Source organism: Triturus cristatus, chromosome 12 (genome assembly GCF_964204655.1).
Source record: "Triturus cristatus chromosome 12, aTriCri1.1, whole genome shotgun sequence".
Taxonomy (NCBI): Eukaryota; Metazoa; Chordata; class Amphibia; order Caudata; family Salamandridae; genus Triturus; species Triturus cristatus.
In genome coordinates, this window is record NC_140595.1 from 508,137,916 (window position 1) to 508,282,094 (window position 144,179).

Consider the following 144,179-nt stretch of genomic DNA (forward strand, 5'->3'; position numbering starts at 1 on the left):
CGCCAAAAAGAGAGGAAATGGAGCGCCAGATATTCCACGGAAGATAAATCACTTTTTGTACAGGGCTGCAAAGAGTACAAAAAAGTAATACTGAAGACTAAGGCCGACTACTTTTCAGCCAGAATTCTTAATGCGCAGAACAAATCTAAAGAAATTTTGACTATCGTGGATAGTCTATGCAACCCCGAGCGCACTCGCCCTACTCCATCTCCTACTCAAGAGCTATGTAACTCTCTGAATAATTACTTTCTGGATAAAATATCTGTCATTAAAGCCAGCATACCGACTTGTACTCGCATGGACGCTTTGCCCAGTTAACTCTTCAACTCTATCCCATTTTCCACCCATCTGTCCTCAGATATTTTCAGACCTGATGATACGTGTCAAATCTGGGTCCCCAAACGACTGTTGCCCCCCCCCAAGTCATGAAGTTCGCTTTTACCAATCTTCCACAGCATGTACTTCCCTTTCTTAACCAATCTTTAGTGCAAGGCTTAGCCCCCACAGCCTTTAAGGACGCTATTGTGATCCCCCTGCTGAAAAAACCAGGATCTGAACCTTCACTACTGTCTAACTATTGTCCTATTTCCCTCCTTCCCTTTTTGGCCAAAATCTTGCAAACCCACGTTACAGGCAGCCTCTCCTCCTTTATCGAACAGACAGAATATCTAGAGTCACATCAAGCTGGATTTCGGCCTGCCCATTCTACAGAATCTGTGATTCTCGCAGCCCTGGACACCCTTAGAGCCAACCTAGATACAAATATTCCCCAGGCCCTGGTGCTACTGGATTTGTCGGCCGCTTTTGACACGGTCGACCATAAGATCTTGTTGGACCGTGTCACACAAGCCGGCATTCAGGGCTCCGCTTTCAATTGGATAAAGTCTTTTTTGGAAGACAGGACACAGGCAGTCCGCCTCGGCTCTTTCACAGGCCCCAAACTCTCTACTACCTGTGGGGTGCCTCAGGGCTCGTCCTTATCTCCACTTCTTTTCAATTTATACCTAAAACCTCTGATTCTCTCACTAAAAAGTAGAAAGGTGACTACTTACAACTATGCTGATGACCTTCAGCTAGTGTTTACCTTTGATTCTGCTGATTCAGTGGCCGAATTTCAAGCCACGATGCATTATATCCAGCACTGGATGGATCTTAACCATCTCAAACTCAACCCTGGAAGACGGAATTGGTCTTGCCCGGGAAGAGTGCGTCCCTTTGGGGCCATTATTTTTGGCCTCCGGAATTAGGCACCCCTCCTAACCCATCATCAGCTGGAAAGAGCTTGGGGGTGACCATTGACTCCGCATTGTCTCTTAAAGGTCAGGTGGGGGCAGTGGTCTCTTCCTGTTTCTTCCAACTACGTAAAATTTGTAAGATCTCTCACCTACTATCTTTTTCAGCACTCACACAAGTCGTAATCGCCTTGGTTCTCTCACGCCTCGACTTCTCTAATTCTATTTACTTTGGTCTCCCCCTGTTTTTACTTCACCGCCTCCAACTGGTTCAGAATCAAGCTGCAAGATTAATTCTCAAAAAACCCAACTGGCACTCCGCAAGATCCTGCCTATTCGATCTTCATTGGCTCCCTATAGCCCAACGCACATTATTCAAGACCGGTTGTGTGATATTTAAAGCACTTCACTGTAGGAGCCCTAAATTTATCAACGACATGATTTCCAAACACACACCGTGTCGCAACTTGCGCTCTGCTCACCTTCACCTCCTCACACTCCCCCGTTTCAAGCTCCAGCGACATGGTGGCCGTAGGTTTTCCTACCTCACCCCGAAATTATGGAACACCATACCCCTATCAATCAGGAGCTGTGACAACCTTTTAGGTTTCAGAAAAGCGCTTAAAACCTGGTTGTTCACGCAAGCCTATGCTTAAGTCCTCCTACCGTCAATACTATACAAGCTCAGCGCCAAGAAACCCTCCGGTGTCCGTGCGCTCTATAAGTTTTTCATAACATAACATAACATAACATATGCGTTGATTAAATGAGTCATGCTTTGACACTGATGTGCTGTACTTAAATATGTAGATTGTGTGCAGTACCATTAACTCTTCTAGACTAGTGAATGAGTTTTGGTAAACTCCTAGGATAGTGTTGCTTGTCTAAAATCACACTGTGAGTCTGTGTGCATTTGGGTAAGGATTGTGAGAGAAGCATTTGGTAACATCGTGTATTTGCTGACAGATAACTGTTTTAAAACCGGTCATGTTGTCAAGTTTTAGTAGCATTAGAAGCCAGTCTTTGCTTATGCTTTGATTAAATGAGTCAGACTTTGACACAAAAGTGTAGTCCTGAAATATGAAGATTGTGTGCAGTTCCCTTACCACTTCCACAGTAGTGAATGATTTTTGGTAAACTCCTGGGTATAGTGGTTGTTGTCTAGAATCACACTGTGAGTGTGTGTGTGCATTTGAGAACCACTGTGAGAGAAGCATTTGGTAACATCGTGTATTTGCTGACAGATAACTATTTAAAAACCTGTCATGTTGTCAAGTTTTAGTAGCATTAGAAGCTAGTCATTGCTTATGTTTTGATTAAATGAGTCAGGCATTGACACTAAAGTGCAGTCGTGAAAAATGTAGATTGTGTGCAGTTCCCTTACCACTTCCACTGTAGTGAATGAGTTTTGGTAATCTGCTAGGGATAGTGTTGTTTGTCAAGAATCACACTGTGAGTCTGTGTGCATTTGGGAACCACTGTGAGAGAAATGTTTGGTAACATCGTGTATTTGCTGACAGATAACTGTTTTAAAACATGTCATGTCAAGTTTTAGTAGCATTAGAAGACAGTTATGGCTTATGCTTTCATTATATGAGACAGGCATTGACAGTAAATTGCCGTTGTGAAATATTTAGATTGTGTGCAGTTCCCTTACCACTTGCACTGTAGTGAATGAGTTTTGGTAAACTCATAGGGATAGTGGTGCTTGTCTAGAATCACACTGTGAGTTAGTGTGTATTTGGGATCACTGTGAGAGAAGCATTTGGTAACATCATGTATTTGCTGACAGATAACTGTTTTAAAACCTGTCATGTTGTGAAGTTTTAGTAGCATTAGAATCCAGTCTTTGCTTATGTGTTGATTAAATGAGTCATGCTTTGACACTGATGTGGTGTACTTAAATATGTAGATTGTATGCAGTACCATTAACTCTTCCAGACTAGTGAATGAGTTTTGTTAAACTCCTAGGATAGTGTTGCTTGTCTAAAATCACACTGTGAGTCTGTGTGCATTTGGGTAAGGATTGTGAGAGAAGCATTTGGTAACATTGTGTATTTGCTGACAGATAGCATTAGAAGCCAGTCTTTGCTTATGCTTTGATTATATGAGTCAGGCTTTGACATAAAAGTGCAGTCCTGAAATATGAAGATTGTGTTCAGTTCCTTTACCACTTCCACAGTCGTGAATGATTTTTGGTAAACTCCTAGGTATAGTGGTTGTTGTCTAGAATCACACTGTGAGTCTGTGTGCATTTGGGAACCAATGTGAGAGAAGCATTTGGTAACATCGTGTATTTGCTGACAGATAACTAATTTAAAACCTCTCATGTTGTCAAGTTTTAGTAGCATTAGAAGCTCGTCTTTGCTTATGCGCTGATAAAATGAGTCAGGGTTTGACACTAAGGTGCAGTACCATGTACTATTCTGTTCACTGTGGCAGAACTGAAAATTTAAAAGTTTTACCTAAGCACTGTCCTAGAAGTAGTCTGATTATTTACTCAGTTTCTAAGTACCAAATAGATTGCTTCAAATGTCTATGCAGTATGCATGTAGTGTTCTAACATACTATACACTTGTCTTTTACACCTTCAATTCCCTAGTCAGTATCCATACACTTCCAGGAAACATCCTGTCACTTCCTTTGCAGTCCTCTAGAGACCCATTCAACAGCATGTACTAATCCATTCACTGTGCCAAAACCCAAACACTTATAAATTCACCAAGACACTCTCTTTCCAGTACTCTAATGATTCAGTCACTGCCTAAGTATTCATGCACCGAGCCAGGTCTTAGCACATGGACTTCTTCAAACCCCTATCCACTATGCATGCAGTCCTCTAACCACCTACACACTTGTCTTTCACACCTTCAATTCCCCAGTCAGTATCTGTTCACTTCCAGCAAACACCCTGTCACTGCCGTTGCACTCCTCTAGTGACCCATTCAGCATCATGTACTAATCCATTCACTGCGTCAAACCCTAATAAATTCACCCAGGCACTCTCCTTGCAGTACTCTAATCATTCAGTCAGTACCCAAGTGTAGCGTCGTGCTACAGAAGAACCACAGACACTTCATATATTTTATATATGCTCTGGGAGCTTTATTGTCACGTCTTACACCAGCGCTGTCCCTATCCTAACTGCCCTCTCCTCGCGTAACTCCTCCTCTTCCCCTGACCCCCTGGTTCCGCCCTCCCCAGCTACTAGACTGCTGGCTATCTTACATCTCCCCTTTTCTTCATAAAATAGCAGAGCAACAGTGCTCTAGTCCATCTCTTCGATGAGTCTCTGGGGTGGCCGGATCTCCCGGCGATGGCCGCAGTGGCATGTTCCCGGTGGACGCACTCGCCACTGGCTCACTTTGCTGACCTCGGTCCCCAGCATCGATAAGGTCATGTTCTTCACCTGCCGGTGAGAGGGTCATGTCTTTCCCTGATCCATTCGTGTCCTGCGGACACTTCTTGAAATGGGAAACATTTCTGGTTATTCTGCGCTGCTCAGATTCCGCGGTCAACATGGTGCCCTTCTGGCGGGTAACTACCAGTGGCTCATCACGGAAACGGGAATCAGTTTTTTTTCGCTGCTCCTGTTTGACGAGAACGAGATCACCTTCATGCAAGGACGGAGACCTCGCTCTTCTTTTTGCGTCAGCATACGATTTCATTTTGTCTTTGTGGTGCTTGTCCGTCACTACCATTTCCTGATGGAGGAGGCTTGGTGATACAGCTTGCAAAGCGCCCTCCCATGTTGGGATGCGGTTCCTCATTGGTCGCCCTAGCATGAGGGTGGCAGCGCATTGTCCAGTAGTCGAGTGTGGTGTTGTCCGGTATGCCCTGAGAACTTCCGTCAGAGCGACCTGGAGTTCTTTCTTCTCGGCGGACGCCTGCTGAAACGTCCTTTTAATCGTGGCCATGAACCTCTCAACGGTGCCATTTGCTTGGGGCCAGAGTGGCGTGACTTTTCGATGTTTGAAGTCCATGTGCTTTGCAAAGGCACTGAATTCCTGTCCATTGAATGGGGGCCCATTATCTGTTTTGACCTCTCTGGGGACACCCCATGTTGCAAATACATCGTCTAGTACTTTGAGAGTACAAGAGGCGCTAGTAGATGAAATGATTTGAGCTATGGGAAAGCGCGAGTATTCATCGATTATGGCGATCACATATTGGCCAGACTGCAGTGGCCCATAAAAGTCCATGGCGATTTCTTGCCATACTCCACTGGGTAAAGTGGTCATCTGCAGCGGTGCCGGTGGATTGCATTGGCTGGTTAGCTGACAGAGATGACAGTCCTTTAGCGTGGATTCCACCATCTGATCCAGGAAAGGGAACCAGACACGTTCCCGTAGAGCTCTCTTCGTGGACACCACCCCTCTATGGCCTTCATGAGCCAAGTCGATGACTCCCTGTCGCAGCTGACTGGGGATGACGAGTCGGTGGCTTCTTAGGATGATTCCATCTGTGGTGACCGAGAGTTCCTCACATACATGCCGGAATGCCTGGATCTCTTTCCGGATGGTCGCATCGGCGTCTTCTTCTGGTGTCGTATATCTCCATTTATTCATGCGGATCCGGGCTACCACTAATTGCAGGATGGCGTCCTGAGCGGTGGCCTCCCGAATGGCTTCCATGGGGATGGCCGGTGGCAGTGCTCGATCAGTCACAAAGTGAATATATTCCTCGGCAATCGATGGACTCGATTCCACAGATGGTTGAGGGTGACGAGACATATAGTCAGCCGGGTTCTCCGCCTTCCCTGGTTTATGAATAATTGTGAACGTGTACTCCTGAAGTCGGAGACCCCATCTCTCAATTCTCGGAGGCATCTTGGACTTGGGGTTGCCGTATATGGTGAGAAGCGCCTGATGATCCGTAATCAGGGTGAAGTGCTTGCCATAAATGAAAACGTGGAAATGTTCGCACGCCCACACTACAGCAAGACTTTCCTTCTCCGGCTGTGAGTACTTCTTCTCAGGATCCGACAGGCTGCGGCTGGCATATGCAACGATCCGCCTCTGGTCAGAGTCATCATCATATTGGGCCAGAATGGCACCTAGACCAACGGGGCTGGCATCGACAGTGATCTCTGTTTTCTGTCGTGGATTTGAGGAAATATGAATTTTGTGATCAGTTATGTCCCCTATCGTAGACCCCAACGGCTCCATGTGCATGCTATAATTACATGTATGTTCCCTCCAGTTCCAGTTTTGAAGACACAAATATATGTGCGTCCACCGTCAACATGTCCTCTTTCAGATCCGCCATGAATGGGTCAGATATTCCATTCCTAAGTATGAAAGGCCACCGACTTTATGTGGTTCACTTTCCACATTTTACAGATTCAGGCGAGTAGGCCCAGAATTCTGTCATCAAGCCTTTTCCTGCCTTCTGCCTCTGAAAGCTCCAGTTTGAGCCTGCATCTGTATCCATGAACTTTGTCCTACTCCCTGCGCGGCTAACGGTGCCTGATCCAGCCTGTTGCCTGCCAAAAACTGTATTTCACCTTCAAGATTATCTGCTCCGCTCCTCATCCGATGCATTCCTGTCTAGTAGTTTAGGTAAACATTCCTCCAGCTACCGTGCACAGGGCCAGGCCTCGCTGTCCTCATGCAAGTAAATCATAGCCCCTGTTACCATGGAATATTCCTACCCCCTCGCATCTCATGTAGACACTTAGACGCTTGTACACGCACTAACAGTCAGTATAGAATAGATTCTATCCTAGAGACCTTTCCTTTTGGATAACACAGTTCTTTAAACATAGGATATTAGATATGATTTGGGATTAGGTTGACATGACCCCCAGACTTCTGTCTCCACATGTAGAGCTAAATGTCAAGTCCCCTTCACCCTCTAGTTGCACGTCAATCACACGTCATGCGGCTGCGCGCGCATCTCTGCCAAATATTTCTGCTGACATTGCAGGATTCTCTTATGGATCCACCCACTTGTGACATCATGTATAATGACGTTTATTAAATTACGCCCATATGTCCGCCTCTATTAGTTACGTATGCACATTTTATCTGTATTATCAGCTGTTACGCATCCTGCATCTGTTTCACTGTAATGCATCTACTATAAAACTGATTATCTGTCAATAATGTAGGCCCTTCCTTCCTGAACTTTCGTGGTGATGGAATAGAAGCCTGCAATTCGAATTGTATTTCCTTTGTTAAGGAATAAAGCCTTTTAAAACCTCTAATACCACGGATTCTGCCTCTTATATTTTTCTGAGTTATTCTTACTAGACTTTACCGCATAAAAAATAGTACCGGTAATGAAATATTTACCACATAAATTGGCGCCCGAACAGGGACACTTTCTCATCTCACGCGCCGGCGGTGCGTTGCAGGCCCGGTCTCCTGCCACAGCTGAACGGACAAAAATGCGTACCTGCAGGATTTCCTGTATTTCCCTCCGGCCAAGCGGAGGCGACTGAGGCTGCGATCAACACCCAGACGAGGCGGTGAGAAGTGCGAAGTATCCCGACCAGAGCCTAGCTGAGAGAGCAAGATCCGAGGTATACAGAGGCCCGCCAGGTTCCGAAGTTCCGAGCCCAGTCGAGTCGAGTCCAGTCCGGTCCAGTTTCAGTTCCGTTCCGAGGCCTTCCGTTCCGAGCTACCCGGTGAGTACCATTACCGGGGAGGCATTTAACGTGCACATAGTCTGTGCCGGTCAAGACGGGTTTGGGTACACAAATCCGGTCTGCACTGTTTCAGCAGTGTATCTGTACTGTTTAGCAGTGTATCTAGTATGTTTTGTATATAAATAAGTATTATCTAGTGTCAGTATTATGTCATTAACTAGTTTTCTATTAGTTATCATCGTTCGTTAAAACTGTTAAGTGTTAAATGTTTTAATACGTTCTATATATTGTGGTGTGAATGATTGTTCATTATTGTATTTACTGCATAAAGTGTGTTCTAGCAACCATCTAAAAATGCCGCTCTTTTCGAAATTAAGACAGATCAAAACTAGAAAAGGGGTACTCGAAGAAGCTGTTCCCATCCCACCTAGGGACACTCCAGGATACTTTATGTATCATAAGCATGGCTTAGATGCCGTCTTATTTCTTGATTTGTGGGTGGACTACACCAAGGATTTGCCAGAAAGTCAGAGATGGCCCGCAGCGGGGACCTGGGATGCAGATTGCATCATGAGAGTAGAAGAAGAATTATGGAAAAAGAAAGCCAGACAGTCACAGAAAGATGCCATTGAATTATGGCGTAAAGAATCATACAGACGTACAGAAAAAGCACTCAGACAGGAAGAGAAAGGTAGAGAGAATTCAAATAAAACTCGAGAAAATCTATTACTTGAGGAAGGTACCCGAGTTAAATCAGAACAAGTAGATAGACAAAGAAACACTCTTATGAATGGTATGTATCCTCTTCTGGCCGAAGGGTTACCTAAGGCTACCCCGGAAATACCAAAAGACTTAACTCCTCCATTGCTCCCGATAAAAGCACATCCCAAAACACATCCCAAAACAGCAAAGGACGTTTTTCTTTCCTCCTATTTAGATGACGTAGCTCCCGAGTATGCTAATGCCATACCACCCACACCGCTTGCCGATGGTGTTCAACACCAAGAGCATCCGTCTGTATCCCCGCAACTACAAACTCCTACACAAGTTCCCACAGGTCCGTCCGTTTCTACAGTTTTTCCCGCATCTACAATCTCTATCCTACGTCCAACGAATCCTTTCGTGCCTAGCACCTCAGATGGTGCTACAGGAGGTACGACAGACATGTTTGCCACACCGCCGCAAAATAAACAGACCCTTAGAGATTTAGCACTCCAACGTACACCCCAATTAGCGACATCCGACATGTTTAAAGAACAGCTTGTGGATTGTAGATACGATCCAGTGCCAGGTAGACAGGACAAATTGCTCATATCATCACTACGTATACGACGAGCTACATTATATTTAATGACGATACCAGGAATGGTTGAACACCTAGACGATATATATCGCTTTGTCCAAACCGGGCGAGGTCCAGAAAGTATTAACGAAGCTATGGAATACCAGAAAGTGGATGTCCAAAGACAACTACTATGTTTTTTCATAAATTGCGTAATTAGGAATCAAGACAGGCCTGGGGCAGATCACGATACTATGCAAAGACTTGCCAAATGGGGTCAGAACATATCAGAAGAGAAACATGATAGACAGGCGTGTATAATCGCCATGTGTCGAAAGATCCGCAAGGAAGTAGAACGAATACATAAAGAAAGACGAGAAACAGACAGAGTAGAATCAGAAGAAGAGGAGGAGCAAGAATCAGAACAATTAGAAACGATAGCTTATGTAGGTAGAGGAAGACCCCATAATAATACTAGAGGTTTTAATGACCCGATACGTCCGATACGTCCAGAATATAATAGACATTTTCAAACCCCTATGTTAAATACAAGATCCCCTGAACACCTATTCCAAGCCGCTGATAAATTACTCCGAGATCGCAGGGGGTACCACATGCTCGATTCCATGGACGAACAAGAATTAGCCAGGTCAGCAGTACAATGGGCTGACAGTCCCAGCGAATACAATGATGATGTACTTGCACACACGTTTCTGAATCTTGATCCATACGAACAGCGTTTAGCTAGTATATACATGATTCAACACCTCCTTATATTATATAAAAGCCAACACTCCGATCCAGGACCCTTACCTGACATATTGACAGAATTACTCACGAATATATGGAGAGGGTCAGGTACTGATTTGATTAAAGAAATTCTAGAATTTCGAAACCAATATTTAACTTTCGTATGCCCAGAACACGTTCCAGTTCCCATCATGGGAAGAAAAATGTATCACATAGATAGACAGAACCCGTTACGCGAAGTACACCCCATCAGAGGTGACGGTAATAACTTTACACGCGTGTTTGTGTACACGCCTATAACTAAATTAGAATTATTAGAAATGAAGAAAGTAGTACCCAGTCATGACAAAGATCCAGCAGGTTTCCACCGTGAATTAAAGGACATGTTACTCATGGGAGAGTATACCTACCCCGACATTATGAAAATATTAAAAGTCCTATTACCCGCCGGTGTTTATGAGAAACTCAAAGAAAAGGAATGGGAGGTGGGAGACCAAAAGATAGATTGGACAGCATTAGAAAACGAAGAAAGGGCCCGAGCTGCAGGAGCAGGGCTTGGGGAAAAGACTACAGCACTACCAGGATTACTAGTGCAGGTACTGCCACGTTTATTAACTACGAAAAAGGAAGACTGGGGTGCAATATCAGCCTGTAAACAAAAGCCAGATGAAGACACTAGTGATTTCTATTCCCGATTTGAAAAATGTTTCGGTATAAATAGTGGCATAAAAGCCAGTAGTGAGTCATATCCACATCTGTTTGTGACAAAATTAGTTGAAAATTCTCTGCTGCAAGTCAAGAATAGAGTATTGAAATTCGAAAGTACCTGGCAAGGTAATACCCCATCACAGATGTTACAGATGTTACAATATCACCACAATAGAATTAGAGAAGAACAAGAACATGAACAAAGACGTATGAAAGATACAAAAATGAAAATGCTTGTTGCACAGTCAGTTCCAGCCGATGGTCATCAAAAGGGTGATTCCGCAGGTCCAACGAAAGGGACATGCAACTATTGTAAACAACAAGGTCATTATATACACGATTGTCCAGTCCTGAAACATAATATTGCTACAGGTAGAACCCAGGAAAGACCACGTCCACCTAGACAGGATCAGAATCAACAACAAATCCTTCAGCATGCACAACCTAGGTTAGCTCCGCAACAACTAGCTCCGCAACAGGCAGCTCCACAACAGATCATAGCACCACCACAAGCGCAGCCTATTGCTGCAACACAAGCAACGACACAACAGATGTATCAGTATGCACAAGCAGATTATCCCGATTATCAGCGATACACATGAAATAGCCTAGAGAGGGAAGTTGGCTTACCCCTTATAGAGGTTCCTGTAGACCAAGAGGGACCTTATGTACATAGTGAACTATTAGGGGAAGACAGAAAGTTTTTACTTGATACAGGGGCAAGCAGAACAACTATAAGACGCAGTGAAGTTCCAGGGGCACCCCTCTCAGGCTCACAAAATATTTCCCTTGGATTCTCAGGAAAACCTATAATCAATGACGTAACACAACCTCTTCCACTTACGGTCGGTCCATTGACACGTACTACAGATTTATTGCTTACTAAATCATGTCCAGAAAACTTGTTAGGTATAAAAACATTGAAAGCTCTAGGAGCCATAATATGTTGTTCTCCGGAAGGAGTACGACTATTTTTACGTGACTTTAAAGGTCACTACGTGTCCAGAGACATGGATCACCGACTGCAGAATTTACCTACACATTTATGGGCACAAGGCCCCACTGATGTTGGTTGCATGAATATTACACCATATCGTGTCACACTAAAAACAGGAGTAGTACTACCACGAATGCGACAATACAAGTTACCACCAGATGCTGTAGTGGCTTTGCTGCAAATCATTGACGAGCTCATTGCACAAGGAGTGGTTGTCGAAACCGACTCCAATGTATGTAATTCCCCGATAATTCCGATTCTTAAAAGAACGGACCCAAAAGCACCACCAGTATATCGATTGGTTATTGATCTGCGCGAATTAAATAAATGCATTGTACCACAATACCCTGTGGTCCCAGATATCTCTTCATTACTCACCGCTATTGACTCAGAAGCAACGTTCTTCACTGTAATTGACCTCAAGAATGCTTTCTTTAGCGTCCCAATAGATCCGGAAAGTCAATATCTGTTCGGATTCAGTTTAAATGGACGAAGTTTTAAATTCACACGCGCACCTCAAGGATTTACAGAAAGCCCCAGCATCTATAGCCAGGCCCTGAAACGAGAACTTGACAGTATCCACATGCCAGTTAACACTGCCTTGCTTCAATATGTCGATGATCTGCTGATCACCGCCCGAAGCGAACCTGAATGTGAAAAAGCGTCACTGACGGTTTTAAAATTTGTGGCCGACACAGGGCACAAGGTGTCCCCTTCTAAGCTGCAATTCTGTGTCCAGCGAGTTGTTTACCTTGGGCACTCGCTGTCCAAGGAGGGAAGGCAGCTTACACCTGATCGCATCCAGTTAATTGCTAACATGCCACCACCCAAGACACAAAAGGAGGTACGGGCTTTTATAGGCCTCACTTCATACTGTAGGCAGTGGATCCCTCAATATGCATTTCTAGCAAAACCACTCATCCAATTGACAACACAGGAGGCAGCCACATCGACTGTCCTCCCTTGGACTCCAGAACATACACATGCCTTTGAAAGCTTAAAGAAAGCTTTATGCCAAGCACCTGTTTTAGCAACACCATGTTACAGTAAACAGTTTACACTCTTTGTTACAGAACGCGACGGTACTGCCTTGTCAGTACTCACTCAGGAACAAGCAGGATCACACAAACCATGTGCTTATTTTTCTAGTACATTAGATCCCGTAGCTCAGGCTCTTCCTGCGTGCCTGAAATCAGTCGCAGCAACAGCTTTAGCAATCAGACAAAGCGATGCCATAGTGTTAGGACATCAATTAACAGTACAAGTACCACACGCAGTAGAGGTTCTCTTGAACCGCACACAAACACAACACTTGACTATAGCGAGACTCACGGGTTACGAATTAACATTGTTTCAGCCACACATAGAAATCAGACGTTGTAATACGTTAAATCCTGCCACACTGTTACCAGTGGGCGGAACAGATCCATTGGCACATGATTGTGTCGAAGTCATTACTATCACGACGAAACCCAGACAAGACTTGACAGATATCCCTTTGTCAGATCCAGACTTGACATTGTATGTAGATGGGTCATGTATGAGAACAAGTACAGGAGAGTTAGTGGCCGCTTACGCAGTCACAACAGACACTGAAGTCATTGAAACAAATTGTATTAATACTTTGTCAGCTCAAGCAGCAGAGCTCATCGCTCTGACACAAGCCTGTATTCAAGCCAAAAATAAGAAAGTCAACATATACACAGATTCACGTTATGCATTCGGAGTCGTCCATGACTTCGGCGTACTGTGGCGAGAGAGAGGTTATTTAACTTCTCACGGTGCCCACATCCAACACGGACCCCTCATTCAAGCCCTATTAGACGCGATTCATCTGCCTACTACAATATCGATTATGAAATGCAAAGCCCATACAAAAGTTACCGATATCATTTCTCAGGGTAATGACCTAGCTGACAGAACAGCTAAACAGACTGCTCAGAATCAGACTCATACAACTGACGCGACAAAAACAATAGTTCTGGCACCAACACATTGCATGACAGTTAAGGATCCCGCCCTTGATGTAATTGACATACAGACACATGCTACACCAGAAGAAATAAAGAAATGGACTGAATTAGGAGGGATCCAAACAGATCAAGGATGGATGACGAAGGAAAAATCTATATGGTTTCTTCCCGACTCCATGGTTCAAGTCATCATTAACACTATACATAGTCCAGCGCACCTAGGAGAAAAAGCTATGCTAGACAGCATTCAACACATTTGGTTCAACAAACACTTACGAGCCGCAGCTAAACAGAAAGTACGTACCTGTATGATATGTTGTCAGTTTAATCCAGGTAAAAGCATCCCCGTAGAGCAGGGTGGATTTCAACCTCCCGATCATGCTTTTGAAGTCCTCCAGATGGATTATATCCAGATGGAACGATGTCGAGGATTCAAATATGTTCTCGTAGTTGTCTGTGCTCTTTCCCGTTGGACAGAAGCCTACCCGGTTTCAGATTACACTGCCCCGACTACTGCCAAACAGTTAGTTCGAGAGTTCTTCCCACGGTACGGTTTACCACGTGTTGTCTACTCAGATAACGGCCAGCCGTTCTCATCCGAACTAATGAAACACGTTTCCCTTTTGTTAGGCTACCAATGGAAATTCCACTGTGTCCGACATCCCGAGGCAGCAGGTCTCGTGGAACGCCATAATCAAACTCTGAAAATTAGATTGTCCAAAATATGTAGAGAAAAAGGTGTCGATTGGATAGTAGCCTTACCAGTTGCGCTCTTTTACATGAGAATGGTAGCACATTCTCGAACAGGGCTATCCCCGTACGAGGTGATCTTCGGTAGACCACCAAATATGTGGGGGACGCCTATACCTCGCAAAATCACTGATGTTGACTGTAATATGCTGACAGATTACCTGGCTTCCTTGATGTCTGCACTACAATCTTGTCGTTCACAGGTAGCCGCAGCTTTTCCCGATAATACTGAGGTGAAGCCCCATGACGTGGTTCCTGGTGACCTGGTTCTGGTCCGGAATTTCGACCGGAAGACCCAACTGGAGCCTAGGTGGAAGTCGCCGAAGCTTGTTCTACTAACTACAAGGACAGCCGTGAAGATCGAGGGACGTAAAGGGTGGTTGCACTCGAGTCATATCAAGAAATTTTATGGACTACCATCTAGTGTGAACGCTCAGCCCTGCATTCCCTCACAGACAGACTCAAAGCTCCCCTTGGTTGAACTAAAAAACACTGAACTTTATAAACTGAAGTTAAGGTCTAGCAAGTCAGACAATTTGATTGTTTAAGTCCTCTCCAAGGTGAATCGGTTGAATTTGTCTCTGACATGTATCCTCTAGACCGGAATAGAGAAAGAAATCAACAGATGCAGCTTAAAAAGCATGCGTATTGTAAATCACTTCGTAGTCACTGCACAGTAACATTATTAATTTTGTTTTTTCTAAGTCTTCTGATCATCATTTTCAGCATACTATTGCACATGTATTACCCTATTCTTAAGCGTGCTTACAATGTAACTGCAGAACATTCTTTTAGCGAATTACCTCCGCATGAGTTGTCCTATAGATTTGCGCTGCGCAATAACACATTCATTAGTATGTTACATCATTCCCATCAGACCAGCAATGCCACAAATTGTTGGATATGTGGCCGACTCCCTCCCTATCAGAACTATAAGGGAGTTTTGCCCCTCTTTCCATATCCGTTCACACACAATGGCTCCTGTGGAGCATGGTTTAGTTTGATTAATTCCCTAGATTCAAATTCCGCAGTTTATCAAGACAACTGGGTATGGGGGAACCTGAACCTAGTTTTGCTTAAAGTCTGCTACCCTAACAAGGAGGGACTTCCCAAAAGAACAGGAACTGATCTAGAAAATGAAGTATATGGATTAGGTAACTTTACACTTAACCTCATGATCCTGAACGTTGAATCTGAAGCTACACCTATCTTGCCCGCTATGTTAGTATTCCCAGTAAAAGGGGAATTATGTGTAAGAAAGAATGGCTCCATACACATGGGCCATAGTAAATGCACCACTGTAATAAAATTTAGTGATCAAGGCAAGTCTACATTTAGAGCTTCCCGTCATTCCTACTTCATATGTGGCCAGACCGCATATATACGTCTACCTCTAGACTGGGATGGTACCTGTTACATAGCATTCCTTCTGCCACCTGTTTTCCTAGCTCCTCCTGATTATCATAGAAATACCCATTTAGTACACAATAGACAGCAGAGAGATCTCCCAATTGTCGATTACACTGAAACAGCATGGGAGCAATACACAGATTTCAATAAAGGTTTCTTTCCCTATATAGGTACAGTTACTAATAGTAAGCTGATACGTAGATTAACCAGAACCCTTGAAGCAGTAGTGAACGAGACTACTTCCGCCTTAGGCAACTTAACAGAAGAGCAGTCTGCTATGCGGATTGTTGTGCTTCAAAATCGTCTTGTCCTTGACGTCATCCTGGCCGATAGGGGCGGAGCTTGTAGGGTCATCGGATCAAGTTGCTGCGTTTTCATACCAGAAAATTCGCCGTCAGTATATAAAGCCATAACTCGCCTTCATAAGATTGTGAGCCAGATACACCAGAGTCCAGGCACCTGGACTTGTTCCGGTTGGTTTTGGAGCGTGTTGTCAGCCTGGGGATGGAGAATCCTATCCTTCCTAGGTATTGGCTTCCTCATACTATTCAGTTGCTGCTTATGTCTACAATGTGGGCCAGCGATTTGTGGTCTGTGTGCCACATCGTGTATCCCACATCCAAGTTTTCGTTCAAGATCCCGGAAGAAAAAAGAAGAACAAATGATGCTATATGAACAGATCGATGGATTGATGAAGATCGATATCTCCTGAGGGTCCGTAGGGGACAAGGAGGGAATGAGGAAATATGAATTTTGTGATCAGTTATGTCCCCTATCGTAGACCCCAATGGCTCCATGTGCATGCTATAATTACATGTATGTTCCCTCCAGTTCCAGTTTTGAAGACGCAAATATATGTGCGTCCACCGTCAACATGTCCTCTTTCAGATCCGCCATGAATGGGTCAGATATTCCATTCCTAAGTATGAAAGGCCACCGACTTTATGTGGTTCACGTTCCACATTTTACAGATTCAGGCGAGTAGGCCCAGAATTCTGTCATCAAGCCTTTTCCTGCCTTCTGCCTCTGAAAGCTCCAGTTTGAGCCTGCATCTGTATCCATGAACTTTGTCCTACTCCCTGCGCGGCTAACGGTGCCTGATCCAGCCAAAAACTGTATTTCACCTTCAAGATTATCTGCTCCGCTCCTCATCCGATGCATTCCTGTCTAGTAGTTTAGGTAAACATTCCTCCAGCTACCGTGCAAAGGGCCAGGCCTCGCTGTCCTCATGCAAGTAAATCATAGCCCCTGTTACCATGGAATATTCCTACCCCCTCGCATCTCATGTAGACACTTAGACGCTTGTACACGCACTAACAGTCAGTATAGAATAGATTCTATCCTAGAGACCTTTCCTTTTGGATAACACAGTTCTTTAAACATAGGATATTAGATATGATTTGGGATTAGGTTGACATGACCCCCAGACTTCTGTCTCCACATGTAGAGCTAAATGTCAAGTCCCCTTCACCCTCTAGATGCACGTCAATCACACGTCATGCGGCTGCGCGCGCATCTCTGCCAAATATTTCTGCTGACATTGCAGGAGTCTCTTATGGATCCACCCACTTGTGACATCATGTATAATGACGTTTATTAAATTACGCCCATATGTCCGCCTCTATTAGTTACGTATGCACATTTTATCTGTATTATCAGCTGTTACGCCTCCTGCATCTGTTTCACTGTAATGCATCTACTATAAAACGGATTATCTGTCAATAATGTAGGCCCTTCCTTCCTGAACTTTCGTGGTGATGGAATAGAAGCCTGCAATTCGAATTGTATTTCCTTTGTTAAGGAATAAAGCCTTTTAAAACCTCTAATACCACGGATTCTGCCTCTTATATTTACTGAGTTATTCTTACTAGACTTTACCGCATAAAAAATAGTACCGGTAATGAAATATTTACCACAGATTGAAATAGGACAGGCTGTCGGCGGACTCCACCGCCCGTTTTATCTCCTTGAACGCCCTCTCACACTCAGGTGTCCAGTCAAACGGCTGACCGAGCTTGGTCAGGACTCGAAGTGGGTGACTGATGGTCGCGTAGTCCCGGATGTAGCGAGAACAATAGCTGGCCATTCCTAGAAAGGATCTCAAATCATTGACGTCCTGCGGGCTGTTGGTGTTATTCAATGTCGCAATCTTATCCGGGTCAGGCTTCATGCCCTCATCAGAGAAGATATGACCGAAGAACTTCAGAGTGGCCTTGTGAAATTCACACTTCTCTTTGTTCAGCGTCAGATTTGCACCCAGCAGAGCATGGCAAACGCGATCAAGAGCGATGTCATGCTCGGTCACGTCCGCTCCATAGACCAGGATGTCATCGCTGTAGTTCAGCGTGTTCGGAATGTGTTGGATGACCTGGCGGATAGCTTCCTGAAAAATCTCCGCAGCGGACGAGACACCAAAGCTCAGCCGTTTGTACCGGAACAGTCCTAGGTGCGTAGCGAACGTGGTGATGTAGCGAGACTTGACATTCAGTTCCAACTGGTGATAACCTTTATTCAGGTCCAGCTTTGAAAACACCCTTGCGCCATTTAGAGCAGCGTTCATATCGCTCAGGTGTGGTCCGGGGTGTCGCTCGCGTTCAATTGCGGTATTGGGCAAACGCATGTCGACGCACAATCTCACTTTGTTGGGGGTCCCCTTTTTCGGCACGATGACCACTGGTGATACCCATGGCGTCGGTCCATCAGTGCGCTCGATGATGTCCGCTGCAAGCAGTTCTTGAAGTTCCTCTTCAACCGCCTGTTGTAGATGGTAGGGAACCCGTCGCGGGTGCTGCGCAACAGGCTTGACCTGTTCATTGATGTGCAGCCGAACTTGGCAACCTCTCAGCTTGCCCAGACCATGAAAGAGTTCAGGAAACTTGGTGACATAGTCCTGTGTGTTGTTGATTTTTAAAAGAATCTCCACCAGATGAAGCCGTTCCGCCGTGGGGAGGCTGAGGAGGCAGTCGGCCTCAGGACCTTCGATGATGTGTATGACCGCCTGTATGGTGATGGTGCCGTGCGTGAGCGTTGTATGAAATTTTCCCAGGCAGGGAAGTGGTTTGTCAGACATCCACGTGAACACGCGGACCGGTGCAAACGTCAGTGGAGGCTTCGGAATCATTTTGTCGTGCTCTGTAACTGGAATGTAGTTCAGCAACGCACCGCTATCCATGACAAATTTAGTGTTGTGATTCCCCACTTTAATGTCTAGTCGCGGATATTTCTTCAGCTGATCAGGGTCTGCAATCATGTTCAGATACTCCACTGTGTATGCGGAGTCTCGGGAGGATGATGAGCTCGAGTCCCGGGATGGGGATCGTCGTTCCCAACATGACCGGCGTGATTCCCGGCTAGAGTGAGATGAGCCTGGGGACCGCACAGTTTCTCCTTGAACAGCCCGTATGTGATGTTTCCGGGTGTCTGATCGGGACGACCTTGTCTGTTCGCTCCGCTTGTTTCGGTGGTAGTCCCCACACATTGCTTCAAAGTGATTGGACCGCCCACATTTCCTGCACCGTTGGCCCATGGCCGGACAGGTGCCCACATGGGGATAGTCACGTCCACACCGGTAGCATCGCTTAATCCTTTCTGTCTTCCTATCTCTTCGCCGGGGCTCCCTTCTTCCATATTCCGGACGCCGTTGGTGAGACGATGTGCTAGACCTCCAGTTGTTCTCCGGTGAGTATTTTCTTCTGCCACTCGGGCGTTCCTGAACACGATGCGCTTGCTCATGGCTGACGTTGTGACCTGTTTCAATGGTGGCAGCGTGTTCCTCCGCCTGATCGTAAATGCGGGTCATCTCTTCAATCTCTTCTAAGTCATGAGGTTTCCTCAATAACCGTCGCCGAAGTGTCTCTGAGTGGCAACCTGTTATAATTTGCGATTTGATGGCCGCCTCCGGCGAGAACCTTTCGAACTCGCAGTACCTCGACAGCCGTCGCAACCTAGTGATGAACGCACACATCGCCTCCTCCTTTCCTTGGCGTGCTTGATGGAATGCATGGCGCTCATAATCGACATTTCTTTTGTGAAGGAATTTTTTGTTCAGTGCGTCCCGCACCTCGTCATACGTCCCTGTTTCAGCAGGCGGAAGATCCTTTATTATTCTGCTTATTTCTCGGCCTGCGAGATTACGAAGGGCAATTAACTTCTCTTCGTCTTCCGTCACCTTGGATCCCTCAATATAGTCCTCGAAATCCTCTAACCACTCCTGCCACTTGGGGCCCATGCTCCCTCCTGTGGTCACGGTCAGATATTCCGGGGCTCGCAGGTGTGATCCTCCCACAGCCAGGGGCTTCCGTTGTGGTGATGTTGCCATTTCCTCGTTCTCTCCTTTCCACTTCCTTGATAAGTCTAGTTCCGTGATGTGTTCTCGCCAATGCTTGTTTATTTATTCGTGCCAATGCTTGTTTATTTCTTCTTGTCACTGCTTGCTCGTTTGTACGTGCCACTGCTAGCTTGCTCTTGTCAATGCTTGTTTATTTCCTCTTGCCAGTGCCTGTTTATTTCGTTTTATCAGTGCTTGTTTGTTTGTATTTGCCAGTGCTTACTTGCTCTCGTCACTGCTTGTTTATCTTCCACTTGCCAGTGCTTGTTTATTTCGTCTTACCAATGCTTGTTTTGTGCCTCTTTGCACCAATGCTTGTTTCTTTGGTCTTGCCAATGCTTGCTACTGCTATGGTGTGCCTGACTTCAAAATGGCCGCTCCCAAACGTTTAAGGGGTCTGTCTCGAAAGCCTGCCTGACTCCAAGATGGCTGCCGACTTTGCATACACGAGGCTCTCTCTCAATGCTCACATTCAGCCCTCTTCATCCCGGACAAATCCAGCGGGCATCTTTAGCAGGTGGCACACCTCCAGTCCTGCTCTTCCTTCACAGCGACCGCTCAGGTGAGATCGGGGTGGGCTCCCGCCTTTGCTTGCAGTTTCCCACGGTCCGCCTCACAACAGTGGGCTGAAACTCACGCATCCAGCGTGAGGTTTGCCGACGTCCAGGCAGCTTTCCCAGCTCGCACTTCAACGCGCTCGACCGCGCTCACTGGCAGGCCCTCGGGGACAGCGTCTCAGGTGCTGGGGCACTCCTCTTTCTGCTCTGGGGTGTACAACAGGGTCGGGGTGGGCTCCCGACGTTTGCACTCACCAGCGTCTTCTCAGTCACACGCGTCGCGCATCACACGCGCTCCAACGCGATCGGCTCTGCTCAATTTTTTTTTCTTACGGTCTTGTGGTCAGTGGGGCTTGCTGATCCCACCCTCGTCGCCAGCTGTAGCGTCGTGCTACAGAAGAACCACAGACACTTCATATATTTTATATATGCTCTGGGAGCTTTATTGTCACGTCTTACACCAGCGCTGTCCCTATCCTAACTGCCCTCTCCTCGCGTAACTCCTCCTCTTCCCCTGACCCCCTGGTTCCGCCCTCCCCAGCTACTAGACTGCTGGCTATCTTACACCAAGTACTCATCCAGTGACCCAGGCCTTAGTATATGGACTGCTTCAAACCCTTATCCACTATGCATGCAGTCCTCTAACCACCTACACAATTGTCTTTCACACCTTCAATTCCCTAGTCAGCATCCATACACTTCCAGGAAATACCCTGTCACTCCCTTTGCAGTCCTCTAGTGACACATTCAGCACCATGTACTAATCCATTCACTGTGCTAAAACCCAAACACTTATAAATTCACCAAGATACTATCTTTGCAGTACTCTAATCATTCAGTCAGTGCCTAAGTATTCATACACTGAGCCAGGCCTTAGCACATGGACTGCTTCAAACCCCTATGCACTATGCATGCAGTCTTCTAACCACCTAGACACTTGTCTTTCACACTTTCAATTTCCTAGTCAGTATCCATACAGTCCAGCACTTGTCACTGCCTTTGCACTCCTCTAGTGACTTATTCAGTACCAAGTACTAATCCATTCCCTGTGCGAAAAGCCTAGCACTTATAAATTCACCTAGGCACTCTCCTTGCTGTACTCTAATCATTCAGTCAGTACCCAAGTAGTCAAGCAGTGAGCCAGGCCTTAGCACATGGACTGCTTTAAATGCCTATGCAGTATGGATGCAGTCCTCTAATCACCTACACAGTTGTGTTTCACACCTTCTATTCCCTAGTTAGTATTCATACTCTTCTAGCAAACACCCTGTCACTCACCCAGTGTGTCTCCTTATAGTACTGTAATCATTTAGTCAGTTAGCATGTAGTCTTTTAGTGAGGTAGGCTTTAGGGCATGAACTGCTTCAAAGTAGTATGCACTATGCATGTAGTGTTTTAACGATCGTCACACTTGTGGTTCAGGGCTATAGTTTCTTAGTCAGTTTTTATATAAAATGTGTTTGTACAGTAATGGAATAGTATAAATTTTAAAGTTATTAATATACATTTATTTGTGATTCTTTTTTACAGATACAGAACAGGAGTGTTTCTCATCTGTTTGCACTCTTCTCGTGCAAGATTGTTTGGATGAAGGGTCCTTAGGTGTTTCATCATACTTGCTGTGCCACACGAGTATTTTTTGGTAGGATCCCCTCGTAACAGAACTCTTTGGCAAATCTTGCGAGTGACGAAGGTGGTATTGGTCTTTGTTTGCCCCTTGGGAAAAGTAAAAAATTTCCTCACCACTGAAGAAAAACGTTGTGGGCGTGGTGCCTTCTGCAAAAAAATTTCCTCAGATTCGGTAAATATTTTTAAAGCTGCAACATTTACAGTTTTTGTAAGTTAAACTTATAAAATGTTGTTAGCTGTATGCATTTTATATATCTGTGATTTGTTTCTTGTGGTATTTTGTTGAGAATACCATGTTGTTTTTTTTTTAACAATCTTTCTGATTTTCCAGGTCTGTCGTCGACATCCATGGTCCCCACAGGAGTGTTCCGCCTTGTTGTTTTGTATTATTGTTGTTACATTTTGTTTATTAGTTTATTGTTCATATATATGTTAATAAAAAAAGAAAGTTTGAAAATAGTTTATCATTTAGATATTTATTATTATAAAAAATAAAGTTTGAAAAAAAATTTAATAACGTTTTTGGTTGTTCTCTTAACTGCTGTGTGACTCTTTCTTGTTCTTATTACTGTTATTTGATGGAGTCCACCATGGTGTTAAATTTTGGGGCACTTATCGCTGGAATACTGGTGATATCTGCAGTTTGCACCAACTTCTGAATAGTGTGTTAGATTTATCTCAACTTTACTTCCGTTAAAGTGCTGATAATGAAATGGAGAGTAGCAGTTCCCATTCAAAAAGACACGAGGTGCACCTTTCCGATTTATTCTAAATATTAAAATCCTGTATTGAATTGCACTGAGGTATTGGCTGCACTTACAGTGTACACACAAAATATATTAAGAAATCTCATTGTATTTATATTGATTGGGAATAGTGCGTCAGGTGCTGGATCTTGACGAGCTACACTGCTCAGTTCGTATATTGTTCTGCACACAAAAAAAATCACATCACAACTTTCACACCAATTACAATGCGAAACAAATTCCGGCGATAAGACACGTTAGCACCAAAGATTTTACACCTGCTTTCTGCTGGTGTTAAGCAGGACAACTACCTGCACCATGAAAGGGAACACAGCCAAGAGCCACACCAAAACACCCACAGGTGCCATAGAGTCAATGAGCATGATACAGGGATACCCATGAGGGCCAGAAGACTCATCTCAACAACTCCAGGACCGCCAATGCCCCCCAAACCCACATCTTAGTAAGTGTGTCCCTGTGGTCATTGTCTTAGCATGATAGGCACGAGCCCTGCAACATCACAGTGTCCTGTCACCTCAGCGTTGGCAGTGAGCCTGGATGTGTAGCTACGCATGCATCCTCCTGCATGCACAACTGGCGTGTGCTGGTCTGGGGTTCACAGGTCAGTGCAGGGGTGTGCCTATCCGGCAAGGGGAACGGGGTGTCTCGGACATGTCCGTGTAGAGAAAGTGCGGTAAGTGTGTCTCTGTGTTCTGGTGTGGCCTGCTACAAGAGCCGCAGCAGTCGAAGTAGTAAAGTGGCATGCACCACCTCCAAACGGCACTGTGATGGTGTAGTTGGAATGTAGCAGGACATGCGCAAATAGGCATTACAATGGTGTGCCGTACGAGTGCACAAGATACAACAGCACACTGTACAAAAGTGTGGGGGCTCGTGGGAGGGAGGAGCAGCCGTTTGGCACCATAACACACAGTGAACTCGACCATGTGCCACATGCTGGGCATCTCATCCATGATGACCTTTGTACACATCCTGGATGAATGCAGCATGGTTTTCACTTCTATGCTCGTTCAGTGGTGTGATGTTGGCGGGATGTGTGACTTGTGCTCCTTGTTGGTGTGTTTCATTTTGGCCATTGTTAGTCTATATGTGTGTTGTACTTAATTGTGCATGTGTGCCATTCTGCCCATCTCCCCCCACTCCCTGCTTCTTCCTCTTCCTGGTGCTGTTGTGTCATGAGTGATGTAATATGTGACATCATCAGCAGTGCATTGCGGGGGCGCGAATTATAGTTAGCTGAACTAACTATAACGGGGGAATTTCTAGGGTTTTGTACGAGGGAAATGTCCAGCTAACTATAACGCCCCTGAAACCTATGGTTTTTTTCAGTGAATTTCTAAGGTTTTTAAAATGCTAATTCCTAACTATAACGTGTATGAAACCTGTGGTTTTTTTTAGTGAATTTCAAAGGTTTTTTAAACGCTAATTCCTAACTATACCATACTTGAAACCTATGGTTATTTAAGTGAATTTCAAAGGTTTTTTAAATGCTAATTCCTATCTATAACTTATCTCTAAAGCTATGATGTTTAATGATTTTCATAGGATTTCTAAATCTTTATATTTCAGTGTGTCAATTCCTTTAATTATGTTTTTTTAAATAGTTTTTCACCATTTTTAAAAGTTTTTGCAATTAATTCTTTTAAAATTAAAAAATATTATTTTTTTAATGATTTTTTTTAATTGTTAATTTTTTTAACTATTTTTTACATTTTTTTTATATTTTTGAAGCTATATTTTTAATACTTTGTTACAATTTCTTTGGGATTCACGCACCCTATACGCACCTTTCTCGATCCCTGCGTGGAACATAGTCGCCATTTTACGATTGTAGTGTAGGATCCGCGTACGTTATGCGATGGGTACGTATTTTCGTGCGCGATTGCTATGCGACCGGTACGCGACTCCAAGCCCATACGTGACACATACAAAGCACGTTACGCGACGCACACGCGCATCCGCGAAACGTCATGTGCGTGTTTGATGCGATGGGTGCGAGAAACCCGTGAAATATTTTAAATTTAAAAAAACATATATATATGTATTTCATGTGAATATTAATTGAAGACATAATCTGAACAACTCATAAAATATTATATTTTTACTTCTAATCCTATATTCCTTTTAAATGCGATTTCGCGGATTCGTGCTCGGTGTGTGCCGCCTATGCGCATGGTGCGCGGATCCCATGTGACCTGAAAAAAAGAGATTTGATTGGTTCATTACACTTCCTATTCTAACTGTTGAAAGACCCCACACATTTCAATCATTCTTCTTTGAGCTTCTTTAGAGGAACATCTCACACCTTAGAACTAGAAGAAACTTTTTGGGGAAGATTTTCACAGCTGCAGTTTTTCATTATCTGAAGACAATGGCTTCTGGACAGCAGCCACCATCAGATTCAGACCATTCGTCCGATGAGGAATTTGTTGTGGAACCTCCACGCCCAGAAAGATACACCTCTGTGGTGTGGAAATGTTTTTCCTTCCCAGAAGGACAATATAAAACTAATTCAACTAAAGTGACATGTAAAATATGTCAAAGAGTGCTTTCCAGAGGGGATCCATCTAAAAAATACCCTTGTGGGACTGCGAGTATGTTAAAACACCTGAAGACTCTGCATCCCGTGAACCTGGCCAAGCAGGTATGCAGAAGACTCCGACAGCAGCCTCAGCCAGCAGTGGCAAGCACTTCTGCAGCATCACCATCGACCACTCACCCGGACATACGTCCAGAATTTGGAAAACTGAAAATTAGTTGCATTAAATGCAACAAACTGCCCTGTTATGGCAAGCATTCAATTGAACTTATCTGCCGAGCGCAGCACAACCACAACTGCTAAACTTGTGTTTATTTTTTTTTGCAGAAGTTGACTGTTTTGTTCCTCCTGTTGTCTTTTTTTCCTTTCGAAAAAAACAAAAAAATAACAAAATTGTTCCAAAAAGTACAAAAAAAATAAAATACAAAAAAGAAGAAAAAAAATAATTCTTTTCAGAACTCATTTCTCTGTTTAAAAAAAGAGCTATATTTCTATGATCGTGTGTGAAAGTTTGGTTGGATGTATGCGTAGTGTATAATTTACTGAAAGAATGCATTAGTAGTGTATGGTGAATGTATAAGTGCAGAACTATGAGCAAGTGCTGCAGCATCACACAGTAACCTCTTTAACTGCAGTGTGCTGTAGTACTTCCGAAGCACAGGGATGCAACATATGTACATAAATATGTTGCAAATCTATGCTTCTCTCTGCACGGCTGCTTAAACTGCAGCCATGTGGTGACACAGACACCCTTGCACCATGATGCAAGGATATCTGTGTCATGTGGTGTTTGGTTTTGTGCAGGAAGACACACCTTCCTGCACAAAAACAATCAGAAAACGCATTTTTCTCCTTCAATATATGCTGAATATTTTAGAATGCATTGAAGGTTAAAAAATGAGGAGAAATGAAAACACTTCTCCTTGTTGTGCTTTCCTACACCAATTGGAGAATGGCGTAGCATTCACACCCCTATCGAGATTTATGATTTCTCATTAATCTGGAGATGTCTTCTTCTATGAGTATTCAGTGCAATCATGCTCAACAACACGTGTAGAACACCCTTTCAACGCAAAGTGGTGTGTATGATGAGGTTGTATTTACATGGAGTAGAAAATGTACACAGAGTGCCTTTTCCTCTCTTTGTAAATATGAAAGAGTGTCTTGCGCAATAACTATGTTACAAAAAGTGACATATTTCTGTTTGGAAAATTGCTTGCGAATGATAGAAGGTAAGCACAGAGTTTTGTCTGCAAAGAAGCTCAAAGAAGAATGATTGAAATGATTGCGGTCCTTCAATAGGTACAATGGGAAATATTATGAACCACTCAAATCTGTTTTTTTGGAGGTCACATGATATCCGATGACAGAGAGATTTCAAAACTACATAAGTATAAACAGCGTGTTTTTAAAAACGTGTTAAAACTTTGTAGCTTCTAGCAGATCTGCCCATTCTGCATATTAATAGTTAGTTAAACTTACCTTCACAGTAATAGAAAATAAAAATGGTACACATTTTTTTCAGATGTTTTTTTGTAATGTAAATTGGGGTAAATTGCTTATTTTAGAATTAGGATCTGTGAAAGAAAAGAAAAAATAGTTATAACATGTAATAATACATTTTTTACAACACAGCATAATTTTAACAAAGTAATTTGTTTGCCTTTTTTGCTGTTCTCAGAATATATTGAATTTCACTAGAAATAGTGATTTCAATCGTACTCATCACTTAATAGCGGGCAATAAAAAAACAATCAAAAAGATTGTTTAAAAAACCCCAACATGCTATTCTCAGTAAAATACCAGAAAATGCAAATCACATAACTAACTAACTAACTAACATACTAACCTAACTTAGACCCTGGCTGTTTGGCCAACTATCGTCCTATTTCTCTCCTCCCAGTAATTAGTATGGTCTTGGAGAAATATATAAACGTCACACTCTCTACCTACTTAGAATCCAACCATCACCTTCACCCAACTCAAACAGGATTCCGACCTGGTCACGGTACAGAGAAAGCCCTTTTAGCTGTCATGGAAGAATCAAGAAAAGTTCTCGATTCGGGAGGATCTTCTGCTGTGATCCTCCTGGACCCTAAGTGCGGCCTTTGATACGGTTAATCATCGTATCTTGATTGACCGACTCAGCAACCTGGGCGTGTCTGGAACAGCCTTAGCCTGGCTGATGTCCTTCTTGGAAGGACGATCTTTCCAGGTATTCAAGGGCGAAACCACCTCCAAACCTTGGCCCCTTTATTGTGGAGTCCCACAGGGCTCTTCTTTAAGCCCTACGCTTTTTAATGCCTATATGGCCCCACTGGCTGAGATTATACAGCCTTACGGAGTGAACATCATAACTTATGCAGTCAATACTCAATTAGTAGTTTCACTCAATCACTCAGATACATCCTCATCCCACCTCTGTACTTGCCTTGAAGAAGTGGCCAAATGGATGAGCCATTCCTACCTGAAATTGAATGGCGACAAGACAGAGCTTATGCTCCTTGGCAACCCGTCATTATTTAGACCCAATTTGATGTGGCCTACCACAATGGGATCAGCACCCATCCCCAAGTCCAATATAAAAAGTCTGGGGTTCTGACTGGACTCAGATCTTACTCTTAAAGTCCAATCCAGAAAGGTAGTTGCCACCTGCTTCGGCATTCAAAGAATGCTATGTAAAGTACTCCCGTTGCTCCCCTTCCAAGCCAGAAACTCGTAGTCCAAGCGCTTATCTTATCACAATTGGACTTCAGCAATGTACTTTTCCTAGGTTCCCCTGTAGCAGTATTTTCCAAACTCCAAACGATCCAGAATTGCGCGGCAAGAATTCTTTTGGGAATTCCTTCCCGACTGTCGGCCAAACCCGCTTTGAAAGCTCCACATTGGCTGCCTATTTTGGAGAGAGTCCATTTCAAAGTTCTTTGTATTACTCACAAATTGCTTGGAGGAAATGGACCTAAGATCATCTCCTTCCTGGCCAAACCTTATCAAGCCAACAGGCCCTTACGCTCAGACGAGCTGCACTTGGCCTTTGTACCAAGGATTAAAAGAGCCAGAAGCGGAGGTCGGCTTTTCTCTTACAACGCCGTCAAGCTTTGGAACTCTCTTCCCCTTCAGCTGCGAAAATAAACTAACCAGCTGGCTTTCCGTAAACTGTTGAAAACTTGGCTTTTCCCCAGATGAGTCTCAGAAGCTTCTCTCACTCCTTAGCGCTGGGATGCCTATGGGTAGCCATGCGCTTTATAAATGTCACCTCATTTATTCATTCATTCATTCATTCATAGATTAATTGGTAAAACTAAAATATCAAAGAAATGTGGTCCAAACATCATTTGCTTAAGAATTAGTCTCAGGAACAATTCACCCACTTGAATGTCTTCTCCAAATCCAAAGACAGGAGGACTACAGGTATATCCGGAATAGAAGCTTTTTCGACGAGGTGAATCACCTCTCTAATACTGCTGAATGTTTGTCATCCCTGTACAAAGCCACTCTGATCTGAGCTAATTAATTATTAGATGAGAGGCCATGATTTTAGTGTAAATCTTGGCATCTACATAGTATATAGAGGTACTACAGGGCATTAGGAGGAGCAGTATCTAGTATTGTTTACCAGGTTTAGGAATATGTGTTATAGCCTCCCTTCACACATAATAATCAATGGTGATACATTTTGAACAAAGGTTTGTAAAATAAGGCAATAAATCCATTTGGGCCTGGAGTCTTATTTGTTTCACGTTTTAATCACAGCCTTATCTTTCTCAATCTGTATTGGTTGGTCCAAATTTCCTGCTTGGTGTTGGTCATGTGGGGAAGTTAGATACTTTTTAGGTAATCTTATTGTTCAGACTAGGAACAAATTCCTCTAGCATACAGCTTAGAATAGAATTGTTTGAATTATTTAAGCTTCTAGTGTCATCTATTAGTACATCCACTACTCCTATTTGTCCCCTAAAATTCTAGTCAATTGTGTACCTACCTTGCCTCTAGTGACGAGTATCGGCTTTTTTAGGTGAATTAGGACTAACTCTACTTTATTTAGTGTACTGGATGCGGAGCTGACCACTAGCCTCAATGCTTTTGTGTGTGTTTTGTGAGGAGGAGTAAAAAGCTCTTTATGCTCAAAATCACATACTTCCTACTCTAGTTAAACAATCTCCCATTTGAGAAAATGTAAGTGGTTGGCCATTATAGCTATACACCTGCTACTGATCACAGCTTAAAAAGCATCCCAAATGACTCCCACTGAAACCTTCCCATCCTCATTCAAGCAAAGTAGTCATCTATCTGCTGGGTGATTTCCTTTCATGCAACTGCATCTTTCAACAATAAAGGGTGAAACAGCCAACCCTTCCCCCCAGCTTGCCACCAAAGGCGAAATATGCAGTGATCAAAGCGTGGTCTGACACAGCAAGTGCCCCAATGTCTGCAATTCAAACTTTAGCTAGAGGCACTACTAACCATGATGTAGTCAAAGCAGGTGTGTGTGTAAGATGAATGTGTGAGTAGTGTGTTTATTCGATGTCCATTTTATGTATTTCATGTAGTGTCTTGCAAGTTAACGATCCTTTAGGTTTCTGAATAACTCCGTAGAGCTATGATGTAATGACTAGAGTGTATTGCAGTGAAGGCTGTTTTAGAAAGTTGAGCTAGCAGTTACATGCAGAAGAATAAAGACGTGTGATACCAAGCTCCATGTGTGGGGTAGTCATTTACGGGTAATCTGGCTGGGAAGATGCAACAAATGGTGATGAGATAGGTAATAAGTAACCTGAAGATTGACAGTGCTCTCTCAAAGAGTTTGCCATGGTCCAGCAAACTGCTTGTGTGTGCCAATTGTGCCACCGTCGAAGTACAGAATTGACTTTGAAAGTATGCGGAGTCAAAGCACAGTTGCAGCCACTGTGAAGAAGTTGAAAATGAAAGCATTAACAGAGAATCTACACGTTGTTGGTCGAGAAGCTTTTGATCAGGCCATACATAAAGGTACTATGTAACATAGAGCTATACATAGTACGGAGTGATAACTGTGGGATTACAATTGCTGCCAAGAAGAAATCAACCTGTCAAAAAGTAAAAGTGACAGACAAGTGCAAGATAATGCTGCAATTATCAGGGCTGCGAGGCAGAGATCAACCCGGTGCCAGCAAGTGCACACAAACACAAGAAGCAAAGTGGCCTAGATGCAATAAAATGGTTGCCTGTTTACCAGAAGTAATTAAAGAGAGTCTTCGTACCACAGCACTCGGTGTGGCTGCTCAAGGAGAAGTGCCTGGGGATGTGCCCTTAAAACCATCCATATCTGAAGAAGTGAGTCACAAAAGCCGCTAAGAGGGGCTCAGAACAACACCACAGTCCTTGAAGTGTGACAGTCAGTGGAGGGTTGGAAATAGGGGGAGTCTTAGAAGCGGTTTACTATGCACAGATTGATACACCTTGCCTTCAGAGCCCTGATGGGGTGAGACTGCATCCCCCAGCATACCCCAGTTTCAGCAGGGGCCAGGACTAGCAGAAAGCACTTCAATGCACCAGGGACTTTCCACAGCGTCTAAGAAGTGGTTTCCTCTGCCTGGATTGCTGCACCTTGCCTTTTGAGCCTTGCTGGGTTAGAACTATTTCCCCCGGCATTCCCTTGTTTCAGGAGTTCCCAGGACCAGCAGAAAGTGCTTCAGAGAGCCTGGGGCTTCAGCAACGCGGGGAGTCTTAGAAGCGGTTTCCTTTACCTGCATTGCCACACCTTGCGTTCGGAGCCCTGCTTGGGTGGGACAACGTCCCGCAGCTTTCCCATGTTTCAGGAGTGGCCAGGACCAGCAAAAAGTGCTTAAAGCACAGGCGGCTTCCCGCAGCACAGAGAGTCTTAGACGCAATTTCCTCTGCTCACATATCCTCACCTTGCCTTTGAAGCCCTGCTAGGGTGGGACTATATCCCCCAGCATTCCCCCGTTTCAGGAGTGGCCAAGGCCAGCAGAAATGGCCTAAAAGTGCTGGTGGCTTCCCACAGCACATGGAGCCTTAGAAGAGGTTTTCTTTGCCCGCATTGCCGCACCTTGCCTTCGGAGCCCTGCTGGGGTGGGAATATGTCCCCAAGCATTTCCCTGTTTCAGGTGGGGACAGGACCAGCAGAAAGCAATGAAGAGCACCAGTGGCTTCCTGCAATGTAGGGAGTCTCCGAAGCATTTTCCTCTACCCACATTGCCGCACTTTACCTTCGTAGCCCTGCTCGGGTTGGACCACGTACCCCAGAATTCCCTTGTTTCATGAAAGGCCAGGACAAGTAGAAAGTGATTAAAAGCGCTGAGGGAAAGGGTGCCTTCCCCCACTGCAGGTGTCTTAGAAGTGGTTTACACTGCCCGCATTGCCGCACTTTTCTTCGGACCCTTGCTGAGGTGGGACTGCATCCCCCAGTATACCCCTGTTACAGGAGGGGCCAGGACCGGCAGAAATTGATTAAAAGCGCTGATGGCTTCAAGCAGCGTAGGGAGCCATAGAAGCGGTTTCCTCTGCTTGCATTGCAGCACCTTGCCTTCAGATCCCTGCTGGGGTGGGACTACGTCCCCTAGCATGCCCCTGTTTCACGAGGGGCCAGGAACAGCAGAGTTAGAAGTGCTTGAGAAGCATCTGAGCATGTACCAGGGTGAAGACTGGGCCAAGAGCAGGTTTCACCATTCATCACCTGGAGGAGACTGCTAGCCCACACCTTCTTGCTTTTATGCTCAATAAGGTACTGTCTTGTCTTATCTTGGGAGGAGAAAGTTGTTTTATTGTCTCATTTTGTTTGCCATATTGAGTTTGAGCATCTGATAGAGCTGTTCAATCTTGTCACCATGGGAAGAAGAAAGTTGCTGGCTACAGCTCTGTTCCTACACCTCCTGTCAGATCCACTTACCTTGATCAAATGCTGGAGCGAGTTGTGCGAGTCATTAACACTGAAATTGCCCTCACAGAGAGAAGGTTTTCACTAAATTCAGATTCCAAGTCTTGGCCTCAGTCAGGTGCATTAAGCTGGACAATGGCAGGTCTTACTCCTGCATCCAGAGCAATAACATCCTTACAACCATAGCTATGGCTTCCCTGATTTCACAGGGTTGTCTAAATTACCCAGCCCTACACCCCAGGCGAGCTGTGTCCCTACCCCTGTACCTACTAGGATACCCAAATGAGGTGTCTGGTCTAAATATACAAGTAACAGCATCCCTGCAGAAAGTCCATCCACAGCTCTTGGAGTTGGTGGCTTGTAATTCCACTAACACTCCTCATCCCCATTGGGAAATGAGGATACCCCAAATGTGTCCCACCGTGGCCTGATTCAAATCATGGAGGGTTGCTTTGAGAAGTTTAAATCACTGCTGAGCACTGAAAACGTTTCTGTATTCGCATGTCTGGCCATTCTTGAAACCAACTTAGCGATATTAATATCCTTCTCTCCCACACCCTCTCCCACCTCCAGTAGTAACATGCCTAGGACAGGAGAGCCCCTACTGCGGTCTGTTACTCAGCCTTGACTGTAAACCCTGCTTCTTTTCCCACGCTCCCTCAGACAAGGTTGCAGTAACGGTTGTATGATGTTACAACGCATGCCATTACCCCACATGCAGTTACAACACAAATCTTTACCGCGACTTGCTGTCGGGGGTGTGCTGGAAGTTGGAATAGTATAATTTACTATTCTGACTCCAGTGTCTGCAACAGTAGGGAAGGTGTTGGAGTTAGATCCAACACCTTCTACCCCCTACAACAAGCCATTTGCGTTGTAACGCCATGCGGGGTAATGGCATTCATTGTAACGCTTGCGTTGTAACGGTTGTTTCACTGCAGTACCACCCAAGGTCACTGATCAAGTTGAGCAAACGGTTGCTGTACAGACATTCACTCTCCTTTGGAGGTGTCTTCTCATGCTGCCACCCCAGGTATTGGCCATGCTGGAAAGGACCTGTGTAGAAGGGGGCCATGGGTTCACACTGCATCTTCTGTGTTTGGCCTGGCCTTTGTTAATCTCTCTCCAGCTGCTTGTCCCTACATGGCATTACCCTCCCAACGAAAAGAGCAGAAGGAATCCTATGACTTGTGCGCTATTAAGAGTTACCTATTTGCCAAAGACATTTTAATGATTCAGAGATATGCCTGGACTGGTTCAGACCCAGTCGATGTTCCAGGTGACTGTGTAATTGTGAATTTCAGATTTCCTTTCCTGGTAGGCAATTTACTATTTGGCTCAAGTAGACAAACTTCAAGAAGGAGTAACATTACCCTAGTTCCTTTAGAATACTTTTATAAACCTTCCATCCCTCACAACCAGAGATATATCTATACTACTGAACTTACGGAATCTCAAGCCGCCTGATTTGTAAACATCCCTGGGAATCACCAACAGGCCTCCATTGCATCGATCTCAAGTTCCATAAAATAGTGCACCCTTTCAAGTGTCCTTGGAAACCTTTTCAAGACCAGCTGCCCTTTTTTCTATCCCCACTGACAGCAGATTTGGCACTCTCTCTAGCTCTGATTGACTCCCAGGTGAGACCAATCAAGTAACAGCCTTAGGTACAAACTCAAACACTCTCTCCGAACCGTACAGCCTCACTGCGTCCAGCCCAGCACTGTTCATACTCCATACTTAGCTGGAACATCACAGGAATTAAGGATACAATTAATAAAATGGATTGGTTGGCCTTCAGTACTAAGTTTGACCCATAGCTCTGCAGGAAACCTGGGCCACCCCCTCAACTGTCTGTGAGGGCTACGCATGCTATTTTAATCAAGTCACCCCCTCTCCACGAGGCAGAGCTAAAGGAGAGCTCTTGGTCTGGATTAGTCTGAGTCTTCATGTGGAAGCTACAGTAATTGACTCTGAGAGTTTAGCTTTTCAAATTTTTCTTATGCAAGACAAATTATCTAATTTCTCTTTTTATTTAATTGCATTTAATAAAAACAATTTTGTCAACAATGTTTGTATTCATTTTACCCACCTTTTTCTTTTCTTTTCAAAGTACAATCTACTGAGGTAGGCAAAAAATCCTAGTCACACTATTGTTTGTGTGGAGATGTTAATGCTAAGTTGGCTGACCACACTCGGGTGTTGGGGGCATCAGTGGAGGAGCCTTCTGGGGTAACCAGAGATAGCAAGTCAGAATAGCTTTTCAGACACATTATCTCTTTGATCTAGTTGACCTTGTCATTTGTTTTATGAGGAGCGGCGTTGCCTTGCCATCTTTTAGAGGGCTTGGACATGCCTCAACCATTGATTAAATGTTTGTGACTATGAACTTCTTGCCCTGGTTCTCTAAGAGAGAGGTTGTGCAGACCATTTGGGGGGACCATAATGCCCTTTTTGCCTTAAGACAACAGCCGTTGAGTAGGTAGAAATGCCCTACTAAAGCAATTTCTAATACACAGCACTCCTGAAATGGCCTCAGGCTTATTAGGCACCTCAAAGAGCCATCCCTATTAATTTCTTAACTGTTTGGCAGATATAAGTGGATGTGATATGTTGTCCCACTATAGCAGCTCAAATTATGGCATCAGAGACTCATAACATAGGCCCTCCTGGCCTGATAAGGAGGGGCCCGCTGATTCAACAAACAGTGTTCAGCAGCCAACCACAGACTGCAGAAGGTTCTGTCCGCTATCCCTAGAGTCTGCCTTGAGATTCAGGCCACCTCTCTGTCATGCAAATTCACCCTAAAATCCAGGAAGTACCCCTTTATACCCTGTGACTACAACATATCTGAGACAACAAGCAGTAAACCCTGCTGCATGACCACACAACACCCAGACTGCTAACCAGCAGCTGACGCGACTCACGGGGAGAGAGGGGGTTGGAATATTAACAAGTTATCTTTAGGGGGATGATGGTAATGTATCACCACCTTTATTCATTAATATGCAATGTGCATTTGATGCATTGAATGTAACTGTATAAATCCAGGAAGAAAGTTCTGCACAAGAAAGACTGGGAGCTCCTTGTGTGAGCTGCAGCAGGAAACAATCGCAAGACCTTTTGGGAAATAGTCAAGCGAGTCATGCTCAGAAACACCCCAGAAAGCCCTTCCTGCATTGTAACATATTGAGGTCTGATAGGGTTTTACATTTCCGTGCCATATACCACATTGAATACAGACTTGGACAACTCTCTGTGTAGTGTTCTTACTTGAGGCTTCTTTGCCTCCATGTTAAGTTGATGATGATGTCAGCCGCTGTGGGTGTTCTTTTAAAGAATGTGTGGTGAAGAGAATGTTATGCGTTGAAGCTAATGTCAGTTGCACTGGCTTGGCTGGAGGATGAGGTCTTAAGATTACTCTCTACATTAAAGAGCTTCAAATCAAACTACCGTTTCCTGCTTCTTCTATCCATCACCCATACCTCATTTTGGCGACGAGTGGAAACTCTTAAAGAGACCTCAACTCATCTCTTGCTTCGAACTCATGCTGGCACACCGCTTACTACTTACAGCTGTGAAACTACTCAAAACGGCTCGGTCTACACTTCGGTTCCCTGGGATCTTCGTGGGAGCTCATCCGGAGTTTTCTGAGTCGTGAGTGGACAAGCGCTGGAAGCGGTGCACCTCCGATGTTTGGTGAGCCTTGTGGAAACGCGCGCTGGAAGCGGTGCATCTCCGATGTTTGGTGAGCCTTGTTGAAACGCGCATTTTGGTTCCTCCTCCTGTCTGACGTTGCATTTCAGGGAAGTTTCCTCTCATTGGTTGGTTTGGGGGCCTGTTGTCGTTCCTGTGAGGTGTCTCCCAATTGGACTACTTTGTTTGGTCTTGTCGTTTGGGCCCTCCTGCGCTTGGCAACCCATTTTGATTTGCGTTGCCCTGGCAACGGCCTCGAGCCTCCCGCTACACGTCACACTAGCGGAGACGGAATTGCTTGCTTCCCGGCAACGCTGCTTCATATGAGGAACAAGGCTGTTGCGTAGCAACCCGTTTTGCTTTACGTTGCCCTGACAACAGCCTCGAGTCCTCCGCTACACGTCATACTACCGGAGACGGAACTGCTTGCTTCCCGGCTACGCTACTACACTCGAGGAACATTTTCTGAGGTAAAACTTGATTTTGTGGTTACACGCCTCGTGAGTACTTGCCTTCGTGTTCAAGTCTGTTTCTGGATTCTCGCCACACTGACTTTCACTTTCTTTACCGGAGCAACGCTGATCTGCACAGCTTTTATTTATTTTTGCTTCTTTTTGTCACAATTGTTTTTGCAGATCTAAATAATGCTCTAACCTACTTACTGGTTGTTTAGGGTAACCATTTTCTTTTACTGAAAAGTTGGGACAGCTCTTACTGTACCAGGGTGTTGTAGATCGTTATATTGATACTGGCTGGTATATTGTGACGTGTGTAATTTGGGTTCGTAGTCACTTTTCACTTCAGATTATTGCTATTCTGTCGTGTGACATTTTGTATCTTCATTATGCAAAACGTCACCGCACCACCGTTCTTTCTTTCTGCCCCTGAAGACCCTCCCATACCTTGGTTGAAGTGGAAAAAAGATTTTTCTAATTATGCCAGGGTCTGCGGTACGTCTTTGAGTGCAGAAAGAAAGTCTGCTTTATTCTTACACTGTCTTGGTTCGGAGGGGCAGGAAGTTTTTGAACATCTCCCTGACTTACCGGACAGTGAGGGGAACTCCCTAAATGAATATGAAATCTGCATTAAGAAAATGGACTTACATTACCTACCCAAAATGAGTATGGTTTTGGAACGTTATCACTTTGGTAAGAGACTCCAGAAACATGAATAAACTGTTGAACAATATGTTACCTCTTTGCGCAAGTTAGCTTCCACTTGTTCTTTTGGGGGGAGCTTAGAAGAAAGACTCAGAGATCAACTCATGCTTGGGTCATCTATTGATAAAGCGAAAGACGCCCTCTGGCAAAAAGACAATCCTTCTCTCGAGGATGTCATCACGACCCTAAAGTTGCATGAACACTCGAAAGCTTGTTCTGAAGCTATACGCAAAGGAGCTGACAATAGTAAGAGTACTGATGCTGAAGTTAAGGAAATAAAAACAGATGCATCTACAGGGTCTGACAAAGTTTCCAAGGGGTCCACACAAAGTGCGTCTACTTCTTCCAAAAGTGTGCGTCCTACCGCAAACGCAAGATATTCCTCAGTGAAATGTTTTCGTTGTGGGAACATAGGACATTTGGCTAATTTCAAAGACTGCCCTGGGTGGAAAGCAATTTGCTCTGTTTGTAAAAGGAAAGGTCATTTTTCAAAATGTTGTAGATCCAATAAGAATCAAAAAAGTGTGAGGGAGGTAGATCTCTACGAACAAGATGGTGAAGAAGTGATTGTGTCTCAGATTTGCTGCCAAGTGAAAGATGGTCCTATGGAAGATGTCTTGGTCAATGATAAGTGTGTTAAGATGTTGTTCGACTCTGGGGCCAAGATCACTTTAATTCCCAAAGAGTTTTATGAAAAACATCTTCTCACAAAAGTGAAGTTATTTAAACCAGACATTATCCCAAGGGGTTACGGTGGACAAATAATAAATCTGTTAGGATACTTTGAAGGTTTGATTGATTATAAAGGCAGGGTCACTGCAGGCAAGATATATGTCTCCATGAAGGGAGACTCTTTGATAAGTTGGTCTCATCAAAGGGATCTTGGTGTTTATTTAGATCCTAACGAAACGCCTTCAGTGTGCCTGAGGGATCTTCCGACCATAGCCTCCATCTCTGACCGCAACAATTGGATCAATAAGTTTCCAAAAGTTTTTGATAAAAAGCTTGGATGTTTAAAAAAGTACCAACATCTAATTAAGTTAAAAGATAGTTCGGTCCCAGTAGTAGCCAAGGTCAGGAATGTTCCTCTGTTGGTCAGAGACAAAATGAAAGATGAGTTAAACAAGCTACTAGTTAATGGTGTCATCAAGGAAGTAGAAGCCACGGAGTGGGTTTCTGCGGTTGTTATGGCTCGAAAATCCAATGGTGAGGCCAGGCTGTGCATTGACTTGAGGGAACTGAACAAGGCTGTGGTGGTGGATCACTATCCTCTCCCGAACATAACAGAAATGTTGTCGTCTTTAGGTAGTGCCACACATTTTTCAACTTTAGACTTGTCTTCCGCCTACCATCAGGTCAGGTTACACCCTTCCTGCCAAGAATTGACTACCTTCATAACACCCTTTGGAACCTTTAAATTTCTTAGGATGCCGTTTGGTCTGATATCAGCTGCATCGGTATTCCAAAGAGTCATGGAGAATATACTAAACGGGATTGATGGAGTCAAAGTCTACCAAGATGATGTTCTTGTGTATGGTTGTAGCTTGCGTGAGCATGATGAGAGAATGGGTCTTATACTTTCCAGATTCCAAGATCATGGCCTTACTCTTAGATTGGACAAATGTAAATTTGATGTAAAAGAGATTGAATATCTGGGTCATTCAATCTCTGGCTCGGGGATCAAACCTAAGCCTTCTTTGGTTGAAACCATCTCCAATCTCAATTATCCGGTGAGCAAAGATGAACTTACAAAATTTTTGGGTATGGCAGAATTCTACAATAAATTTGTTCCTGGTTTCGCTAAAAAGACTGAAAATTTAAGATCTTTATTAAAAAAGGGGAGCGAGTTTGTTTGGGATAAATCGTGTAGTGATGAATTTGATTTAATCAAGGACTGTTTAAACAAAGCACCCAATCTCTCTAGTTTTGATCCCAAGAAAAAATCCTTTGTCATGACTGATGCTAGTGGCAAAGGCTTAGGGGCTGTATTATTGCAACCAGGGGATAGTGCAGAAAATACCATTTTGTTCATCTCACGACCTCTTAGGGGGGCTGAATGCAATTACTCAGTCGTGGAAAAGGAAGCTTTGGCTGTATATTGGGCCATTCGCAAGCTCAAGAAGTTTTTGTGGGGTAAAGCTTTCTCAGTGATTTCTGATCATAAACCCTTGAAGGAGGTATTTGGGAATAAAGGGATTGATCGGGTGTCACATAGGATCAGGAGATGGGTGGTTGCTTTGCAAGACTTCGAGTTTTCTGTCTCTTATTTGCCGGGCGCTAGTAACATTCTAGCAGACTGTTTGTCGAGACTCGGTGGTTTATCTGCCCCGGAGGGTGAAGAGGATAATTACTTTCTTGGAGAGGATTTTGGAGAAGACATACAAGTGTGCTTGGTTACTCAAGGTGTGGTCACTGAAGAGGAATGGTGTGTGGCTTTGTCTGATGATTCTGTTTTACAACAGGTTGTTTCCTATATTCGTGATGGATGGTGTGAGAAACGGTTGTGTGATGAGGAGGTTAAAGGGTTTTGGTCTATCAAGGAAGAATTATCTGTTTCCAGTGGTCTTCTTTTTAGAGGAAGCAGATTGATTGTTCCTTTGGCTTTGCGTAAAAAACTTGTGGATAATGCACATGCAAGTCACATGGGCATTGCAAAAACCAAAGAGAGACTTAGAGAAAACTATTGGTGGCCTGCGATGGATACTTTCGTGGAAAGATTGGTGCGTGATTGTCCGCAGTGTGCCAGTAGTGATAAAGTTTTAAAATGTAGGACTCAACCGATGCTAGTAAGGAAGCAGGCCTCTGGTCCTTGGGTTGATATTGCTGTTGACATTTTAGGCCCTGTTAAGGTTAAGTCACAAGATCGGTATGTCCTAGTTTGTTTGGACATGTTTTCCAGGTGGCCATCTATCAAGATTGTGAATTGTGTTGACTCCTCATCGGTTATCAACTTTTTGGATGATTTGTTTGCGAATGAAGGGTTGCCAAATTCAGTGCTGACTGATAATGGGGTACAATTTGTCTCCAGAGTGGTTGAAGAATTTTTGAGTGAGAGAGGTATCACTCATAAGCGTCTCTTTATCATCCGGAATGCAATGGGGTGGTTGAGACGTTTGTGAGGGTGTTGAAAGAGGCCATGCAATTGGCCTTGACTTCTAATTACAACTGGGAAGAAGCCATCAAGAAGAAGGTGTTTGAATATAGGTTCACCCCACATTCCTCTACGGGTGTTACTCCTTTCACTTTGTTCAAAGGAAGGGTTGCAGGCACTCAAGTAAATCCTCTTTGGGTGTCCTCCAAGAGGTTAGAAGTGGGTGGTGTAACTGGTGAAGGTGTTGATTGGAAGAACCGTGAGTTAAATAAAATGTTGAAGAGAAAAGACATTTTTGATGCGAGAAAGGCTGTCAAAAGAACTGTTATTCAAGTGGGTGACATGGTAAGGATAAAACTCCCTGAAAGAAGGTTTGGTGTATCCAAGTTTAGTCAACCTATCAGAGTTGTCAAGCTTCTGGGCAACGCAGTGAGAACGCAGGATCATAGGGTCTGGAACCTCAATAGAATTGTGAAGTGTCCTTCTATGTGTGGCCAGGATGTTACCTCTGGGAACCAAGATAACTTCTCACAATCAGAAGGTATGAGACCAGTCAGAGTGAAGAAAGTTCCCCTTCGACTACAGGATTAATCTTATGGGGTTCTCTCTTTTTCTTGTATGTTGTTTTTTTTGTTTGTTTTTTTTGTTTTTTAGTTTGATGGATGTAAAGGGGAAGGTGATGTAGTGTTCTTACTTGAGGCTTCTTTGCCTCCATGTTAAGTTGATGATGATGTCAGCCGCTGTGGGTGTTCTTTTAAAGAATGTGTGGTGAAGAGAATGTTATGCGTTGAAGCTAATGTCAGTTGCACTGGCTTGGCTGGAGGATGAGGTCTTAAGATTACTCTCTACATTAAAGAGCTTCAAATCAAACTACCGTTTCCTGCTTCTTCTATCCATCACCCATACCTCACTCTGCAAAGCAGATTGCAGCATTTACTGACTCTTTGTGTACTTTTATCTGCAGTAGAAGTGGCTATATGCCAGAGCTCGGGTGGGAAAACTCCAGGGCCAGATGGGGTCCCTATCGACCTCATAAAATGTAGAGTTGATCTGTGGGGCCTTATGATCACCAACATTTTAAAGCATTTCCTGAAGACAAACATCCCCTGCTCTTGGGCGCTGTCTACCATTGTGCCAGGCCGTATGCCCCCAAAATGTTATAGGTCAAATTCTCTCATTGACAGTGCAGATAAAAACATAGGTAGAGTGGTTTTAATGGACTTGCCACATGGGTTCAAGAAAACAACATTCTCTCTCTCTTCCTGTTTGCTTCCCACCAAGGCTGGGTATGGTGGAGCAATGCCTAAACCTAAACTTGATCATTAATAAATACATCTATGTTGTCGCTGCCCACTATACCTGGCTTCCATGGACCTATCTAACCCATTGACTGTGTGAATAAGTCCAAGTTGTTGCTGATGCTATTGTACCCTGGGGTAGAGTTATCTTTACTGATTTTTCTGTACTCTCTGTACACCGATTTAGATGCAAAAGTGCGCTAGGTCACCAACAAAAAATTACCCCTGAATTCTACCTTAAGCAAGGTGCACGCCAAGGCTGCATCTTAGCTCTTCTACTCTTTATTATTTACATCAATAGCCTATTTTCCCGTCTGACCATGAGCCCCGTAGACACTCCTGGGATTGCCTACATCCAGGTGCCCGCACTTTTATACCCAGAATATACGGTCCAACTGGCACGTACTCCCAACCCCCTAAGGATGCTAGTGGACCGTTTAGTTTTGTATTTGAGCAGGCTTGACCTGGCCACAACTTTTGGAAAGTTTCACCACAAGGAATGTGGATCTGGTAAAATTAACATCTCTAGGCCTTCCAATATGGGCCAGTCGCTCAGTAGTGTGAATGATTTTAGCTACTTGGGAGTAATTTTAAATTCCATGGGTTCTAGGCAGTCACAAATAACCAGGTTGCGATAGAAACTTAGCAGAGTGGCCTGTGCAGTTGTTAACCTCCCTATTGGTGTGGGGAAGGAACTATCTCCCCTCTCTTTAAATGTCTGCAACACCCATTGTTTTCAAACTGCCACCTATGGGCTGGGGTTCGTGCCTTTCAAAACACCTCCCCTCTTCAAGTTGAGGGAAATCGTATCTGCTGAAGGATCATAGTTTTACCCCCATCCAGTTCAAGCTTTATGATACACTCTGAGTTACACTTGCAATATAGAACGGACAAGGTCAATTTGGCCCCTCTCCTGCTGTGTGTTAGAGTGTGGACCAACCCAGAGTCTTCTCTATGCAGAGATATTATTTTGTATTGCCTCAGTTTAGACACGGGGCATACAATCCCATGGCTAAATTATATTTAAAAAAACGCTTTGTTCTTGACCCCTCAGAATATTAAAAAATGTGTTTAACAAAGTGTCAAGGGTCACTTCTTAGATTACTGCATGATAAGAAGGGTGAACATGGAATTGTCAAGCCACTCTGTACAGACCTTTTAAAGGTCTTTTGCTTCCATTTAACCTGCCCTATATCTGTCCTTCGACCTTATGCATTGGGAGAGGTCTCTCCTCTTCTGTTTAAGAGAAGGTACAGTTTGGTGGCTCCGGTGCCTTTGGGACGACTCTAGCCCCATGGTGGAAACAGCTCCACCTTGCCCCTGTGATGGCACTGCATAACAAATGCTGCTGCATTTTATGTTTTTCTGTAATTCTTTTAATTTTCTGAGCACACACCATCTCAAACCTCTATTAAATAACATGGGCTGTCGTAAATGCAGAGAAGCATTATTCTACCTGCAATTGCTGAACAGCCAAAATATATTATTTAGTGTTGGTTCCTTCCTTGAAGCCACAGTGGGATGTAGAAACTCAAAGGATGGCTAGCCTTCTGCAAGGCTTCCCCCTGCCTGTAGGTGAAAGTATGGAACCAATTACAATTAGCAGTATCTGCTAATGGTCTTTGTCTTGTATACCATCTTGTTACTGCTGATGTTTCTTTTTCTGTCCCTATTGCATGAATTTAAAGGCTGTGATTTTGACATTTTCAAATTTATGGCCTCTGTTAAGTTCAAGGTACAGTCAATCAGCTCTTTGCTATTTCCTTTGTTTTTATGATTTGTAATGCGCTATAATAACCGGCTGTAATGTTTGGTTTTGCTCAATTTGTAGTATTGATTTCGGCACTTGATTTTATAAATGTATGTTTTTTTTATGGCCGCATTTGACTGAATAAAGATTTCTCTAATTGATTTAAATTTAATTAAATAGTGACAGCTTGTTATTCTGATGGAGACCAAGAAGAAAATCCCATTTCCATTATCATCAAGGATGAAATAGAGCCCAGTACATCACAAGGTCCCAGAGAGAATCCTTTCTCATTAATTTTCACCCAGGTCTACACGGCTGCTACTTTCTTCAAACCACCATCATTCGCTACCGCCAAAAAGCAGAATATTGGTGACCGATAGACCACATGGATAGAGACATTTGAAGATTTTATTGATGCTCTGGAAGAGACTGATACCAAAAAGATGATCAAATATCTCAAAAATATTGCTAGTGATGGCATAAAGGAAGTCATAAAGAAAATGCCATGAACTGACGAAGAAATCACATACCATCAGATTAAAGAAACCTTGAATCTCAAATTCAATCCAATGCCAAATGTTGACTCAGAAATATTTTTGTCAAGAATGACAGAAAGTTGGTGAAACCATCGATGAATTTGTAGAGTAATTTGACACACTCATCAAACATTGTAACTTCAATACATTTAATGGTAAAGAAGCCATACGTCTCAGAGTCATTGATGGTTGCTTGTCAGAAGGAGAATACTGAGAGAAACTCTGAGTCTGGAATGAGTTTTAATGGCTGCTAGAGCTGAAGAGTGTGCTAATCGTCAAGCCACTGACATGAAGGCCAGTGGTGCTAAGAATGAATCAGTCTTGAGTGTGAAAAGTAAGTCAAAGCAAAAGATTGAGGAACATAAAGTTATGTCTACTTTTAAAAATAAGTTATATTTTACATGTGAATTTTTGTTTTCACATGATGTCCTGGCCTTGGACAGGTATGTAAGGGATGTGGGAAGGAGAACCATTTTGCAATGGTGTGCAAAGCAAAGGAAAAAACAAGTGCATCACGGCACAAAGAAAATGGCCGCCGGGACATTCCAGATGCAACGTTCGATGCGCACCTACAAGGGCAAGCAGAGACGTCAGCTATCACAAATTCACACTGAACAAAGTCATTTGTCATCAAAACCATAATCAAACAGTCCCTCCATATCAGCATCAAACAAAAGTGAAGAAGATGCTTGTGCCATGTGAATGCTTACTTCAGAAAAGCACGCACATGTTGGGCTGGCTGCATGTGAATAAAAATGTCTGTCAACATAGCAAACCACCAAAGTCATCCAAACATTGTCCAAAATTACACTGAAAGTAAATGGCTGTTTGATATCTTTTATCATCGACAGTGGTGCGTTGATGAACATTATGCCTGAGGAAAAATATGCAGTCAAAAGTCAAAGTCTATACCTGTTCAATTCCGACACCGTTAAAAAGTCATGGTTCATTTGTAGCAATGATGAAACATAAGAAAACAAAAGTTCAAGCACCTATCCACGTGCTTCAAGGGACAGCGTCAAGTGCCTGTTTACTCAGTTTCAGCACAGCTGCTCATATGGGACGGATATGTGTGAACTACAACATGAATGCTCACCATGAAATAGTAAGTCAGTTCCCTTCGTTATTTCATGGTTTAAGAAAGCTTAAGACTCTGAAAGTAAAGCTGCATATTAATGAGAACATCTGCCCTGGTGGTCGAGGACATAGGCAAATTGCTTTTCATCTACAAGATGCTGTTGAATTACTTGAATTGTAACTTAAGCCTGATAATATTGAGCATTCTACTAGTCCAATACCTTGGGTTTCTCCAATCGTGGTTGTTACCAAAAAAGACAGTGAAGAAGCGGTACACATATGGGTTGACCTGTGTCAGGCAAACAAAGCAATTGAAAGAGAATGACATACAGGTCCACACATTGCTGACACGATAACACAACTTAATGGTGCAAAGCTCTTCTCTTGTCTTTATTTAAATAAAGGTTATCATCAGTTGGAATTTGAAGAAGATTGCAGGTACACTACAACCTTTTCTATACATGTTGGTCTTTTTGGAAACATAAGACTACATTTTGGTGTGTCAGTTTCAAGATGACATTTGACATATCATACAGCCTGTCATTAATTAGTTTAATTACAGCGATGAAATATTGGTTTCCGGAGCTACACAAAAAGAACATGATAAAGCTCTTACACAAATATGTTGTTTACTATCGGACGCAGGTTTTACTTTGAATGTAGACAATGTGAGTTTCATAAGGCACAGCTAAAAATTCTTTAGCTATATCTTTTCTGATGGGGGTTATGATACCGGATCCTGCTAAAGTACAAGTGCTGTCAAATGCTGATCCCCTACAGGATGTTTCCACAGTGTGTTCATTTCTTGAAATGGCCAGCTACTCTTCAAGATATATATGAGACTATCACTATAAGTGCTCCATTAAGAATGTTGATGAAAAAGAATGCTTCTTTTCGGTGGTCCCATGAATGTGAGAACAGTTTTTAAGAAAATCAAACAAGCCATTGAGAATGCTACTTAAATGGCTTATTTCAATTTGAAACTTAATGCAGAGGTTGTCGTTGATACTAGCCCAGTAGGGTTAGGTGCTATTCTTGCACAGCCCAGTGGACACCGGAATGCTTGAAGGCATATTGTGGTATACCACCGTAGGAGTTTATCCCAACCAGAACAAGCTTACTCACAACCTGAATAAGAATGAGTAGCTGTGGTATGGGCGTGTGAACACTTCCATCTCTTTCTATTCGGAAAGCCTTTTGCGCTCGTAACTGATCATCAAGCTTTACTAACAATATGTGGCAATCCAAGGGCCAAGATTCCTCCTCGCATTGAAAGCTGGAGACTCGGGCTACAAAAGTGCAATTATAACATTGTGTATCATTCAGAAAATTATCATTAGCCTGCTTACTACATTTTCAAAGTGCTTTTTCAAGGCAAAGGCACTCCATCCAAGTCAGCAGAAGCTTGTATGTACTTAATTGTGAAATCAAACACACCAGCTGTCATTTCATTTGCACAGATTACCACTGCCACAAGCCACAATAGTGACATGCTAAAGTTGAAAGATATATTTACACATCAGTCATGGAACCCGCACTCATGACCTCTCATCAGTGAGGGTGAATATCAAAAATACAGAAACGTCAAAGATGAACTGTCCCTAACTCAAGAGGGAGTTATAGTATGAGAGTCGAGAATCTTGATTCCAGAGAGTCTGTGGCAGAAAATAATTGAAGTGGCCCATGAAGGACATAGGGGAATCATTGCCACGAAATGAGCTCTCCGATATCGAGTCTGGTTTCCATATCTCGACAAGTGAGTCGAGAAGGAATTAAAGCCCTGTCATCTACGCGACTGCCTATCTACAAAAGTTACTCAACACACCCTAAACATATCAGAACTCCCAAAGCAGGCCTGGGAGAGGATAGCCATTGACGTTTTTGCTCCACTCAAGAACGGAAATCATCTGATGGTGATTGTGAACCAGGGGTCTCCAACCTTTTTTGTACTGAGAGCTACTTCTGTTCAATGAAACGCATTGATAGCTACTTATATTATTAGTGCTGCATAGTTTCAATTTTTTTATATGTATAATAATTCAACCAATCAAATGCTTTCTAATTCAATAAGCTGGGCTGCACAGAGGTGAGCTACTCAGAGGTAGCTGGAGAGCAACAGTAGCTCACGAGTTATTGGTTGAAGAGCCAGCCCTGTTGTGGACAAATACTTGCAATTTCCATTAATGGAGACTCTCACCCCCCACTCAAGAGCAAGTCATTGAGAAACTGAATGGCATCTTTGTGACATGGGGTGTTTGAGCCATACTAAAATTTGACAATAGCCTGTCTTTTAATTGTCAGGACTTTAAAGACTTCTTACAGCAGCATAAATCATCAAAAGAGTACTCCTCAGTGGCCGCAGGCCAATGGACTTGGTGAGAGATTTATGAGTATGCTAAAGAAAGCCATGCAGTGTGCTCCACGTAAAAAGCTCAATTTACAAACTGTGTTAAACTCTACATTACAAACTTACGTTCAACGCCTCATTCCACCATCTTTGAAAGTCTGGCAACATTGATGTTTGGGAGATTAATGACAGCCAAGATACCCCAGTGGACCAATCAGAGAGAAAGAGATGAGAAAGCAACTCATAGGAGGGAATTGATTCAGAAAAAAAAGGTGAAATCATATGCTGACTGAAGGCAACAGGCAAAAACATAATCTTCCAGAACGGAGACAGAGTGCCCACATGGTAGATGTTGAAAAGAAAATCTGATGCTCCCTTTGGTGCAGAACCTTTCCAGGTGGTGTTGACCAAAGAACACATGGTGACTGCCCAGCACCCTGGGAAGTCTATATTGCATTTGATTCATAGTTCACCATATCTCCAGGGTGAAGGAGAGATTGACTCTGGAAACATCTGTGACTGCTACTGCCTTTCACCATCCCAGCAGCTCTTTGATCATGAAGGTGAAATGTCTCAACTTCGTGCAACACATTCAGGTTGAACAATTACAGTGCCAAAGAGAATTGAAGATTTTCACATATATATATATATATATATATATATATATATATATATATATATATTCACTGAAAAAACCATAGGTTTCACACATGTTATAGTTAGCGGAAATTTTACTGATAAAAAACCAGTGAAATTCCCCCGTTATAGTTAGCGCAGGCAACTATAACTCACGCGACCGCAATCCTCTGCTGATGCTAATACTGTATTTAGACACTTATTTGCCCATGTCTTCTTCCATACATTTTTAGCTATACATATATTACAAATATTTTTTTTTCATAAAGACACATATGTCATCAGCAGAAGATTGCAGTCGCGTGAGTTATAGTTGCCTGCGCTAACTATAACGGGGGAATTTCACTGGTTTTTTATCAGTAAAATTTCCGCTAACTATAACATGTGTGAAACCTATGGTTTTTTCAGTGAATTTGCAAGGTTTTTTAAATGCTAATTCCTAACTATAACGTGTGTGAAACCTATGGTTTTTTCAGTGAATTAGTACGGTTTTTTAAATGCTAAGTTTTTTTCCCTTATAATAAGCCCTGTACATTTGGTGGCCTTCGGCCACCAAAAGCACAGGGGGTGGGGTAAGTGTGGATAGTGTTTTTTGCCCTTAACAAAAGCCCTGTACATTTGGTGGCCTTCGGCCACCAAAAGCACAGGGGGTGGGGTAAGTGTGGATAGTGTTTTTTTTATTTTTATTTTTTTACCGTACGCTTACGGTAAGCGTACGGTAAGCGTACCCCGCAAAATTGCCGAAAAAAAAATAAAACCGTTTTTGCACTTGGGGGATGTTTGGGGACTCCCTCAACATGACTATGTGGGAGGGAGTTGTCAAAACAGCCCCTTTACATGTTTTTGGGCTTGATATTTTAAAAATCACTCTCAGTGCGAGAGACAAAATGGCGGCCGCCGCTTCCTGGTTTCGGCCGATTCGAATGTTTACTAAGATCTAAGAGCCAATCAGAATCGCGCTCGCGCACGCCACCGTACGCTTACCGTAAGCGTACGGTAAGCGTACCGTAAGCTGGCTCAGATATATATATTGATTTAAAGGCTATTTTCTCAGAATCTACTGAACAGATTTACACCAAACCTACAAAAGGCACTTCCTTGACCTAGGGACTACCTCTCTGCCAAATTTTGAGTAATTCTGTTCAGCCGTTCGGGCTGTAGCTCGTTCTAAAGGTCCTATGGAAAAATGCATGGGAAAAACGCGTTTTGGGACCCCCCTTTTATCTCAGCCCCCGCTTGACGGATCCCCCCGAGACTTTCAGAGTAGGAGCGGAGCATAGCGCCCCACCTATTTTGAAAAATTTGCGAGGATTCGTCGACCGGCGCCAAAGTTATTCAAAATAGAATGTTGAGGTTTTCCTATGGAAACGTGGTCCTAACTATAACTACCTACTGGCTATCGCCAGTAGGTAATATATATATTCACTGAAAAAACCATAGGTTTCACACACGTTATAGTTAGGAATTAGCATTTAAAAAACCTTGCAAATTCACTTAAAAAACCATAGGTTTCACACATGTTATAGTTAGCTGGACATTTCACTCGTGAAAAACCATTGAAATTCCCCTGTTATAGTTAGTGCAGGCAACTATAACTCACGCGACCGCAATCCTCTGCTGATGACGTCAGATATTACATCACTGTATTTAGACACTTATTTACCCATGTCTTCTTCCATTAATTTTTAGCTATACATATATTACAAATATTGTTTTTTCAGAAAGACACATATGTCATCAGTGATGTAATATCTGACGTCATCAGCAGAGGATCGCGGTCGCGTGAGTTATAGTTGCCTGCACTAACTATAACGGGGGAATTTCATTGTTTTTTTACGAGTGAAATGGATGGTTTTATCAAATGCCATAAATGCAAGGCTTGTGTGTATGGAAAAAATACTACCTGTTTTCCTGCAGGTTTTTCCCATAAGTCTACACAACAAATTAAGGGCCAATTCACATGTAAGACGGATTATGCAGTTTACATACTACAGTGCCCTTGTGGCCTACAATATGTGGGCTCTACCATCTTGCCTGTACACAAGAGAGTGCTACAGCACTTACGTGCCATTAAAAATGGGGATAAAACCTACCCCGTGGCACGGTATTTTGACAAATACCACAATAAAAATGCTGAGGGTCTCCTTTACTACGTCATTGATACCATCCCAGTTGGCAGCCGGGGTGTTAACCGGGAAAAGAAATTGCGCAAGCTAGAATCTTGCTACATCATCAGACTTAATACCAAAATACCACATGGTCTTAATATGGAAGAAGACTTACATACTCGTTTATAGGATCCTTTCGCTCTTTATTAACTTGTACTTTAGGTTTTTAGGTTTTGTTTTATGTTTATTGTTTTGATTCTGTCACTTACTTGGATCATGAATAGTTATATACAGACCGTTGTGCACACATTGTTGATGTATATTTTGGCCCACTTGGGCAGTACTCGCTTGGTGAAGCGTTTGCTTGTTGGTTTGCTATTTTGGCGTATCTGCAAAAATGATATCCAGTACTTTTGATCACTAGATCAACCCATCATTACATCTATGCTACTCTGGTCAACCGTATATCAATTTGGTTGATCATAATGGGTTAAGGATGAAGGCGGTACCACTACGGTAATCCAACTTCGTCATATACTGTTTTATGAGTAACTGCAAACGTGACGCAAATTTCAGATTAACTGAGTCAAACAATGTTACTATATTTTGCATCAACTGTAATGAATTGTGGTTTTGTATATTATGTGGCACTTGCCTGAAATTCTTTTGCGTATCACCGCAGGTTGTCGAACTACGAGTCTGTTGTCTATTTAATTTTCTGTAGTTCACCATGTGACTTGATCGTACTCACTGTTTTAAATTGCCATGAAAACTTTACCAAATCGCTAGTGAACAAGCCTGCAGGTCAGGCGAAACGCGTCTAGCTATTCAGCTGGCAATAAAGAATTTTGCACAGACACGGCGTCGATTGCTTTTTCAAGAAGTTTGGAGAATATATATATATATATATATATATATATATATATATATATATATATATATATATATATATATATATATATATATATATATATATATATATCAAAACCACACTCCCTCTTGGTAAAGAAAGCGGAGCACACACGGGTTACCAGGTAAGCTGCCTTTTATTGAAACCATCGGCATGACGCGTTTCGTTTCTCCAAACTTCCTCAGATGCCGCCAGAATCTAAAATGTTTTTTTCAGCTCACTATTTAAAAGGAAATGCCTCGCTATGATTGGTTGAAGCACCTCTGACACAGTCACCCAGGGATTGGCCCGAACTCAGCACTCCAAGTCCGTGTCGAGCAGATACTCTGGCGTAAGTACTAGCCCCAGTGGGCGGTGTCCGCTCTTTCCCCAGTACGTGCCTTGATCTTATTTTGTGGGCAGTAAACAGCTCTCCTGGTCCCTTACCCCACCGCTGTGAATCCGAAATCTGCCTTTTAACACCGCTTCAGTGAGCAGTGACCTTCCAGTGCAGTCGCGCTCCATCCGATCACAACCAGGCACGGTTTCAGGTATGCGGTGGTTTCAGCGTTTCTAAAAAGTTTTTAGATTGTCCAAAAGTTGCCACACTTGCCGCTGAAACACTGGGGGGCTGGTACTCCTTACGGTGCAAGTGGCCGCACCCAAAACATCAAAACCACACTCCCTCTTGGTAAAGAAAGCGGAGCACACACGGGTTACCAGGTAAGCTGCCTTTTATTGAAACCATCGGCATGACGCGTTTCGTTTCTCCAAACTTCCTCAGATGCCGCCAGAATCTAAAATGGTTTTTTCAGCTCACTATTTAAAAGGAAATGCCTCGCTATGATTGGTTGAAGCACCTCTGACACATATATATATATCTTTCGTAAAATTGGTAAGTTTTAATTTAACAGAGGGGAAGATGTAGTGTTTTGCATGTAACCCTGTTGGCTCCTGATGAACTTAGTAGAGCTACAACTTAATTAATAGCCTATATTCCAATGAAGGCTGTTTTAGAATGTTGAGTTCGCAGTTACACACAGAAGAATAAAGATGTGTGATACAAAGCTCTGTGTGTGGCGTAGTCATTTACGGGTATACCCCGGCTGGAAAGACGATACAGTTCATACCATACATCCCTCAGACCTAAGCCCTTGAGTTATTTTTTTAATTTGTTTAGGGATGCTCTAGTACGTTCCAGCCTTTCAACCTCTCAATCCCTTTCCAGGCCCCAGGCATCATTAAAGGTTTCTGTAAGGATTATAGTGCCCTTTGTCACCCCTGCCAGCACCTCTAATAATATTAATAGAAATGTGCCCTGGAATGTGTTGAGTGCATGTACTATAGCAAAGGTATTCGGATGTCCATGCAAGGTGCCCACTAGAATTAAATAAATAATAAAAATATTACATGCTCTGTGATCTGATATTCTCAATGTAAAATTGCACTTAAGGAAAACAGTTATATGCTGTTGTGTAGTTTCAGATGAGGAGTGATATGTGGTTGAATATGCTCTGTGTCTTCTTTCCCAGATCTTTCTTTGGTCCCAACCTCTGGCCTCAGACTCTGTCTCACAAACTCCCTGCTCCTGCCTTCTCGGTCCTTCACCCCCCTACTTACTCCTCACTGCACCAAAGTGCCTGCTGCACCAGTATTAAGCAGCTCCAACACCAAATGGCAACTGTGCATTCCAGTGCCTACGGGCCACCAACAGAGCCAATACAACACAAGACGAGCGTGGCAGCTGTACTCAGCTGCCTCTGAGTGTGTGCCCGGGACACCTGTGTAAGTGACCCAGCTAGACTGGGCATGGTTTGCAGGTGCGCCCAGGAGCCATTCTCATCTGAACACTGCAGGCTTTCTTCTGGCACACCTCTGTGGCCAGAGCATTGTCTAGGGCTCCACGTCACTTACCAGTAGATTGCCAGCAGCTAGGGACACCTTCTTCAGGGGGACCAACAACTCGCCACCACAAATTAAGTTGTGGGGGAAGAGGTCATAAAGGATAAAAAATCCAAAATAGAAAATGACCACTGACAGGACATGACTGTGGAAAAGACTGGACCCAGGTGCACATTGAGACCACAGGGGCAAATCGGCTCCTGGCCCGGTCTCGCCCAGTCTGCTTCTCAAACCAAACATGCATGCTCGTGCCCCCCTTGGTAGGGTGAGGTGGCACAGAATCCCCTTGGCCTAGAGTCGATACCCAGCACCAGGTTTATGCCACAACCAGCACTATAGGGCACCTAGTGACCCCGACTGAAGCAGAAATGTCAACCCTGTGCAGATCCATCCAAGTAGTAACTGCCTTTAGCATTCCAAGCACCAGGCAAAATAAAGAGGGAGACAAACAAAGCTAAGGAAGCATTAGACAAGGCTCAAGTCAGGAATGCAATGAGATTGGGTAAGACAAGGGGGCCATCCCAGGTAAACTGGGAGGAGCAAACTGTAGAAAGAAGGCCCCAATAAACAAAGGCGATCAAGCTCAGCCACCAAGGAGCACCGACGACTTGAGAACACAAGGAAAGAACAGCTTTACTCATTTTTCACAACTGAAAATCTACTCTAAATGTTTCTTCCTAAAGGATGCAGGCTCCAACATATTTTAATCAATCAGCGGAATACAAGGCCTGCAGTCCCTCACCCACCCCACACACACTCTACTCCAACCTATGCAATCCATGCAATCATCACAACTCCAAGCATTAGAAGAGCAGGCGGATGAGTCTGTCAAGCGCCCCTTGACTTAGACAGCACTGGAGGAAACCACAGAAGGGAGTGGCACATTAGCCTCAATTCCTATTATGCTTCCACTTTAACTGCCAGATAATGGCCTGCAAGCATCCACTCATAAAGGGGGCAATCAGGAGATAGAACCGGTGCAGTCAAACCAGCCTCCTCAAACCAAATTCCACAGTCACAGTCAAGAAACTTACTCCACTCAAATACAGTTTGCTAGCAAGATGCCCCAGCATTCGTGTGCTCTACAAATGTTAATCCAATCCAGGATGAATCAGTTGAACAAGCCACAAATGCACCTCCTTTATTCCTGCCCCAGGGCATCCTCAATTTGCTGCCAATACCATCTGGCCAAGGGAACCATACCGAGCTTTGAAGGGGGACAGAGGCTCATGAGGCTGAGGATGACAAGCAGGAGGTCCTTTCCTACCTGGGCACTCAGGAGTCGGCCGACATGGTGGCATCTTACTCACTGGATTCCTTACATGGACCCTCACATAGACCCCCTCCAACCAACACAGCTCAATGCAGCGCAGAGAAACTAGATGTGGCCCCCATAAGCAGAACTTCCCTAAGCAACATGGCTCCATCTCATAGGATCAATGAGTGGGCCTCTATGCTAAATACTATGCAACGGTCTGCGGAAGCCCTCCCGTACCATTCTGACAAGATGGACCTACAACTGGCACTTCTTAACACTTTCACTCTATACATTGGTAACCCTGACTGTAGTGGGCATAGCGGGGCTACGCGGAGGTCCACAGAGTTGCGAACAAACTCCGTGGACCTCCGCTACGCTACGCCAACCGCCTCCATCCCCCTATATCACAATTACTTCTACATGACATAAAATGAAATTAAAACCACTTACCTGGCATGTGGCATCCCCGGGCTACCCTCCTCCTCTTCCTCGCCACAGGTGTGCGCGCATGTGCAGTTTTCTCAAAGAATTACCAGGACAGGGAGGAAGAGGAGGAGGGCAGCCAGGGGACACCGCATGCCAGGTAAGTGGTTTTAATTTCATTTTACGCCATATAGAAGTAATTGTAATATGGGGGGGTGGAGGCGGGGGTGGCCAACTCCGCTCCGCTGTGAGTGTGTGGAGATTTGCCTTGTCTGCATTCTCTGAGAAACGCGGAGGAGGCAAATCTCTGCACACTCCGCAGGCAGAGCGGAGGTCTCTGCCTGGGGTTATACATTGGATGAATTAATGAAAAACTGGGGAAACCTTAATTCATTAATAACCTGGGCCAGCTGGGGAAAAATTGATCTGCAGCTGCAGGCCGATTGATGATAAACTATCTTCCCTCCCCCATGCTGTCCAACCCTCTTGATGAAATGATAAAGTAGACTGCAGACAGGGAAGAAGCTCCTAACTCAAAAGTAGCAGCTTCCAAGATGCTAAGACCGGCACAGGCCACTGTCAAAATCCTACATACAGTAAGTGCTGGAAGCCCACCCAGGGAGGTTTCCATCACAGGAACAGGACCTCAACCTGAAGTTGCTCCAGCTCAAAATGCCAAGCAAAGGGCGACAACTTAGGAGGAAATGCCACAATAAAATACAAGATACAAGCCAAGCAGCTGTATACCCACTGTTTTGCTCAAAACAATGGAACACGGCAGGAATCCAATCAAGTACAAATCTCCAAATACCAAGCAATTTAGAAGCCTTCAGTCAGGAGGCTGATTCTACCAACAGCGATCATAGGGAGGACACAATGCAGGGCACTTCAGTTTCAGAAGACAAAAGCCTCACAGCAGAAATAAAAGGAGGAGGACTAAACCTTCACCTGGGGGCGTCTGCTATCTCACTCGGGACATTATGCACTGCAACAAGCTTGTCACCAACCGTGCAGGGCCAAAATCAGGAAGGGGGCTCAATCGGATACTTGGCAGTTGCTAGAGATGCCACAAATGACAATGACAGGGAACATAAAGTCCCAACAGGGGTACAGTTAAATCATATGTGCCCGGCCACAAAGAGAACGGTCAAAAATGAACCCAGCCCTGGCCTTCTGACTCTGCCTAACAACACAGGGGTTCCAATGCCTGGAGTGGATGAAACAGAAGGCCCAACTTGTCAATGGCTTGCAGGTACTGGACCACCACATGTAAAATACTATCCCACATCAAAAGCTCAAGCCACCCATGGAGACGGGATGCTGAATCTGCAATCACCTAGCCGACACCTAAGGGAGCAAGATCACAGAAGGGATAGCCTTACCAGGCAGCAACTGGATCCATGCATTGTGCTCTTCAAACCAGAGTTCAAGTCAAAAGGGAACACTGATGTCCTGAACAGAGGCAACATTCTACAAATACTGTCAACCATTCCAACCCTAGCTGACATAAAAAAAATGACCTGCTTTCAATAGAATTTATTAGAACAGACGAACACTCAGAACGAGAAACCACCAAGTCCGCATGGAAATCAACTTTGCTTGCCAATTAAGTGCTAAATGAACACAAGATATTTAAGTCATGGAGTTCAAGCATCTCACTCTACCATAGTGCAGGATACCCCTCCCCACAACTCACCACCATGGGAATATAACTAGCAGCAGCAGTAAAAACACCGATTCAGTACTCAGGGCCACGGGCCAATCATCTACTAGGGAGTGGATATACAGCAATTGCCATAGCCAACCCCAGCCTGAATCACAGCAATGACTAGTGCACCCTGACATTTGATGGATCTCTAGAACTATTAATGGGTTTGATGGCAGTCAATGACGAAATCTGCAAAATAAAGGGTCTCTTCTACAGAGCAAATCAGTCCTCTTGCCTTTGCTCGTGGAACATTAGTGGTTTGAGAAGCAAAGCAACCAACCCGGAGCTCATATCATATATCAAATCATTCGGCATCATTTTGCTACAGGAAACTTGGATGGCCGAACCATTCCATCTACAGGGCTTCACATGCTTTCATACGCTGGCGATCAAGAAATCACAATATGGTTACCTATCAGGCGGGCTGACAAATTTTGTTTCAATAACAAGTACATCAACCCTAAATGAAATTTCCTCCTTCTCATTGACTGTTAATACAGTCAAGATCTCCCCCATTCTTAAAGGGAAGAAAGAAGAGGTGCTAATATATAATAATGCCTATGTAAATCCAAAACAAAAAATCCCAGACTCAAGTCACCCGGTGTATCATCTTCTGACACTTATAAGCAAACAGGACTCCCCTAACCTCATCCTCTCAGGGGATCGAAACCTACATCTCTTGAGATCCATGACAGACGAGAAGGTGCTGGCCCAGTCCACACTATGAAACATCCCTGAACAAAATAAAAACTTGCATGGCAGAGCGGGTAAAACAGTCAGGCGCCGACTGGAAGACCTGCAGCACATTAACTTTAAGGTACTGAATGGCACATTAGTTGAATATTCTCCACCAGTAGCCTCCTTTTACTCTGAAGCCCCATGCTCAACACAGGATTACACATTGGACACCCTCATATTTTTACTGTGTGGTCATATTCCTCCTCAGAGATAACAGGGATAGTGACCATCGGCTGCAAGAGGTATTTCTTCAGGCAACTGCACTAGCATTCGAACATCTACCAGGTGGCCCTCACTCCAGCCATACATTTAGCCTCAAAAAAATCATATCCTCACTAGTAAACATAGGGGAGGTACTTCAAGCTGCAAAGGCATTACTACAGAATCAAGATGGGCTTGCAGACAGTCCTACAAGCAGATGGTAAACCTTCACTGCCAAACTATCAAACACTTTCTCTTCCAAAGTCAAATATAGGCCACCCCACGACATAAGTGAAACAGGATGGGATCCTAGTGCACAGTGGAATCCACTGAAAGTAGTGAAAAAAACAATAAACAAAATGCTGAGACTGCTGAGGGAAAAAACCCGGAGTTCCAAACCTCAGATCACTTTTGCAACAACAGAGAAACACAGTCAACAAGCTAACATGGGACTTTAATAGGTCCCAGGAACACAAGCTTTGGGCAAATCTCCTCTTTGATATTAAAGTATAAAACAGCACATGCTTTTGGGCCACAGTGAATAAAATAATGCACCCATCACATGGAGGAGTGATATCATATATCACCGAAGAGACCTGGACAGACTTTTTGACAACTCATTTTAACGAGCAAACTGGGAGAGGGCCCACAAGTTCAACAATAGACTCAAGCATAATCCAAGACTTACAGAACAAACACACCTCCAAAATCAACACAATTCATCAGTAAGTGGATAGACCATCCCACATAACTACAATTAAATGCCAAATCTCAAAAGACAGGAGAGAAGGTGCCCCGGGACCTAATGGGATTCCATCAGCCTTCTTCAAGCAAAACTCAGATTTCTCTTCTGAGAAATTAGACAACTGAGGCAACTCCCAGCCTCCTAAAAATGGCTCTATCATTTCTCCAATCTACAAGAACAGAGATAAATCGTCAAAGAAAAACTACTGCCTCGCTGCCCTGCTTGATGTTTATTAATTTATAGGTTTTATATAGCGTTAGCTAGACCCGAAGGTATCAAAGCGCTTTACAGAATCGAGAGCAAGGCATTAACGCAGTCACTGAGCATACGACATGCAACATTATTAGGTTCAAATACACACAAAATATATACACAGGAAAAATAGTTCGGCAATGCGGGTGGAATACACAAAATATATACACAGAAAATAGTTAGGCCATGAGGGTGGTTACCGATTGTGGTCAATTTGCACATTATGAGTTCAGAGAGAGAAAGACATTCAAGACAATAGAAGCAAAACACAGCCAAACTGTTCAACAGGGTCTGAATTGAGAAAGAGAGACTATTAACACCGAGTTCAAATTGCTTATGTGTTCTAGTATTTGTTGAGGAGATGGCATTTCAGGTCTCTTGAAGCCAGAGAAGGAGGGGTTGCATCGTAGGTCCCTCTGGAGAGAGTTCCATATGCTGGGAGCATTACCTGAAAAGAGTCAGCCTGGATTGATTTCCTTTTTAGTTTGGGAGGAATGAGAAGAAGTGTGTTAGAGCTTCTCAGAGATCTGGTTCTTCCTGATGTTGTGAGTTTCTTGTCTAAATAGTCAGGGGTATGTGAATAAAGAGCTTTGTGGGTGATACAGGTAGTCTTGTAAATGTTTCTTTCTTTGATAGGAAGCCAGTTTAGGGTCTTGTGGGCAGGAGTGATGTGTTCATTCCATTTAATATCTGTGATAAGCTGGTCTGCCATGTTTAGTACTGATCTGAGGGGAGCGAGGTACGTTTTCGCAGTTGCTGTGAGGATAGCATTCCCATATCCAAACTTGGAGAGGACCAGAGATTAAACAACTCACTTGAAGTCATCAAAGGCAATGAATGCTTTGATTTTTTGAGGGGGTTAAAGCGCTCCTTTGACTGAGTTTTTGATGAGATCCTTCATTGACAAGTTTTTTCCTAGGGTGAAGCTTAAGGATTTAGATGAGTTGGATAGAGTGGGAAAACACTGTTGTGGGTGAGATGTGAACCATTTTATAACTGTGCCATTAATACCAGAGTGGATCTTCAGTGACTCCTGTAAGGCTGGGCAATTAACTGAATCAAAAGTTGCTGATAAGTCAAGTAGGATAAGTAGGCATGCATCTCCTTCATCGAAGGATCTATGGATATCATCTGCGATATTGAGCATGGCAGTTTCTGTGCTACAGCCTTTCCTGTACCCTGATTGGAAGGAGTCAAATAGGTTGCATTCCCCTATATGCAGGTTTAGTTGTTGCAATATGCATTTTTTCATGGTTTTGGTTAGGAACGGGAGGTTGGAGATAGGTCTGAGGTTGTTGAGATCATTAGGGTCTGCCCTGGGATTTTTGAGAATGAGTGTGAGGTGACGTAGTTTAAGGGTATCTGGTACACAACCTGAGGCATGAGAAGTGTTGAGGATTTTTGTCCAACACAGGGCGATGATGTGGTTTAGGTTAGGTACTATTTGTGTGTGAAGTGGGCTTTAATTTCACAATAATATTAAAGTCTTCTAGTTCTGTCATGGGTTTGAAGCTCGACCAATTGGCATTGCTTTTCAATTGGATGTTAAAAAGGTTGCCGGTTGTTCCATTTGGGGCCATTTGATTATTGATAAGTTCATATGGTGGGACTACTGTTGAGGGGGGGTGTCAGTGGGGATAGTTAGTAGGGGAGGTAGGATTGTGATTTGAAGGAAGGATTGCTCAATTTTAGTGATTTTGTCGGTGAAAAAGCTGGCAATTTCTTCTCATCTTTCATTAGAGGCTAATATTTTGTGAGGGGAGGAGGATGTGGTTTGTCGTTTGAATATGTTAAAAGGCTCCCTGGGCCTATTCTTTGCATGGTTAGGTTGGATGCGGAAGAAAGATGCCTTTTCTCTGAAAATTTGCTTCTTGTATGCCAACCTTGCTGCTCTGAGTAGAGTTAAATGTAATGACGAGGGGTTTTGTCTCCATGTCCTTTCTAATTGCTGAGTTGTCTTCTTTGTTTGTTAAGATTCAAGTTACACCAAGATTTTGATTGGATTGGTCTTAGTTGTTTTAATTTGAGCAGGGAAACTTGGTCAAGAACTTCCATAATAGCAGTGTTAAAGTGGGCAGTGAGATCATTTACTTTATGAGTGGGAGGGAGACGTTGAAGTTTTTCACGAATCTTGATTTCAAGATCTGTAATTGGGACTTGTTTCAGGTTTCTGATCCACTGCTTAGGTTTATTTGATAATGAGGCAATGCCCTTTGCTGGCACTCTATTAGAAGAACTCCAGGCTTGGGCAACGGAGCACAAAATTATACCATTCAATCATACTGGGTTTTCTAAAGCCGCAGGTACAACAACCAACATCTTAACTATGTTGCTGCTCGTAGACATGGCAGAATCATCATCATCTTTGCTTCATAGACTTCAGGGCAGCATTTCAAAACATAGACTGAGCAAGACTCTTGAGGAAATTGGCCACCTGGAAAATTTTGCAATCACTCTTGGACAGGCAAATATGTATTCATATAGACCACTGGGTGCTGCAGGTAAAACTGGGTGAGAGTACATATCTCACAACGCACATCTCTACCACTAAAGGGTTTAAACAAAGATGCATGATTGCCCCAACTCTGTCAAATTTTTACATGGCGTATCTGACGCAGACCCTCAACTCCTTCAATGCACATGCCCCAAGGATCGGTGGCAAGTCTCTACCTAGCATTTTATATGCTGATGATGTGGTTCGGGTTAGCTACACACCAGTGTGTATGCATTGCATCCTTCCTTAATACATGCAGTGATACGCGGCAGACAACTCCCTTGAAGTAAGTTTAGAGAAAACTAAAACAATGACCATAAAAAGAGGTAGAAAATGATTATGTCTGGTATCTGGGTAATACCCAAATCCAGAGTGCAATTAACTACAAGTATTTAGGTGAAACTAACGATCACGGTGGTAAATTTGCTAGCCAGTTTGAGATGATTAGAAGGAAAGGGCTGGCTCTAGCAACAACCCTGAGTCATTTCAAATCCAAGCTGACAGTCATTCCCTATGCTCTCCCCTCTCCTCCAGGTCGCTCAATCCAGAATACTGCCCACTGTCACATATGGAAGTGAAGCTCTGAGAGGAATAGATTGGAATACCCTGGACAGCACCAGAGTCAGGGCCTTTAGAATCATGTTCAACATACCAATTTATGCCTCTGCAGAATAGATCCGGCAGAAGTTCAGCCTCGCGAAAGAACGTCTAGCAAGGTAGGGGTCTTACACAGCCTATTGGCACAAAATTAGTAATGCCTCCCCAAACACCCTAAATCATCTACTTTGGCAAGAGCTCCAGCACAGAACATCACCAGTTAGAAACTTCCTACAAGAATCCCTTGCAACCACTGAACTCTCCCAACTTTGGGACTCTCCAACCCCCCACACAGTCTTTAAAATAGTGGTGCCAAAGGCAATTTGGACCCTCTCCTTAGTAGATGACAGAGCCACTTTTTCAGTCTGAAGCCATGACTGGATTGCAATTAATGGCTACAAATCACTTATCCCACAGCCATACTTCAGCCTGGGATATCCCAGGAATACAACGGAAAAATATTTGAAAACAACGACTGGGCAAACTTTCAGCTACCCTGCACCTCCCACCATGACTGGGGGGGAAAAACCCAACATGTTGCCACTTGTGCAGCAAGGGAACCAAGGACATGGATTATCTGATCTACATGTGTATCAACCTGAAGGATGAGAGGTATCGCCTGCTGAAATCACAGTTAAATAGCTTGTTTTAAATCAGAAAACCTGCCTTTACACAGCAAGCTAGTAATGTTTTTGTCACTGGTAGAAAACAAAATGTCAAGAGCAAGCCCAAACACGACCGCTGGAGCACCCTGGGTTTCTAACACAACAAATAAGTGCATTTCTTAAACTTAATAACATTTATCTTTCCAGATGGGGAATGAAGGAGTATGTAAATTAAATTGACGTTGACCAAACTGTTGCTGCTGAGATTTGCTACTTTTAGCAATTTGCCATTTTATTAAAAATGCTCATTTACAGAGCCAAGCCGACATATCAATGAGCATATAAAGCACCACTCTTTTATATTAATGTTTCTTTTAATGCCACTGGATGGAAATCAAATTAGCTTCCGCTAAGACTGCTGTCTTTTAGCTTTGCCATTTTCTTTTATAAATTGCGATCTCTCAAATGTGCTTATTTGCACTTTACAGCTCACGGATCAATGCGCACACATAGCACTTTATTTTTACACTTTAATCTCTTTTGTTTTGCATTAGCTGAGAATCTATTATGCAATGCTAAAGGCTGTTTAAAAAAAATAATTTCCCTGCTCTGTCTCTTTTTTAATGGCATTAGCTGAGAATCTGTTATGCAATGCTAAAGGCTGTTTTAATTTTTTTTCCCCTGCTTTATTCGCTAAAGTAACAGTTTGAATTAACTATGCAATTCTAAACAAACTTGAGTCTCCTGCAAACACAGGACATCAGGCTATTGTAAGGCTTTTCTATTTTGGACCTCTATTAATTGGATTATTCAGGCCTTTGACATTCAGAGTAGTGACAGTGATCATAAATATGCTATTTTGGGGGTATACATTTGCAACTGACTATATGAAACAATGGCATCTCCTATAGCCCCTTTAACATGTACAGACTGTCCTGCCCCTCACATTTCCTTGAAAACACCTGCACTAAATAAAAGATTGCCTCCAACTGTTGCAGTCCCAGACCAATAATTGCTCCTGCACTGGTTCAAGTATCAAAGTCAAAGAGAACAAATTGTACCATTCCTTCCCTGGCCCAACTGGAATTAGCATGTATGTCACCAGTAGCCCCTTCATCCTGTTTTTCTTCCCCTTGCAACAGCCACCCTCCCCTCCGCCAACCTAAACCTTTAACCAAAATGTAAAATCTTGAGAGGGGAGAAAAAGATTAATCATTAATTATGAATGTCTTTCGTTCAGTGTCCACATACCCATCCATATGACAAAGTTCATTGCTGTTCTTGATCATTTGAGCCATACCAAAAGTCGAGAAGGCCCTCGGGAAGCTCCAGTCTTTCAAGGCCATCTTCTGGGCCAATGGGCCTGGGTCTTCTTTATGCGCTGTGGCTTTAGGATCTTCTTACGAGGGAAGAGACATCCAAGAGCAGAACAGCCTGCAATTTGTCTGTGACATTGGATAGCTTCCCCTCCCTCTCTGAAGTCAGGCCAAAAGGATGGATCCAATTGTATCTGATATTGTCCTCTGTCAGGTTCCTGCTAAAGTATTTTTATGGCAGAAGATCTCACCTTTGGCACTTGCTTTCTTCAGCACTGCCTCTTTCTCCATGTTTTGGTGGAAATGAGCTAAAATGTATTTCAGTTTCTGTGGGGGCAGAGTTCTTCCTGCTTCTACCTGGTGAACTACACAATCTTTTGTTTTCCATCTCATACCAGGGAGGAGAACATGCTCACTAAAAACAAGCCTAAGTCCTCAATGTCTTCTCCCAGCCTTTGAATTCTTGGTGGAAACAATTCTTAAGATGTTCAATTTTAGTGAGCTTATCTTGTAACATAAGATCCATGCGCCACTGAAAGGAGATTGTAATGTATGTGTGCAGCTTCAGAGTAGTCCATCTTGGTTTCCACATCCAGCACCCTCTGGCCCCCAAGTCGACATCTGGTTGAAGTTTTTAGATTTTGGTTCTAAGGTCAGTTCACAATTCACCTAGGCTTCTCCCTATGTTCCCCTTCAAGTCTTCTTTGAGCTCTGATTTGTAAGTGCAGTGGTTCTCAAGGAGATTAAACTTCATTAAGGACATGGTTGAAGACTGCATATCTGCAATGTAAATAATAGTCTTGTACCTGCATATTTCCGGCAATTCTGGTCGCAGAGTTGATTTGTCCAGTAGGAGAGCACTTTACGATGTTTTTATCTTGGAGGACATGTAGGAGGCCTAGCTAGCCCCCATTTTCAATCTGATATAATTATCAGCTAAAAATGTTGCCCTTCACTCTCCCCTCTCATGATAGTTGAGGACATTTCTACCCTTCCAATGGTTTCCTTGGACGCGTATCCAACACAATTGTGGTGTAGTCCTGAGGGAATCACTTTTATCTGGCTCATAAGAGTGGGTAGCCTAGCTCAATCCCCTTGCCACAATGCCAAGGGAAATCTGCATCACACCAGCAGGTGTGTATTTTTTGAGAGATCCTGTGTCATGCTCCCTTTTTTCTCTTGTTCCATGGGGTTACAGGCCCTCATCTGAGACCTAACCTGCTCTTCCCAAAGTCACACAGGACCTACTTATAACACCCCCCATCTGCACAACTGATCTTGTTGTTTAACTTTAGTCGTGATTTCCTAATCCTTGGCCTGGTTCCACAACTATTCCCAGACTACTAGGCATGCAGGCCCACAATGGCTCTGGGGGCACCCAATATCACCTGAGGGCACCAGAAAAGTCTCTTCAGCTATGCAGAGCCAAGCAGAATCCACCCACAGCTCAGAAAATCACCAGCTCTGCCACCACTTTGTCCTGCCTGTGCAGCAGGCCAGCTACAACTCCCAAATTTCTCTCACTGCTGCTCCAGGGCTTGACAGGTATCTTCACAGAGCCCAGCAGCCATACAGGCCCCATTAGTCGTGCAAAGAGTCACCACCCTAGCATCCTACATCTTCCATTAGTAGGCTTCGATGAGCTATATTCTCCCCTACAGCCAGATACACTCTCCACTGAATCTTACTCGTCATGCTACAGGACAAGCTTGTTTGGTGCAGGGCTATCTTTCCTCAATAAACAAGCACAATTCCCAGTTGAGCCAGAAGTTGTAGCAGAGCACAGGTTGCTAATCCACAATCTTGACAGTGCTCCCCAAACATTAACTTCCCATAAAAGAATTAAGCCTGCTTCTTATCAATCCGTGTTACCGTTATGCTGGACCCATAAAATTGCATTAAAGTGTTCATTCTTCCACTGCATTCAAGAAGTATCTTGTAATTCATCATTTTGAATGATTTGCCATCTAATCATAAGGGATGAGGAAGCATGACTGCTGCCCCACAAAACACATATTGGCTGGCTATACCAATCAATACTAGTTCCCCTTAAACACCCTTGGTTTCACCATAATTTCAACATGGTGCAGTTGGAATCAAGAACCAAGAAGATTGGCGCTTTGGATCTTTAGAGCAAAAACACCTACAGTCCATAACTAAATTGCAAGTTATATTACCATTGAAAAGAATGGTGGATTACATTTTTATTGAACAATTTATCTGACTATATATCATGCAACATTGACTCTGCAACCTGGTAGGGAGGCAGGATCTTTGAACAACTGTTGGCATATAAGTAATTTAGCAATAATAATTTCCTTGTCACTGCTCTTTCTTTTCTCCTGAGTCCTGCCTCAAGTCCAACTCCCTCCACACCCACCGCTCCTCCCTAATTCATTTCCATTCATCAAATATAGTGTTCCAGTTTTATGGAGAAATGGAGTGTTGGGCAAGGCCTGAAACATCAGGACTTTGGCTAGGTTTAGGTGTGGCTATGGACAAATTGGGCTACGTGACTCACATCACATGTTTAATAAAATTTGAAATTTTCACAAAAATAGTGAAAAAATGATTTTGATGTAATAAATATAATTGTATTAAATATCTTTTTTAAATATATATCAATTAAATAATAAATATTAAATATATTAAATAGTAACAGTAATTGAAAAAATAATATAGATTTAATATATATTTTAACAAATATAACAAATACTTAAATTAATAAATACATAAATAAATGATGAATATATTTATTTACAAATATGTACTTAAAAACAATTATTAAACTATTAATTTTAATTTATATTATGATGATGTAATATGTGACGTCATCAGCAGTGCAGTGCGGGTGCGCGAGTTATAGTTTGCTCAACTAACTATAACGGCCGAATTTCTCTGGTTTTGTACGAGTGAACTGTCCAACTAACTATAACATCCCTGAAACCTGTGCTTTTTTTCTGTGAATTTCTAAGGTTTTCTAAATACTACTTTCTAACTATAACGTGCCTGAAGCCTGTGGTTTTTTAGTGAATTTCAAAGGTTTTTTAAATGCTAATTTCTAATTATAACGTCCCTGAAACCTGTGTTTTTTCAGTGAATATCTAAGGTTTTTCAAATGCTAATTTCTAACTATAACGTCCCTGAAACCTGTTTTTTTTCAGTGAATTTCAAAGGTTTTTAAAATGTTAATTTCTAACTATGCCTACATAGGTAGGACATGTGCAGAAAGAAGCAAGAGATGTGCACAAAGAACCAACAGAGGAGCAGAAAGTGGCCTTGTTATAAAGTCATCCTGTGCATCCAACATTTTGCTGACTGGTACTGGTGGTAACTGACTCTGACTAACCAGTCCCGGAGCCAGTGATATGCTGACACTTAGAATACAGTGAAAACACCTTCATACACTAGGGTACACTATGAGTTGGGGTACCCTTGTGATTGCCAAGACCTCCCCTGTAAGGCCCTAGTACATAATAGGGCAGGTGGATTAAAACTATACCTAAGTCAGAGGTACAGAAAGGGGAAGAGAAGTACAGAAAAAAGCAACAGAGGTGCCGAAAGAGAGAGGTGCAGAAAGAAGCAAGTGAAGAAGTGCAGAAAGAGGCAACAGAGGTGCAGAAAGACTCAAGAGAGGTGCAAAAACTAGCAAGAGAAGTGCAGAAAGAGGCAAGAGAATTGCTGAGAGAAGTAACAGAGGTGGTAGAAAGAAGCAAGAGAAGTGCAGAAAGAGGCAAGAGGGGTACATAAAGAGGTAGGAGAGATACATAAAAAGGCAAGAGTGTTACAGAAAGAGTCAGGAGGGGTGCAGAAAGAAGGAAGAGAAGTGTAGAAAGAGGCAACAGAATTGCTATAAGAAGCAACAAAGAGGCAAATGAGGTGCAGAAACAATTAAGGGCAGTGCAGAAAGAACCAACAGAGGTGCAAAAAGAGGCAAGAGGGGTACAGAAAGAGATAGGAGAGTAGCACAAAGAGGCAAGAGAGGTACAGAAAGAGGCAGGAGGGATGCAAAAAGAAGAAAGAAAAGTGATGAAAGAGGCAAGAGAGTTTCTGTAAGAAGCAACAGATGTGTAGAAAGAAGCAAGAGATGTGCAGAAAGAGGCAAGTGAGGTGCAGAAAGAAGCAAGAGCAGTGCAGAAAGAACCAACAGAGGTCCAAAAAGAGGCAAGAGAAATGCAGAAAGAAGCAACAGAGGTGGCAAAAGAGGCAAGAAAGGTACTGAAAGAGGGAACAGGGGAGCAGAAATGTATGCGAGAGGTGCAGCAAGAATCAAGAGTAGTGCAGAAAGAAGCAAGAGAAGTGCAGAAAGAAGCAAGAGAGGTAGAGGAATAGATAGGGAAGAGGGGTGCAGAAAGTGGCATGAAGGATGTAGAAATATGCAAAAGAGATGCAGAAAGAAGCGAAAGCAGAAAGCACCGAGGTGTAAAAAGAGGTAAGAGGGGGTGCAGAAATAGGTAGGAGAGGAGCACAAAGAGGCGTGAAGGGTAAAGAAAGAGGCAGAAGGGGTGTAGAAAGAGGGAAGAGCAGCGCAGAAAGAAGCAGCAGAGGTGCTGAGAGAGGCACGAAGGTTGCAGAAAGAGTCAAGAGAAGTGCAGAAAGAAGCAACAGATGTACAGAAAGAGGCAAGAGAGGTGTAGAAACAGGCAGAAAAGGTGTAGAAAGAGGGAACAGGGGTGCAAAAAGAGGCAAGAGAGGTGCAGAAAGAGGATAGAGGAATACCAAAAGAGGCAATAGGGGTGCAGAAACAAGCAACATAGGTGAAGAAATAGGCAACAGAGGTGCAGAAACAGGCAGAAAAGGTGCAGAAAGAGGGAACAGGGGTGCAGAAAGAGGCAAGAGTGATACAGAAATGTATGAAAGAGATGCAGAGAGAAGCAAGAGCAGTGCAGAAAGAACCAAAAGAGGTGCAGAAAGAGGCAACAGGGATCCAGAAAGAGGTAGAAGAGGTGCACAAAGAGGCAAGAGGGATACAGAATGAGGAAAGGGGGTGCAGAATGAAGGAAGAGAGTTTCAGACAGAGGCAAGAGAAGAGCAGAAAGTAGCAAGTAGGGTGCATAAAGAGGCAAGAGAGATGCAGAAATAAGCAACAGAGGTGCTGAAAGAGACAAGAAGGGTACAGAAAGAGGCAAGAGGAGTGCATAAAGAAGCAACAGAGGTACAGAAAGAGGCAAGAGAGTTGCATAACCAGGCAGGAAAGGTGCAGAAAGAGGGAACAGGGATGCAAAAAGAGGCAACAGAGGTGCAGAAAGAGGGGTTCAGAAAGAGGCAAAAGGGGTGCAGAAACAAGCAAGTGAGGTGCAGAAAGAGGTAACAGAGGTACAGAAACAGGCAGGAAAGGTATAGAAAGAGGGAACAGGGGTGTAGAAAGAGGCAAGAGGGATACAGACATTTGCAAAAGAGGTGCAGAAAGAAGCAAGAGCAGTGCAGAAAGAACCAACAGAGGTGCAGAAAGAGGTAAGAGGGGTACAGAAAGAGGCAAGAGAAATGTAAAAAGATGCAAAGGAGGTGCAGAAATAGGCAAGAGAACTGCAGAAAAAGGCAAAAGAGTTGCAGAAAGAGTAAGGAGAAAGAGGCAAAAGTTGTGCAGAAGGAAGCAAGAGAAGTTCATAAAGAAGCAACAGAGGTGCTGAAAGAGGCAAGAGGGGTGCAGAAAGAGGCAAGAGAAGTGCAGAAAGAAGCAACTGAGGTGCAGAAAGAGGCAATTGAGGTACAGAAACAGGCAGGAAAGGTGCAGAAAGAGGCAACAGGGGTGCAGAAGAGGCAAGAGGGTTACAGACATTTGCAAAATAGGTGCAGAAAGAAGCACATGCAGTGCAGAAATAACCATCAGATGTGCAGAAAGAGGTAAGAGGGGTGCAGAAAGAGGTAGGAGAGGTGTACAAAGAGGCAAGAGGGGTACAGAAAGAGGCAATAGGGATGCAGAAAGCAGGAAGAGAAGTGCAGAAAGAAGCAACAGAGGTGCTGAAAGAGACAAGAAGGGTGCAAAAAGAGGGTAGAAGGGTGCAGAAAGAGGGTAGAAGGGTGCAGAAAAAGGCAAGCGGGGCACATAAAGAAGCAGGTGAGGTGCAGAAAGAGGCAACATAGGTGCAGAAAGAGTCAAGAGATGTGCAGAAAGTAGAAGAGATTTGCAGAAAGAGGCAAGATAAGTACAGAAAAAGAAGGAAATATGCAGAAAGAAGCCACAGAAATGCAGAAAGAGGCAAGAGAGGTGCAGAAGGAAGCAAGAGTGGCTTGCACACCATTAGTACCAATTTAACACTCACATTTAGCAATAATTTCTAGGTTTCCAAAGGGCCTTCCACCACGCTGTAACACTTGTCGCTGCATTTTTGGTAACATTTGAGCTAGAAACAAGGCTTTTTTACTTCAAATCTACAGATTAGGCAGCAGGTGATGGATTATGTGGCTAATGCAGAAAATGTATAATTGTGCAAAAGTCGGTGCAGCCAAACAGTTGCATAATCCTAGTGGCCCTGCTAATACCTCTGACTAGGTCCACAAGTGCTCCTCAGTGATTCCTTCTTTTTTTGTCTCACTGAGTTCATAGTTGAGCTTCTATGGAAACGAGGAAAACTAAACCTGAGGTTACCATTCCACAACAAAGACTACCATACCGCGTAATTACTCTCCATAACACATAATCCAACTCTACATAGTTCCTACACACTAAATACCACATGCTTTCTATCCAGATAATTTCACTGCACACCTTACCACATAATTCTACTACACACAACGTACATCCACTCCATTCCCAAAAACATGAGTAAAAAACTTTTACATTTACAATGCCAATAGCTCTAACTCTCGCAAATGCGATACCTATTGCATTGCAAACACTTCTTTAACTAGTAGACGCGTTTTCAGTGTGGTGGAGAAAGGGTGCTGGACCTCTGACCAGCGCCTTGGAATTCTGCTGCTTAGGACTTACAGGAGCTATCAGGAGGGATTTGTGGCCCCCAAAGTCCTTCAGGAGTAAAGTGGACTTCATCCCCCATCCTGTAGTCTGCTAGGAGACGCATTTGCTAAGTGGTGGAGAAAGGGGGCGTGGCCTTCATAGATGTTTAAGCAATCCCAATGTGTGGGATTTACTGGAGGTAACAGGAGGGGTAGTTGGCCCCCAAGGACAACCTTGGGGCCAACTACCCCTCCTATCACCTCCAGTAAGACCCACACAGCAGGATTGCTAAGTTTTCATAGCAGGCCACACCCCCTTTGCCCACCACTCTGCAAACACCCTCCCTGGTACGCTCTTGCATGGGGATTGAAGTCCCCCTCACTGCTGGGGGTCCTTAGGGGCCAACTGGCTTACCTCTTACCTCCAGTAAGCCCAACAAAGTGGGATTGCTGAGAGGTGGACACAGGCTACACCCCCTTTCTCCACTACTCTGCAAACGCACCTCCTGGCGCGTTTTAAGTTGGGGTACTTGGCCCTCTTCATTTCTGAGGGTCCCTCGGGGCCACCTAGCCCACGAGGTACCACCAGTAAGTGCCACACACCTGGATTGCTGAGAGTGTTCCGAGGCCATGCCCCTCTTTACACCACTCTGCAACTTGGCTCCTGGCACACTGCTGCTCAGGTGATGAAGTCCACTTGTGTCCTGAGGTCCTCAGGACCTCCCCCCACAGTCCCCAATGGTGAGGGCCAGCCCCAGGGGATGGGGTCCCCAGACCAAAATCGGCTTGGGGAGGGGGGCCGCGTGACTCCCCAACTCAAATAAAAATATTTTAAATAATGGCCAAGCCCCATGGGAAGGGACGGCGGTCCCAAAGGCCATCAAGGGCTCTGGGAGGGGGTGAAGGACTGGGTTTTTCTAAAGCCCAGCGGTGCCAGGGAACAACACCTGAAACCTTCGTGGGTTACCTGTTCTGGCGTACCAAACACAGAGACACGGGACACTTCCAGCGGCGTCATAGATCAGCGTTTATTTTACTGCAGGGATACAGAGGTCACAAGAAGTACACAGCGTGTAGGTTCTCGGAGACTGCTTCAATTTGCAAAAGTGGATCGCTCCTTTTATACACGTTTTTCCCATAGAACAGTATGGTGAACAAAGATTACAACTCAGTTCCCACAATAAACTTCAAAAGGGTCGCGTTCATGTTTCAGGAGGCCGGAACATGATTACCACAGTATTGCCGGTTCCCAACTGTAAAAGCATATCTTCTCTGTAATAAAACACATTCCATCCTGACCATAAACACATTAGGAGAAGGGACAAAAACAGATGCAAAGAAAGAACAAGGATGCACAACAGGTTAAAGAAGAGTGTTAGGAGTAATAAAGGAAACTTGATAACGGGATCAGAGACACCGTGTCTAATGTATGCATGGCTGAAACAATAGACCGGCACGGCAAGATGAGCCTCGAGCGGGGCCATCTGCCTTCGTCGTGTCGTTTCCCTCATCATAAAAGTCATACTCAAAGGAACACGTGTCTCTCGTGTAAGCTTGAGAGTCCCAGGGTCACGAAGCGGACAAAGGTCCGTTCGCTGGCTACTTGAGGGCAAGAAACAAAATGGATGCCGTATCTAAAATGGAACCCGAGGGTTCAGATGAAAAAACCCAAAAATAAGACGAACCATACGTGGTTGCGTAGCGAAACTGCATACACCCACTATACTCGTCATTTGCGGTTCGTAGATACCCAACTCATCCATATTCGTCACCACTCAAAAGTGTCGTTCCGTCCCACACGGAACCTCAGACGCTCCTTTTGCCCTCATGTAGGCAAGCACTAGTCAAGATCAGAATCTACTTCAATATTCATCAGGTCGTTCAGTTGCTGCTGGAACATCATTCTATTCATCAACGTCTCCTTGGTAACAGATGGTCGTCTCATACACGTTGTAGCACATAGGCCACATAAGGCAGGACCACACTGTACACAAAGACAACACGTGAACAGAAACGTTACAACAACCCCTACGATCATCAGAATCTTCCAACCCCAAGTTGACATCAGGCCCCAAAACCATCCTAGAAGCGTCCAATTACCTTCGTCCACGTGTATGGACTCGGAAATCTTGTGCAACTTCGAGATGGCTTGGTAGACAGTTGGAGCATTGTCAGGAATAAAAATGCAACAACTCGAATGGATAACTTTACACACACCACCTCTATCTGCGAGAACAACATCTAGAACCATACGGTTCTGCAACGTCATGAGTCTATCCGCCTGAAGTTCAGCTGTGAGATTACCAAGGGCACTTGCAGTAATATTAGCAGTCGACTCTACTACACGTGTCAGTTGTCTTAAGTTCCTACTATTAACCATAGGTCCCCAAAACGGCAAGAAACCCTTAAAGAAGTCTCCTGCTTCTTGACCGGCAGTATCCTCTTTGCTAATAACACCTCTCACAACTCTAGTTTTGTGATAATCTGAGGCGACAGTGAAAGTCGGTGGTAAAAGATTCGCAATATAACAGGTACCCGAAAAATCACGGGGTAACCATGTATATGCGCGTTCATAACATACAAAATAAGTGCCCTTAGCGGTCAGAAAAACAGGGGAAGAGAGCATCGGCAGAACATACGTGTCAGTGCAAGCACTGTTCCCAAGTTGTGCTCTCGGATTTCGACCCAAACCTTTCAAGCAGAAATTACCGAGGTGTGGTACAATCCATATTGGGGACGAGCTCTTAAGCTGTCTATCACCCACTGACGTACTATACTCAGCCTCGCTCAGATCCTTATAAGCCTGTACCTCCTCACTTGGGATAAGCGATGCATCAAAAACATCTCTATCTAAATCCGCTATCGCTATCGCCAAAGGTTTGTGATACGGCCAAGCACCAAAATTGGCAGAACGTGGCTCTCGACTGGGGTAGGAATCTAGTGCACTACGGAACATAGTTTGGAATGCTCGAGCCGAACCCTGGGAGCTGTAGGGAAGAACCAAATACGGAATACCCCTATCCATGGTATGTGGCATTAACCCACACACCCAACAATTGGTAGTGTTCATCACCAACTGATGCTGATGTAGAAGTTGAACAAAGGAGTTATTCATGAACTCCGCACGTCTAACCTGTTCATGTTGAGGCAGAGGATGAAAAGAATGTGGGGAAACAGTGGTGAGGGAGCTTAGTTTAGGAGAAAGGGTAGGTGAAACAGAAGGTAATAACAACTGTACAGTAGGAACACCTGAAACAAAAAACATTTTGTACATACAACTCTTCTTAATTCTGATCTCTGCGCCGACATCCTTTCTACTTCCAACAGCTTAGAGAATGCCATCCTCTACAAACCGTCCGTGACGTACTTGACGCACTTCGTTCTGAGAAGCGATTATCAATCCCCAGGAGTTCCCAGGAATCGACAAAAGTAACCGACCTAGCGTCAGAAACCTGCTAAACAGAAAGGAGTACCCGCACGGCCCTACGGTGACCCGGATGGAGAGGTTTCCTCGAAAAGCTCAGATCACAAATCTCTTAGCCGCGGTACAGCACATAAAAACTCAAAAAGAAAGGATATAATTGTCCATAATGCTCATAACATCAAAAAAGCAAATATACAACTAATTTTTATTAGTCCTTGAACGAAGAAAATATCGGCTTCTTCCAGGTCGAGTTTGCTCTACAAACAATTGTTCAGCTGGCGCAACAGTGTTCGATGAAATGGACAACGAGTCAGACCTTGGGCTTTCTGCTACCGATAACTCCTCATGTGGGTTTGGCAGTGACAAATCACTCCCCACAGGTTGAGCGTCGCTAAACGGCACAAAGTGCAAAGGAGTCTCAGTTTCTGTTGCCGAAATCCCAGTCCTCACCCAACCTTCCGTTGGTAAGGGGATCGGTACCTTCTTCGTGTGGCTGGCGTGTACCCAATTTTTCCTGCCCTCCAGTCGAACCGCAGTCCTCGTCGTCAATAAGACTTGGAAGGGTCCTACAAATCTTGGCTCCAAGTTACGCTTCCGACCAAAATTTCGGGTAACGACCCAGTCCCCTGGCCGGAGCTGGTGTCCAGGACCCTCTGTCTGCGCCGGTAGAGCTTCAAAGACCTGTTGATGGATTAACTGTAGTTTAGTGGTCAAATCATGCAAGTAATCAATTAACATTGGATACTCAAGACTATCAAAGGCCCTTGGTCTCGGGACCCCCCAAATATTCGCAGGGCGGCCGAACACAATCTCATATGGGCTAAGCCCTACTCGAGAGTGTACGGTCGCTCTGGTCGATAGGAGAGCCAGAGGCAAGGCATCAGGCCACGATAAACCAGTCGTAGCTTGAATCTTGGCGAGTTTCAGTTTCAGGGTACCATTGTACCCTTCAACCAAACCCGCTGCCTGAGGATGATTAGCACTATGGAATTTCTGACGAATTCCAAGGCCCTTACACACACTCTGCATTACACTTCCCACAAACTCACTTCCATTATCCGACCATACAATCCGTGGCATTCCGTACCGAGGAAAGTATTCCTTCAGCAGGATTTTTGCTGTGGACAGGGCAGTGTTATCCTTAAGAGGATAGGCCTCAATCCATCTGGAGAACGCACAAACCACCACCAAAACATACTTTAGGTTATTGCATCTCTCCATATGGATAAAGTCCAGCTGGATAACCTCAAAGGGACAAACAGGAGGAGCAAAATGACCAGGTGGAGTGGGGGTACCCTTGCCAGGATTGTGCATCAAACACACCATACAATTCTTAACCACTCTCTCGGCACATTTAGCAATACCCTCATTTCTCCATACAGGGGACAAGAACCTACATATTCCTTTCGCACTGATATGTGACAACCCATGAGCCATTGTCACAACAGCTAATACATACGCATCTGGTAACATCCACCTCTGACATTCCGTCAGGTCAACCCAACATCCATACATATCCAACTTTCCCGTACTTTCTTTCCACTTAGTCTTCTCGGCTTTAGTAGCTTCGTTCTGAATTGCTTTCACACTCTCAATAGTATTTTCACACATACCAGTCTCTGTCGGCCACCTTACTGAACTCGTGACATACATTCGGGTCGCAAGATCCTTAGCCGTTTCCTTAGCAATCTCATCCGCAAATGTATTACCACGACCGACATCATCCGTCACTTTCCGATGTGCACTACATTTAACAATTGCCACTTGTTTAGGCAGTGTAAGTGCATCCAAAAGGTCATTCACGAGCTGTCCATGCTGGATCTTCGTACCATGCGATGTCATAAATCCTCTTTCTCTCCACAATCTTCCAAAGTTATGCGCAACACCGAATGCATACTGACTGTTGGTAAACACATTCACTCGCTTTCCTTTAGACAAAACGCACGCTCTTGTCAATGCGATCAACTCTGCAGCTTGTGCTGAATTCTGATTCAATCTCGCAGTTTCCACAACCGTGCTCAACGTTACTACAGCATACGCAGTCGTCACATCACCATTCGGCAATTTAAAGCACGACCCATCCACATACAAAGTACCATCGGGATCTGTCAAAGGAGTGTTTTTCAGGTCCACACGACCTTTTGTTTCCTCCTCAGTTCGTAAATAACAATCATGTGGTGGCACATCATCTGATTCCATACTAATCGGCAACAATGTCGCTGGATTCAGTACATTACAACGTTTGATCTGTATATGACTTGCCAAAAGGGTCAGCTCGTACCCAGACAACCTTGCACTCGTCAGATGTTGAGTCTTTGTCCGATTCAAGAGAGTATCAACTGCATGCGGAACCATCACCATGAGCATATTATCCATAACAAGACCTGCGGACTGTCGAATAGACGCCGCTGCTGCCGCTGTCGCCCTCAAGCAACTTGGCAACGCTCTAGCTACCGGGTCTAAGGTCGAGGAAAAATATGCACACGGGCGCTGCTTGTCGCCAAATTGTTGCGTTAAAACACTCAACGCACAACCTTCCCTCTCGTGAACGTATAATGTGAATGGCTTGCTGTAATCAGGAGTACCTAACACGGGAGCCGAACACAGCGCATCACGTAGTTCAGAAAAACGTTTCTGACATTCCTCCGTCCACAGCAAAGGAGTCGAAACATCCTTACACGTGAGAGCTATCAATGGCTTCGCTAACAGTGAAAAATTCGGAATCCACTGTCTGCAGTATGACGTGATACCCAAAAAGGCACGCACATCTCTCTGAGTTGTTGGCACAGTCATTCGAGCAATTGCTGCGATTCTTTCAGGGGTCAACCTTCTTCCCGCCTTTGACAATAAGTGACCTAAGTAGGTAACTTCTTGACAACAATATTGCAATTTAGAAGGTGACACTTTGTGGTGTAAGTCACAGAGATGCTGTAGCAGTGACACAGTAGCAATCTTGCAGATTTGTTCAGTATCTGCAGCCACCAACAGATCGTCGACGTACTGAATCAAAGCCGCACCAGTCGGCAGCACAAATGCATCTAGTTGACTCTTAAGAGCTTGGCTATATATCGATGGGCTCTCACAATAGCCTTGAGGTGCGCGTTTGAACCGGAAACTGCGACCTCCTAACGAAAATCCGAACAAATCACGACTTTCCTCAGCAATCGGAATGCTAAAGAACGCATTCTTCAGATCGATTACCGAGAACCATGATGCAGAGGCTGGAATCAGAGTCAGTAAAGCTGTAATGTCTGGGACAACAATTTTATTGACTTCCCGTAAGTCAATAACTAGACGGTACACGGGAGGTTTGGACGGATCAGTTCGTTTCAGAATAGGCAACACGGGACTATTACACACGTTACCTCGTGTCTCCTCAATAACATCTTTACCGATCAGATCATAAATGATCGCTAATAGTGCCCGTTCACCATCAAGGGAAATACGATACTGCGGTATGCGTTTTAAGCGCGCATCAACTTTCAATTGAACAACATAAGGTGGGATATCCAACAGGCCCACATCATTGGGACCTGTTGCCCACAAAGAAACTGGAAGAGAACTCAATTCCGGTGGGAGCTTATCGATCGATAGATACATAGGGGAGATCACATTCTCACCCAACGTAAGCTCCACACCCGTAGGAGAGCAGTACAAAGTCGCATGTAACCTCTTCAACAAATCCAAACCCAAAAGATTCTCACCACAACCAGTAGTCAAAATCAAAGGAGCTTCTAACTCATGAGACCCAATCGTAAGTGGCAAGGGGCTAGAAACTGGGTTGCTAACAGGGGCGCCAGAGAATCCAACGGAAACATTTGTTAAGCCAGACAAAGGCGCGCCAGGGAGTTTCGAATGCATAATGGAACTTTTTGCTGCACCAGTGTCCAACAGAAAAGGCTCAACGATGCCCAATGCAGCTACTTCAACATAAGGCCCTCTCTGATCAACCGGAACTGATACTTCTCCCTTCCTTCGTCTATGGCTGTCCTAGTAGATACCATCCGTATCAACATCACGCTCAACGTAACAGTCATCCACATGATACTGTGCAGATCTACCAGACGAGAGATCGCGTCGATCGAAACAATTCTGCGAGTCTAAGGAAGTGGCAAAACGCTCGGCCTGATTCTGAGTAACTCCACGACCTCTACCACGTGAAGCTTGTTGAGGACCACCACGACCTCCTCGAGCTGACACACCATTATTCCTATCACGGAGAACCGGACAATTAAACTTCAAATGGCCCTCCCCTCGACAGTACGCACATTGATTATATCCCAACACAAAACGAGGTGCGGGAGAGTCATTTCGCGTCTGCGATCTAGAGAACTGTGATTGCGATCGATTTAGCTGTTGCGAATCATTGAAATTCGAGCGCGGAGGATACGCTTGCTGCAATAAGACCTTAGTTTTAAGATCCTTTGTTTTCTTATCTGCACGTTCACTTTCCTCCTTTTCCCTATTTTCATAATATTGGGCCGTAGCCAATATTTGAGCAGTGGTAGAAACAGCCCACGAACTCTCAGAATTTTTCAACTTATTGCTAAGTTCGGGCAACAAGTTCGACACAAACTTATCAACAAACAGCCGCTGACCACCCTCTGAGCCCATGTCCTGGCCACTATGATCGACAAATGCTTCCTCAAATCTCGTAAAGAAATCGGAAATGCTTTCATCCCTCTTTTGCTTGCACGCGGACAGCTTGTCCCAATTAACGCGCATCGCCGGCATAAGCGTTTTCATAAGGGTAATAATCCTCTGGGGCAACGCCACAATAAGCTGCTCAGGCTTAGCCCCACCGACTTGCTGAGCGTCTGCCGCTGTAAGGGCAGCCCAGTCACCGCCTAACTCAGCCACGTGATTCTCGTGACGAATTTTCGCCCAAATCGGCTGAGGCACTACATTACCAAACAACATATCAATATCAGCTAGGTTCATAACAGTAGCATCCACCAATTGGGACAGCTCCTTATAATAACCTGCTGGATTTTTACGGGGATCAGGCAAAGTTTGCTTCACCTGTAAGACTTCTGATCGTTTCCAAGGGAGGTGTATCCACACTCTCTGAAAACGGCCTGGGACAGCAGGGTTAGCATTAGGATCGCCTGGCATCCATACTGGGGGAACTTCCCGCATCGGATATTGACCAGGTTGTGCCATCCATGCTGCCGTCTCTTCCTTAAACAATGCTCGAGGTTGCACTGTACATCGAAATGATAACAGACGTTCTAGAGCTTCTCGAACCTTGTCACCTACAATCACACCAGTTGTGAACCGATGCTGGAGCTCAGAAACCTCAGACGGTACAGTATCTACCACATCATGATCCCACTCCTCCTTCAACGATTTACACAATTCCTCAAACACGAATCGTTGAGTGGGCGCATTAAACTGAGAAAAGGTGTCAAACACTAGACGCGAAGGATATTTAACAGGATTACGAATCCATTTACGTGACATTTTTACCAGCGATTCGCGTTCTCTATCGTCAGGAAGCTGGCTGCGCCTCTGAGCGACATCTGGAAGAGTCGAGCCGAGTATTGGCCCAAAAAGCGGAGAATAAAGAGAAGCAACAGCAGTCAAGAGACGACTACGAACAGAAGGAGAAGAGGAAGAAGATCCAGGCGCGGCGACAGTAGGGGTGGAGACAATGGCAGTAGACGCGGCCCCAGGAGTAGCAGGAACAACAGACTGAGGAGGGACTTGAAAAGGTGCAGTAGGAAGAGAAGCCGGCAAATGAGGAGGAACGATCTGTGGCACAAGGGGATTCGGGAGAGCGGGAGGAACAGCGGGCTGACCAGCAGCCGCCAAAACAGCAGGTGGAGGAAGAGGTAGAATCACAGGACCCAGAGTATCGGGAGCATAGGGGGGTGGTGATTTCAACAGATAAGACAATAGCGAATCCTCTACCGCTTCTTCTCCTGACTTATCATTGTTAGGCGGTAGCACCGGATAACACTTATCCACCGCCATATGATGAAGTCGAGCACTAACTTCCTGCTCTTTCTCATCTTTGTCTCGCTGATACTGTTCAGCATCTTGCATCACCGCAATAACGCCTTCTCTTTTACTTTTCTTACTCTGCTTGATTTCTTTCTGCTTGGCCTCTTTCCGCCACAACCGGAAGGAATCAAACATGGCCGGCCTAGCCTTCTTTTTAAACAGTTTAGCTTCCAAATTATCTAAAACGGCAGTTTCGAAACTACCATGAGATGGCCAACTAAGAACGCCATCATTTTTAGTGTAGCGGACCCAATATTCATTATACACGATAGGACCTACGCCATGGCGACTATAGAGCTCATAAATTGGAGTTCCAACCGGAGGTATCGGACATGAATCCTCCAGCCGGGAATCCATTCTGCAACATTTAAGAAACCCAAACAAAGTACTACGGCTAGGCATCGCGCACACTAACCGAGTTTACAAACTTCAAGGGCTATCGAATTTACGATATCCTCGCAAAAAGTTTGCGAGACCCTCGGTTTTTGGCAATTGCAATCGTCAAATAAAACCCAACAACTAAGAACCACAAACGCTACGGTACCATGTAAACAACAAAGGAACACAGGGAGCGACCCACAAATACTTAACTGAAAGAACAATGGCGTCACCAGGAAGGCCCGTCTATCGTCTCGCTGTACAAAGGACTACGCCAGGCGCCAAAACAGGTCGACAGTCAGGGCATCAGTCCGTCGCAGCCGTCAGGAGGCGGGGATCTTCGCGGGAAAAGACGTCGGGCCACTTATTTCGACAACTGGATCGATGAAGCGGGGTGCACCTTCCCTCGGAGATTTCACACGAAGTTCCTCACGATCGTCGGGCTTTGGACCGGTACCGCTGATGTCGCCCCACGTTGGGCGCCAACTGAAGGACTGGGTTTTTCTAAAGCCCAGCGGTGCCAGGGAACAACACCTGAAACCTTCGTGGGTTACCTGTTCTGGCGTACCAAACACAGAGACACGGGACACTTCCAGCGGCGTCAGAGATCAGCGTTTATTTTACTGCAGGGATACAGAGGTCACAAGAAGTACACAGCGTGTAGGTTCTCGGAGACTGCTTCAATTTGCAAAAGTGGATTGCTCCTTTTATACACGTTTTTCCCATAGAACAGTATGGTGAACAAAGATTACAACTCAGTTCCCACAATAAACTTCAAAAGGGTCGCGTTCATGTTTCAGGAGGCCGGAACATGATTACCACAGTATTGCCGGTTCCCAACTGTAAAAGCATATCTTCTCTGTAATAAAACACATTCCATCCTGACCATAAACACATTAGGAGAAGGGACAAAAACAGATGCAAAGAAAGAACAAGGATGCACAACAGGTTAAAGAAGAGTGTTAGGAGTAATAAAGGAAACTTGATAACGGGATCAGAGACACCGTGTCTAATGTATGCATGGCTGAAACAATAGACCGGCACGGCAAGATGAGCCTCGAGCGGGGCCATCTGCCTTCGTCGTGTCGTTTCCCTCATCATAAAAGTCATACTCAAAGGAACACGTGTCTCTCGTGTAAGCTTGAGAGTCCCAGGGTCACGAAGCGGACAAAGGTCCGTTCGCTGGCTACTTGAGGGCAAGAAACAAAATGGATGCCGTATCTAAAATGGAACCCGAGGGTTCAGATGAATAAACCCAAAAATAAGACGAACCATACGTGGTTGCGTAGCGAAACTGCGTACACCCACTATACTCGTCATTTGCGCTTCGTAGATACCCAACTCATCCATATTCGTCACCACTCAAAAGTGTCGTTCCGTCCCACACGGAACCTCAGGGGCAGCTTGGTCCCCCTCCCTTCATTTTCATAGCCCCGGGAGGTGGTGGTCCCTGGGGCCAGGCATCCGTAACGGACCCCCAAATTAACATAATTTTTGCCCCGGGGAGGTGGTGGTCCCCACACTTTAATTGATATCAAGCCTAGGGAAGGTGGCAGTCCCCCGGGCACATAATTAAATAAAGACCTGGGTAGGTGGCGGTCCCTGGGGCTTGAGGGGCCTTGGGAGGCCCCCACATCCTATTAAACAAGCCCCGGGAGGTGGCGGTCCCCAGGGCTGCGGTGGGGCAATGTGCCCCCGGCACATAATTAGCATAGCTCCGGGGAGGTGGCTGTCCCCAGTGTTGCAGGGGCCCCTGCGGGCCCGCACTAATTAACTGGACATTGCCCCGGGTCCTGGCCCAACCGGGAGCTTACAAATAACGAAGTGTGGGAGACCACGCTTCATTTTTTTACATTTTCTAGGCAGGATTCGTGCATCCAGTGCAAATTCTACCAATTTTTTTCACTAATGCTTTTTTTGGGCCTGTGGGCCTTTGGGACCCCCTGAGCAGGCCTAGGGGGTCAGGGTGTTTCTACCCTGCCCCCTTTTCTTGTTTTTATAATAATTTTACCCTTTTTCTTGTGACTCGGTTTTACCGAGTCACAAGATGGCTGCCAACACTTCCTGGTTTGGAGTGTTGACAGCCAATCAGAGCAAAGCTCGTGCCCGGGAGGGTTTGTGACTCCTCCTTGGTGCTCCTCCTTGGTGCTCAGATATCAATATTTTATTTTTTGAATTTCTCAGCAACTACTTAACAGATTTACACCATTTAAAAAAAGGCACACTTTCTGAATTAAGACCTAACTTTTTGCAATTTTTGTAATTCCGTTCAGCAGTTTGAGATGTAGCCTTTTTTCTTGGCCCCCGCTACACGAATCGCCCCAAACATTTTAGACAAGAGCAGACCTGAGTGAACCATTAGTTTTGAAAATTTGGTGAAGATTCATCAAACAGCGCCAAAGATATTGGCAAATCAAAAAACGCGTTTCCTATGGAAACTAGGTCCTAACTATAACTACCTACTGGCGGCGCCAGTAGGTAATATACCAATAGTGTATCTTTAAAAACAAACCATTCTAAATAAATTTAGAAAGTAAACAACGTAAAATTTAGTAAAACTAAATACTATTCACACTACAATTTATACAAAACTACGCAAACTATTATAGTAAATATATAAAAAATTTAGTACTTCCACTTCACGTAGCCCAAAAATAATACAACTGGGTAACATTTATAAATCTCCCTCCAGTAATGCAACAGTGGTAAAAGTGTTGTATTGCTGAGGGGTACAATTTACTATTTCCACTCCAGTTAGTACAAAAGTAGGGAAAGTATTGGATAGCGGAGGGGTAAAATGTACTATTCCCACTCCAGTCAGTACAACAATAGGGAAATTGTTTGACTGTGGAAGGGTAAAATGTACTATTCCCACTCCAGTCAGTACAACAGTAGGGAAAGTGTTGGATTGAGGAGAGGTAGAATTTACCATTCCCACTCCACTCAGTACAACAGTAGGGAAAGTGTTGGATAGCGGAGGGGTACAATTTACTATTCTCACTCCAGTCAGTCAGTCAGGAAGTCAATATTTCTTTATTTCGCTATACTTAAATAGCAAAAAAAGTGTTTTCAATACAGTTTAAATATAGTATATTAAAAGGCAAAGTATGTAAAAAAAAAAGACAGCATAAAATTTAAAATACATTTCAATATTTCATTAATACAACTTTCACTTAAAATTAGGGTGAGAAAACAGGTAATATATAGTTGCAAAATCAGTTCTATATTAAGTTAATGGGTTTTATCCCCTTTATCTCTTTAGCTTTCCTACTTTCAAACCTTACGGTTGGAGTCTTCTGCTTTTCGGAGCTGACTATAAAAATTAGGCTAAACTGTAACATATAAAATGGTCAGTCAACATTTGTAAAAAATACAAGGCTAGACGACTGAATTCATGCCTATGTATGATCCTCAGTATAAAATGTACAAAAAAATATAAAGTGCAGGTTTGTTTGGTGGGATTGGCCATTGCATGGGCAGGCGGGGACGGCTTCTAAAGTGTAGGTGTCAGTGGGGTAACCTAACATCAGTGGGATATAATTCAATCAGAACCTCACTAGTATGAATCGGTGTTGCAGATTTGTCACAAGGTTCAGATAGGAGAATACATCTGTTGTTATACTAGGCGCCATCCAATATGGATCACCATCTGTTTATTACAGTTAGTCTCCAATCTTTCTGTTCCCATCTTGGCTAAAAGACTCCCGTTTTGCTCTGGAAATAGTCATACAGCTAGGAGAATTCTCATATAACTTCTGTAGACCAATAGACTTCGAGGTATAATTAATATATTGCATCCGAGTAATCTTGTGTACTTGGTCAAATTTTAGGCAATCTCTCAGAATGTTCTTGGTAAGGTTGACCATCTCCCTTGTCCATACTGTGTGCCATAGCAGGATCGGTGATACATGGACATGGTCCGTGATATATGGTACGTCCAGCTCAGTGTGGCAGTTATAATTGGAGCAACTTTGAGGAACAGCTACCAACCTTTTTAGGAAGCTGTCCTCTGTGCGTTGGAGGGGAGTTATGTCTACCATTCCCCATCTCTTTTGCCCCATATGTGGCAAAAGAGATGGATTTAGCCACAAGCACCTTTTTTATTGTCTCAAATGGCTTGGACCCTAACTTTTTTATAAATCTAAAAATAGCCATGATACTTTTTCCAATTGAAGCACTCCATTGCCTTTTTTCTTTTTTTTTAAACCAACAAAAGGACACTGTTCCTAAAGCAGGGTGCATAAAGTAACCCATACTTAAGGGTGCAAAAAGTCACCCATGCATTTAAAAAGAAATGTGAACAAAGAAAAAAACCCTAGGTAAAGAGTAGCCACAGGTAAGGGGAGAACACTTTTTGTCCTCTAATGCCCTCACACACCCCGAGGGGTGTCATGCTTCATCATCGGGCAGTTGCTCCTTGTAGGACCGGCGCTGCAATTCCCTATGGGCCCCCCAAAGGGTCATTTTATCGGAGATCTTTTATAGGACTGCCGGATGGTGCATGAGGGTGTGTGGGGAGTGGATCCAATGAGGGTAAAAAGAAGAATGTGTCCGTGCAATAAAATGATGAGATTAAAAAAGGGTCAACATGCAGCGACATTGTAACTGTTGTACCCTTCACAGTACAAAAACCGCTGAATAAAACATTGCCCCAAAGGCACACTATGCCCGGGTGTCAAGGGTGATAGGTCAACATGTTTCGCGCTTGACTCGCCCAAACAGGGTCGTTTGCGCTTCTTCTGGACCAAAATAATTCAAACAAGTGAAGTGCACGTGAACAGTGTCATTAAGATAAAATACCCTCTGTCTCAATCAAGGCGGAACAGCAACCTGTATATCCTCAGTGTGGCAACAGCTGCATGATGGATGCCGCTCGTGATTAATACCTAGGAAAGAAAAAACAAGATAAACCACAAATATGGACATCAGTACAGCTTGATGCCTCATAATGTGCCACAGCTGTGTGCACATTAATTGTAGTAAAAGAAAGAGAAATAAAGAATTACCAGGCACACGAGACAAACCAATCATTTGAATCAAGTTCCATCCCTTTTTGGCGTCCAAAACAGTTTAGACCAGCCACATACTGCCTAATCAAGGTCCCACCTGGAGAAATAGGCTAGTAACACACAAGATAAATAATGCCCTAGATGAGCTTACCTAGCCCTGTTGAGACAATCCCTCTAAAGGCAAGCGCAATGGACGCCCGCACGTGGCCGGGCTGAAAAACAAATAAACACAAATAATAAGGGGTGCAAATACAGGTCACAGGTAGTACTGAGTTGCATGGCTCTAAGGGTCTATTCATAAAGTTAATCTACTTACGGGTAAATATGCGGGCAACCTCCTCCGCTCTTACTCCTACATCACGTTTGCCAGTAATGAAATGCCGGAAACAGTATTGATAAAAATAGAAGGGTAGGGGGGGTTACCTATTCCGGCTTAGCCTCCGGGATTCCAACACACAGCGCATGCGCTGTAGCAGTAGCGAAGTGCGCATGAGCGTATCATGGGAGAACTACTCCCCAATCCATGCGCACCGACATTCTAATTAGGCATGGGACTGCTGTTGGCATTATTCCTGAAGCTACCTCCTCCACACCTCCCCCTTCATTGCGTATGCCAGAAAGGAAATCATAATGGCACAACGCAATATTGGTAAAATGAAGGGGTCTGGTTCCCGGAAGGTATACTTTGCCGGTATTGGCTCCAGATTATACACAAAGTACAAGCATTAAGCAATAATAAATTACGCATGTGCTCATGTCGGGAGAACTGCTCCCCCATCCATATGTACAAATATTCCAATGAGCATGAAGTAAGAGCAGTACATAAATGGACTAACTTGCGCTCAGTATCCAAACTCTACATCCTCATAAGAGCCCCAGTTACCCAGTGTAACTGAGATGGTAAAGCAAATTAATAAATAAATAAAGAGAGCGAGCCTAGGTCGCAGCCTCTACATGCCCATCGTGCCCCTTACCCTGTAGATATCGCTTTAAAAGAGTGGAACAGAAATGTGAGTCTCCATCGTCATAGGTGAATAAAGGCGGGTTACGTCAACCACTCCTTGTAACAATATGATTGGTACTCGTGTGCCTGAGAAAAAAGAAAGATTATGATAGTAAGGTCCCTCGGCTGAACCGCCGTACAATATATATCACACAAAGAGGGGGGGACCTAGGAGCCAAAAAAGGCCCACTCCTACCATATTTGTCCAGGTGTTCTTGCTGTCAAATAAAACCCCTCAATAGGAAAAGGTGTCCACCGCCTCCACCCTATTCCCATCTATGAACAGGTTAGGTGGTTTCTTCGGTCTCGCCCATGCCACGAGTGTGAATGATTTAGTTTTGTTAACCTGAAGGTCAAGATTTTTCATCAATTTTATATACTCCCCTATGAGTTTTTGCAGTGCAATTCCTGTCCGAGTATCAGCACTGCATCATATGCATAGAGGAGTATCAGGATGAGAACTGAGCTCACTGTGGGGACATCTGGGGTGGACACGACCAGAGTAGCTTCCACACCATTTGTGTAAATAGATAACAAGAAGGGCGTGTGTATGTACGCCTGCCTTACACTGCTGAATGCCAAATTGTCTCATACACTTCCCATCCCTTCCACGCCATACACAAGCTGTAGCTTGTGAATACATTTCACATATAAAAGTTATTATTGTAACCTCTATTCCCCTACCTTCCATAACTGACTATAGCTTGGGGTGGGTGAAACAATCAAAGGCGGCAGAAAAATCCATAAAAGCCATATAAAGTTGGCCTTTCTTAGTCACTGTATATTTGGAGATAAGCAAGCTTAGGTTAAGGCATTGGTCGACTGTCCATTTCCCTTTCTTAAACCTGTACTGTATTAATATATTTCTCGCCCGAGCCTAATCCTTCAGTCTGTTCAATAGTAATCGACCCATCAGCTTGGCTGTGCCATCCAATAGGGAAATGGGTTTGTAAATTGGGTGCAAGTGCTTGTCCTCCTTTTTTTAGATGGGGATTATTACCATCTTTTTCCAGGAATAGTGTTTTTTTGGCAATAGTGTTCAAAATATTAGTCAGCAATGGGGCCCAGAGCTCTTGTTTATATAGAAAAAAGTATATGGGAACCCCATCCTGGCCTGGGGCCTTGGCCCTACTACAGTGCTCCTATCTCACCTCTGCTAGGTCAAAGGACATATTGCCTTCTTGGAGTGTCTGCAGGGTGTGGGGGATAACGGTATCATGCCTTCATCTGGCTCCCCAAATATTTTTTCAGAATGAGCCACCCGTGCCTCACTGTCAAACCGCAAAACACACAAGATGATGGACGGAATGTTGCACATTGGCAAAACATTCACCCCAGTCACAGATCTGGGTTTAATCCATCGTTATTTTGCTCACCACGCCACCCCAGTTCAGACATGGCCATATGCAAATCAGTCTTGACCCTGTGCCTGGAATCAAGCTATTCTGGCTGAGGAGGGGTGAAACCCCGAAAACGGTCCTAGGATGCTTGGTTCCAGTCCAGGGAGGACCTGGCTTGGCAGTTCGGGCTGGACTGTTCCCATGATTCACATGGTCAAGACTAATTTGCATATGGCTGGGTTCAAACTGGAATGGCGAGCAAAAAAACGATGGATGTAGACCCAGATCTCTGTACTGGGGTGAATGTATGACATTGTTCTGCATTCTGTCCATCAACTGTTGTTTTTTCATTTGTCACCCCGAGTGGGACGGGTATGCTCAGATGTGAGTCCCGTGCTCTCCATGCCACGGGAATCAAGCTATCCTGGCTGAAGAGGGGTGAAACCCCGAAACCGGTCCTAGGATGCTTGTTCCAGTCCAGGGAGGACCTGGCTTGGCAGTTCGGGCTGGACTGTTCCCATGAGGCACAGGGTCAAGACTGATTTGCGTATGGCTGGGTTCAAACTGGAATGGCATGGTGAGCAAAAAAACGATGGATTTAGGCCCAGATCTCTGTACTGGGGTGAATGTATGACATTATTCTGCATTCTGTCCATCAACTGTTGTTTTTGCATTTGTCACCCTGAGTGGGACGGGTATGCTCAGACGTGAGTCCCATGCTCTCCATGCCACTGAAATCAAGCTATCCTGGCTGAAGAGGGGTGAAACCCCGATACCGGTCCTAGGATGCTTGTTTCCAGTCTAGGGAGGACCTGGCTTGGCAGTTCGGGCTGGACTGTTCCCATGAGGCACAGGATCAAGACTGATTTGCATATGGCTGGGTTCAAACTGGAATGGCATGGTGAGCAAAAAAACGATGGATTTAGGCCCATATCTCTGTACTGGGGTGAATGTATGACATTGTTCTGCATTCTGTCTATCAACTGTTGTTTTTACATTCACTGTCAAACCAGCGTACAGTTTTGGGCCTATTGGGCAGTCAGGTCAGAGCAGATTGGTTTTAATTTCACCCAATGCGTTCAAATGCTGACATTTTAATGTTCATAGCGGAATTTGGGTCAATAGAGATCATTACCTCCGACTGCTTTTTAGCAATATTTCTAGGGTTAAATTCTGTTGTATCGATCTTGTCCAATTTCAGCGCAAGTCCATTCTTTTTGCTATGGATGGCTTTGTTACTTTAACGTCTGAGCTCTTGCTTCTATTTACCCAATTCATTTGGCATGTAATGGCTGTGTGATCTCTGAAAGCTGAGAATTTAGACTCAACATGATTAAATTGCCTTTTAAAGGCTTCTGAAGCAACAATAAAATCAATGGTAGAAACATTGAACAGAGAGCCGAACGTGTGCTCTAGGAGACCCGTATTAAGATCAGGAGTGTTAATTATCTCTAGATTTCTGGTTATTAACTCTCTATTGAGCGCATTACCATAATCATTGTGAACAAAATGTGGAGTGGCTTTCCCCTCCCCATTGATCTGTCCACATACAAATGTATTCTTCTTATTACAGCTATGGGCTTTAAAATTGCAGAACCATAATATATTGAGACAGTTACAATGGGCTTTTATAAGGGTGAAGATATCTTTCTCTAATGCATCCACCACCATAGCCATATTATCACCAACATGATTATTGTAGAAGTTAATCAGAATACAATCCCACCCTTTATAACCTTTGCATAACAGGATGTAGTAATATGGGGACTCATTCAAAAAGTTTACAACCTTGAAACCTATTAATTGGCTACTAGGGTTAGAATACCCCAACTCACTCAGCCAGCTCTAGAGGGGACCGCTGCCATTTGAAAAGAATGATAGCCGTCCAAGTGAATCTTGCCTGTTTCCCAAGTTTCCTGTAGGCATATTATATCAAAATGTACCACTAGTGATCCCCAATTTGGATATCTCGTTTTTTCCTAAGACCACTTATGTTCCAATTAATTATGTTTTATTGTTTTGGTGCCCTCCCCCAGTGGTTCCTCCTCCTTCCATAACGTATGGGCCGGGATCTTGCTCTCAGGTGAGGCCATAGGGTCTTTATTGAGTCAATCACATTCACTGAGGCCTTCCAGTGGGGTGTATCTATTTCTTGTACCTATATTCACTCTCACAGATTCAGAGTTAAACAGAAGGGAGTAGGGGAAGGTAGCAGTTCCATCCCTACCTTGCTCGATGGTTTTAAGCCTTAAGGATTTGTAGAAAAACCCTAAAGGAAGTGTAAAGATCTGGCTATCTAGCGTAGATGTATTTAAATGTGTTCTCAATAAATACCCTACCAGTCGGTGGCTGTTGAAGTTAATGGCTATACAATCTTCCCTTATGGTTTTGGGTGCATGACCAACCCATGCCACTCTCCTTGCCATAATGATATGGCTATGAAGCTCTTGCCCCATGTGTTAAATTTTGTCAGCCAGTGTAGTACATTGGCCATTAATTGTTCGGTGGACTCTGTCTGGGTGCTTTTCATCTCAGGGGTATTTGCAAGGATTATGACTTATGGACAGGCTGCTGGGGTGAGATTTAACCTGAGTGAAATTACGGGCCTCTGTTCACTCTATGTGTCAGTGGTTTCCCAGGTTGGCCTCTCGCCCAGTTCTCCCCCACCAGGCTTATCAATCTCATTGGGGAATATGTGATCCCTTCGCCCTGGGTTTGTATTCCCTCTGCTGCAATGATATACTGCCTCTGAAATGGATTGGGTGTCTGAGTGGGCTTTGGGGGGATCCTTTGGTTAATCACAGAGTGTGTGTGTAAGTTTGAGTGACCTACACCCCCCTCTGTCCCCATTGCTATAATTCACCCCCGTTATAGGTGGGTGGAAGTTTCTGACAGTCCCTGGGCCACGGTCGGTGGCTGGCCTTGAATGTTACCTTTCTCTAAACCCCCCTACATAGTGCCACCCCCTCTGTTTGAAATGAAAGCTCCTCTATTTTGGTTAATCTGCAGAGTACTGGTTACACGAGCAGTGAAATAACCTACTCAATTCTTTGGCACAGTTCGTCACAACAAGTCAATGGACCAGGTCTGGCTGTGGGTTCCAATCCCATAGTTTTGTTGGAATTGGCAGTCTTAATACCCCTGGTGCTGTTTGCTCCTTCCATCTTTGTCTTAACTGAGCGCTCTGCTAAGGGGCTACCTTCCGCTTCGTATAGACTTGATTGGATGCTTCGTGATCTTGTAAGTAGACTTCCTCCCGTAGTCGCAATAGAGGGGCTTGTCTCACGTCACATGTATCAGGCGGATAACGACTTCAGTCATTACAACAGAAGGGAATGTGTTGGATTGTGGAGGGGTAAAAATTACTACAACATTAGGGAAAGTGTTGGATAGCCGAGGGTTAAAACTTACTATTCCCAGTCCGATAAGTGCAGCAGTAGGGAAAGTGTTAGATTGCAGAGGGGTAACATTTACTATTCCCACTCCAGTCAGTACAATTGTAAGGAAAGTATTGGATTACGGAGGGGTAAAATGTACTCTTCCCACTCCATTAAATACAACAGTAGGGAAAGTGTTGGATAGGGGAGGGGTAAAATTTACTCTTCTCACTCCAGTCTGTACACCAGTAGAAAAAGTGTTGGATTGCGGAGTAGTTAAATGTGGTATTCCAAATTCAGTCAGAGCAAAATTAAAAACAAACAGAATATCTTGAACAAAGTACATATTACAATTTTAGATACATATCACAAATAACTACAAATGTTATTATAAATGAAATACAAAAATAATGTTCATACAAATAAATATTTTTATTTCGAAATTATTTATTAACAAAAAAGAATTTAGAACATTAACTTAATTTAGTTATTTCTCACCCTATAACCCCACAAAACTCACAACCTGCACCTAAAATATAATATTAAAAAGCAAAATAGTTACACTATATTTATAAACAGACCAATTATCATTAAATATTAATTAATTAATCCCCGCAAAACACACACCACACTCATAAAAGTTAACATACAATTATTTACGAAATTAAAATAAATAATTATCAATTTAATAATTAATATTAATTTAAAGATGTATTATTCATTACTTTAATTTACTCCCCACCCCATGCCCCTACAAAACCTACAACCTACGACCCACATCTCAAATCTTAAAGTATATATTTAATTGCACAATTAACATAACTAATTATAAATTAAACTAATTATTAATTCATTAAAACTAATTAACTTCCCACCCTTTACCCCTATAAACCCCTCAACCCACACCTAAACTTTAACTTTAAACAAATTAATTACACAATTGAAATAATTCATTTTCAATTAAATAATTATTAGTATTTAACAACTAATTATTAATTTATTTAAATTCATTCGCTCTCCACCCTTTACCCCTATAAATCCCACAAACTTTAGATTTTTTTTGGGTTTCAATTTGCTTCTTTTTTGAAGGAGGCGCTAGAAGAGATTAGACTAATGTCTGGTGGTAGCGAATTCCATATCTTAGGTGCGACAACCAAGAACGCTCTGGCACCCATTTTCTTTTTATGGGTTCATTGGGGTTTCAGAAGCAATGTGTGCGCACTTCACAAGGGAATGCAGCCCCCTGTTTTTTCTAGCTTTTGAGCCAGATATCTAGGGGTCTTGAATAAGGGTGGGCGTAGTGGGCGTAGTGGGGCTACGTGAAGCAGCACGTAGTGTGCCCAAATCTACGCACACTACGCGCTTCGCGTAGCCCCACTACGCGCCACCCGCCACCCACCCACCCTACTTTTAAAAGATTAAATTAATTTGTAATAAAGCAAATTAAAGGCACTTACCTGACGCGCGGCGTCTCCCGGGGCTCCCTCTTCCTCTTTTTCAATTTTCCTGACAAATGCGCATGCGCGGACGCCCGCGCATGCGCATTTCTTGCGAGAAATGCGCATGCGCGGGCGTCCGCGCATGCGCATTAGTCAGGAAAATTGAAAAACAGGAAGAGGGAGCCCCGGGAGACGCCGCGCGTCAGGTAAGTGCCTAATTTCCTTTATTACAAATTAATTTTTTCTTTTAAAAGTACGGCGGGCGGGAGGCGGGTGGTGGGCGGCAGGCAGCTACGCTTCGCCCACGTAGTGTGCGTAGGCGCTGCCTGCTTCGCCTACTTCGAAAACTGCGAAGCAGGCAGCGCTACGTACACTACGTGGGCGAAGCGTAGTGTCGCGCCCAGGGTTAGTCTTGAAGTGTAGTGCTTTATAAGTCATGCATGTGATTTTTTGTTGAATTTTGCTTCATACGGTAACCAGTTCAGGGATTTTGGGGCTGGGGAGATGTGAGTATTTCTTTTTATTTGAAGGACAAGTCTGGCTGCTGTGTTGAGGGATGCAAAAACAACAATTGATGGACAGAATGCAGAACAATGTCATACATTCACCCCAGTACAGAGATCTGGGCCTAAATCCATCGTTTTTTTGCTCACCATGCCATTCCAGTTTGAACCCAGCCATATGCAAATCAGTCTTAACCCTGTGCCCCATGGGAACAGTCCAGCCCGAATTGCCAAGCCAGGTCCTCCCTGGACTGGAAACAAGCATCCTAGGACCGGTTTCGGGCTTTCAGCCCTCGTCAGCCAGGATAGCTTGATTCCAGTGGCATGGAGAGCAAGGGACTCACGTCTGAGCATACCCTTCCCACTCGGGGTGACACAGGGTCAGACTGATTTGCATATGGCCATGTCTGAACTGGGGTGGCAGAGTGGGCTAAAGAACGGTGATGGATCAAACCCGGATCTGTTGACTGGGTGTGAGTGTTTGATTGGTTCTGATGCTCCGTCCATCACCACCCCCTTTTGTACCGCTGTGTTGAGGGAGGCTGTAAGAGGGGCCAACTTGTATCGAGTTAAGCCACATGGTGTGGTACTACCGTAATCCAGTCTAGGCAATAAAAGAGCTTGGACCGCTTGTTTTAGATCTTCATGTGGAAGGTAGCGTTTAAGTCTCCGCAAAATGCTCAGCTGGTAATTCGCTCCTTTGGTGACGGCACTAATGTGATCCTGCATATTCAGATGTTTGCCTAATGTAATACCCAAGAATCTGGCAGAGTCTATGATGTGAGGAGAGCAGTTGAGGGGTGTAAGATGGTTCAACCAAAGATAGATCTTGTAGATGTTATTCGGCGGTGAGTGGAGAAGGAATTCGGTTTTGGCAGCATTGAGTTTGAGATGGTTATCCGTGAGCCAGAAATGTATATTTTATAAGATGGAATTGAGGGATAAAAAGTTCTCAGGGGAGGCAATTTGAGATATAACTGAGTGTCATCAGTGTACTTATGATAGTAGATGCTAGCAGATTTTAAGTGATTTGCCAGTGGTTCTAGGAATAGATTGAAGAGAATGGGTAAGAGAGGAGATCCCTTAGGAATGCCAAGAGTGATTGCATGGGCTTGGACAGGGATTGATTCATTTTGACTCTCTGGGATCTGTTTTGGAGGAATGAAGAAAACCATTGCAATACGACCCCTGATAGGCCCATCCTTTGTTCCAGTAGTTTCAGTAGACTATCATGTTTAACCGTGTCCAAGGCGGCCTATACGTCAAGTATTATCAAAAGGTATGATTTGGTTTCAATCCAGCATTTTGAATATGTCATCTATGACATGTGTAAGTGCAGATTCAGTGCTGTGACCTTGACGGAAACCTGATTGGCATTGGTCAAGGAGTTGAAAGTTGTCTATGTGGTTGCAAAGTTGGATCTGGACACATTTTTCTAGGAGCTTCGCAAGAGTAGGGATGTTGGAGATGGGTCATAAGTTATTAGGATCAGAACAATCTGCGTTGGTTTTTTTAAAGTTGGGGAAACTTGTCCTGCTTTTAGACAATCAGGAATAGTGCCTTGCCATAGTGAGGCATTTACAATCTTAGATCATAGGGGGAGAATGCAGGCTTTGATCTCTTTGAATATAGACTGAGGTAGAGGGTCATTAAAATGATTAGATGGGTTAATTGATGCAAGGATGTTGGGAATGTCACTTTCGTTGATTGACAAGAAGGTGAGTCAAGAGGCATTGTTTTTGGAGGGGTGCCTGGATGGATCACTCATGTCCATATACTTGGTAGTGGGTGAAAACTTGAGTGAGGCAGCCGATAGTAGTTCATTTGCTAGTTGTAGTTAGTTCTCTATCTTTGTGGTTTTCTCCATGAAGAAGATAGCCATTTCTTCACAGTTTGGGATCGTGCTGGTTCTAAAGTCTAACAGAGTCAATACATTGTGTGACTGCTGTTTAACTATTTTGAATATTTGGGCCTATTTCTGGCTTGGTCAAGCTGTGATATAAAGAAATTAGCTTTCACTTGCCGTATTCTTCTGTTGTATGTGTTCCTTGTTGATCTTAAGCATTTTAGAAGTACCAAGGATGGAGAGGATCTCCAAGCTCTTTCTGTTAATCTTAGCTTGCGTCTTTCCATGTTCAAGTTGTTGTTGAACCAGGGCTTTGAGTTTTTATTGGATACATTTTTGTTGTTGAAGGGGAGTGACCGAGTCTATCACTTCCAATATGAAAGTATTGTAAGAAGTCTGTGAGGTCATTGACATCATCCATGTTTGTCTGTGGAGTCAAGGTATCATTGCAGAGAGTAGTTAGTTCATTGTGGTTTATATTACGAAGATTCCTTTTCCATTGTTTTATTTTCATCGGTAGCCCCATCTTCAGAATCTCCATTAAATTGCTAGGAAGGTGATGCGATAATGATCTGTCCAGTCACAGGGGCTAATAGACTCCAAGGAGATATTGTCTGTCTTTGAGATTACAAGGTCTAGGGTCTCACCCTTATGAGTTGGCCTGTCACAAATTTGGAAACACTCATGATTTGATAGGAAGGCCTTTAGGCTGTTCACTGACTGGTCGTTCAGGTTGTTCCAGTGTAGGTTAAAGTCTCCAAGGAAGATCTGGGGCCCTTGAAGATTATCATTCATTGTGATGATTTCCATGATCTGTTCGATGAACAATGAGTTATCACCCGGAGGGTGATAAAAGGGGTATATATTACAATTTGATTTATTGTTGCAAGAGATAATGATGCTAAGATATTCACATGTAGTTAGAGCAATGGTTTCCGATTGGGATACTGAGAGGGTACTGCGGTCAATTCAATATTTATTAAAGATTTGGAACTCAAATGAGGTTCACATAAAAAAATACATACAACTTACTACATAAAATATAAAAAAAATACAGAAGGACATTAATGGCAGCAACTAAATATACACATTTTTCAACGCATTGCAACTTCAACAAATAAAGTTTGGGATTAGCAGCAATAGGATTGAAGTAACAAAGCATATCCCTAAGTGTGCAAAGATCATTTAAGTAGCAGCCAGTTCCTGTGCAAAATACGATTAAAAGTCCAGCTTCAGCAAAAAGTTAAGTTTAAAATTAGCAGCCAGTTCATGTGCAAAATATAACTAAAAGTCCAATTTCGACAGAAAGTTTAAATTTAAAATTAGCAGCAAGAGTATAGGAGTACCAAAGCATATCCTAACATGTAAAAAAGTCTGTTGAGTTACAGCGGATTCATATGCATAATATAGTCCAAAATCCAGCATCAATAGAGAATTGGGTTTTAAAATTAGCAACAAAAAACTGGACGAAAAACAAAACATATCCCAGTGGTGCAAAGAGCAGTTAAGTAGTAGCCAAAGCATGTGCAAAATTCAATCAGAAGAAGGAGAGAATATTAATACTCCATAATAGGGCGACAGGCACAGGGATGACAGCTCATTTAGTGGAATGTATAAAAGATTAAAATATATACATAAACTCCTTAAAAAAGTTGAATAATTTTAAACAGACAGCTTCGTTTTTCGGATTAAAAAGAAAGTCGCGGTCTGAAGCTACATCTTTAACCACCATTTAAAAACATCGGCCGAAGCCTGCGACGACGACTCAAACCCAATGCTGGGCAAACAACCAAGACATGATCCAGATTGTGAATGCTCAACTCACAAAGATTACATATTTTTCCATTTTTCATGTTCTGGGACCAGCTTACTGTTAAATTGTTTAAAGGTAAAAGATTCATGCGACTTAGGGAGAGCAATCGTCGAATTCCGTGTTCTAAATTCCAAGATACATATTTCTGGGAGATTCTCGGGGAGCTTGTCCTAGTTATTAACTTTAATCTCTCTTTTGTATTACAGAATTTGGTATCTCTATTGAAGCTGAGCTTACCACTTAGGGATTTAAATTCTAGTGGCGGGAGGGGAATCGCTGATTCTTCTTGTACACAAAAGAGATTTAGTGCCAGAGAGAAATCACGATAAAAGGAATATTTCCCCCAAAAACTCTTGACGCATGAAACCTCTTAATGAGTAAGGCTCACTTTTTTTTAACTGGTATCCCCAATGTAAAATCCTGGATACACCTTGGATGTAGGAGCTTATCAGGCCGAATTCCAGTCTAATGGCAGCTAATGGGACTAGGTTGTTAAAATGGCACAATTTACGTAAAATCTGGCCTTCAATCCTATCTAAAAAACTCCAGTTCTTTACAGGGATTGATTAGATAGCATAAAGCAGCATTGGAGGGATTTTTGCTTTGAAAACCGTCAGCAGATGTAAAAAGTGCCTTCTGCCCAATGCACTATAGAAGATGCACAGACCATTAGCGTGGGATACAGCTTTACAGGAAATGTGTTCGATGTGAAGTTTATTCTCCGTATTACCCGCTATTAGTTTCCCTAAGTAAAGGTATGAATCTACCACATCTAGCTTTTCAAGACCAATTTGCCACTTAAAGTTACTTGATTTTCTACTTCTGTTGCATTTCATGATTACAGTTTTGCTTTTTGATAAATTTATCTTCAAAAAATGAGCCATTGTCTAATTCTGCAATGATATCAACTTTTTAATCAGCCCAGTAGGGGTAAGGTCCATCACTACTATATAGTCTGCCTAAAGGAGACATGTGAAAGGACAGCTGCCTATCTTTGGTGCGTCTCCCTCTAACTTGGCAAAACAATCAGGTAAATCTGGTATATACAAAGAAAATAGTAGCGGTGCTAGTAAGCAACCTTGTTTCAGACCATTTTCTATGGGTATTACAGAAGATAAGCCTTGGTTTCCTTCTATTATTACCTGGTACCAAGTTTGAGATTGTAATGCAATAATTAAGGATAGCAGGGGGGCTGACAGTCCCATATTAAGTAATTTTCTCCATAATAATGGTCGGTCTACCTTAACGAAGGCCGTTGAAAAATCTATGAAGGCCGTATAAACGTTTGACCTACGTGAGAGTGTGTTTTTCTCCTCAATTAGTGATTTTTCCTAAAACCTGCTTGTTTTATAGGGAGTACCTTCTGCTCTATCACCCATTCCATGAGGTGATCGAGAATACTATGTGCAAATATTTTCCCTGCTGCATCTAATAAGGCTATTTGCCGATAGTTACCCGGATGGATTCTAGGGCCCTTTTTGTGCAGAGGTATTAAAATACTACCGGACCAAGATGGTGGTGTCTTCCCTAGAGAGTAACAACAATTAAACAATGGGGTTAGATACGTGGCCCACAGAGGAGGCTCCTTTTTGATTACCGACATGGGGATTTCATCCAGACCCATTGCTCCTGAAGATCTAATTTTTTTAATAGATCGAACCACGTCATTCACTGATCGTGCATGGTTGAATTTAGAAGTTTCAAAGGAGTCAGGTGCAGCGGGGACAAAGCTGGAAGAATTAAGATTCACAGAGTAGAGTTCTACCAGGTGGAGTTTCCAATCCTCTTCTTTAATAGGAATGGGAAGAGATTTCATTCTTGTGCCGCAGCAATCAGCGATTATATTCCAATACTTTTTATGGTTATTTTTTTAGGCTGCCTCTTTTAACTGCACCCAAACGCCATCTTCCTTTATTTGTTTTAAGGAGCGTTTTTTTCTGCCTTTTCCTCTTTAATAGATTTATTAAATTACTTAGTTCTATAGAAAAATTCAGGAACTGGGCCCTCTCTAATTTATTTATTTCCCTATTTAACGTGAGCATTGGATCAAAATATGGTCTCTGTTTAGCCGAACCTTGCGAAGATTTACATAATGTAGCCAAAGAACCTATATTATGGGAAAAGGCTACAAGTATATCAAATTGAGAAGGGTCACTCTGCCATTACTAAATGCTGCTGATCTTTTATCAAAGCTGTTAAGTTTGCTTTTAAATTAGCAGTCTCTTGAGTATTCCAATGAATTTTACCATTTCTTGCATTAAACCCTACTGTGCTATCATTAAAGTTCCAGGGACCTACCTTAGCACAAGTAAAAGTAAATTTGGAGCAGATCAACGTATGGTCACTAAAATCAGTTCCCAAAACGTCCATACTTATAAGATTACAAAAAAAATCTGCAGAGACAATTAGATATTCTATAATAGATCTCCCAGTTGGCGCCCTATGAGTATAATTTGCTGGAATATAATGTTCTAACCTCCCAGTAGCAATTATAAGGACTAAGCTTCTCAGACCCTCAAGTAGTATAGCACCTCTTTTATCTGTCTTGCTTTTATTCGGGAATTGGGCAGTGGGGATATTTAAGGCTTCGTTTTTTGCAGTGTTAGAGAATACCCTTATACTGTGAGAAGAGACTTTAGAGTTCAAATCTCCAACTAACATTAGAAACCTGCAATCTTCCCATTCCAAAGTAGAGGAGATAAAAACAAATAGAGCTTTTAATAGGTGAAGGTTAGATGCATCGGGAGGTAAATATACATTTACAATCAGCAGGGAATTTAAATGATCCTGGGCATCCTTGAGATCTATCTTAATCGCTTGAATTAAGTTGGAGGCGTGAAAAAATTCTTTATATTTATATACATATTCTTTAGCGTGTTCTCTATTTACAGGGAACTCAGGCCGGCCCAGCACTATATAATCTTCAGTAGACCAATCCTTTGTGATCCAAGTCTCTTGTAGACATATTATATCTGCACTCTGTTTTTTCAAAAATAAGAGTTCATTTTTGTTAATACTTAGGCCGGCTGCGTTCCAAGATATCACAGTAATATCATTGCTAGGAAGAATTCCCGCATTTTATGCCTAAGGATCTATTGTTATTAAGAGCGCCTGCTACCCAACTCGATTTCTTATCTTCCTGTTTTGCGGAAAATTCACAGTGGGTCTTTTTCTCTGTGAGTAGCGAGACCCTTCTGCCTTCTTTACCAAGGGAGACCTGCAGTATGCTCTCTCTCTCCGAGTGGGATATGCCCTTTGTGACGATTTCTGAATAAGTGGTAGACTGCTGATTTTGGACCGCTTTTTTTAAGGCTAACTTCTCTGCAGGTATAAGAACGTCAATGCCACAACAACGTAATTTATCACTGTGTAACATTATTGGATGGGAGATAGCTTTAGATACAAAGGTTACTCTTGCTCCACTAGGATTATTATATTTTTGGACCTGAACCAGAGCAAGGTCATTGCTTTGGATCATTTGAAGGCCAGGGATTTCAGCAAAGCAACCTAACAGGAAGGGCCTATTCATAAAAGGTTCATGGTAAAAAAAAAACGAAAAATCCAAAGTGTAAGGTGCAAAAAATGAATGATTAATTTGAGAGGTTACCTCAGGAATATTTTCAGTAGAGTTATAAATAACATTATTGCCTAAGGAAGAAGCAAATAGTGAGGCTTTAGGGTTCAAGTTACTTTGACCAGTAGAGGGAACAGTTATAACCAATACAAATGGCTCTTGGGAGGATCGAGTAGTAGCACTTAGGTTCGTAAAAGGAAGACAAGAACCCGATATGTTGGATTCTATTTGACCATCTTTCTTCTTCAAAACATAGGAGTCGTGGACTAATGGTATACTGTGGATTACATTAGGGTTGAAGCGAAGCCGTTTTTCCCTTTTTTTATTGATTCTTTGATGTTTTTTCCTTTTTTCCTTCACCTTCTTCTCCTTACAAATGCTGTTACTTTTATTCTTGGTATCTTTTCCTTTGGCAGATAAGCAGCCAGCTTTTAATCCCTCCACTATTGGATTCTCAGGAGTTTTTACACCTGTTTTTAGGAAGATGGGGAAATCTTTTTGAATTGTACATCAAGTTTCCTTCTTAGCTTGTGGGCAAGCCATAGATACAATCCCTGAAGCTAGAGTCCCAGAATCAAAAAGTTGTGGAAGAGTGTAATTTATCAAGTATATCTTCGTTTTCTTTCAATTTGAGTTTGTTTTTCCTACTGGTAGAAGGCTTACCAGCCTGAACACCAAAATCCCGCCCTATAGCATGGGGAAAAGAGCCTATTTGAATAGGATGGAGCTGGTTGATGTGATCCTCCAAAGATAAAGGGGGAGAGGACCCGTTCTCTAGGTTAGGCTTACGGGAAGGAGGTAGGCCGGCTTTACCAGGTGAGTATCTTTGCTCAGAGGCTATAAACTTAGTCAGGGCCAAAAGAGAATCCAAAATATTGTCAGAGTTACTTACTGATTCCTCCATTAAGGTTAGAATAGAAGACAGCACTCTTTCTAGGCAAAGTAATGATTCCGACATCAACATTTTTGACTCTGGATTATGAGTTGAAGGGAGAAAGTTCGGTGATGGATCAGGTGTAATTGAGCCCCGTGAATCGAACATGCTTGTTCCGCTGGGAGTACTACTGAACAGCTGCATTTTTAACAGGACGGTCCTGGGTGGTGAAGGAAAATGAGGTAGCAGGGATATGATTCCTGGATGACTCTAGAAGACTGATTTAAATTAATGTTGAGGTCAGGTAGGTCAGGAAGCATAAACTCTTCCATTATGGGTTCTCCAGCTTTAGGTACTAGATGAGATACCCCTTCAAGTTAGGAGATTCCATTAGTAAAGGAGTGGATGGTTAAGTTTGCCAGCAAAGAGTCAGCCTCCCTAGGTTCCAAGTGTTGGGCGTCCCTATCCCAAGTTCCTCCAGTTTTGGGAGATAGTTTAATAGAAGCTATTGGTGACGATTTCCCAGGGACTACCTTAGCCTCACCATGAGCTTCTCGAGTAGACTCCAACATTCCTGCTGAATTTAAGCTTGTTTCTTTTTTGGAAAAAAAGAAGGGATGGTATTGAAACTTTTCAAGTTGTTTATTTGTAGTAGTATGTTCCTTAAAGGATTAGCTTTTGTTTTTTTGCACGCTCTAGTATATAGCAATCTACCAGAGCGCAATTTCTTTGCGGTCATATCTTGGTCCTTATGCAGAAAGCCCTTAGCCGGTTGGCCGGCACTACCAGAGACGTGTAGCTCCAATGCGCCGATGAACTGATACGCCGCTCATGCAACACCGAGCACCGAGCTTCCACACTCCAACGTACGGATTCGCTCGCACACTCACAGGCTCGGGCAACTAAAAGAAGGTTAGAGCTAGTAATCACAGGCTATAAGTTATAGGACAGCAGAGTTAAAACTAAAACAGGACCATGACAGTGGCAGTATGATAATGCAGCTGGGCAAATGATGGATAGTGATGTTTTATTGTAAGATGGTGAGGGGGTGGGAGGTGAGGGGCTGTAGGAGGAGCAGGAGTGAGGACATGGGCGAGTTGGGCTTCCAATACACACGAAGCTCACAAGACTCACAAGACTGTATAACAGGCCACCTCCACACGACTCCAAGGACTTAACCGTGCTTGTCTCCAAAAGTCACTACAAGCACTACAAGCACCCTCTGACTCCAGCAGTCTGTGATATATTAACACGCTTGAGGTTGTCATTGTTTATGACTTTGTGATTGTAGCTCGGTTCTCTGAATGGGTTCCCCTGGATGGTTTGGATTTTATTGGGAAAAATCTTGTTAATGATATTTTCGGTCTGAAAAGAGAGGAGGAGTTCATAGATCTCACTATGTGATAGTTCTTGATTCGAAGTATTCGGGGGAGAAGCGGCATTGGGGAATGGTATAGTTTTTGATCCTAGACTGGAGAGGTGTGGCTCACTGATTAGAGGCGGCAGATCCGCAAGCAGAGAATCGGCCAGGGACCAGGGTTCAATTCCTGACGCGGCAGGGTGGTGGACCAGGGTAAAAAAAAACGGACTCGGTAATTCTCGCCTCGGTACCTACTCTAACCAGGAACACACTCGGCAACTCTGGGCATTAGCTTGCCTCATCTCCACAACGGCCCCCCACATTCGCCGGGGATGCCTGGTTTCACCTTGGAGATACCCTGGAGGTACCATCTCACAGGGATAGCCAGGACGGGTTCCCCAGCGGTCTACAGCGCCAGGACGCCTCAGGGCAGCAGTGCGCTTTACAAGACACATACATTTTACATTTACATATGTGTGGGACATGTAGTGGGGGCGTATATGCATGGGAACCAATTCTAGTTATCATGGTGCTATTTGATCCATGAGAGAGCCATAAACAGATGTAATGGATGTGAATACCTGACGATCATCCTTAAGATGGCGTGAGCTACAATCAATCTTGTTGAATCACATTTCCCAATAATCATGTTTACAGGTAGTTATGGGTTGTGGAAAGATGTCCAGGAGAGGGGAGAAGTATACTGAGAGGAGGGGCCATTAATTGGGGGCCTGGCACGCTTATTTATCTAGAAACAAATGTGTGGAGGCTTTGCATGAAGATAACTGGATGTGAGGGGGAGGTGTAAAGAGAATGGTTGTGTGATTGTCTGTGGATCTGGGTGATCTAAGGTTGGTTTGGTGATGGGATATGGGTTTGTAGACATTGTTGTTCCATGTATAGGGAAGCATGGTGGGAGTGCTTGAGTGGCCCTAATTGGAGCGCCCCAGGGAGGAAGAGGGAGTTTAAGGGGGAAAACGTTAAAAAGAGTCAGGTTTAGTACTTGTGGGGGGAACCGATGAGTTGGATCGACAATTTATTGAGCAAATCTCGGGCTCTGTCTGAGATGATGGTTCTGGAGTGGGAGTGGTGGTAGCGAGGGTGGGCTGACTGAAATTGGTGTAGCCATGTGCGTTAGGGAGGGTGAGAGTGTTTCATCAAAATCGTTAAGATCGTTAGGGTGCTTTTGAGAGGGAAGATGAGTCTTGTTGTACAACTCCTTTTTAAGAGTAGGGAAGATCTTGTCAATTAGGGTCAGATTTCCATTAGAGGACTGTATAAGAATGATCCCTTTATTGAATATAGATTTGGTAGCATTCGCCCAGCAGAAGGAAGATGGAGAGGCAGATAGTCTATGTCTGAGAGATGTTTTTCTAGTACCTGTGATCCACACCCTGGAGAATAATATATTTCTCCATTGGGCTCTCCTTTTTGTCTGAAATATAAGGTCATTAGTTAGAGTTCCCTTGCTGAAGCAGCAATAAGGGTCTGAAATAAGAGTTTCTGGGTGTGTTTTGAGTAATTTGTGTTTACATCTTTTTATGCATTTTCAGAGAGATTAAGGGGGTATTTAATAGATAAGGTATTGTGGCCAAGGATTCCAGATTTGTGTCCACTGTTTATTGCTGAAAAATACCTCCAAGGGGTGAGAAGGGTCTTGGGTGGGCTTCTGACCAATTGTCTAAAATTGTAAGGTAGTGTGGAAATATGCAAATTGCAGAAGCCAGATTATTTGTGTTAATCAATAGTTGGTGGTGAAGTTGAATTGTGGAGAGTAGAGTATACTTCTGATCGGGGACTCATTCTAGTGGTGCCTGGGTCAGTCGAGGTGGTTAAGATATGAGGCATACAAATTACTAATGTGCATTTAAAGATGGCTGCCTGTTTTGCAGGGTTTTTGTATTGGTAGGAGTAGTAGTTCTATTTTTGTTTTTAGGGAAGATTGTACTTTATTGCCATTCAGGCAGCTGTGGCACCATGTTCTGTGATTTTTCTGACGTACTCGGTGATGCCTTATCAGAATGGTGAGTCGAATCCTGTTGGTTGCAATTAGTGAGCATGTAGTGCCATCAATCTTTACTCATTTTTTTATCATTCTCGTTTCTCAGTGAAGAGAGAGGGGCAGACTAGTCCCCCAGCTCAATGAATTCAGATTGCTCCTATCTTTCCAAGGGTCAGGCGCTCTCCCTCTCTATACCCAGGTGGCTGGAAGAGTCCGCCCGGTGCTTTTCAAACAATAAACTCTCTAATACGACTTCTCTCCTCGGAAAAACAAGAGGCAATAGCTAGACTGCAAACTCACCGGCTCCTCCTTCATTCTGGTTTCGTCAGGAACATCTGACTTCCTATCCTTCTGAGCACTGGCTGGGGGGAGCAGTCAGCAACTCAGCGAGCCTACCTCGTCAATAGGCCCTTTGTTTGGCTCAGCGCAGGAAGCCGTGAAGAGGTGGGGAGGGGAAAGGAAACAATCACCCATTCTCTCCCTTTGTCCGCGAGCGGCTCATAGGATCTTGGTAGCCTTCCCTTAGTCCGTCGTCAAGTCCCTCAGTGCTTCAGGATCCTGGGAAGCGTGAATGAGTCTTCCCTCTGCTGTAGTGTTGAAGGGAGCCAGCGCCGCAAATCACTGCACCAATCCTCTGACTGTCCAGCTCGAAACCACAATCTCAACGTGAATGGTAATGATGTGACCCTGTCGCTGTGGGAGAAACAGTGGAATCCCCTCAGGTGAGCGAACTGAATTTCCTCTAGCATTGTCCCTCTTCCATTCCTATGTTAATAGCGCATTACTGTTGCTGTGGAGGCAGATGGATAAGGGCTAACATGGGACAAATTCCTGTTGAAATCCCAAAAACCTAGGATCTGCCTTTGGGAAATTCCTTCACGGTGGCCATCTTACTTGCTTATTATTGGTTTGTGCCTACGGTAATATAAAACCACAGATTGTGCACACAGTCATTACTGGTCTATGCCGGTGTGTTTTGTCTGTTGATCGAAATATTCCTTAAGGAACCATTGTTGTTACTGACTGTCTCAACAAAAGTAACATAATTTTTACACAGGTATGACATCATTTGGAATCTTTGAAGTTCAAGATGATAACATTGTCTTACTCATTATGAAACACTGGGGGAAACAAATCTATTGGACTGGGCAAAACCCCTGCAGGTGCTGTGTATATCTAAATGTACACATATCAATCTAAGTCATTTAATATATTGAACAATATACAGCACAACCTCAGCTACAGTAGATAGTTTGAAATATCATAAACCATGCAATGCCACATATTGAAATATCTTGTGAAATATGAAACTTCACTGATGCAATATGTTCTTTATTTTCATTATAAAGCTAAATATAGAAATCAAAATTTCATATGTAAAAACAACAGGTATCAGTCTTCTTAATTTTAAGGCAGCCTATGTTTAAAGTAAGAGTGTCATCATCACATTCTGTCCACCCTTGGTTAATTTTATTCCATATTGTATAGTGCCACATTCACAATGGGAGAAATAGGGGGAACAAGGAGTCAGACTGCCCCCCACTCAATCAATTATAAACAATATGTATAGTGGTCAGATGCAGTAGTCTCTCCATAATGAAATATAATAGCAGTTGCAATAAAAGTGCATCCTGAAATATAAATCTGAGAAGCAGTAAAGTTAGAAATGCACGTATTGATTTTTCTCTTATTCATAATACATCTTTAATGCATCATATATTTTGTTACCATTGTTAAGTGAAGGAATGTAACTACCTGTGACTTACCTTATGGACAAAAGTTGTGTTGCACAACCTTATATATTGTATTTTCAAATGGAAAACATTTACAATTAGGTACTGGTATATACACACATTTTTCAAATAGTGTAACAGTGGCGCACGAATGTAAGTAATTTATGCATTCATGTTCCCAAGAGTAGCTCACACTGAAGTGGTCAGAATTTGGTTAGATTTGTCAACTATGATTTCTAGAACAGCCATAATGAATTACTGTGCATCTTGCTGTTTATTAATAGAAAACTTAACAGTACCTATAGAAATATCTAGCATGTCTCTAATGCTACTTGGAGAGTGTCATATTTGTTTATGTGATAGCATTTGTTCATAATGTTTTGTGAAACATTTGCTTAAAGGTCTATCTACATGTTGCTGTATTACTTATTTCACTGATGGTAAGTACAGAAGCACATTAATAGCGACATTGCTATAGCAATTAATTCCATTTGGATTTTGAAACTGATGTCCTGTAATTTCCGTACGTTTCTTTGAATTCTTTTTCTTCCTGGTTTCTTCCAACTTCTCCTTGTAATTGTATGTCGATATAATTTTTCATTTAATACACGGTATTGGTTTTGTAAAAATGGGACATTCACAGCTACAGTATGCATTCGTTCTTGCCTCATTTAAATGAAGAATACATAGTCCTGTCAATGTTTTAACGTGAGATAAAGAAGTGTATGCCATTACCTCTTTTAATAGTGTAGATTCAATGTTAATTATTGTAGAATGTAAGCTTAGTCCTTTTGATGTGTGTATGATAACTAAGTAAGCCAAATAAAAAGGAAACTGCTCTCTTCGAGCATTGAAATCTTTTACAAGTAAGAATCTAACTGCAGATCAGTGAAATTGTTTTGGTCTTCGATATGGTCAAATTTCACCACAACAAAAGCAATTTCTTCAATTTTTCCCTGTCATCCCATCCCATAAGATGATGAGATTACTTCTATCAGACACAAATTCTCAAAAGCCAACATTAATTTTGAAATGATGCTGACTTCATCTATGATCAAAACATGTTTCTGTATTCAATTTTAAATATTATAACCTATTATGATGTTCCACAAGAAGTCATAGTAGAAGATGCAGAGTAATTCCTTTTATATTATGTGCTGCTAATCCAGTAGGAGCAGTAACTACACAAAATGAATTTGAACACAAAGTCGTATGCAAATACATAGTAATTAATTTAATAAGACAATATTTTTCTGTGTCAGCTTGTCCTTTGACTTATAATAATGTAGGTTGAAAGTACTACTTGCACATAAATTATTTTCATGTTGTAGACCGTGATGTAGAAACTGCCTTATGTCTTCATGTATTTGTAGTTGCTCCAAATTCAATTGTGATATCAAGTAATCCAAAATGTCAATGTCATTTGTTCACTTGGACCATTACATCTTCAACTTCATCTATTGCAACCTCAGCTTCCTTATCAATTACTGGTTGTTCATGAGCATCAATAGTTCTGGAAGTATTATTAGTTGATGCAGTATTGCGTTCTATTTCATCTTGAACGTTATTCTCTTCTGCAATGTTTTGTTCCAGCATTTCTAAGCATGTATGAAATTGAGGAACAACACAGAAACAAATAGGCACCCAGCCAATAAGGAAAGTTTAACTTTTGCTTTGGAGAAAATGTAAAGTTTTTGGTAAAACCCTCACCCACTAAGGTTACCCCTTGGTGGCATGCTTCATCATTGGGTCCATCCCGTTCCGCTGCGGAACGGGGCGTGCTGCGACATACGAGTTACGTGGGAGCAATTTTAATGACTATGCAAATGACAGATGAGATGATCAAGGAGGGAGGAGTGGCAGAGGGGAGTGAGAAATCTTATTTTAAAAATACCTGGCTAGTAGGTTTGTTTTTTTATTCTGACTGCTTGTTGGTATGGTTAAAAAGCAGGGGAGATTTTAGGAAAGAGGGGGTATTGTTCCCAATTCCTAATGGTCGACATGTTTTTATCCATACTCATATTGGCTATTCTTTATGACCTAGGGAATTCACTATTTACTATAATTGTCAACTACCTGATTCCACCCCTGTTGTCATACACTGGACAGAAATATACAATGAATGCTCCATATAAATGTGCATATACTTATAGCACATGTCTTGTGTTCGCTTTTAGAGTTATTAGTAAAGTTCAGCTATGGCTTCATGGTTCCTCCTGCGTAGAGTGAAGTCTCTCTTCAAGACTTTCTCTCTGCTGTGTCACCTACTTGGGAGCCGCCAGGGAACTGCACATTTAAATTGAGGTACAGCAATGCCATTTTTTAATACATAAAACACATCGTCATAAGATTCAAAGGTGCCTATATCGTTTTCTAGTTTCCTCCATGGTTTAAATAGTTGTAAAAGTGCTCAATTATGGAATTCTCCTTTGTTTCTGCTGATTGATGAGAATATGGTTTACAATGATGAACTAAATATACATTGGTACCTTGAACTTTCTTCAGCTACATTATTTTGATATGTGTAGAACTGTGTAACATCATAGATTCAAGGAAGCACTTCTGTTTGGGTATTATGTGTCCAGCATATTGGTTTTTACAATGCCTCTGTCTGTTATTTGGATGAAATTGTGCTTCCTTCACAGTAATTGAACATGATCTGATATTTGCAAACATCATATTTAAGTTTATTTTTTTAATCAGGTCCTTTATATTTATTTTATTTGTAATGTAGTGCTGTATTGGTTTTTAGTATCATGTGATCATAAATATGTGTTATATAATGCCAGGTCAAGTCAAAACAGCTTTATTTGGTATGTTGAATACGACCATAAAAGCATTCTAATCACATAAAACATAGTACATAGTTATAAAATCATTCAAATTCAGTACAATCAAAAAAAAAATCACATTCATACATACAATTCAATTTTAATCGATGATTCAAGGTATTAAGTCAGTCATGATTTAGGCTAATAAAAACCTGATAAAACCATATAAAAACAACATATTTCATTATTATTTGGACAAAGTGCATTTCAGTAAGATATGTGAAGTGCAGAGTAGTTCCTTAGTCCGATGGGCCTTCAAATGAGAAGAGTTCTCCTAAAGTTGTTATAGTGCTAAATTATTGCGTACATCACAATCATAGTGCAAAGTTATAGCGTAAATCAAAATCATGCGGGCTTTACAACTCCAAGTTCAGTCATTATGTTGTTCATAGGATAAAGCCTCTAGATAAGAATAGTCCTATTGTCTCCTGATGGACATTTGTATAAAGCTAATAACTGCATTCATAATTTTAACACTCGCCATTTTACAAATAAAATTAAAAGCTTGTTTATAGTGGTAACATTTGTTAGCTAAAAAAGAGTGGTTTCAATACAGATTTTCTAATATCTCTATAAAAAGTACAAAATAGTAAAAAATGCAGTGTGGACTGGGGAGACTTCCCATCGCATGGGCAATTCGGGAGTTTATGACACCCCTCTCCCATCTTAGGGAATGCAATTAAGAAATGTAGAGTGCCAAACCTGAGCCTCGTTAGGTAAAACCTTTGCTGAGTATTCTTACCATAATAAGGTAAAGTTGTGTGCCCACAAACAGAGGGTACTCACAATATGAGGTGGCACTATGTTTCCGACCTGTATCCACCTCTCATCAACTCCTTGGATTAAATAAAGCTTGATTTCAGCTCATTCTTACTGTAGTCCTGTATAAGTGAGGGTTCTTTTTGGTCTAGAGGTACCTTACAGCCTTTTAGGAGGGTATAGATATACGCTAGCCAAGGGATTTTCCTGCAATTATCAAGAGCCAGGCAGTCCATAATTATGTTTTTTGTAAACTTTGTTTCTTCTTTCACCCATATCCCATGCCATAGGGTAATTCCTTCCATACCTATAAGGTCATTAATATATGGAACGGACAGTTCGCTATGGACTATATCATTAGATGTGCAGCTTGGGACTGCCAGCAATTCTTTTAAAAACTTATTCTCTTGAATTTGTAGAGAGGAAATATTGGACCTTCCCCATACGGCTGCGCCGTAGCATGCGGTTGTAATGGATTTACTCCTATATAGGGCAAGGATTTCCCTTGTCTGTTTATTACCTATTTTTGAGGCGAATCTAAAAATGCCCTCAATTGTACGTAAAAATTTCAAATTGGTTACTTCTATGTGCCCGCCCCAGGTACCATTCCTATCAAACAATAGCCCCAGGTATGAAAAACTCGAAACTCTGTTGATTTTGACGCCGTCCACATGGTGCTGTCTGATCCTTGCTCCATTTTTACCACCAGTCATGACAAAGGTTTTTGTAAGATTCAACTGTAGATATTTTTCAATCATGAATTGCGTACATTTTTCTAAAAGGCATTGCAGACCATTAGCTGTTCTTGAAATTAGGACAGCATCGTCCACCTACTCTTATGAAATCTTTCCCTAAGTTTTGTAAGTAAGAATCAACTTTATTTATACACAATGAGAATTAAAGAGGAGCTAAAACACAGCCCTGTCGTATCCCTCAGGTTACCCTAAAGTCCCAGTTGCATGTGCCGTTTAAGCCAAAACGTACTCTAGATGTTAAAAATGTATAAATCTGGGAGAGATATGTAACTATGTCAGTGGGGGTGCCTAACCAATCAATCAATCAATCAATCACTGCATTTGTAAAGCGCGCTACATACCAGAGAGGGTCTCAAGGTGCTGGGGGGGTGCTACTGGTCGAAGAGCCAGGTCTTGAGGAGTCTTCTGAAGGCCAGCAGATCCTGGGTCTGTCGTAGGTAGGGGTGGGCGGAATTTGCGGAATTAACCTTCGCAAATTATCGCGAAAATGTTTAAAATTATCGCAAACAAGCGGAAATATCGCGAAGATGCGGAAGTTTTTTTCCGGCATGTTCGCGAGATTTTCTGCATGGTTGCGGGTCGCCAACTTACCCATGTGGTTGCTTGCGGGCGCGGCCATCTTGTTTTGAGTTGTTCTCGCGGTGCATGATCGCGAGAAGAAAGACGTGATCGCGCGACGCATGACGTCACTGCGGGCGCGAACTGTCGCGAGACAGCGCGAATGGCTAAAAACAATACAACATCTCATGGAGAACGCGACCGGATCAAGAAAACTTGTCGGCGAACGCAGGGATTCAGGTAAGGCGATCCCGCGCGCGCGAGAATGTATTATTTTACAGCACGAGCAAGAAACAAATTATCGCCAAGCTGCGGAAACCGGAATTTTTGACATTTTCGCGCTCTCTGCGGAACGCGAAAATGTCAAATTATCGCAATTTCCGCGAACGGAACGAAATTTTCGCCCAGGCCTAGTCGTAGGATGGTGGGGAGAGTGTTCCAGGTCTTGGCGGCGAGGTAGGAGAAGGATCTGCTGCCGGTGGTGGTTTTTCAGATGCGAGGGACTGTGGCGAGGGCGAGGTTGGCTGAGTGGAGGCTTCGGGTGGGGGTGTGGAAGCTGAGTCGGTTGTTGAGGTAGGTGGGTCTGGTGTTGTGCAGTGCTTTGTGTGCGTGGATCAGGAGCTTGAAGGTGATCCTTTTGTTGACGGGGAGCCAGTGCAGGCCTTTCAGGTGGAGTGTGATGTGGCCGCGGCGGGGGACGTCGAGGATGAGTCGGGCTGAGGCGTTCTGGATGCGTTGGAGTCGTCTCAGGAGCTTGTTTGTAGTTCCTGAGTAGAAGGCGTTCCCGTAGTCGAGTCTGTTGGTGATGAGGGCCTGGGTAACGTTTTTTCTCGTGTCGAGGGGGATCCATTTGAAGATCCTGCGGAGCATAGGGAGGGTGTTGAAGCAGGATGGCGAGACGGCGTTGACTTGCCTGGTCATGGAGAGAGTGGAGTCGAGGATGACCCCCAGGTTGCGTGCGTGGTCCGTGGGTTCCGGGGCTGTGCCTAGTGACGTGGGCCACCAAGATTCGTCTCAGGCTGATGGGGTGGGTCCGAGAATGAGTTCAGCTTCAGTCTGCTGTCCTTCATCCAGTCGGCTACGGCCTTCATTCCTCTGTGGAGGTTAGCTTTGGCGGTGTGGGGATCTTCGGTGAGGGATATGATCAGCTGGGTGTCGTCGGCATAGGAGATGATGTTGAGGTTGTGTAGTCGTGTGACGTGGGTGAGGGGGGCCATGTAGATATTGAACAGCGTCGGGCTGAGGGAGGATCCCTGTGGGACGCCGCAGATGATCTCTGTGGTTTTGGAGCGGAAGGGTGGGAGGCGGACGCTCTGGGTTCTGCCGGAGAGGAAGGATGTGGTCCAGGCCAGGGCCTTCTCTTGGATACCGGCGTCATGGTGGCGTGCTGATAGGGTGCGGTGGCAGACCGTGTCAAAGGCTGCTGATAGGTCCAGGAGGATGACGGCGATTGTTTCTCCTTTGTCCATCAGGGTCCAGATGTCGTCAGTGGCGGCGATGAGGGTGGTCTTGGTACTGTGGTTGCTGCGAAAACTGGTTGGGAAGGGTCCAGGATGTTGTTAACTTCGAGGTAGCGGGTCAGCTGTTTGTTGACAATCTTCTCGGTCACTTTTTCCGGGAAAAGGGAGCAGGGAGATGGGCCGGAAGTTCTTGAGGTCCTTGGGGTCCGCCTTGGGCTTCTTCAGAAGGGCGTTGATCTCGGTGTGCTTCCAGCTTTCTGGGAAGGTTGCTGTCTCGAAGGAACAGTTGTTTGTTTTCCGGAGGTGGGGCGCGTTGGTTGCGCTGGCTTTGTTGAAGAGGTGGTGAGGGCAGGGGTCTGATGGGGATCCGGAGTGGATGGAGTTCATAGTTTTGATGGTGTCTTCGTCGCTGACGCTGGACCAGAAGGTCAGGCGACTAGTGCAAGTGGTAGTCGCAGGGGTGGTGGACTCGGTGGTGGGTGTGGGGGGGTCGGAGTTGAAGCTGTCGTGGATCTCGGTGATCTTGCGGTGGAAGAAGGTGGCCAGGGAGTCGCACAGGTCTTGAGATGGCGGGATGTCGTTGGTGTTGGAGCTGGGGTTGGAGAGTTCGTTCACGATGCTGAAGAGCTCTTTGGTGTTGTGTGCGTTGTTGTCTAGGCAGTCCTTGAAGGCGTCTTCTTGGCGGTCCTGATGAGTCGGGGGTGTCTGCGGGTGGCGCTCTTGAGGGCTGAGTGGTTTTCTGGTGTTCGGTCGTGGAGCCATTTCTTCTCCAGCTTCCGACAGGTGGAGATCCGGAGGTCCTCGGTGAACCAGGCGGCTTTCTTGTTGGTGTGGTTGGTTGTAGAGGTCTTGAGAGGGGCGAGGGTGTTGGCGCAGTTGTTGATCCACTGTGTGAGGTTGGTCGCAGCGGTGTCTGGGCCGGTGGGGTCGGTGGGTGGTCTCAGGGCGAGGGCGGTAGTCAGTTGGTCCTCGGTGACCTTGCCCCAGCAGCGGCGTGGTAGCTGTTGGGTGCGGTGGTGTGTGGTGGGTTTTCTGAAGGGGAAGTGGACGCATCTGTGGTCGGTCCAGTGTGGTCCGGTGGTGTGGTTGAAGGAGACGTGGGGGCTTGCGGAGAAGATGGGGTCGAGCGTGTGTCCAGCGGCGTGAGTAGGTCTCGTTACGAGCTGTTTGAGTCCGAGGTTGGCGAGGTTGTCGATCAGGGCGGTGGAGTTGGTGTCGTTGTTGTTCTCGAGTTTGAAGTTCAGGTCCCCGAGGAAGATGTAGTCCGTGGAAGCGAGGGCGTGGGTGCTGATGAGGTCGGCGATGGTGTTACTGAACTGTGGGCGGGGTCCGGGAGGTCTGTAGATGAGAGTTCCTCTGAGGGTGGTGTTGGGGTTGGTGTGGATCTGGAAGTGCATGTGCTCGGCGGTGGTGAGGGTGTTATCGGTGTTCGTTGAGATTTTGATGGAGTCTTTGTGGATGATGGCGATTCCTCCTCCCACTCCGTTGTTGCGGTCTCTGCGGGAGATCTTGTAGCCCTGTGGGATGGCTATGGCGATGTCTGGTGCTGAGGTGGCGTTCAGCCAGGTCTCCGTCAGGAAGGTGACGTCGGGGGCGGTGGAGTCTAGGAGGTCCCAGAGTTCGATGGCGTGCTTACGAGCGGAGCGGTCGTTGAGGAGGATGCAGCGGAGGTGGTTGGGTTCTCTGGCTGGTGGTGTGGAGGGTTGTATGCTGGTGAATCTGCAGTTCCGGCAGGTGAAAGGCCCCTGGGTGCGTTTCAGGGTGGCCCGGTAGCAGGGGTGGTCTCGTCTGGTGTTGAGTGCGTCGGGAGGGTGCTTGCGTTGTAGTGCAGTCTGGCGTTGCGGGGTCCAGGGGTTCTGGCGCTGGTTGCGGTCCAGGCACGGGCGGGGGCAGACGGGCTTGCCTTAGGCGTGCCTTAGGCGCGCCAGCGGCACGCCCGCTGCGCGCGGCCGCTGTGCGGCCGCTTCGCGGCATCCATTTGGGGGCAGAGGGAGGGAGGAGCAGCTGGGAGATGAGAGCGGGACGGCCAATGGGAGTGAAGGGGGCGGGGCCGCAGGGGCTCAGCGGCGGGGGAAAACCCAGGGAAAAAACAGCAGGAAAAGACGGCGGGAGAGGGACAACAGAGCACAGGGGTACAGAAAGCAAAACACAGGGGCACAGAATGAAAAAACAAAGTGGCACAGGAAGCCAAGCGCAGGGGTACAGAAAAAAAAAGGGAGTCAGGCGGCAAAAGCGGCAACGGATGTTCAACCCAGAGGGGGCTGCGTGGCGGATGGGGGGAGCGACCTGCCTGGTGACAGGGTCAAAGGTCGCTTTGACCCTGTGGTACAAAAGGGGGTGGTGATGGACGGAGCATCAGAACCAATCAAACACTCACACCCAGTCAACAGATCTGGGTTTGATCCATCACCGTTCTTTAGCCCACTTTGCCACCCCAGTTCAGACATGGCCATATGCAAATCAGTCTGACCCTGTGCCTCATGGCAACAGTCCAGCCCGAACTGCCAAGCCATGCCTTCCCTGGACCGGAAACAAGCTTCCTAGGACCGGTTTCTGGCATTTCAGCCGTCTTCAGCCAGGCTTGCTTGAATCCAGTGGCAAAGTGAGCAAGGGACTCACGTCTGAGCATACCCTGCCAACTTATGGCGAACAAAGCGGTACAAAAGGGGGTGGTGATGGACGGAGCATCAGAACCAATCAAACACTCACACCCAGTCAACAGATCTGGATTTGATCCATCACCGTTCTTTAGCCCACTCTGCCACCCCAGTTCAGACATGGCCATTTGCAAATCAGTCTGACCCTGTGCCTCATGGCAACAGTCTAGCCCGAACTGCCAAGCCATGCCTTCCCTGGACCGGAAACAAGCTTCCTAGGACCGGTTTCTGGCATTTCAGCCGTCTTCAGCCAGGCTTGCTTGAATCCAGTGGCAAAGTGAGCAAGGGACTCACGTCTGAGCATACCCTGCCAACTTATGGCGAACAAAGCGGTACAAAAGGGGGTGGTGATGGACGGAGCATCAGAACCAATCAAACACTCTCACCCAGTCAACAGATCTGGGTTTGATCCATCACCGTTCTTTAGCCCACTCTGCCACCCCAGTTCAGACATGGCCATATGCAAATCAGTCTGACCCTGTGCCTCATGGCAACAGTCCAGCCCGAACTGCCAAGCCATGCCTTCCCTGGACCGGAAACAAGCTTCCTAGGACCGGTTTCTGGCATTTCAGCCGTCTTCAGCCAGGCTTGCTTGAATCCAGTGGCAAAGTGAGCAAGGGACTCACGTCTGAGCATACCCTGCCAACTTATGGCGAACAAAGCGGTACAAAAGGGGGTGGTGATGGACGGAGCATCAGAACCAATCAAACACTCACACCCAGTCAACAGATCTGGGTTTGATCCATCACCGTTCTTTAGCCCACTCTGCCACCCCAGTTCAGACATGGCCATTTGCAAATCAGTCTGACCCTGTGCCTCATGGCAACAGTCCAGCCTGAACTGCTAAAGCCATGCCTTCCCTGGACTGGAAACAAGCTTCCTAGGACCGGTTTCTGGCATTTCAGCCGTCTTCAGCCAGGCTTGCTTGAATCCAGTGGCAAAGTGAGCAAGGGACTCACGTCTGAGCATACCCTGCCAACTTATGGCGAACAAAGCGGTACAAAAGGGGGTGGTGATGGACGGAGCATCAGAACCAATCAAACACTCACACCCAGTCAACAGATCTGGGTTTGATCCATCACCGTTCTTTAGCCCACTCTGCCACCCCAGTTCAGACATGGCCATATGCAAATCAGTCTGACCCTGTGCCTCATGGCAACAGTCCAGCCCGAACTGCCAAGCCATGCCTTCCCTGGACCGGAAACAAGCTTCCTAGGACCGGTTTCTGGCATTTCAGCCGTCTTCAGCCAGGCTTGCTTGAATCCAGTGGCAAAGTGAGCAAGGGACTCACGTCTGAGCATACCCTGCCAACTTATGGCGAAAAAAGCGGTACAAAACCAGTGTTTGCCATAGTTTAACATGGTTAACCATGTTGAACGCACTGGTGAGGTCAACAAAGCAAAGATGTAAGGCCCCTTCCTTGGCTAGGGTGTATTTTCCCACCAATAATTCCAAATGTACACATTGTTCTACTGTCCCAATACCCCTTCTAAAACCATACTGGGCCTCAGTTAAGATGCTGTTCTCGGAGGCTCAGTTTTCAAATCTTCCTAGCAATACTCCACCCATCAATTTCGAGGTGGAGTCAAGAAGGGATATGGGAAGGTAGCATTTGGCCTTTCCTCTATCCCCTTTTAAAAAAATGGGTACTATTATACTTTCTACCCAGGATGCTGGTAGTGTTCCCCCTGAGGTGGTGTTAAAAACATTCAACAAAATAGGTGACTCGAAAAGAAATCAATATAATGTTTAAAAACATGGATAGGAACCCCATCAGGTCCTGCAGCTTTGCCATTAGCACTTTTGTTTAGGACTGCTTCAATCTCTTCTAGGGTAAACGGGGGTAACCTAATGGGCTCAACTATAATAAAGTTGCTCTTTTCCTTTTTATTGGTTAAAACACCTCTTTGATTAAAAATATTTTCAAAGTGAGCTATTCATTCTTCCGGTGGGACTAAAACGTCTATCTTCGCTGTGGAACTACCTTTAAAAAACGGATGATCTATGGTTTTCCAAAGTAGGGTTGTATCTCGTGTTGCTGCGGCCTGAACTAGCTTATCCCAAGCTTCCTCTTGAATCTCTATTTTTCTTTAATTCAGGGGTGTTTATAGGTTTTCTTTAACATACTTATTTCAGCACTATCCCTAGGCGTTATTTTTAGGGTAGTTTTTAATTCCACATTTAGCCTTGTGCACTCCTTATTGAACCATTATATAATGCTTTGCAATACATATACAGCTACATAGCAGCAGTCTAAGTTATACAGTCAAAGGAAACCACAGTTTGGAAGTATAGCCCAACATGTTTCTCACTAAATCAGTGGCCAGCTTTTACAAGCTCTGATTGTCAAGTAGTTTATTATTGGCCAATCATGTTAACCTTCATATTTAGTTTCTGTTAGTGACTATTTGTTCTTATTGTATATGTGTAGAAGAGAAAAATAGTTTGTGTTTGGGTTGTTGGTCATAGTTTTTTGTGGACAAGAGAGCATTCAAAGAATGTCAATTTTGAAGGTAATTTAGGTTTAAAAGTAGCAGATATTAGCTAGCTTGGGGAAAGAGGTTTGAGACGGCATAATGTACTCCCTCTAGTTTCCTCTCTTAGGGATGTCTACATCAGATCTTTATAATTAGCCACTGTGGTGGAAATTACATTGGACATCTTACAGGAGTGAGACTATAACTAAAAATGAAGGACACATTTTTAAGTTAATGTCTCTGCTTCCCAACACATAACTTGTGACAAGAGTGGGAGGGGTCATCTTTAACTGCTGCAAAATTTTAATAAACTCACAGGCATGTCAGCAAGACAGTGTCTGCATTCCAGCGGGATCACAGAATGTTCTCTATTTTCATTTAAATATTACATTTACTGAAGCAGCACTAAATAATCCAGATGGAGGCCATTTCACCACCAATAGAAACCATATCTTCCTTTCAAACCTGAAATGTTGGTTGGCTAACCCAATATATATAAGGTTTTTTTTTTCTCCAAAAAACCAAGGCTATTGTAAGAGCCACCCTATATTATGTATAATATAATTTTTATTCTGAAATAATTAATTTTAAATTTTACTGGTAACATGGTACTTCCTAGATACTACCATGGTAGTACCTCTGTACTCTGTCATTTATTTTAAAAAGGTATGAACCTATAAAACAAATTAGTGGTATCACTTCATAGTGTATTACAGTGGCTCATTTGTTCTTGTACCCTGGACCATAAATAAAGTGGAATATTTCATATAGTGTTACAGAACACATTAAAAGTGTACTGTAAGCAACATGGGTGCAGTTTTATTTTGGAAAGGTTTTGATTATCCAATCACATTGTGTTTTGTCATTGCCATGTATTGTGCTACTACAGCGTCTACAGATATCACTAAGCTATGTTGCCTTATAACTTAGCTACTACTGAAGGAATTTAATTCAAACACAAAAAAGGATCATCTACACATCCTAATGTATGTTCATATCAAATATCTTCACAATCTGCTCAGGCATTTTTGCTCTATGCATGAGTACAAAGCCAATGGAAAATGAATTGGTTCCCAAACCAGTATATGGACCCCCCTTTTTTCTATGCAACCCCTTGACCAATGGCTATGAAACTTGCCCTCATCGGCTGATGTAGAAGGAGGAGGAATAGATCTCAAAGGTTTTGTGGAGGTTTGTTAAACTGGAGCAAAGTTATTAGGGATCAGAAATCCAAGGAATTCCTGTTTCTGGAAACCCTAACTATAACTTCCGAGTGCCTTACGCCACTCTGTAATATATTCACTGAATAAAACAAAGGTTAAAGTGATGTTATAGTTAGGTGATAGTATCAGTTGAAACATGACTTTTTAAACATACAAACTGCTGAAATTGACCAGTTATAGTTTTCACAAGTAACTATAACTCATGCCCTAATGTAAATATAACTGGCACCCCTGTAATGCATAGTTTTCTCATCAATAATTTCTTTCCAAACGTTGCAAGGATATTTTCAATGATGTCATAGGCTATGTCATGAGTGATGTAATATGTGGGGTTGTTAGCAGTGGATAGCGAGCGCCATCCCTTTCGCTTACCAATTTGTAGTTCTCCATAGAGAAGGCATATATAGGTGTAGATTACTGCCTGTGATAGCAGAACTACATTTAGCAACTTTAAGAAAACAGTATTCTCTTAAAGGTACTATAAAACATAACAGTCACATTGTGAACCATACATTTCCCAACCCCCCATGGTAGGGGGACACATACTCCTACGAAAAGGTGTAAATCTCTGTCCGAAATTGCTCACTATGTTTATTTACACAGAGATATACTACTTCCATGCATACGTGTGGATCTATGTGCATAACAATATCTGCCATTAAATGTATTTGTTTGAGCTGAAATCAATATATTTTAGATTTGAGCATGCAAAATAAAATAGAAAATGAAAGATGGTCTTAGCTGACATGCAAAAACAAATATGACACACACCATGACATTGCACTGCATCACTGTACATTCTGACCAATCTGTATATAAAATAAATGCTCAATCTCAAGCAATGAGAAAACATTTGATCCAAATCTTGGTAATAAATCACTGAAGAATGCAGTCATTGCTTCTACAGCTCCACCCTTTCATATCACTTGTGTTTATTTTTGTGATGCGTACACGCATAAACGACAGGCCATCAGAGGAAAAGGTAAGTGTAAAAGTTAATTGTAAACTCCCCAGCCAGTTACTGATCCTACTCTAAATGACTCCACACATTCAAACTACATTCTTGAATCCCTTTAGATACATAAATAAACTTTGCATTGGCTTTCCAAAATGAAGGGGGGCAGATTAAGCCCCAATACATAGTTAAAAAATGTTTTGCCCCAGGGGAAATATTGTGAAGGTATAGTGTTCACCCAGTGCTATAAATAAGTGACAAGCCATTTTGCTTGTTTTCTATGTGTGTTAGATATTCTGTTACGCAATCCTAGTCCCCGAACAGATTTGTTTGCTTAAAGAATTGTTCAACGTGATTTTTCACTAATTTTCCCATTCAGTAGTAAAACATGGAAATTCATGATACGCCTCTTAGTTGATCTGCATCTTTCATATTTAAAATAATTTGCTCGTGTCCTTATTAGAAAGATAGTGATAAAAAATATTACAATTTATTTCATCGTGTCTTTTTGGTACACTTATTGTTTTACCTTTTTCACATGACAGCACATTTGGTGCACCTGTATTTTTTCCGTTTTTTCTTTGCAGTAGAGTTACGTTTCTCTAATATAACCCAGGTCGTACTACACTGTAATGTTCAATTTATTTCTATGGTGTAGGTTATTACCGATGTTAAAATAATTACATTTATATATATATACAATTTACAGAAACTATCATGTCCTAATCTCAATAAAAATTCGGAGTTTTGCATTCGAAATGACAGTTTTACTGAACCAAATTGTCCTCGGTCACTCTTACTCTGAAAGAATGACCTTTACTTAAAGGACATATTTACAAGATGGTTTGTTTTTCAAATAGCTTTCAAACCATCTTACAAAACAATTTATTTTCAGTGATCTGTTTGAGATAACCATCCAACTTAGATACATGGTGCAGATTTGACTATAATTACACTGCTGAAACAAATACGTTCTATCGGTTTTTGCGAAAATAAATTTTGCGGATGTGGGTTTTTGCTTTTTTCAGGAGCGACATTTCAGATGATAAATATAGCTGTATATGATTTTCATATATTACAAAACTGTTGTGTGCTTCGTGTAGAAAATTCCATTTGTTTCTTTGTATCTCTGGAGTTTTTCTATTTTTTGGACCTAGATTGCTGATATGTCTGACCTTTAGGAAGTGAAAGGCAAATAAAAAGCTACGAATGCATGTACCGTTCCCTAAACATTGTTTACAGTTTTGGATAAAGAAATTGGCATATTTGAATTTAATGTCATTCGACTGTTACTCCTCACATTCAGTACTGCTGGCATAAAAGACACCTGCCTATCTAGGCATCAGTTTCTTGCTCTTATATATGGATCCACATACCCTAACACATGTGTTGAACGGCACTCTTGAAAAACTGCTTCTAAGGCCTCAGTGTTGAAATAGTATGTGTATAGTCAAAATTTGACATAAAGGGGACTATTATGATGTCAGTCGGAAGGCCTCCAACCTCAGGTTGATGGCCTTACGATGTTGGTTTCAATTTTGACCAGCTGATTTTGATTCAGCCACTTGGAATTAAAACCGTCTGGTCATTTTGGCTGGCTTCTGATGGGCTCAGGGAGACTGTCGGCCAGTTGGAACCGGCCTGTAATCCAAATGGACGGCAGTTTACGCTATCCGGATTACAATGCACGGTTTCCCCCAGGGTTTCCATCACGGCCATTCCGACATGAAAACCCTGTCGGAAAGCATGCTTTGGGCCCCCTAGTAGGGCCCCCTTTCCTTTACGGCCTCCGGTTGGTGGCAGAGGGGACACTTATGGTGCCTCCCTGTTAATCCCTGCAACTCGTGGCAGGCACCCTGAGGTTTTGAGACTTTTTTACAGGGCTTAACACCACCTTACATTTCCCTATGGGAGCATGTACTATGGCTGGTTTACGGCCGTAACACATGCTCTCCTAGGGAAATGTCAGGATGCGACTGCACCATGTGCGGTCGTATCTTAATGAGGCAGTTGAGACTGTCAGCCGGAGGTCGGTCGATCCCCTTTCTGGGACGGTGGGACGATGTTGGGCAGATACCGCCTGATATCGTAATAGGCGCCTAGGTATGTAAATGGTCCATATACCTTGTGAAAAGTAGGGACACTTGTATAACATTTAAATGTCAAATATATAACCTGAATTCACTTGCACGTGTGGAGGAGTGACATGGGTTATACATGTATCATGCTACCATTTGAGGCTGTAGCTGCTCTACACATTGGTAAATCCTGCGGTTCTGAAAAGTCTACTTTTTAGATTCTTGGTTTAGAAAGACTTGGAAATTACACACTGCAGAAAAATACTTAGTTAGTGAAAATAAAGATCATTGGTTTACTTTGTGAATTCAAAAAAGAACTTTTGATAATGTTGATAAATTGCTGTCTTTCAGGAACTGGTTTAAAATCAGTGACAGGTGGAATCAGCAGAATTTGTTGCATTTACATTCCGTGAGATTCTAAAACCTATACAGTGCTGATTAATTCCACCAGAAGAATTTGTCAGTAATTCCGCATTACAAGAGTAATGCAGAATTACTAAAAATTCTGCCCACACCTTTTTAAAATCTTTTGGCTGGCTTCCACCTCCTAGCTAACTCTCTGCTACAAAGATTTAATGCTTTTCTTTCACCTCTTCCTTGTGGAAAACTGAAAGTTTAGTAAGATAATTGAGGACCACCTAGGATAATATCCTCCCACAGTTCAGCTTTTCTACTGCTTGATAGCCACCTGTCATTTTCAGGGATTTGCTGATAAAATGTCTGGTCAAAGAAATACAGAACAGGAAGAAAGAAAGTCCAAGGAGCAGAGTCAGCTGGAATATCCTAGACAATAGAGCAAGTCCAATTGAATATAGACTGTAGCTGTTACTGAAAATGTAAGTTTCCTACTTATATATTTGGAAAAGAAGATACTCAACTTGTCTTAAAGTTGGGACTTAGATTTGTTTTCAGCGCAGGTAGACAATGGCAAAGTGCTAGAAAGAGGCAATCCTGTGGCTTCTTATGTCTAGTTTTTCCAATGCAGAGCTTTTGAGTATGAAGTTTGTAACTACACTAGAACTGTGAAAAGAATGCATCTGACCTCATGAGCCCAGTTCATACACAATTTTCTGTATTTCCCACTTGGCCCTGTTGAAGGATTTGGACCTCTAAAAACGGTTCTATGTGTAGCAATAAAACTTCTGAGCCAGAAGAACTGCTAACACTTACTTGACCCTTGCTGGATCAGTGTCCATCCATAAAGGAGGCATCAAACAGTCAACCTCTAATATAAATATATGTTAAGTTTGTGACACCCATCACATTCTATTTTCTGCACAATTACATAGTTTGTTATCAGGTAACTTATTCAGCCCAATTGGGTATGCTTTTCTTCATCTTCGACATGCCTCTATGGTCTGAGCATTTCCAAATAAAAAATATTAAAGTATAACTCCTCCTGTCATTGCATAAATTCCATCTCCTCCTCTCTGAGTTAAAGGTTCCTTATACAAACTATAGAATGTGAATTTCATTAGATCATTGGATTGTTAATTCTGAAAGTGCTTTTCATTGGATAACTTGGGTCATGATTTCTCATACCCCTTAGTTAGACCTGGGCGGTGTTCGTGGGTTTCTGCTATGTGGAACTCCATAAAGTGACAAAAGAATCTCTGGCTTGCTCTGCGGAGTTCCGCAAGCAGCAGAGAGAGGTAAGTAGCACTGCTTGTACTGGTTTTTAGCACCGGGCTTTTGTCGCGCGATGTAAAAGTGAGAATGGAACAACGTGCAGCCCAAGATGCCACAGCTTCTTTCTGCCACTCGACTAGATGTTCTACTTGAGTGGCAGCTTCCACAACGCGAGCAGCAGGTTTCCCAACATGAGCGGTAGCGGCCTGCAGCGACCGCCCACAGACCGCCCACATTGAGAAATTTCACTGGGAGGCGGTCTAGCATTGGATTTTCCTCCCTCGCGCTCGCCAACTTAATGTTGTTGAGTGCGAGAAAGGAAAACCTCTGCTCTGCACAACTACGCAGAGTTTTTCAGAACTCCACACTATACATGGAACACGGATTGGGGAAAACTCAGCAAACCCCACAAGCGGAGCAGGGTTTACTGCCCAGGCCTATCTGTAGGTCCTGTGACACCATTTTTTAAGCTTTTTGTTATTGTACTTCCTATGGGTCTTAATCTGCAACTGTATTTCACTGTGTATACCATATATTGCGTTTCCTGTGTAATATGGGCTTGTAGTTTTCCTGTTTGTCCATTGAGAGTTTCAAATCTTATTGAGTTTGTTACACATATACATTCCTTTCATTTTCTAAAGGAATAAGATCATTTAGGTGTCTGTCCAATCTGAACCACTACTTCTTATTCAGATGAAATGTCTATGCATTAACATCTCTTCCAGAACCTTACCTTTAAAAAATGTTACATGTGGATAGGCTTCTATAGTTCACTTGATATCTTCATCATTGTCTCTATAACATCCTGTTCATACGTTGATCTTTTCGGAAGTATGTTGCAATACCAAAGGGGTCCTTGTATGGCTTGTTTTTTTATGGGTCTTTACTCTGCTGTTCTCCTATATTTGCTGTTGATTTTTGGGAACAAGAAATGTGATTCTGTGCACCTGGTCATCTATTTCACATGCTTTATTGAAATTTGATTCTACATGTTTATTTAGAATGAACCTTCTTCTTTTTAGTAGTCAACTGAGCAATTTTGTTCCACAGGAAAAATCTCTCAATAAAATGCTCTCAACTTGAGACTGTGCAGATGGCTATTATGTGCAGTCAATGTGCTTTTATTGGCATTTGTTTTTTCTACAAAGCATGCTGCTTATTCATTTGTCTCTTATGTTTCATTTTATACCCACACACCCACTCGTTTATAAAAAATATTTTTATTTTACAAAGGATTCAAACTCAAAATATACATAAGATGACGCTAACCTGTTACATACTCTTTCATTTACATTTCGTTTTTCTAGGGGGATAGTAGTCATACAGCAGAGCTACATCAACCAGATAAAAGAAAATTCACTAAGTAATAGGCAGTGAAAAGTTAGCGCATAAAAATAATTAGCACATTAATCCTGACTCATACCATGCCAGATAGCATTACATTTCCATAGTGCCTTAAGACCTCTGACCCTAGCCAGAGCTTTTTCACGCTCAAAAATGTCCGTAAAAATACCCGACCACCCCATTACATTACATGGCTTTGGAGAAATCCACTCCCGGGCTATAGCTAATCTTACAGAAACTATGACTATGGTTATTAGAGCTCTCTTTGCTCTATCAGCATTGTCTCTTTAGCCCAGCATTTTCTCGGTTGTAGTAAAGACCACCTCCAATCCATGTCGATTTCTTAATACATTCAAAACCTCTTGCCAGAAGGCCGTTAACATAGGGTGCTCAGCAAACATATGAACAATATTTGCTCCATATTCCCCACATTTAGGACAACCCGTCCTATTGCTTAAATGCTGAGTGGCCGTTTGTCCCCACCTAACTACCATATCAGGTGTATAATACAGCATAGTTATAGTTTTAAATTGTTGAAACCTTAAATTAATAGACCATACTGCCTCTCTTACTGTAAAAAGTGCTGTCTCAAGGGTTGTACCAGATATTTCCTCTGCAAGAATTGCGCTCCATTTCTCGGCTAAAAGATCCATAGTATCCAATCTTGCCTGACCAAATATTTGATACGCAGCACCGATTAATTTTCCCTGACAGGGTTTATATAAAAAGATCAGCAATTGGTGAGGTTCCACCTCCCTAAATCCTTGTGATCTCATAAAATAATCCCTAAATTTAAGATATTTAAAGTAATGCTGGCATGGTATAGAAAAGAAATCTTTCAGGTCTTGAAAAGTACGAAAACCCTCCGGATCATACAGATCTTCCAATTTATCTATCCCAAGACTGGCCCAATGTTTAGCTATGCTATCCCGAAATATATCTGGAAGAAGTGGATTATCCCAAAGCGGGAACTTAGCAAAATAGGTCGGCACAGAATACGTGGTAGATATGTCTCACCAAACCATAGCAATGCTCCTCAGGGTCTTAAATCGTACCCTCTTAAAGTAGTTGGGGTCCTGTATTCGATAGAGAAATCTACTAGAGTCTTGATTCAACAAGAGCCTATGGCTAAAATCTTGGTCCTTAAAGGAAAAAAGACTACGGAATCTACTCGTAAATGAAGCCCAATAGTATAATTTAAAGTCAGGAAGTGCTGAACCACCTTGGTTGATTGGATATTTTAAAAGCTTAATAGCCCGACATGCCCTCCTGTACCCCCAAATAAAACTGCCTACTATACCATCCAAATTCTTAAAAAACAAATTTGGAAGTTTCAAAGGAATAAATCTAAATAAATAAAGAAACCTAGGAAGAATTGTCATTTTGACAATATTACATCGTCTAATGATACTAATAGGAAGCTTATGCCAATTTTTAAGCTTCTTAGCCGTATCATTCTATAACGCTTCATAGTTTAATTTAATAATGCCTTGTATCTGAGGAGTAACATGAACACCAAGATAGTTTCTGGGCAGTGTCCCATTATGGGGATTTCTGGTGTATAATTCAACAAAATCTGAGTCTTATCAATATTCAGTTTGTAACCAGAGAAGGTGCCAAAGCTATTAGCCTCTTGATTAATTAATTCTACTGACTGGGCTGGGTCTGTCTAAAAAATTGTGATGTCATCCGCATAGGCGTTCACTTTGAACTCATTAGGTCCACAGGATAATGACCGGATACCTTCATTCATCATAAGTATTCGGATAAAAGGTTCAAGATACAAGGCAAACAAGAGGGGGGATAGAGGGAACCCCTGTCTTGTACCCCTATTTATACAAAAAGCCCTAGACTGTAAACCCTCATAGCTTAATTTAGCCTGGGGTGAGTGATAAAGTGCTCTTACCCATGTCAAAAAACGATCAGAGATTCCCATTGCTGCAAGGGTAAACCATAAATAAGCCCATACTACCCGATCAAACACTTTTTCTGCATCCAAAAGTATCATTCCTACTTTAACGTCAGTTTGCTCAGATAAATCAAATGTCATAATGGCTGTATTAATATGAGTAATCATGTCCCTAAAATGTATTACAATGCAGTCTCCTGACATATCCTTTGGCCTACGGCCCACCCAACTTAGCCTTCTTGCGAACAAGATTTCTCCAGAGATAGTAGGGGGTAACGGTCTATTCGTATTCAGCCAATGGGCAACTTTGTTTCTTAACTCGGGGAATGTTTCTGTTTTGCACTGTATTAATTCTGGTACCCCGACTAGAACTGCAGTATATGGAGTTGATTGTGGGGGTAAATCAATATGTGGAAAAGACTGCATCGGGGTTGGTTGCGTGGAGCGTTCCATAGGGAGACCTGGAATGTTAATAGTGATTCACCATATCAGTAATTTTTTCCCATTTAGTGCCAACACCAAGATTCAAGTTAGGGATTTGACTTTCTTTTATCCCCAATCTTTTTCCCACTTGTTAGACACACAATCCCGTGATTTATCAGCTGTGGCTAGAAATGAGGCTCCCAGATTACGTTATAATATTCCGACCTTCAACTATTACGATCAGCTTTCTGAACTGGAGAGAGTGGATTGACTTAATCTGGACGGTTTGTCAGCTATGCCCATGTGTAATCCACTTCCCCCCAGTGTAGAGCTGGATCGTATGTCTGTGGGTTGTGAAACGTCTGGCCCCCTCTCCCTACCCATTGTTCAGTGTCTCAACCATGTGGATTCGCTGAGAACGACACCTGATGGTGCGGCTTATAAAGATGACTCATTGCTTAATATTCTATTTTGGAATGTGGCTGGTCTCCGTTCAAAGGTTCTGAATGACACCTGGCTTGCTTTTATTTATGACTTTGATATCCTGTGCTTTCAGGAAACGTGGGCTTCCACTGAAATACACCTCGAGGGTTTTAAAACATACTTTTCCCCAGCTTTACCCTCTCCCTCTGGTAGGGCTAAGGGGGGTCTGACTATTTTTGTTTCTAATACCCTCCGTTTTACATCAATAGTCCCTATAACGTTGAATGTAAATTTCCAAATTCTCCTCCTTCATTGGAATACCTGCAAAGCCTTAGTTATAGTGAATTTTTATAATAATCTTTCTGCTTCTGATTTGGCTAATGTAACTAAGGAATTACACGGTCACTTTCAAGATTTACTTGTAAAAACCCATAAGGAGTTGGTCTTAATTTGGGGTGGGGATTTTAACCAAAATCTATGTAATCATAGCGATAACATAGTGTGCGGCATAGTGGATGAGAATGGTGATCCGTTACCTCACTTTTCACACACTTCAACTGGACATCTCTTGAATGAGATCTTGAGCGGATTAGATCTTACACTAGCTAATAATATGTTGAATCCTCCCCTACCGGTGCTACCAACTTTTAACGGAAGAGGCAGGCCATCCACCATTGATTTTATGTTTCTCTCTATGGCTGCAGGTAAAGATCTATCCACCTGTAAAACACATGATATTGCCATTAGTGATCACTACCCTATCAGTCTCGTTCTAAAAACTCCCAAGACTCGAGAGAGGCTTAATGTTATGTTATGTTATTTATTCTTTTATATAGCGCAACGGTTACTCAAAAAGAGTGTCCCGGCGCTTTTAGGTAAGGGAAACAGATTTCAAAATAACACAACACGACTAAAAACAAAATAAAAGATAAACAAAAGCAAGCAACTGAGAGACCTATTGAGAGAACAGCCACGTTTTGAGACCTCTTCTAAAATCAAGGAGAGTGAAAGCCCCCCTCAGAGGGAGCGGTAGTGCGTTCCACATCTGTGGGGCCAACAGACTGAAAGAGCGGCCCCCCAGGCGAGCCCTCTTCACACGCGGAACAGCCGCCAAGAGTAGAGATTCTGACCTCAACGCGCGAGTCGGATGGTAAAAGGTCAGTCTCTTTTGAAGATGTTTAGCTCCCACCGCATGGAGCGCCTTGTAGGCCAGGGTCAAAGCCTTAAAGGCAATCCGTTTGCGAATGGGTAGCCAGTGTAACGCCACCAACAACCCAGAGGCGCTGGCCCGTCTAATTAGGCCAAAGATGGCCCTGGCCGCCACGTTCTGTACGACTTGAAGCCTTTGCAGCAGGTACTCTGGCAGGCCCAGGTAAAGAATGTTTGCATAATCCAACCTGGAGCCTATCAGAGCCTGCACCGTCAGCCTCTTGTGCTCCTCTGATAAGAGAGGCAAGAACCTCCGCAGCATTTTTTAAGAGGCCGAAGCAAGTGCCGGTAACCCCCATGATCTGGGCTTTCATCGTCAGCCCCTTGTCCATCTTAACCCCCAATATTGAGGCAACTTTAGCCCAAAACAATTTAATTTTAGATAGACTGAATGGATATTCACTAAGATGGGAAAAGGTTGATCCTATGGTTATTACAACATCATTGGTAAAAAAAATGGGCCCAGTGATCAATAAATGTCTCGATCCAGGTACTTCTAACGAGGGAATCATGGATAACTTTGCAACATTATTGATTGCAATAAAGGATTCTTTATCCGTAAATCTAAAAAATGGAAAACCTAAGGGATGGTTTGACTCTTCCTGTACCAAAGCGTACAAGAATTTAAAAACTGTCCTTCAAAATAAGGTAAGGAACAGCAAGGAAATTGCAGCCTCCAGAATCAAATTTAAACAAGCTCTAAGGCGTAGGATCAATTACATAAAACATCTATCCTTGGGGACACCCCTGCCTTTTGGAAGGCTGTGAAGTCCCCTTTTTTAACTGATTCTGCGCCAAGCCAACTGTCGAGGTTGCAATAGAGGAACAAACTTGGCTTGGATATTTTGAGCGGATATTCAGCCTTCCCTTAACTGCTGACCCTTTAACATTTTCTAGATCATACACCCCAAATCTCCCTCTCCCAATTAACATTCGATATGAGGAGGTGGAACAAGCCTTAAAAGCTAGTAAAAATGGTAAAGCTCCAGGCCCGACGGGGTTCCAATTGATTTTTTTAAATTCATGATGGACTTATGGCTTCCAATTTTAACGAGGGTTCTACAAGCTTCTTGTGCATTGGGCCCTATTGATTCTTGGACTAAATCAATTCTTGTCCCCATCTTTAAAAAAGGGGACCGCCACTTGCCATCTTGTTACCGACCGATCTATCTGTTAGATTCACTTGGGAAAGTGGCCGGTCGAGTTATCCTAGAGCGTCTGCAGCAATGGGCACTGGATAACAAAGTTCTTTCGGATCTTCAGTATGGTTTCCGTGAGGGCCTGGGAACTACAGAGCAAGCCCTTAACCTCTCCTTGATGATAGACAAATATGTTAGTGCCAAAGGAGGGGCCCTCTACTTGGCATACGTGGATCTTTCCGCAGCATTTGACTGTGTCAATCACACTAAACTGTGGATCATCCTTGAGAATATGGGAATAGAGGAGCCCCTAATACTTTTTTCTGCGCGGACTGTACTCAGATGCTACAGCCCGCGTGAGATATGGCTTGGGGGGTGAGGTGACAAAACCGTTCAGAGTGGAGAGCGGTGTTAGACAGGGATGCGTCCTGGCCCCATTTTTATTTAATTTATATACAAATGGCTTGGAGAAAGCCATGTTACTTGGGGCAAAGGACCACCCCACTATAAACCATCGCTCTATACCGGCTCTACTCTACGCGGATGACGCTGTAGTTCTGGTGCGAACTCCGCTTGAACTGCAGCGTTCCCTCACGAAATACCACTTATTTATGGAGAACTTGGACCTGAGGATTAATATTAAAAAAACATTTGTAATGTCTCTCGGGTCATTGAAAAAGAACAAAATGACTATTTCTGTAGACCATCAAAAAATAGAGAGCATTAATATGTACCCATATTTGGGTATTGTTTTCAACCAAATATGCTCCTGGAAAAGTGCCATCGAGTCCAGAAAACTCACCTTTGCTAGAACAACAGCCGCTTTGGTTAATTTTGCCAGCAAATTAGGAAGACGACCTACTGTTGAACTCCTGGAAATTTACAAGGCAAAATGCATCGGTAGCGTAATTTATGGGGCCGGTGTGTGGGGCTATGCTAAGATTGAAGAGGTCCAAAGGGTAGAAAACAGATTCCTACGATTCCTCCTGGCAGTCCTGCGGACTACTTCAATCTATGCATGTCATTTAGAAGTAGGATTGCCTTTTGTAGCAGATCTAATAAGGATTCAACCCCTGCTATTATGGCACCGCATTTGGACCTCCAAAGATACTACCTTTACCCAAGGGTTTATAAAAGACTGTATTGCTTTGGACAGAGCACATAAGGTCAGATGGATTTCTTATGTAAAGAGATTCTTAGACGACTTGGGCATGACACAGTACTATCTTTCCCCTTTGAAAATCGCTGAAATCCCAAGGAAACAATTCAAAAAGATGTGCCTCGCTCAGCTAGAATCTCTGAGGTTAACTAGCGAAGCCCACAAACCCACAGTTCAATATTCCTTATTGACTCAAACGACTCTTTCAATTCAGCCTTACTTGACATTTAACATTACTGATTATGAGAGATCTCTTTTAACAAGGCTTAGACTGAATGTTTTTCATCATTCGGTTACCTTTCCTATATCTAAATCTTGGGAAAGACATCTTCAATCCTGTCCTTGTGATATGAGTTCCTCTCAATCTACACTGCATACAGTATTGTTCTGTAAATGGTATCACGATTTGAGAAAACAGTGGCTAATCCCGATTCTGAAAATTTGGGGCTTACGTAGATGTCGTCCCGCTTTCCTTGTTATGCAACTATTGGACACTGAGCTGTTTGCTAAACAGATAGTTACTTACTTGAAATTGGTAGTGAGACATAGGCAGAATCTGTGACATGTTAATTTAATTTTTTTTTCTCTTACTAAATTGTGTAATAACATTTGTATGTTATTGCATTGGCGAGGTACCTTTTATATATATTCTTTTGTTTTAGTATTTTTGCTTTCTTCATGCTGAAAATTTTGAAGATGTCATTGTCAATTGTATTTTCATGTACTTTTATGGTTGCCTCTTTGGCTCCCGAATAAAGATTGATTTGATTTGATTTGAGTAATCATGTCTCTTCCCTTAATAAAGCCTAGCTGCTGCTCTGAAACCAACTTTTCCATAAAGGAAGAGAGACGACTAGCCAAAATCTTCGCAAACCATTTGGCATTAGTATTAATAAGTGAAATCGGGCGGTACGAAACCACAAGATGCAGATGGCTTATTTTTCTTTAAGAAAAAAACATGTTTGTATTATCCTAGAAAGGAGGCACCATACCTGTTTCTCCTATTTCCTTAATAACTCTTACAAACAATGGGGTTAGAATGTTTTTGAAAACTTTATAGAATTCAATCGGGATCTGATCATCCCTCGTAGCCTTACCCATAGGGAGAGATGCCAAGGCAGACCCTATATACTCTACCGATATCTCTCGCTCTAATTGGGCGACCTCCTGGGCTGTTAGCGATGCTATTTGAGCTTTATCCAGGTAGCAAGGTATCTCCCCTTGGTCAACCATGTTTGAGGGAGCATATAGATCTTCATAAAAAAGAGCAAATTGTTCCAAGATCGCCCTAGCTCCAGTGTGAATCAAATTGTCCGCCCCTTTGATCTCAGCAATCCTACTTTTAGATTTTTTATCAGCAATTTTATAAGCTAATACTCTCCCGACTTGTTCGCTATATTCATATTGTTCGGAGTGGAACTTATTGAAGATAACTGCTGCCCTTTCCTTAATAATCCCTAATGCCTTCTCCTTTGCTTCTACTAATTTCAAATAGATTGAACATTAAACCTCATCCTGTCTTCTAACAGATTGAACATGAGATAGTTCCAAGCCAGCTAAAGTAACCAGGGCTGCCTTAATGACAGCCTCCTCATCTTTACTCTTAGATAGTATGAATTGCTGAGTAATACCTCTGATGAAGGCCTTCATAGAGTCCCAGATCATATAAGAAGAGGCAGTACCAAGATTAAAACTCAGAAATTCAGCCAAGAGTTTCCCCATATGTAGGATATACTCATCATCAGATAGTAAATAATGTGGAAAAGAAAAAGGACGGCTTATCTTAGCAACCATTGTCGCTTGGGTTGTTAATAGAATTGGGTTATGATCTGAAGTGATCTAAGGACAAATCTCAATTTTTGCTGTATTCAAAACCACATTACTAACCCATGTCATGCCTCGAGTATTGCCTATGTGGGCAAGAATAAAATGTAAAGCCCGGGGAATCTGGATATAGAACTCTCTAAGCATCTTGTAAATTGTGGAGCCTTGCCAATTCCAATATTGAATTCCACACTTTTGACATCCTAGCAGAAGAATGTTGAGAGGTTGTATCTAACCTTTGATCCATAATACAATTGAAATCTCCCATAACTATTAGTGTTCCCTGGAATTCAAGTAAATTAAGCATAAGTGTACTAAAAACTGCAGGGTCTTCTATATTAGGCCCATAGATCACTGCTAAGACATATTTGATTCCATAAACCACTACTTGAGCTATAGCCCACCTTCCTCTCACATTGGCCATAACCAGATCGATGTTATACTGCAACAATTTGCTAGCTAAAATAACCACCCCTCTTATTAACACAGTTTGGGATGAATAAACAACAGCATTATACCCTAATTGGTTAAATGATGTCCGATCCTTAAATGCTATATGAGTTTCCATTATCAAAACAAAGTGAGGGCGGTACATTTTTAACTCTTCACGGACAAGTTGGCATTTACGAGTAGCATTCAGCCCAGATACATTCCAACATAAAAATGTGATCACTGCCATTTTAAGCAACAGATTCATCTTGTACAGATTTCCTTAAGACCCATCGAAAAACAACTACCTCTAAAGAAAAAAATGACCTGTTTAAATCCCTTGCTTTTTTCCTGTGACCAACATCTCTCTCCCCAAACCCTGCCATTCTCACTCGCCCCGTGTCTTAAGAAAGGAATCACGTCCCTCATTACTGTCTACAAGACAGCATTATAGGAAGAACAACTGCAGAGTGTCCCAATAAAAAAAAAAAATTAAAAAGGAGAGAAAAAATAGGAAAAAGAAAAAAGATTTCCCCCCAAGTAATGTAGACATGTGGAATGGCAAAAATATGTAGAGTAAATATCTACGTCTCCAATTAACTATGCCAAAAAGAAGAGAGAAAATAGACACATGAACGTTCAAGCTATTTTCCAGGTTCCTATTGCCAAGACTTCAGGACTTCCTGAGCCTCTTGCTCTGAGAATGCTAATTTAGTGTATCCATCCTTTATTATTTTTAGACACCCAGGCTCCTGAAGATAGACCTGTGCCCCAGCTGCCTTCAAAGGATTGATGAGCTGCCGAAGTCTCCAGCGGCGATCCATAGTGTCCTTGCAAAAGTCAGATTTGACAAACATTGAAAAAGACTATGCGTATTGGAGTAGTAGGCCTGGCTTTGATGGAAATCGCTTGCCGTAGCAAAACATGACCTATACATATTAGAATAGGTCTAGGAAAACGGCCAGGGGGTCTGTTAGTAACAGATGGTGGACTATGAGCCCATTGGATTTGACTATCCCAGTCCCAATCAGCCAGATCTGGAAAAGACTTCTGAAACAAATCGACAACATATGTTCGGCAGTCGGTACATTCCATTCCTTCTTGTACCCCAAACACTCACAAATTATTGCGTCTTTGTTGATTTTCTAGATCTTCAACCTTCATCTGCATTGATCTTATTTGAGTTTCATGTGTGTCCGTGCGTTTCAATGTTTGTATCATGTGATCTTCGGTACCAGCTACCCTTTGTTGAGGCTCTGTAATATCAGAAGTGATAGAAGCTATCTGATTTTTCACCTCTGCCAGAGTAGATCTAATGGCGGAGCTATCAGCTCTAGCCTGAACATAGTACTCCTGAGCTTCTGCCCTTTGTGTTTGTAGAATCTCAAGAATTTCTTGCAGCGAGGTATGTTCAGCTGACTGGCTAGCGCCATTAGTCTGGTCGGTCAACTCTTCTAAATTTGCTTGAGTAAGTAACGCATTTGGTGATGGTATTGAAGAGGAGAGCATTGATGATCATTTCTGGCTATTGATATTTCTGGTATCCTTACTACTAGCAGCAGCACAATTGTTACTGTGACCCTTCTCTGCCATTGAGGGAGCTGGAAAAGCCTGAATAGCTAGAGGGAGCAGCTCGGGACTTGAGCCAGATAAACACGAGATAATTTTCTTCACCTCACCCTTCTTCGTTACCGACTTTTGGAGTGAGCTACTGGTCGTCACAGATTTGGCAGATCTAAGAGAATTATCCCCTTGCCTGTCAAGAACCTTCTTTTTGTTCTGTCTCTGAGGCCTTGATTTAACGGTCCCTTTATTCTGTTTGTTCAACGGAGTTCCCTCTTCGCCATGTTCTATGATGGAATCGTCACAGCTAACAGTGATCCATTCATTAGTAGCAGGAAATAGATCTTGCGGCTCTTTCTGAATTGGTTTCTAGAATATCTACCCCTCCAGCATATAAGCAGCTTGGGCTTTGTCCCAAAGTTTGAGAAGCTGCTTTTTTATTATCCGCACTAGCATTGACAGCTTGATGATCCCCGGCCTCAGACATTTCCTCTTGATTTTCAGAATCTACGCCATAGCCATCATTACAGAAAGGTGTCAGTCTAGGTAAGAAAGACTGCGAGATCTGAAGAGGTTGTAACAATTGAGCGGCACAGGAGGTCTCTGAATTTAAAATAGGGAGTTGGGGGGGCAGATGCAGATGCAGACACAGTCAAAATCTCCCCTGAGGCTATTCATACTGTTTCTTCCATAGATTTAAATACCATTGTATCCGTCTGTATCTTTTCACTCGCAGGTGGTGACACTGCCTTAATTAATGCGCTCACCATATCCGACACTGGAAGATAGATAGATAGCTGCACCCCCTGGATTAATCACAGACTAAGCCTTCACAGATTGTAATACTTTTAAGATGGACCGACCAACTGTGAGGCAGATTGTGTTAAGTCAGCTTTTTCACCTTTCTCTTCTCTTCCCTCATTGACATTTTCAGCAGGCCCTGTGCTTGCCAATACTGCTGCCTCCCGGACGCCAGCTCGCCCAACCTTCACAGGATTTGATTTTGGTGGGCCCATGATCCGAGCTTTACACCAGAAAAGGCTGATTCGTAGATTATAGTCCAGCTGAGGAAGTAGTAGGTGAGAACGCCCAGGATAGTCAGCGGCGAGCAGCAAAACCCGGAGTGGAATCCGATCAGCCAGGAAGATCATATGAGCATTTCGAAATATCCTCAAATGCTGCAATAATTTTCAAATACAAGACGCCGTCTCGTTTTCTTCCTCTATGTTAGCCCATCAACTCTCCAGTAGCCCGGCAGCCCAACAGTCCGCTAATCCGAGAGCCCCCCGCGTTGCTTGACCTTTTCCCCTTGACTCGCAGGAAAGAAGTCAGCGTGGAGCGGAACAGAGCAGAAGGGCTAGAAGCAGGCGCTGGTAAAGTGTCACTTTTTATTGGGCTAATTGAGATGTGAGCTCCTCACGTATTCCCTTGCGTTCGCCTGTTGCTTAGCCTATTCTGTGTTTGTCATTTCCACCGTCTACCCTCCTTTTGCTGGTCTGTTGCACCAGGGAGCTCCGCAGCGTCTTCCCAGTGGTGGCATCAGTCCACCATCTTCCTTCCTCTCCAGAAATGACAGTCCTCAAACACTTTCTGATCTACACTAACACCCACTCAATTTGTACTGATATTATATGTGACCTGCAGATTTATTTTGTTGCAATTTGCTTTCTCAATGTAGAAAAAATCTTATTGACCAATCGATTTAGTTAGTTTGTCTTTTATTGTAGATCATTAGTGAGAAACACATCTGACATGTTTCACTCATTTGCATTCGTGTTTAGTTTTTAGCTAAAGAATATTGCAAAAAAAGAAAATATTTATACACAATGTAGTAATATAATTTGCAAGAAAGAGCTGAAGAAATATTATGCCCATTATGAAATAGCACACCCGTCTTCCATCTCAGTGCACTGTAATTGTGATGAACTGCATTGTTCTGATTTATCATGAGGAATCTTAACAATGTGTAGTGAGCACACTATATTATATAAAAAACAGACAAATCCAGTATGACAAACAGTGTGACTAGCAGAGCAAACTCAAAAGACACAAAGATACACAAAGAGGAGCAAAAAACCTTATTAGTCAACCTTTCCAACTATAAACATTGCTTTACAGCAATGTAAGTTTTAAATAAAGGTTTTAGCTTCTGCACTACATATTAGTGGGATAGAGTGGAAACTGAATTTGATCACTATATATCCTGTCATAAACATAAACACAAATTAAAACTATATCTATTTTTGAAATATATCTATAGACTGACATCAAAAGTCACCACAATTGTGCATGCTTCGTTAAATACAGAATATTGCAGTGGTTAATATCCTATCAAATGTTATGTTCTACACAGAAGAAATTTCTATCAATGAAACAGTCAAATAATATAACATTGACATTTTCAATTTCATACCAATTTTCTTAAGATTAGATCAACATTCAGTCCTCCTTTACACTTGGGAAAGACAATGGCTATAGTTCAACAGCAAAGAAAATACATCTACAGCCGTATCAGCAATTCTACTTGAAGAAATTATTTTAGCTGAAAAACGAGACAGCCTCTGGAAACAAGTCATATAAAATCTCAAAAGTAACTGAAATATAATTATCAAGGAGGTGGAGCGGGGCAGTAATATATCATAATAAAAGTTTAATGTTAATTAGAGAAAGCCTGGATAAAAACCCACAAGAGGAACTCATGAAGATTCTAAATGACAAGGTGACACAATGGAAACATAAATACCTCTCTCAGGCAAACTATCTGATTATCTGATCACCCCAGATTCAGTGATGACAACCTTTACCTTCAACCAAAGAGTCACACACCAGATATACCTCCCAGCAGTCACATTCTTACATGGTGCATATTTGAATATTTAGAAATTCAACTACAATATTTTGTACAAGCTCTATAATCATTTACAATGACTGAAAATCAATTATAACCAAACTATAGAACACCTCATGGTAAGATAATTGCTTTTTAGTTTCTAGAGAAGTTTTCTTCTCTAAACCACAATCAAACAAAAGGATGGCTTAAGAGAGATACACTAATTTCTCAAAACAAAGTCGGCACACTATTTGGAAATGGTTCTCGATCTTACGCATTTTGGTCTAAACAGTAATGTTTTTCTGTTCAGTGGCCAATAAACCAGACAGACCCACTGAACAGCAATGGAAGCCAAATTTGTGCCGTTGTAGGATTTCTTGTTATGGGCTATCTTGACAGAACATGGAAATAGGAAACTATCTTCTCTGACTCCTGGAACAGAAACATTGATGACATTCTGATGACCTATAAAAGGAAACATATAAGTCTAAATCAGTTTCTGGCCTTATTTAATAACAAACAGTACAATAGTGAATTATAAATTGATTATTTCAACATAATTTTTCCACTGTTATATGAACTGAGATATTACTGTGCATACTCAGCTGACCACAGTACTAATTGGCTGAGTGGCCTTTTCTATGGGAGGTAATCAATCAAGTGTAAATCCCTGAGAAAATATACACAATGATGCAGATGATTTATCAGTGACCTAGGGGGTAGTATTAACTAAGGGCCGGAGTTTCACAGAATTCTATTTAACTAAAGGCACCCAGCAAGGTTGTCATCTAACCATGTGTCTATCTGCTTTATGGAGATTCAACACCTTTGCCCCCTTTGGTGCCCTCCTTCATATCCCTGCACCATGTGGCAGGCACCGCATGGTGCCTGCCACGTAGTGCAGGGATATGTGTGGGGTGTTTGTTTTGTACTGCGGCGGGTGCAGCAGGTGCTGCTGAGCTGAGGAAAGTGCATATATTTGGGATGGGGCAGGTTGATATTTAATATTTACTGTTCTGTCTATCTATTTACTGTTCTATCTCCAGTCTTGCAAACAATAGGAAAAGTGCCCATATTTGGAAGACCATATTTTCTATGTGATTGTTAGTCCTACACGTTTTGGGGAAATGGCATTATGCATGGGGATATGGGGTCAGATTTACTATTCTCACTACAGTTCCAGGAACACTGGGGAAAGGGAATACAATTGTGGGGTGGGTAAAGGCCGGATACAATTTTCTAGCTCTCGTCCTCTTATCATTCAGGAAAGTAAATATATCTGGGGGCAGGGATAAGAATTATTATTCTAACTGCAGTACAACTATTGGAAGCCTCTGTCATTTTGCAGAACTCTTTGGACACAAACTGTTTTGTGAAAGGTGGTAGAGTGGCTACTGGGAGGTGTCACACTTTCCTTGGGCAATCAACAATGAAACTGGTCTAATTTTACCTACGCTGTTCCATATAGCATCATCTTGTCAAGTATATTTCTAGCAAACATGCACCCTCCAACACTGTGCCAATCACTCAGTAATGATAGTCAGTACATTCTCAGAAGGGGAGTGTTCCCTATCACTCAGTAAAGCTCAGTAAATCTTATTATTTGTCACTGTTCTCTTAGTAATCCTCATGGCAGGATAAGATTTGCCGGATATCACATAATACTTCTCATGGCAATGCTCAGATCTGGATCCATGTCTTAGTTGTCCTTAAGCCATGCACATATTTTGCACTCATCACTTTGTAATTCCTCTGACACTAAAGAGAATTATATTGATCTCATAGGGCTATGTGATATACACAATAACAACTCCAATACAACGTTTGAGGGAAAGTCCTTCAGTAATCCTGTGACCAGAATGACAATCGATAAAATCAGTACCATAGAGTTGGGTAACAATAAACATCTGTTATTCAGCACCAAGATACCCTTAGGGGAACATGCTCTTTACAAATATATGTTATGTTATGAATGGTTAAAAATTGTTCATAACTTGGATAATAACTGTTGTCTGGTGGGGCAATACAGTTCAAATGAACTACAGAACTACAGTGCCGGAGCTCAATAGGCAGACCAAAGGTAATAGTTTAAGCAACATTGGATGAGGAATAGTCATTGCAGCCAGAGTACATCTGTAATATGAAGAAAAATGTTAAAGCCACAGGTGCAGTAGATGTTAAATGGGTTTTGGAAGGATTATTATAATAATTGACTTTTTATTTGAGAACATGTATATTCTGCAGCAGTGGGAGTATTTGATAGGATGCTATTAATGCTTTATATTGTGCAGTAAAACTCTTTGACTATTATTCTGACATAGACAGTGTTTGGCAGAATTTTCCTCTATGTGAAAATAAATACTTACCATATAAGAACCAAATACTTGATGTTTGTGGGTGCTACCTGCACAACTGAAGAGCTTGCCACTAGGTCTGATTAAACGGTTGCGGCAGAAGTAGCTGAATATTAAGTTGCAATATTGATACAGAACTTTGCGTGGAGAGATATCAGATTACACCTGCTGGCTTGATTTGGATGTGAAGTACAGTTTGAGCTCAGTGCAGTGACGTAAATGCTGATATTAGATAAAGACACTATCCTGAAAGAAGTAAAGTGTTCTAGTGCTGTCTCTTAGTCCATACAGGATGGAAGCAATTACTGCATTCTAATTTAGGCTATGGACCAAGGAGGCTCAGTTCAGGTTGAGCAGAAGCCTCTGAACATAAGTCAGGTAGAACAATTCCTTCTTTTAGGAACCAACTTACTAGATGATGAGGGCATACAGAGAACTAAGAGAAGAGGGCCAGTTCTTGATTTGGAAGGGTATGTGATACAGAAGATATTGTCCACTACAAACATCTGTTAGTAAATCCCCTATAGTGCATTTCTAGTGTTGATGGTTGATGTAAAGTTTAATTGGTGTAATCCATTCTGCCCTTAGAAGTACTACTTTTGAGGAATTTGCATTAAATGCCTGAAATATAAGCTCATTCTGAAATGCACCTGATTTTTTGTTTGATGGACATTCTAGTGTCTTAGAACTACTTCACTAAAAGGATGTTTATCAGTGTTCCTATGGCGTTTAGAAAAGTATTTATTCAAGACCTTGTGATATTTTTCACTTAGCATGGATATTTGGGTAGCCTCTTTTCAGGGCAGAGAACAGAGACATTTTAATGGCTCTTCTGGAGCCAGCTGATTGGTGACTTTCATAATGCATAACTTTTATATTTTCATGGGCTGTCCTAAGAAAGAGGAGAGTTGTGGGAGGCATTTGCATTATTTAGGGATATATATTGGGATTCGAGTGGGGCAGCGAAATAAAGCAGCAAGTTGGCAGCGGATATGGAGATACAGGAATGGGAATGTGTCAGAGAACAGAGAGCGAAAGAGATAGCAAGTCTTTGGTACAATGGAAAAGAGAAACATTTTGGAGGGCAACAAATTAGAAAGCGGCAAAATTGTACTGAGGCAGAGGTATAGAGAGACACCATTTTGAAGCTGGAAGTGGGTAGACAGTAGGGTGACAAGAGAGTGATGTCTGGAGAAGGAACAAGCACTGCCATAATAGATGACAGATGTGCTGGAATAAGAGAGGGCAGGGTGTGTCATGATGGGTGATTGTAGGGAGAGGGTGAGACAGGTTGAAGTAGAAGCAGGCAGCATCAGCAGTGCACTGAGACACGAGAGGGTAGAATGGATCAAAAAGAGGAAGAAGTAGGTTGACTGACAATCAGGAAAAGAAAGAAAAAGAAAGGTAGCGGGTTCAGCAAGATTGGAATGATACAACATGAAGCAGTGCACATGCATTGCAGTCTGGGGAACTCAGAGAGGGAAGTGAAAGTGGTGTGGTATGGTGAGGTGAGTAAAGAGACCCAGAGACAGGACTGATAGGGCAGAGGATTGGAGAGAAAGAAGAGCAGCTTGAGGTGCATAGAGAAGACAGCATCATCAGTCTTTTAAAACACAGAGCAAGGCAAAAAGAATTGACAGTGATAGGACAGATGGAAGGTATAGATTAGACAAATGTAATCTATTTGCACAAGTGAATTAGGTGGACGAGCATAGGATGCTAGTAGCACCACCACTGCGTTAGTCACCCAGCATGACAAGGACTTCTCAATGTGCACAGTCTATGATGGCATTAGCACAGCCATGTGAATGATGAACTCGGAACACAGCAATAGGAGAGGGAACTGGCACACAAGTCAAAGGAGCATAGCAGATACCAGTACCCCCATCTACAACAATTCTGTCTCCATGTCTCTGATCTTCGTCACTAATTACTCAATTATGTACCTCTGATTTCTTATCCCAATCTATTATATCTTTGTCACTAAACATTCTGCTTCTCGTTTAATTCGTTCATACTCTATTTTTGATCTGTCTCCCACCTGTCTGTTTCTGATATCCCATCTCAAATGCAGCTGTGATCTCTCGAATTCTTTGCCTCCAGGTTTCTCATACCTTTACCCCTTACAACTGTCCTTCTTATACCACTGCCTTCTCTATACCACCCTCTCACGTTCCATGTATCATCATCAGCCTGGCTCTCAACTGTGTGCAATTGTTTGAACATACTACATCTTCTCAGTCACCTCTTTATATATCTGCCTCTCACATCTGTGTGTGTTCTCATTATTATGCAATTGTCACTTTCTTACTTATATGCTTTAGTCCCCTTCTGTCTCTCTCCTATTTTATCTTTCCCCCCACTGTGCCTCTATCTCTCATCTTTCTTCTTTCATATCTCAATATTTTGCCTATGGAACACTTTTTCATGCACATCTGTGCATATATATTTCCCCTTTTCCTTCTTTCTTTGTCTCTTTGTCTCTATCCTTTCCTGTCTCTCTGTTCCAGTGTCATTTGATTTTCCAAACACTTGTCTTGGTCCCTTTGTGGTTGAACTCTTTTACCCTACCACCTGCCCCATTCCTACTTGCTTATTGGTGCCTCCTTTTCACTATTTCACCTATGTTCAGTTAATGCATTGTTCTGTTTCTCAGTGTCAGACCCCCTTAGACCTCATTTGAGGGAGGGGGGATAGGGCAGAGTGGGACTACTGGGCTACAACCATGGTAGATGAGGTTGTTTACCACCAGTGCCCTGGGTCTGTCCTACTCTGATTCTGAAAACTGGGCCAAGTACAACCATTTTCACACATGACTGTCAAGGTAGTGAGAGTTTAGGACTCAACCAAAAAACAGAATCACAGCATGTCCAGCCTAGAGTTTGTCTCATATTAAAAGCAAGTACTTCAATCTTACAAAATAACTAAATACTATAGTATTTAATGATGGTAAGAAAATACAGGTTCATGTCCCTAATTGTATTCTTCAGAGGTGCTACACCCTCTTGCTCCAGTATAATCTCTCCACCTGGGTGAACATGGGGGCCACTATCTGATTGCAGTCGCATGAATTAGGCACAAATGCAGACTATATCACTGACTTCAGACACTTACCTAGATCCCCCTTTTCTCAATCTAATTATTTCATCTGTCAGCATGATAGAAATTTAAAAGTGTGTTAATTGTTGAGCAGTGTTTTTTGACAGCATCGGTCATTTTTTTGTATCTTTTGTTTGATCCATTTAGTATGAGTTTTCCATAATACAGTTACAGCTCAATAGCAGGCATAATAATAGTACAAGCGTGTTAATAAGTGACTGTGTAAGAGACATGCGAATGAGCAAATTACAGTTAGTCCAGGCTACATCACCATAATGCAAAAGATTATTGGCCTGTGTAGCTCGTAATGGGAGCAAGAGATGCCTCCCAAGAGAAACAGACGATGTATAGCCATATTATCTGCAACATTCAATAATCATGACATCAAACATATATGAACTGAATGACTGTGAGCGACCAGTTAGCTCAGAGGGAAGAGAGATAAACAACATGAGGATGAAGTAAAATAAAGAAGGGTAGGGACAAGGAAGAAAACAAGGCGGGTTCGCTGTCGCTCAATACAGTTCCAATTCGCCTTGAGGAAAGTATGATCAACATAATGTAAGTCTGTTTCACGTAACACATATCTCACTGTATACACAAAGAAAGATTTCAAACAGTGGTATCATGGTCTATGTAGGTATTCTTAATCAGGTACTGATTATAGATCAGAAGCTGCGCTTGTTTCCCCTTCTGAGCCTAATGCAACTTGGAGGGCCAACAAGATTACATCCCAGTTGGAAGAAATGGGCTATAAGCCCAAGGTGTCTTCTCTACGGAGGGAGACTCCTTCTGCTCTAGCCCCATAAACACAATGGGCCACCTGTAGCAGTAAAGGGAGAGGGCGTCATGTCCGAGAACAGGGGTGAAACAAGTAAAGAAGATTGTCCAATCTAGAAGGAGGACCATCCATTGCTGTGTCCGAAAGTTGTAGACCCACAATCCAGCGGGCCATCCATTAGATCTCGGAAGCAAAGCAGTAATGTTCCAGGTTAGGCACCGCTAGTCCTCCTTGGGTCGACAAAAAATACAGTTTAGAGAGCTCTACCCTACATTGAGATGTGCTCTATATAAGATCATGAATCACACGCTCATGGGAGCGGAAAAAGGGCAGAGGAAGATACAAGTAGGTTGGTGAAATAATAAAGAAGCCACAGGAGTACCACCATTTTGATACAACTCTCCCAGCAACTGAGAGAGGAAATGTCTTCCAAAAAGACATTTGGGACGTTAGTGAGGTGAGTGTCCTTTTGAGGTTGCTGTCTAGCAAATCTCAATCAGGATGATACATTCGAAT